General features: G+C 47.1%; 8 protein-coding genes across 9 annotated transcripts in view; 6 read left to right on the plus strand and 2 right to left on the minus strand.

The window, feature by feature from the left end:
* The window catches only part of Itpr2 (inositol 1,4,5-trisphosphate receptor type 2), a 171018-nt gene extending 134735 nt beyond the window's left edge, over nucleotides 1-36283 (plus strand). For both annotated transcript variants that reach the window (XM_070011588.1, XM_070011589.1), the window contains 13 exons: nucleotides 209-331; nucleotides 5747-5851; nucleotides 7787-7979; nucleotides 9775-9900; nucleotides 14958-15133; nucleotides 19700-19864; nucleotides 21771-21966; nucleotides 24519-24611; nucleotides 27176-27306; nucleotides 28285-28450; nucleotides 28965-29125; nucleotides 34319-34480; nucleotides 34858-36283. In XM_070011588.1, coding sequence (XP_069867689.1) covers nucleotides 209-331; nucleotides 5747-5851; nucleotides 7787-7979; nucleotides 9775-9900; nucleotides 14958-15133; nucleotides 19700-19864; nucleotides 21771-21966; nucleotides 24519-24611; nucleotides 27176-27306; nucleotides 28285-28450; nucleotides 28965-29125; nucleotides 34319-34480; nucleotides 34858-34920 — 1860 coding nt within the window. In that variant the 3' untranslated portion in view covers nucleotides 34921-36283. The remainder of the gene's footprint in view (nucleotides 1-208; nucleotides 332-5746; nucleotides 5852-7786; nucleotides 7980-9774; nucleotides 9901-14957; nucleotides 15134-19699; nucleotides 19865-21770; nucleotides 21967-24518; nucleotides 24612-27175; nucleotides 27307-28284; nucleotides 28451-28964; nucleotides 29126-34318; nucleotides 34481-34857) is intronic.
* Nucleotides 36284-43336: 7053 nt separating this feature from the next.
* LOC138820020 (PRAME family member 8-like) lies at nucleotides 43337-44899 on the plus strand. The gene has a single exon (XM_070011659.1). It carries the CDS (start codon nucleotides 43337-43339, stop codon nucleotides 44897-44899), a length of 1563 nt encoding a protein of 520 aa, XP_069867760.1.
* Nucleotides 44900-51243: 6344 nt separating this feature from the next.
* LOC138820021 (PRAME family member 7-like) lies at nucleotides 51244-52725 on the plus strand. The gene has a single exon (XM_070011660.1). The coding sequence runs from the start codon at nucleotides 51244-51246 to the stop codon at nucleotides 52723-52725; it is 1482 nt and encodes a 493-aa protein (XP_069867761.1).
* Nucleotides 52726-56581: 3856 nt separating this feature from the next.
* Nucleotides 56582-70007, plus strand: LOC138820022 (PRAME family member 8-like). Its single transcript, XM_070011661.1, has 4 exons — nucleotides 56582-56665; nucleotides 59157-59222; nucleotides 60588-60680; nucleotides 68538-70007. Exons 1-4 carry the CDS (start codon nucleotides 56582-56584, stop codon nucleotides 70005-70007), a joined length of 1713 nt encoding a protein of 570 aa, XP_069867762.1.
* Nucleotides 70008-75538: 5531 nt separating this feature from the next.
* On the plus strand, nucleotides 75539-77020 carry LOC138820023 (PRAME family member 8-like). The gene has a single exon (XM_070011662.1). It carries the CDS (start codon nucleotides 75539-75541, stop codon nucleotides 77018-77020), a length of 1482 nt encoding a protein of 493 aa, XP_069867763.1.
* Nucleotides 77021-85300: 8280 nt separating this feature from the next.
* LOC138820024 (vomeronasal type-2 receptor 116-like) lies at nucleotides 85301-106306 on the minus strand. Its single transcript, XM_070011664.1, is given in 9 exon segments — nucleotides 85301-86229; nucleotides 90535-90628; nucleotides 92308-92442; nucleotides 93290-93943; nucleotides 93946-94011; nucleotides 94327-94445; nucleotides 94448-94601; nucleotides 105663-105810; nucleotides 106260-106306. Coding segments are annotated over 9 exon segments (2346 nt in total).
* A 7409-nt stretch (nucleotides 106307-113715) lies between these two features.
* LOC138820025 (PRAME family member 12-like) lies at nucleotides 113716-115196 on the minus strand. Its single transcript, XM_070011665.1, has 2 exons — nucleotides 114838-115196; nucleotides 113716-114745 (listed from the first exon to the last, which is right to left on the minus strand). Exons 1-2 carry the CDS (start codon nucleotides 115194-115196, stop codon nucleotides 113716-113718), a joined length of 1389 nt encoding a protein of 462 aa, XP_069867766.1.
* Nucleotides 115197-119687: 4491 nt separating this feature from the next.
* Nucleotides 119688-121166, plus strand: LOC138820026 (PRAME family member 12-like). The gene has a single exon (XM_070011666.1). It carries the CDS (start codon nucleotides 119688-119690, stop codon nucleotides 121164-121166), a length of 1479 nt encoding a protein of 492 aa, XP_069867767.1.
* The last annotated feature ends 13216 nt before the right edge of the window (nucleotides 121167-134382 follow it).

A 134382-nucleotide genomic window follows, 5' to 3' on the forward strand; every position in this document is an offset into this window, starting at 1 on the left:
GCTGGCTTTGAACCGCGATCCTCAGATCTCAGCCTCCTGAGTAGCTGGGATGACAGGCGGGAGCCACCCACGCCCTGGCTACTTTTCACTTTTAAAATCTTGCTTACCATCTGACGTGTGTGTGGTGGGAGGTGAGGACGGAGGTGAGCTGTCAGGAAGAGGAATCGGGATGAAGTGTCCCTTGTCTGATTCTGTTTCTTCCCTCTAGGTTGACGTGGTGAAGAGCGCTTATAGCCAGGGCGTGGAGGGCGACCGCGGGGAGGAGGAGGCCCGCGACGACGGCATTTCCCCGAAGGACGTGGGCCACAACATCTACATCCTGGCCCATCAGGTGCCTCCTTTTATACCCTTGCGTTACTTCCGGTCTCTAGCCTTTGGGTTGCAAAACAAATCCAACCCCTGACACCTGGGGGCTGCCAAGTCACGTGCCACGGAGAACCGCTCTTTACCAAGGTTTGTTGGAGCAGGAGGGAAGAGACAGCCCCCTGTCCAAACCCAACAACCCAAAAGCCACAGCTCCCTGAGAGGCAGGGAGATGGACTCACGTCCAGGGAGGGAAGCCCAGCTCACCTCAGAAACGCAAGCAGCCCGTGTCTTCTCCTGCGTGGAAGCTAGATCTAAACTAACATGCCGCAGGACCCTGGGTGGTCCTCACGGGAGACTGAAGGAGGGAGGACTGAGGAGGAACACCGAGGTGCCAGCCGTTTACCCAGGAAATGCAAACAAGAGGGTCTTCTCTCGGTGGTGGTTTTTGTTTCCTTGTTGTCTTGTTTGTTCATCTCTCTGTCTCTGGGAGGCCAAAGGGGGCACAGCACTGGAGGGACAGAGGGTGGACAAAGGCAGCTGTGGTCCTCACTGGATACCAGGTGGAGAATGAGCTCTACCACTGTGGGTGGGGACGGGAGGGAAGAGGGGACACTGTCCCCAAAAGTGCACTCATGACCTGACTCAGTCACTGCCACACCTCTGCAATCACCTTATCATCCTAATTAGAAATACCCCCCCTGAAGTCCTGGGGCAGAGGGGCAGGGACGGGGAGGCGCGGGTGATGTGGGTTGCGCTTCCGTCTGGTGGGGACACCAGCGGGCAACTGTCTTCTCTGTGATCTGTTGGTGGACAAACCTTCCCAGCACCGCGCGCGAGGCAGCCGACTGCTCCTCCCGGACGGTCAGGGGGCTGCTTTCTCAGTTCTTCGCTGCCATCTTGTGGCTTACAGAACTCCCATTTGTAGCTGGGCACCTGTCAGCCCAGCTACTCTGGAGGCTGAGTTCTGAAGATCATGGTTCGAAGCCAGCCTGGGCAGGAAAGTCCACGAGACTCTGATCTCCAATGAACCACTTAGAAAAAGCCAGGTGTGGCTCTGTGTGTCTCAAGTGGTAGAGCGCTAGCCTTGAGTGCAACGAGGCTCAGCCGAGTTCAAGCCCCAGGACCAGGAAAAAAGTCCCATTCGTGGTAAATATTATTTGATCCATTTCATTTCACCAACACATTCAGGTTTGAAGTTATCTTTTTCTAAGACAGGCTTGTTGGCAAGTTTGGAACTGTAAATGGACATCTGCCCATGGGATGTTGTGCAATAGCCCCCCTCCCTACCCCCCTTTTGTCTTTTTTGGTGGTTGTGAGCCCTGAGCTCTTCAGCTCAAGGCCGGCGCTCTACCACTTGAGCCACAGCGCCACTTCCTTGAAAGGATCTCTTAATGTTTACATTTTTATTCCTTAACATTATTAAGCAAGTGCTTAAAGCTAAATGGATTATAAATGAAGCCATAAAGAACCACATTAGTAAACCCATAAGCCAACAAAAACGTGCATATTGATATGTAGTATAGTGACATATATGTCTGTGTGTGTGCTTGTATGCATTTTGCCTGTTATGTTGATAGATTTAACTTGTTTTTCTAGTTCAACCATAAATGAAGAAAGCATCACCATCTAGATGACATTTTATCCTGAAGACTTATTGTAGAAGTATGAGCTGGGGTGGCTTTCAGGACAAGAAAGTGAACTGACATAATAGTACACATTTATATATTATTGAAGTGATATCAGAGACAAGACAATAATGCAAGTATATGAGTCTTATTAATTACGTGATGAGATTTCTCAGCCTTTGAAATGGTTTGTTGGGGGGCTGTTGATGAATTTCACATTTCAGAATTACTTAGACACAAAAATATGGCGGAACAGTATGACAAGATAATACTAAAAGATAAATTGTTGACATAAAAAAACTAAGCCCTGAGAAGTACAACTAATTATCCATAACCAAACCAAAAATAGCTCCCATTTATGGCCCAACCACATAATTATCTTAAATTATACAGCGAGGATGGTTTGGGGAAATCCCTTGTGAGGATTTATGCTATCCTTGAGAAAAGATTGGTTATGGATATGTAAACTGTGTTGGTTCAGAAGGCATCCCTCAGAAATCTATTTGTCTGTTTATCTATATTTCTATATATAACGTATACATATATATACATATACATATACGCACACACATGCACATACATGTGGTATAACACACACACATATACATATATACGCGCACACACATACACACATACATGTGGTATAACATATATATATATACATATATATATGCACACACACATGCACACGCACACACACAAACACACACACACACGTGGTGGTGATTGTGGTGGTGATTTTAGGCCTGAAGCCTGTTGGCTCGTTTGTGAGTTTTGACTATGTATTCTCACTGAGTAGTTGTACAAAGCGGTTGCGGTTCTGGTTCTGAGTACAGTGCGTCTTGATCCACGTCACCCCTCCATCATTCTTTATCTTTCCCCTCCCACTCCTACCCTCAAATTACTTAGTCTGATTTTTCCATAATGTGTGTTGAATAGAGTGACTGCCTTTATTTTCTGTTCTTCCCTCCATTGTGTGCCCCCCGCCCCCCCGCAACAGTACCACGTATTTCAGCTGTTGGTATTCATTTTGTCAATGGTCCATTAGTTGTACAAGTGGACTCTTCCCTTAAGTACACCATCCATTAGTCTGTTGTGTTTATATGCATGTAACCCCGTGTGTGCTATCATGTGTGTTTGCGTTTTAGATCTAACTTCCACATAGGAGAGGAAAACCTGCACCATCGATTTCTCCAAGCTTACTTAACGTCACCACTTATCATGAAGGGTTAGATTCTAAAATCACCATCTGTTGCAAATACCAAATTCTGCCAGTCATTCTGCAGCAGAAACACCCACAGACAGCAAAGAAACAAGGAGTGGAAGCCATGAGCTGGTGGCTCACGCCTATAATCTCAGCTACTCAGGAGGTTGAGAGCTGGGGTTCAAAGCCAGCCCTGATAGGAAAGGCTATGAGACTCTTACCTCCAATGAACCAGCAGAAAGACCCGCAGTGGAGCTGTGGCTCAAATGGGAGAGCACCAGCCTTGAGCACTAGAGCCCAAGCCTAGAATTCAAGCCTCAGGACTGGCAAACCAAAAACTGAAACAAATGAGTCTGACTTTACCAAACCTGTTGATGTTTGTGTTCTTGACGTCGGAACACTTCCTGTGTCACACATTTGCAAATCCTTCTGAAGAAGAGCCAGCCTTCCATTTGTCTCTGAGCATTTTCCATCTTTCCATTTGTCTTGTCCCATTCTTTCTGGAGATGGGTGGCACACACACAGCACGCACACACAAACACACACACTACGTTTCTGAGGAGGAGGGCACACTGGAGGGTCTGTCTTCCATTTGGGTGACTGCGGGATTTAAAGCAATCCATGGGAGTGAGCTGACCGATAGGAAGGGGAGACATTAATCCACTCATTAGGAGAAGGTTAGCGTGTCCTGCCTGAGCCAGGAGCGTGAGCGAGCCCAGCAAGATGGCAGGAAGGGAAGCAGAGCGGTGCGTAGGTGGTGGTCAGCTAAAACCCAGCATTGGTGGGGGAAGCAGAGCGGTGCATAGGTGGTGGTCAGCTAAACCCAGCATTGGTGGAAAAAAGCAGAGCGATGCGTAGGTGGTGGTCAGCTAAACCCAGCATTGGTGGGGCAGCAGAGCGGTGTGTAGGTGGTGGTCAGCTAAACCCAGCATTGGAGGGGCAGCAGAGCGGTGTGTAGGTCGTGGTCAGCTAAACCCAGCATTGGAGGGGCAGGCACAGTTCTTGCTTACAAGAAATTCTGTGCAATGCTGAGCTATAAAAGTAGAGTTTCTAAAACCCACTGCATTTCAAAATCCCCACCTCCCGTCTAGCATAGGGCCCCAAATCGCCACTTAACATACATCTTGGTTTTTTTGCTCATGTCTGCAGACCACAGCTTCAGAAAAAAAAAGGAAGGAAGGAAGGGAGGGAGGGAGGGAGGGAGGGAGGGAGGGAGGGAGGGAGGGAAAAGCTCCCGCAGACTTTTCCCTTTTCCACCTCCTTCCCTCATTGTCTGCTAGTCTGGCCCCCAGAGTAGACACAGCTCTTCTCATTTCCTTCCCTGCCTCCTCTTTGTCCTTCCTGTCCTAACTCAACCATGATTATTTCTGCCACGCACAAGCCTTTTAGAATATTGTAGAGTCAGGCACTGGTGGCTCCCGCCTGTCATCCCAGCTACTCAGGAGGCTGAGATTTGAGGATCATAGTTCAAAGCCAGTTCAGGCAGAAAAGGCCGTGAGACTCTTATCTCCAGTAAAGGCCAGCACTGGAGATCTGGCTCAAGTAGTATAGCACCAGCCTTGAGAGAAAAAGCCCAGCAAAACCATGAGGCCCTGAGTTCAAGTCACAGTACAAGCACACACATGCGCGTGCACACATACACACATACACATACATACATACCACACACACATACATACATGCACACATACACATACACACATACACACACACACATTAAAAAAAGGAAGAGCAAAGGCCCTGTTCCTACTTCGGGAGCTTTTCTCTTGCTTCTTTTTTTAAAAAGTCATATGAAAGGGTGTGTATATGGCAAGGTATACAGTGCACAGATTTGTCTGATGAAATGCACTTCAAGAACCCCTCAGAAAGAACTGAAAGTCTGGTTCACAGAGTTATTCTTCAGGATGTTTTTAATAGGCTTGCATAGATAGGGAATTAGCTACTTCAAAAGATTGGGTGTATATGTGAATTGATTTGTAAGAAGGTATGTTGAACTTTGACATGTTGCAAATTAGGACAACAAACAAACAGATCTCTGTGTTGGTACCATGTTCACATACTTAGAATCATAGGACGTGTCTTCATTTTTTCACGTGCGCATGTGTGTGTGTGTGTGTGTGTGTGTGTGTGTGTGTGTATATGTGTGTGTGTGTGTGAGCATGTGCACATGCATTGGTCCTGGGGCTTGAACTCAGGACTATTGTTTCAGAGCTTTTGTGCTCAAGGCTAGCTGTACCACTTGAGCCACAGCTCCACTTGTGACTTTTTGCTGGTTCATTGGAGATCAGAGTCTCGTAGACTTTCCTGCCTGGACTGGCTTTGAACCGTGATCCTCAGATCTCAGCCTCCTGAGTAGCTGGGCTGACAGATGTTTGTCCCAGGCCTGGCTCATTTCAGTTTGACATGCCAGTTCATGAGTACAGTATTTCTTGACCAATGAAGCCCTAATCGAAATCATGAGGTATTAATTGTTGGTCTCTTGGGTTTGATTATGTATGATGTTTATAGGCAATACGTATTTTCCAGAAGTGTAACCAACCACTGTGAAGCCAAAGCAGGGCGATTGTGCGGCCTGGCCACCTGACTGTTTAAATCCTCTCTCCCCCTTCAGCTGGCTTGCCACAATAAGCTGCTGCAGCACTTGCTGAAACCCGGGTCCGACCCAGACGGGGACGAAGCCTTGAAGCATTACGCCAGCCACACTGCCCAGATCGAGGTAGCCATTCCAGCCCCATAGCTTTATCTCTGAGGGATTAGGCAGCGTTGAGTGATTGAAGTGAAAGGTATACACTAAGAGGTAGTGTCCAAGCCAGGGGCTGGTGCTCACAGCTGTAATCCCTGCTACACAGGGGACTGAGACACGTGAGGATCGAGGCTTTGAAGCCAGCCTGGTCAGGAGAGTCCTTGAAACTCTTACCTCCAGTTAATGACCAAAACGCCGGACATGGAGCTGTGGTTCTAGTGGTAGAGTGCTAGCCTTGAGTGGAAAAGCCAGGGGACAGCGTGAGGCCCTGAGTTCACACCTCAGTACTCTCTCTCTCACACACACACACACTCACACGCACGCACGCACACACCCACAATTTTTTGTCACCCATGGGTCTTGAACTCTGGGCCTGGGCGCTGTCCCTCAGCTCTTCAGCTCAAGGCTGGCGCTCTACCACTTGAGCCACAGCGCCAGTTTCGGTTTTCTGGTGGTTCATTAGAGATAAGAGCCCCATGGACTTTCTGCTCAGGCTGGCTTTGAACTGCGATCCTCAGATCTCAGCCTCCCTAGACTCTAGGATGACAGGCATGAGCTATGGCACCTGCCTACAAAAGCAATTTTTGAACATTAAAAAAAAAGGAAGGCATGGTACAATAGAAATCTCTGCCTGTATTAATGGTCCAAAGCGTAGAAAATGTGGAAAACTCTAGATAAAGTTTCCATATTGGTATCATAAGCTAGAGCAGGTCATTGGCCTCTTCACCCCCAAAATGAATCATACCTTAGTGGCCGATGGCAGTCGGCCCCATGGTCTTTATGGATTCAGCGTTGTGTGTTGGGAGCTCTATCTGTCATCACTACCCTGATTATCATCTTGACACTTACTGGCTGAACTAATCCAGTTGGAGTGAGCTGAGGCTTATCACGACTCATTAACACTGTGCAGGTACTTATTTATTTACTGTTTATTGTTAGTACTGGGGCTCAAACTCTAAGCTTCAAGCTCTCCTTGGCTTTTTCACTCAAGGCTGGTGCTCTGCCACTTGAGTCAGGCCTCCAGTCAGCCATTTTGCTGATTCATCAGCTGTAGAATCTTGCACACTTTTTTTTTTTTTTTTTGCATTCCTCCGGTCTCAGCCTACCTGAGCAGCTCGAATCACAGGCATGAGCCCCTATGCCTGGCTAGATTGCATAGTTTCATTAGTTGGCTCTGATAGATTATAACCAATTACCTGCCATAATAACTTCTAAAGAGAAGTTATTGAATGTTAAAAGGCTTTGGTGTCCACAAGTTCTCCGCAGACACTAGTTCTCGTGTTCGTCCACAGTACAGCTCACAGGTGCCCTTCAGTGAATCTCCCCTCCCCACTTCCAGCCTGCAGTAATTTACCAATATTGATCACAATGAAATACTGTGAGCTTCATGTACACTTCAACTCTCTCCAATGTGACACAGGATCAGGTGTTTATATTTATATCTTTGTGTTTATAAAAGCTAAACAAGATGGGCCATATGCCATTGGTTCACACCTGCAATCCTAGCTACTCAGGAGGCTGAGATCTGAGGATCGCGGTTCAAAGCCAGCTTGGCCACGAAAGTCCTTCCAATGAACCACTCAAAAAATGGAAGTGGAACTGTGGCTCAAGTGGTAATGTGTGCTTGAGCACAAAAAGGCTCAGGGACAGCTCCCAATCCCTGAGTTCAAGCCCCACAACCAATTACACCAAAACAAAACAAAAAGCCAGAAGTGGAGGGAGCTATGTCTCAAATGGTAGAGTGCTAGTTAATTGAAAGTGTTCAGGAACAGTGTCCGGGCACTGAGTTCAAGCCTCAGGAGTAGCACTCACCCCCCCCCCCCCTTGGCAGGGTGAATGGAACATAATTACGATAACTGATATTACTGAAAATCAGTTTATCAACTATAAATGAATGGATGTTTTCAGATTGTTCGGCCTGACCGGACCATGGAGCAGATAGTTTTCCCTGTCCCCAGCATCTGTGAATTCCTCACGCGAGAGTCCAAGTCCCGCGTGTTCAACACGACAGAGCGGGATGAGCAAGGAAGCAAGGTGAACGACTTCTTCCAGCAAACGGAGGATCTCTACAACGAGATGAAGTGGCAGAAGAAAATCAGGAGTGAGTGTACTCATTCAGCTGAAGCCACGAGTTTGTGTGTAAATGGTAGTAGCTCAGCACATTAAATACATGACAGCAAGCCATGTAAACCTGTGTGTGTACTAGAGTTTGAACCCTGGGCCTGGGCGCTGTCTCTGAGCTTTTTGTGCTCAAGCCTAGTGCTCTGTCACTTGAACCACGGCTCTACTCCCAGCTTTTTGCTGGCTCATTGGAGCTAAGAGTCTCCCAGAACTTTTTGCCACACTGGGTGTGTCCTGTGGCCCTCGGATCTCAGCCCCTGAGTGGCTGGATGACAGGCACAACACAGCGCCCAGATGTGAATTCTTCCAAACCCACCAGGTTGTTGGCAAACTGTTACAATTGAAAGTGGACAAACATCATAAATCAGCAGCTCCCAGCAAGCAGTTCTGTGCTCCAGTGCTGAGACTCAGATTTCCATGAGAATTTGTGTTATAGGATTTTTTTTTCAGTTGAAAGTATTTTTTTAATTTTGCCAGGCGCCGGTGGCTCACGCCTGTCATCCTCGCTACTCAGGAGGCTCAGATCTGAGGATCGCAGTTCAAAGCCAGCCCTGGCAGGAAAGTCTGTGAGACTCTTAATCTCCAGTAAACCACTAGAAAACCACAAAAACCAGTGGCGTTGTGGCTCAAGTGGTAGAGCACTCACCTTGAGCTGAAGAGCTGAGGGACAGCGCCCAGGCCCAGAGTTCAACCCCATGACCAACAACAAAAAAAATTAATGTTACTGTGAAGGTGATGTACAGAGGGATCACTGTTATGTAAGGCAATGAGTCCATTTCTTGTCAAACATTGTTACCCCCCCTCATTTTTCTCCCACTTCCCCCATCCCCCACAGAGTCTCTTCCTGTTACAGGAATTCTTATGAGCAGCTCACCTTTGCTAGTAATTTCTGTCTTTAAAGCATGGGATTGCAGCCAGTTTAGAGGTCATGTTACCATGGATACAGGGACGCCATTTTACTAAAAGGAGTCATAGGCAGCTGCTAAACTGGGTCCTCATTAGCTCTGGGGACACATAAGAGGAAATTACTATAGAAGTATCTTTTCTGAGTCTGGCACTGGTGGCTCATGACTATAATTCCAGCTACTCAGGAGTCTGAGACCTGAGGATCATGGTTTGGTGCCAGCCTGGGCAGAAAAGTTCAGGAGACTCCTACCTCCAATTAATTAGCAAAAAAGCTGGAAGTGGTGTTGTAGCTCAATGTAGAGCACAGCCTTGAGCAAGAAAACCTCAGGGACAGAGCCCAGGTAGGCCCTGAATTCAAGCCCTACTATCCATCCCCCAAAATAAATAAATAAAAGTAAACAACAACAGCCAGAAAAGCGGACATAGGATTAAGAAGGAGTCAGAAAAGCAATACAAAAGTTATTATTATTATTATTATTATTATTATTACTTTGGTCAGTCGTGGGGTTTGAACTCAGGGCCTGGATGCTGTCCCTGAGCTCTTTTTGCTCAAGGCTAGTGCTCTACTACTTTGAGCCACAGTGTCACTTTCAGTTTTCTGGTGGTTCACTGGAGCTAAGAGTCTCATGGACTTTCCTGTCTGGGTTCAAACCAGGATCCTCAGATCTCAACCTCTTGAGTAGCTAGGATCACAGGTGTGAGCCACTGGTGCCTGGAAGAAGTGATTAATTTTAAGAAACTTTCCCACGTAAGCCACCGTTGATGTTCCTGGAAGTGTTCTCTTACAGTGCATGAAGCTTCACTCAGAACACCATGAGTTGAAATGAAAGTTTCTTTTCTGTCCTGACCCCGCCCTGGCTGTTTCTCAGGCAACCCCACCCTGTTCTGGTTCTCGAGGCACATCTCCCTGTGGGGAAGCATTTCCTTCAACCTGGCCGTGTTCATCAATCTCGCTGTCGCCCTGTTCTACCCATTTGGAGACGATGGAGATGAAGGTAAGAGCCCACCCTTCCTCACAGGATGCATAGCACAGTGTTCTAAAGCAATCCTGAAATTACACAGAGCGTCCAGACACGAGAGACTTCTGTCTGTGTGTGTGTGTGTGCGCGCGCATATGTGTGTGCGTGTGTGTGCGTGTGCACACGTGTGTGTGCATGTGCATGTGTGTGCGTGCGCGCGTGTGTGCATGTGTGCGTGTGTGTGCATGTGTGCATGTGTGTGCGCGCGCGTGTGTGTGTATGTGCATGTGCATGCGTGTGTGTGCGTGTGTGTGCGCCAATAGTAGGACTTGAACTCAGAGCCTTGCTCTCTTGTCTTTTTCACGTGAGGCTGGTTCTCTACCACTTGAGCCATACCTCCAAGTTTTGCTTTTTGCTACTTAATTGGAGGTAAGAATATTATTTACTTATATCCTTAGCCTGGCTTTGAACTGTAATCCTAAGACCTCAGCTTCCTGAGAAGCTTACAGGCAGGAGCTACCTGTGCTTAGCTGAGAGATTTTTGTTTTTTAATAATTGTATTCTAGTTAATAAACTGTGTGAGCAATAATGGAAATAGATTGTTGCCATTTGACAAATAACACAGTTGTCAGACTCATCAACAGATGCTAAAATAATAGTTGATCACATAATGAAAAACATGAAGAGATTGACTGTAGTCTTAAAGCATCTCCTCACAATATATTTACCTATTAAGAAAAGGACAAGGAGTAGTATTGAAATAGAGAAATTGCTTTAATGAAGTAATCATTGAATCCTGATACATTGCTCTAGCCAGGACTCTGCCAAAAAATATTGGCATAATTTCAATTTGGGAAATTTCAGACAGACCCCAAATGAGTCATTCTACAAGATAGTAGAAGAGTGTTTTTCAAATTTATGAAACTTATGAAAACCAAAGATGAGATAAATGCCTAAATTAAGAGAAACTAGCCGGGCACCAGTAGCTTATGCCTATAATCCCAGCTACTCAGGAGACTGAGATCTAAGAATTGTGGTTCAAAGCCAGCCTGAGCAAGAAAGTCTGTAAGACTCTTCTCTCCAACGAAGCATTAAAAAGCTGCAAGTGAAACTGTGGTTCAAAATGGTAGAGTGTTAGCCTTGTCACAGAGACAATGCCCAGGCTCTAAGTTCAAGCCTCAGGATTGACATATACACACACACAAAGAAAAAATATGGTATGTCCTGAATCAATAACCAGTAAAAGATCTCAGATGAACACACAGTACCCTTTCCAACCCCAGACCTCAATCTTTTTTTCTCAAAGTCATCTAGCCCAGCGTGGAATGGGCTGGCACAGGGTGTGGGCTGTGTGTGTTTCCTCCAGGTGTGTTTTCCAGCCTGCTAACCTTTAGAGCTACTGAGACTTTCTTGGCAAAGTGTGAAAACCAGAGGGGCGGGAAGTCCTGCCCCATGCCGATGTCACCACCATCCATGCTGGCCGCTGCGGGGGGGGGCGGAGGAGGGGGGAGACACCTGATATATTTAGGCTGCTTGCTCCGGGGGAGGGATAGAGAGAGACAGACACACCTGTGGAGAGCGGAGAGGCCCGCAGAGAAGCCTGTGGAGAGCGGAGAGGCCTGTGGAGAAGCCTGTGGAGAGTGGAGAGGCCCGTGGAGAGCGGAGAGGCCTGTGGAGAAGCCTGTGGAGAGCGGAGAGGCCTGTGGAGAAGCCTGTGGAGAGTGGAGAGACCCGTGGAGAGCGGAGAGGCCTGTGGAGAAGCCTGTGGAGAGCAGAGAGACCTGTGGAGAAGCCTGTGGAGAGTGAAGAGGCCCACGGAGAAGCCTGTGGAGAGTGGAGAGGCCTGTGGAGAGCAGAGAGGCCTGTGGAGAGGAGAGCTGTGGAGAGTGGAGAGGCCCGTGGAAAAGCCTGTGGAGAGTGGAGAAGCCTGTGGAGAGCAGAGAGGCCTGTGGAGAGTGGAGAGGCCCACGGAGAAGCCTGTGGAGAGGCCCGCGGAGAAGACTGTGGAGAGTGGAGAAGCCTATGGAGAGCAGAGAGGCCTGTGGAGAGCAGAGGCCTGTGGAGAGGAGAGAGGCCTGTGGAGAGGAGAGAGGCCTGTGCAGAACAGAGGCCTGTGGAGAGCAGAGAGGCCTGTGGAGAGCAGAGAGGCCTGTGGAGAGCAGAGGCCTGTGGAGAGCAGAGAGGCCTGTGGAGAGCAAAGAGGCCTGTGGAGAGGAGAGAGGCCTGTGGAGAGGAGAGAGGCCTGTGGAGAGCAGAGAGGCCTGTGGAGAGGAGAGAGGCCTGTGGAGAGCAGAGGCCTGTGGAGAGCAGAGAGGCCTGTGGAGAGCAGAGGCCTGTGGAGAGCAGAGAGGCCTGTGGAGAGCAGAGGCCTGTGGAGAGCAGAGAGGCCTGTGGAGAGCAGAGGCCTGTGGAGAGCAGAGAGGCCTGTGGAGAGCAGAGAGGCCTGTGGAGAGGAGAGAGGCCTGTGGAGAGGAGAGAGGCCTGTGGAGAGCAGAGAGGCCTGTGGAGAGGAGAGAGGCCTGTGGAGAGCAGAGGCCTGTGGAGAGCAGAGAGGCCTGTGGAGAGCAGAGGCCTGTGGAGAGCAGAGAGTCCTGTGGAGAGCAGAGAGGCCTGTGGAGAGCAGAGGCCTGTGGAGAGCAGAGAGGCCTGTGGAGAATAGAGGCCTGTGGAGAGGAGAGAGGCCTGTGGAGAGCAGAGAGGCCTGTGGAGAGCAGAGGCCTGTGGAGAGGAGAGGCCTATGGAGAGGAGAGAGGCCTGTGGAGAGCAGAGAGGCCTGTGGAGAGGAGAGAGGCCTGTGGAGAGCAGAGAGGCCTGTGGAGAGCAGAGAGGCCTGTGGAGAGGAGAGAGGCCTGTGAGGCCTGCAGGAAGGAGGAAGGAGGAAAAGGGAAGGAAATTAAACCTGCCCCCTTTTGGAGGTTGCAGTTGCTTCTAGGTCTGAGGTAGCCCAGTTTCAGACCGACTAATAAGAACTCCTTTGTCACCTTTAACCGTGCCTCTCGGGATTTTCTTGCTCCCAGGTCATTACAACAGATACCTGGTTCATTCTTGGCTTAGAATATTAACGAAAGAGTAGTGTCTACCTTCAGGAGCTTGCTATTGAGCAGAATTCCGAAGGAGATTGTAAACAACCGAGGCCAGCCAGCAGGACCCCTCTGTCTTAGACGGATGGGTCTAGACTGTCTCGCTTGTTCCTGCCAGGCTGATTCAGCTGTGGTGGATGCTGGAAGTGTCCTGGAGGTCTCCTCAAGGAGTTGAAGATTGCCATGGCCACTGTGTTCCAGCCTGGATTTCCCCTGGCACAAGCAGAGTCGGAGATGGGGCAAACAGAACCCAAGATAGCGAATAGTTTTGAGAGAGAGAGAGACAGAGACAGGGAGAGATAGGGAGAGAGAGAGAGACAGAGAGACTCTTCACAGTTTGTGTGAGAGCAAGTGAGTTCTTGGGAGAGACTTGAATTCACAGGTGTCCTCAGGGCCACAGTGTGCTGGCCCAGGCGAGGCCCTGCTCAGGGAAGCACGGGAAGCTGCCTGTGTCCTCACAGAGCTCCAGGTCTCCTTACAGGACCACGGAGGGAGCAGAGCCACGGCCAGAGCCCAGCGTCCTCCTGCCGGCCGCTGCAGATGTCACTGAACCGCACCACCTTCTGGGTCTGGGTCTGGGTCTGGGTTTCCGTCTGGAGTTTGAACTCTGGCTTGGTTCTTTCCCCGAGCTTGTTTTTATCTTTTAACTTGTTATTATTAAGGTGATGTGTAGGAGGCTGAAGGTGACAGGTCAGATCATGAATACGTTTCTTTTTGGAGTGTTCCCCTTCCCTTGCTCTCTCCCAGTTTTTCCCTCCCGTCCTCACCCATCAGTTGCAGAGTTCATTTTCCACATGGTGTCCAGTGAGGACCACGGCTGCATTTCTTCACCCTTCGGGCCTCCACGCTTTCATGCTCAAGGCTGGTGCTCCCCCACCTAAGCCACAGCGCCACGTTAGAAATAAGCATCTCACAGACTTTCCTTGCTGGGCTGGCTTTGAACTGTGATCCTCAGATCTTGGCCTGCTGAGGCTGCAATTATAGGTGTGAGCCACCAGTGCTTGGCTTATACTATTTTTTAAGCGAGAAAATGTGTGTGTGTGTGTGTGTGTGTGTCTGTGTGTCTGTGTGTCTGTGCATGCATGTGTGCTAGTCATTGGGATTACACCCAGGGCCCCAGCACTCCCTTGGCTTTTATATCTCAGGCTGGTGCTCTAGTACTTGAGCTAGGCCCTGACTTCTTGCTTTTTGCTGGTTAATTAGAGCTGAGGGTATCCACTGTCCAACCTGGCTTTGACCCTTGATCCTCGTATCTCATCATCCTGACAACCAGGATTGCACATGTGAAACACCAATGCCTGGCCTACTAGCTAGTCTTTTAAGTTGCCTTGAAATTAATCACAAACTTTCTGAAAATTTAATAATAAGTAATGTTTTCAAAGATATTTCCTTAGAATATCCACAGTACAGAGGGGTGGTTTTGCTGAATGCTTGCTGGTGGTTCATTCCTGTTTCTAGCTGTTCATGAGGCTGAGACATGAGGATCAGGGTTCAAAGCCAGCCCAGGCAGAAAATCCACAAGACTCTTTCATCTCCAATAAACCAGCAAAAAGCTGGAAGTGGAGGTATGGCTCAAGTGGTAGAGGGCTAAAGTTAAGCAACAAAGCCAAGTAAGAGCTTAAGGCCCTGAGTTCAAGCCCCAGTACTGGCACACACAAAAATACGTAAAAAGAAATGCATTGTTTTGCAAGTTCCATGCTTTACAGTTTGTCTTGCAGTAGCATGGAGAGTACAGACCATTTTTCAGGGTTTTTTTTTTCGGTCAGTCACAGATCTTGAACTCAGGGCCTGGATTCTGTCTTTGAGCTCTTTTGTTCAAGGCTGGTATTCTATCACTTTGAGCCACGGTGCCACTTCTGGTCTTTGGTGGTTCACTGGAGATGAGAGTCTCACGGACTTTCCTGCCCGGGCTGGCTTCCAACTGTGATCCTCAGATGTCACAGGTGGGAGCCGCCGGCGCCTGGCCACTTTGCAGTTTTCTTCTCAGCAAAAACTCATTTCTCCCTGCTGCAGGCACACTTTCGCCATTGTTTTCGGCTCTTCTTTGGGTAGCTGTTGCGATCTGTACCTCGATGCTGTTCTTCCTCTCCAAGCCCGTGGGGCTCCGACCATTTCTCGTGTCCATAATGCTCAGATCCATCTACACAATAGGTCTGGGCCCCACGTTAATCCTTCTCGGCGCTGCAAACGTAAGTACTTTGGTGGCTTTGTATCTGTACGGAGTCGACTGCAAGTGCATTTGGTGTGTGATGTTCTGCAGCTTTCCTTCATGGATGCAGTGAATTCTGATGTAGGTGAATTTCAGTTCACGAGCACAGCACATAGTGCATAGCCTTTGTACCTTCATTTCATTTAGAGGGAAGGAAAGGAGGGAAAGGTTAAAAAAACGTTGATTTAGTCACCAATTGGCATGTGGGTCACGACCCAGTTCAGTCATTACATTCATCTAATGCAATTTTAATCCCTTCTGTATCCCATACCCACAGCTACTGATTAAAAAGAAACCACAGTGAGCCACAGTTCACATCCTGAAGAGGCTTCAAAATCATCTAAGAAAGGTTACATTACATTCAGTAGAATTTTAGAATTGAGTAATTTTTATCAAAGGACCTATGAGAAAAAGCTGCTGTGTTAAAAAATAATATGACATTGGGCTCCTTTCCACGTGAACAAATTCTATAAACAAATAACAGACGGAGATAACTTTTTTAAACCAACGTTTGTAATATGAGGATAAGGCTGAGCATTTTGAAGCTTTCCTTAGGTAACTTTAGCATGAGTGAGCTAACGTGCTGTTTCAAAATACAAGTAGGGCTTGGTGTTGTGGCTCTAATCCCAGCTACCCAGGAGGCTGAGATCTGAGAATTGTGGTTAGAAGCCAGCCCAGGCAGGAAAGTCCATGAAATTCTTATCTCCAATAAACTACTCAGAAAAAGCTGGAAGTGGCACTGTGGCTCAAGTGGTAGGACACTAGCCTTGAGCAAAAGAAGCTCGGAAACAGCACCCAGGCCCTGAGTTCAAACCCCAAGACTGACACACAACAACAACAACAACAAAACCAAGTAGGACATTTACAGAAATAATTTCACTTAAGAAATCAAAGTGTAAATGGAGTCTGCATGAAACTGGAGCTTTCTTAGATGAAAAAAACATAAATCATGAATGGATGAAATAACAAATATGCAATTCTTAAATATTCTTTTCTACTGAATATACCCACAGCACATGAAAGTCTTAACTTGTTTTTAAACTTTTTTTAACCTTTTTTAAAGTGCCAACCTGGCCTTGAACTCAAGGCCTGGGAACTGTCACTCAGGTTTTTGTTTTTTTTTTTTGTTTTTTTTTTTTTTTGTTTTTTGTTTTTTGGCTCAAGGCCACCGCTCTACCACTTGAGCTACAGCTCCACTTCTGGTTTTTCTGGTGGTTCATTGGAGATCAGAGTCTCATAGTCTTTTCGTCCCTGGCTTGCTTTGAACCATGATCCTCAGATCTCAGCCTGTTGAGTAGCTAGGCCCCTGGCTACAGTTCAGTATTTTTGTATTTTCTTATAATATTTCAAAAAACTAGAAATAATAAAAATGACAGTTTCCAGCAAAAAAGAATGCTCCAGAAGCCAGATCACCAGGTCTTTGCTGTTGTCAATATGGGAAGTATATTATAAATATAAAGGAGACTCAAGCTGGGCTCTGGTGGCTCGAGCCTGTCATCCTGGCTACTTAGGAGGCTGAGTATCTGGGCATCACAGTTCTAAGCCAGCCCAGTTAAGAAACTCTGTGCGACTCTTGATTTCCAGTTAACCAGCAAAAGGCCAGAAGTGGAGGTGTGGCTCAAGTGGTAGAGCACCAGCTAACAAGGAGTCAGCTCTGAGAGATGAAACCCAGTAATGAAAAATAAGTATCAGTAGAAGGGTTATTTTTTTTCTGAGAACAGACTCAAACCCAGAATCTGACACTGTCGCTTACTGGCTAGTGCTCTACCCCCTGAGTCATGCCTCCATCCCCAGTAGAAGGTGTTATATCAAATCTACTATCCTGTAAGATTCTTCGGAGGGCTGATTGCTGTATTTATATGTGTGATCCTCTTCCACCAATCTGTACTCTTTTCCACCCTAATTCTTGGCATTTGAATATTCGAATATTTGAGCATGAAGTTTGGAAATAAATGGACTAGTTCTGTAATCTTACCAAGCAAGATGTGGTTCAAAGCCAGCCTGGGCAGGAAACTCCCTGAGACTCTTATCTCAAGAACTGGAAGTGGAGCTGTAGATTTAGTGGTAGAGAAAGCTAAAGCCTTGAATGAAAAAGCTACGGGACAGCACCCAGGCCCTGAGTTCAAGCCCCAGTGCTGCCACAAAAGCAAAACAAAACAGCCATGTGGAAGCACTATTATTTGAAGCAAATACTGTTTCTAAAGAGGTAACTAACCCTCAGTCAGGCTACTGAATGTTATTCCAAGTGAGGAAAATGAAATAATCGCTTCCTAGACTTGTGCCAGAGATAACAAAACATCCCCTGGGCCTCCATTACTTAATACCGATTTTAAAAAGCGCAGGAAACAAAGAATGTGACGCTGCCATCAGAAGTCAATCTGTCTGCTCACTGTTCTCATATTCTTAATATTTGAACCACACATATATAAAGAAATAAAAATACAACATTCTCATGTCTGATGGGGAAAACCAGAAGTGTGTGCACCATTTTCCTTTTCCCCTCTCTTGGGTCTGGATAGAGAGATAACTTTTCTTGGTTCCATGCAGATATTTCAGCCAAAACAAGTCTCTGTTCAAATAGAAGGCACACTGATGGAGTTTCTTCTTCCTCCCCCCACCCCCCGACCTTTTTTGGCCATACCAGGATTTGAACTCAGGGCTTTGTACTTGTTCAGCCAGTGTTCTACCACTTGAGCCATGCTTCCAAGCATTCTCTTTTGGCTGATTACTTTGCAGATGGAATCTAGTGAAGTTTTCTGCCCAGAATGGCCTCAAACCACAATCCTCCAGCTCTCAGCCTCCTGAGTAGCTAGGATTGCAGGCAAAAGCTGCTAGCACCCTCGCCATGCTTCAGAGTTTTACTAAGAAAGACTAAATATGAATGCCTACTAAGCATGGAGCACTGAGTTCAGCTGTAAACACTGCAGAAATGACTATGTGGATATAACCTGTCTTAATGCTCCATGAACACATTGCTACTCTTTTTGTTGTTGTGAGTCATGGGCTTGAACTCAGTCGGGGCCTGGGTGCTGTCCCTGAGCTTTTGAGCTCAAGTGTGGCTCACACTCTGCGTCTTTGAGCCACAGCTCTACTTCAGGTTTTCTAAGTGGTTTCTTGGAGATAAGTCTCATGGAGTTCCCTGCCCAGGCTGGCTTCAAACTGCCATCCTCAGACCTCAGCCTCCTCAGCCAGGATTACAGGTGTGAGAGTCACCAGGATTACAGGTGTGAAAGCAGCCAGTGCCTGGCGGCTTGGACAGAGCTTGGACAGAGAAAAAATACCTTTGTCTAGCCAGACGCTGGCTGATAAGGTTCAGTGGTCTAGGTGTAGGGCACTTTGACCAAATAATCATGGCCAATTTTGGACAAATTTGATGGGATACTTGCAGTTTGATATTGTAGAGTTGGTGGGAACACTTGTGTCTCTAAACTTAATGTGATGTGGGTTAATGGAAGTGGTTTATGCAATAATTGTGTAATTGTAATATAAGCTTATAAAATTATCCTGGTTTGTCATTCTTCAGAAGGCAGAGGTCAATGAAAACAGAAACCAATGCTATCGTGTATTCGTGTGTTCATTTAGTTTATACCTAGACATTTGCCTTGTGGAACAGATGAAGCTATAAGCTAAAATTAAATGGAGGTGACCCACACTTACTATCAAATTTTATATATATATATATATATATGTATGTATGTATGAGTGTAGGTCTATCTATCTATCTATCTATCTATCTATCTATCTATCTATCTATCTATCTATCTATCTATCTATCTATCTGTCGATCTGTCTATCTATCTGTCTATCTCAATCCTTGAACCGGTGGGTCATGCCTGTATTATTAGCTACTCAGGAGACTGAGATCTGAGGATCATAGTTCTAAGATAGCCCAGTTAAAAGAAAAAGTCCATGAGACTCTTATCTCCAATTAATGACCCCAAAATATAAATTACCAAAACATGCTGGCAGTGGAGGTGTGGCTCAAGTGGTAGAGAGCTAGCCTTGAGCAAGAAGTAAAAGTTCAAGAACAGTGTTCAGGCCCTGAGTTCGAGCTCCAAGACCAGCAAAAAACCAACCAACCATCACCACCACCACCAACACCACCAACACCAGTACCACACCACCACCACCAACACCACCACCAACACCAATACCACCACCACCACCACCACCACCATCAACACCACTACCACCACCACCACCACCAATACCACACCACCATCACCACACCACCAACACCAATACCACACCAACACCATCAACAGCAACAGCAACAACAACAACAACAACACCACTACCACCACCACCAATACCACACCACCACCACCACCACCACCACCACCAACACCACCACCACCACCAACAACAACAACACCAACAAACCCACCTCAGTCCCGGCTGCCAGCCTCCCGGGCAGCTGGGCTCCGAGGGCTGTGCGTGGAGCAGATTCCTACACGGGAGAAGTCACGCATGGACACATGCTAGACTTTCGCAGCATCTCCCGAGGGCCTTCCAGGCGGTGACCTCGTGCCTTCCCTTCCTTCAGCTTTGCAACAAGATCGTCTTCCTGGTGAGCTTTGTGGGGAATCGTGGCACGTTCACACGCGGGTACCGGGCGGTGGTCCTGGACGTGGCCTTCCTCTACCACGTGGCCTACGTGCTGGTCTGCATGCTGGGCCTCTTCGTGCACGAGTTCTTCTACAGCTTCCTGGTGAGTAGAGGCCGCGCAGGTGCAGCTGCGGCTGCTCCTGGCACACCCGGGCCTGCCCGGCTCTGCTGGGGCCGTGTCCCCGGCCTGGTGGGGGTTTTTAATTTTTAAAAGCCTGGCACTGTGGCCCATGCCTGTCATCCCAGCTGCTCGGGAGGCTGAGATCTGAGGATCCTGGTGCAAGGCCAACCCAGGCAGGAAAGTCTGTGAGACTCTGATCTCCAGTGAGCCACCAGAAAATCATAAGTGGTGCTGTGGCTCGAGTGGTAGAGCGCCAGCTCAGCAACAGCACATAGGCCCTGAGTTCAAGCCCCACTACTGGCCAAAAAAACATGAATATATAAAGATCTGTCTGTCTGTCTGCCTGCCTGCATGCCTGCCTGCCTGCCAGCCACATTAGACACTGAGATCTGAGGATGAAGGGTCAAAGCCAGCCTGGGCAGATGAGCAGAGGTGTAGATCAAGTGGTAGAGGGCCAGCCTTGAGCAAAAAAGCCAAGTGAGACTGAGAGGCCTTGAGTTCAAGCCCCACGACTGGCTTAAAAGGAAATAACAGTCTATCTGTCCGACGTCGGTATCCTTTGGTTGTGCAGGACTTTGGCCACATCTGTTTCTGGCCACAGAGGTTTCTAAAAGCCATAAGCTTTCTTCACAATGAATCCAGAGCAACGAATCCAGTGCCCTTTCCTTGGGTACTGTTAAGTTACAAATCAGAGCAGGGCTGGGCAGGTGGCTCAGTGGTAGAGCAAGCCTAGCATGTGTGAAGCCCTGGGTTCGATTCCTCAGCACCACATACACAGAAAAAGCCAGGAGTGGTGCTGTGGCTCACGTGGTAGTGTGCTTACCTGAAGTGAAAACACGAAGCCCTGCGTTTTGGCGTGCGTGCACATGCACGCACACTCACACGTACATTTTTTTCAACAGTACAACAGTATATATTTATTTGCAAATAAGAAATGAGAATAGCAAAATAGAAGAAAAAATACAGGAGAGCAATGTGTGGTGCAATCCCTATACTACGCAACTGAGCTTACTGCACGCACAAACACTTAATGTACGTGTTCCAGGCACACACACACACACACACACACACACACACACACACACACACACACACAGGTATAGTTAATGAATCATCAACTCATCAGCTAGATGTGCCCAATGTATAATTTCCCTAAATTCAGATGGAAGTATTCTTTTCTGTGTGTGCTTGTATCAGGACTTGAACCCAGGGCCTTGGGGACTGCCCCTTAGCTATTTTGCCCCAAATCTGACCCTGGAACATCCGATCTGCAGCCCCACTTCCAGATTTGTTTATTTGGTGATGGATAATTGGAGATAGGAATCACATGGCATTTTTTTTTCTACCTGGGTTGGCTTCCAACCACAATCCAGATTTTAGCCTCCTGAATAGTTTCTACCTGGCTCAAATCCAAGTGTTCTATTTCTAGAGTTCTGTAAGAAAGTGATATCTCAGTGCTCATAAAACCAACATGTGCATATGGACACCGGTGGCTCACGCCTGTCATCCTAGCTACTCAGGAGGCTGAGATCTGAGGATCATGGTTCAAAGCCAGCCCAGACTCTTATCTCCAGTGAGCCACCAGAAAAGCTGGAAGTGGTGCTGTGGCTCAAGAGTTAGAGCTCCAGCCTTGAACAAAAAGGCTCAGGGACATCACCCACATCCTGGTTCAAAACCTGGACTGGCCCCGCCACACAAACTCATAGATGATGCCAGATTCATCCACAAAAAAACCTGTTTGATGCACTGCAGCAGGACAAGCAATGGGCATTTTGTCAGGTCGTGGTTAGCGTTTTCATCAGTGAAGGGTGATGTGTGTCTGTGTATGCCATTATCACAGTGTCCCTCACCCAGGCCCCGTGGCGTGTTCCGCTTCCCTGCTTTGCAGCTCTTTGACTTGGTGTACAGAGAAGAGACCCTGCTCAACGTCATCAAGAGCGTCACCCGGAACGGACGCTCCATCATCCTGACAGCCGTCCTGGCCCTCATCCTCGTCTACCTCTTCTCCATCATCGGCTTCCTCTTCCTGAAGGATGACTTCACCATGGAGGTGGACAGACTGAGGAACAGGACCCCGGCCGCAGGTACTAATGCCGCCCCGGGAGCCCCCACCCACGCACACGTGACTTGCACATGGCCTGTTCATGGGGTTGCAAAGACGTGTCTGTCAGGCCCCGCCCCACTGGCTCCCGCCTGTCATCCCAGCTGCTCAGGAGGCCGAGATGTGAGGATCAAGCTTTGAAGCCAGCCCAGGCAGGAAAGTCCGTGAACCAGCAAAGAGCCAGCAAAGAGTGGGGCCTGGAATATGGCTCAGTGGCAGAGCATGCTTGCCTAGCATGCATGAAGTCCTGGGTTCGATTCCTCAGTACCACAGACACAGAAAAAGCCAGAAGTGGTGCTGTGGCTCAAGTGGTAGAGCGCCAGCCTTGAGCAAAAAGCTCAGGGACAGCGCTCAAATGCTGAGTTCAAGCCCCAGGATTGGCAAAAAGAAAAGCCAGTGGAACTGAGGCTCAAATGGTTCAGCTCCAGCCTTGGGAGAAAAAGCCAAAGCAGAGTGTGAGGCCCTGAGTTCAAGTCCCAGTGCCCCATACACACAAAAAGCCCTTTCATTCCTTTGAAAATACATTCTTGTTTGGTCTGAGGGTATTTATGAGTGTTCAGTAGTCCTGGGCTCTGGATGATCAGTCCATGAGTCTTGGGAAATGTTTATACAATAAACCTGTGGATCACCCTGGCTGCTAAGGAGGCTGAGATTTGAGAACAGCAATTTGAGGCCAGCCCAGAAAAACAAATCCAAGAGTAGCTTATTTCCAGCTAACCAGAAAAAAAAAGCTACACTAGAGGTTCGGCTTAAGTTTTAGAACTCCATGTTAAGCAAAAAAGCCGAGTTAGTAACTCGAGGCCCTGAGTTCAAGCCCCAGTATGGCTAGAACAACAACAAACAAAATAACAGCTAACCTCAGTCTCAGAAAGATTTAATAACTCTCACCATATTTCACATTAGAGTAATATACTCCAGTGTAGAGAAACAGCTTTGAAAATCTCCAGTTTTTTCCCTCCCTTCTCTCCCTGGAGAACAATATCTAACGTAATTAACAACCAGTATTCCGTATATGTTTAATGTCCGTATATCCTAATTATATACAAATACGCCAGTGATACATGCTTTTGGTGAGGAGACCATCAGTTAGTAAAAACTTTAGTATGAGAGACACGTGTAAAATATTCTCATTAGGCTGGGTCTGGTGGGTCCCACCTGTAATCCCAGAGACTTGGGAGAGCAGTTTGGTTAGAGATAGACCCCACCTCAGCTCATAAGTAAGTCGTCCCAGCAGAGTGAGAGGCTGTGGGGAAGGGGCCAGCCCCAGGCAAACATGGTAGAACAAACTGGAAGATCTATGCAGACAGGACAGAAACACCCAACACGGGGACTGAAGGTTACAAGCTGAGAGCTCCTGAATTGTGCATCTACCGCCAGCGCTGTGACCGTAGTCTCAGGAAGGTAGGGTGCTTGTCTCTTCCTTCCTTGCTCGCTCGGCCTTTTGCCTCGAGCTCCGAAGTGGTATGAGGAGGTCTGAGACCTTCACAGAAGGAGATGGTTTGGTTTGGTCTCAGGGTTTGCCATGACTTGACCCCATCGCTTTGCGCCTCCTCCAGCTACAGTGACGCCGTGCCTCTCTGTGTCACCTTCGTGGCTGTCCCTTCTCCAAATCCCCAAGGCCTGCCGTGCTGCTGTTGTAAACAGTCATTCACATGGGTCGGCCTGGAGACCCATCTCCCACAATCGCAGCTCCAGGGCCCTGGCCCTGCTCCCACCTGGCCTCCTCCTCCTCTCAAAGTCCCCCCTAACCCAAGTCCCCTGTCACACTGTGCTCCGCGCAGGAAGGTCCGCGTTTCCTGCTTCTCCTGGGGTGGGAATCAGATGATGAACAGCCGGAACGTGGACACTGCAGGAAGGTCTAGCTGTCGGGGATTCTCCTGCCCTGGAGCATTATGTGCTCCTGTTTGTAAGCCCGTCCCAGAAAACCACACGGACACAGAACTTAGCGTCAGCCGGCGCTGACAGGCTAGCTCGCGGGACTGCAAGTAGCCAGCCCCCGGGCGGGCAGGTGGTTATACAGCCGCGAGGAGGCTGAAGGCAGGAGAAAGAGCTGCGAACTGGAGCCCTTTCCTGGTCGCAGCGGGGCACAGAGAGAGCAGCCAGCCAGGGCAGCTCTCAGCAGCCGGCTGCAGCCGGGCAGACGTCCTCTACCTGGCCCGTAGCCGGGACAGAACATTGCATAGCCGGCACAGGCCGGGGAAGGGCCGCTGGCAGCTGGACACTCAAACCGCACGGGGCCGGGGAAGGGCTCCCGACGACGGCAGCAACGAATTGCTGATGCAGCCGGGGCTGGGGCTCCGAGCGTTCTGGGTGGGAAAGGGCGGCTATGGCAGGGCCTGGCTCTAGGATGACCCAAGATGAAGGCTGCTGAGCTAAAGTAGGGTGAATATGGAAATCCTGTTCCTGGAGGCCACGCTGTGGGGGGGGGTGTGGGGGTGCGGGTGCTGGAGATGGAGCTCCAGCCTGAGCTCTGGCATGGCCGTTGATGTCTTTCTGACGACTGTTCTCTCCGGGTTGCCTCCGACCTTCTCCCAGGGAATCGGGATGCGCCCTCGGTGATCTTGCCCTCCACCCTGGGGACCTGTGACAAGGAGAGCTGCTCACCTGCAGCCCCTGCCTCCAGCGCAGGTCAGTATGGAGGGCCAGGGCGGTGACAGCCTCAGCCCAGAACACTCTAGGAACGTTGCTCTTAGAAGTTCATGTAGGGGAAGGATTGAGGACCGAGTGTGCAGCTTATGTTGAAACATGACAGTTGAGGAAATGTGTCCTGAGATCTTTCTATTCACCCATGAGTGAACCCCTTTCTCCTGTCCGGCGTTCCCAAATGACCTGGACAGACAGGCTCAGAACCCCTGGAGACCCAGTGAGTTCCAGGTCCGTTTGTCTTTATAGCACAACCTGGCTTTATGCGGGTGATTGCAAAGGAGAGAGTGAATGAACAGTGCGATGTTCATTTCTCCCGCTGACACTGCTCAAGACTTCCGTTCTGTTGCTTAAGGAACAAGTGGAAGCAGAGAAGGCCGCTAGGTACAGTCTTACACCAGCAGCGTGCCTATTTCTAGCCACGTAACCGCCATACAGAGTGCACATTGGGTAAACCACATCTCTCTCTACCAGTCCCTTCAGCCTCTTACGTGCTCCATATTAAAGTCTGCCCTGTGCATTGACACCTAACTAGCACATCATGGGCCGAGCTGTTTGCTGATTGATTTGCTGTCTGTCTGTCCTGGTGTCCTGACTCCACTGACACACGCCTGTCTCCTTCCCACTGCTCCTTCTTTCAAAAGGTGTCTGAGCTCTCCTGCTTTATAACTCAGAGCGTGCGTCGGACTTGACCGTAAGTGAGCATGCGCACGTTGCTGCTGTCTTTGATACCAGTCCTCCTGGCTGGCGGTGTCCTAGCACATCTAACTGAAGTTTTACAGTTCATACAATAGCGCTGAACAGGCCACTGAAACGGGACTTCCTGTTCCTTTTTCTCATTGCTTTTAAATTCTCACCTTGACTCACACCTGGGGCTACACACTCTCCAAATCAGCACACAAGAAGTTCTTCATTGTTGTATTAAATCGTGTCTTTCTGCTCGTTTCCCTCTGGTTCAAAGGCACGATTCTATACTCAGGTGTTTATATATTACGTCCACTGTCCTGGGGTGAAGGTGTGGCTCGGTGGCACAGTGCCGGCCTTCAGTGGAGCCACCAGCCAGCGTGCACGGCTCTCAGCTCAAGCCTTAGCTCCAACACATACATGAAAAACGCAGTCAAGCTGGATGGCGGTGGCTCCCGCCAGTAACCCTGGTTACTCAGGAGGCTGAGATCTGAGGATCGAGGTTTAAAGACAGCCTGGTAACGAGCATGAGACGCTCATCTCCGTTTAGCCAGCGAGAGCTGAAGGTGGAGGTGTACCTCAACTGGTACCACACCCACCCAGAGCAAAATGAGCAAAAGCAAACAAGAAAAGCAACAGAAACCAAAGCGGCAGTGTCAGTGCCCCAGTATCAGTGCACGCGCACATGCGTGCACGCGTGCACACACACACACAGATCATTAAATAATCAGGCAGATGTGTGTTAATTCTGCCATCAAACAAACTCAATCCAATCCCTATTCCCCTGTAACACATCTTCTTCTCTGTATTTCTCTGACATTGTTTTTGGTGCCAGTCATGGGGCTTGAACCCAGGGCTTGGCCCTGTCCCCGTTTCTCTTTGCTCAGGGCTAGCTCTCGCCCTTGAGCCGTAGCAGAACTCTAGACTTTTTCTAAGCACTTCATTGGAGATCAGAGTCTCAAGGACTTTGCTGCCCGGGCTGGCTCTGAGCCACGGTCCTCAGCACTCAGCCTCCTGAGTAGCTGGGATGGCGGGCGGAGCCACCCGTGCCCAGGCCTCATTTCTCTGCATAAGCTCACTGTGTGTGTCATCTATAGCATCCTTCAAAGAGCTTCCCACACTTGGCCAAGAGAAAGGAACAGTAGTGGCCTTGCCGGTGCTCTCCGTTCTGTAGAGAACTCTGGGTTCAGAAATTCACCCTGGTGCCCATTCCAGAGCAGAGCAGAGTTTGAAACCGGATCCGACCGGTGTCCAGCGCCGTCCCTCCTGCAGGCCCGCTGGCTCTGGCAGGCTGGGCTGGTTTCTAGAGGGTTAGCTCCATCTCCTCTCTGTGTGTGAAGGCATGGCGGAGGCTAGCCTTCTTAGGGTCTATTCTTTGCAATTTTGCCATTCCCCGCTGTGGAAAAAGAAAAGCTATTCAGGCCATTACATATGTGGCTTTCCTCTGTCCACCTGTGATGCAACTGCTCGCAGTAACTAGGTTGTATTAAACTGAATCGAGGCACACAGTATGGGTGGGCAGAGCTCAGTGCGGGAAGCCTGTCAGACTCTGGAGGATAACAGAAGTCAGCCTGGGCAGAAAAGCCCATGAGACTCCAGAGCGAGAGGCACGGTGACGCTGTACAGCACCAGCTGGGCAGGGTAGGTGAGCGAGAGACCTTGAATGGAAACCACGGTGCAGGCAAGAAAGGAGAGGAGAGAGCAGGGGAGAGGAGAGGAGAGGGGAGGGCAGGGGAGAGGAGAACGGGGGAAGGAAAAGCGAGAGATGCAGGAAAGAAGGGGAGGGAAAGAGAACACACGTGGGTGGTTGATGGAGATAACTGTGTACTTTCTAAGTGTACGTGTGTGTGACTCGTGTTCCGCAGCGGGCGAGGAGTATGAAGACGGCGTCGAGAGGGCGTGCGACACGCTGCTCATGTGCATCGTCACGGTGCTGAACCAGGGTCTCCGGAACGGAGGCGGCGTTGGGGATGTGCTGCGGAGACCGTCCAAGGACGTAAGCTGCAGGGAAGAGATTGCTTCTCCACCTCCGTGCGTGTGCTTGTGTGTGCACATACGTGTGCGTGCGTGTGCGTTCCGGAGCTGAAATTCAAGGCCTCTTTGCTCTCACTCTCAGTTTTCTTGCTCACAGCCGGTACTCTACCACTTGAGCCATGCCTCCAGTCTGGAATTTTGCTGGTCAAACAGAGATAGAACCTCAGAGACTTTTCTGCCCGGGCTGCTTGGAACCGCAGCCCTCCAGATCTCAACCTCTGGAGGAGCTAAGCTTCCAGTCACCCGAGCCGCGCTACAGCCCGGCTTAATGCACGCAGCGAGTTGCCTTACAGGGCAACATGCTGTATCGTTTGAAGGATCATGAGGGGCGTGGACATTCACTGGTTTTCATACAATTAATGGTGTACTGGGATTTCTAGCACGTGCACTACTAGGAATCACTCAGCGTGTACTGCACGTCTGAGCCACGGGGGGTTCTACAGCAGCACAATCCTGGCTGTGAAGTTTATGTAGGAGTTGAGTGCTATGGTTGGCTGGCTCTCGCTCTCTGTCTCTCTGTCTCTCTGTCTGTCTCTCTGTCTCTCTGTCTCTCCCCCATGTTCATTTTCTCTGCCTCTGCATACAAATAATCTCCATTATTTATCTGTAATGAATAGCGAATTCCAATGCATTTCCTATATTAAAGCCACAGTTCAGACAGTGTTTTCAATCAGTGTAAAATCTCAACTACTGCACTGGGAGCTTAGCAGATCCTTAACCCTGCCACTGGCCAGCTGTGTTACAGTGTTCTCACTCACCCGTCTAGGCCCAGACCCTCAGCTATTAAACAACGACTTTGTGTGCATTCTAAAGTTGGTGTGTCCACTCGGTAGTGTATTTTTCATAATGCATAAATAACGTCCCATTGTTTCTATGCATGGAGCAAACACGGATGGTTTTATGCTGGGAAATGTGCGCAAGTGTTGTGGTTTGGTTTCAGGAGCCCCTATTCGCGGCTCGAGTGGTGTACGATCTCCTCTTCTTTTTCATCGTGATCATTATCGTGCTGAACTTGATTTTTGGCGTTATCATTGATACTTTTGCTGATCTCAGAAGTGAAAAGCAGAAAAAAGAAGAAATCCTGAAGACGACCTGCTTTATCTGTGGTGAGTGTCCATGTGTAGCGGTGCTGTCCACAGGACAGTGCTGTCCACGGGACAGTGCTGTCCATCTGTGGCCAGGCCCCTCCACATGGAGAAACCACACAGGAAGCAGATATTTCTCAGGAAAGTGCAGCTGGGATGATTACTTGCCATGCCTTTGGGAGCTGTTTTCCATATTGGAAACTGGGTAAAAACCCAGATACTATAGCAGTGCTGGCATGCTCCGTTTCTAGAGTGAGAATGCTCATTTCTCTTCTTCAAGAAAGACAAATCCGGCTGCGTTGCTGGCAGCTCACATCTGTCATCCCAGATACTGGGGGGGGGGGGGGCTGAGATCTGAGTGTCACAGTTCAAGGCCAGCCTGGGCAAGCGCTCTACCACTGAGCCACCTTCCCAGCCCGGTGCGCCCCGTTTCTCATAACCTTCTAATGGAAGCGCTGGTGCACAGTCATGATTATCTAGAAGTAGGTGGTGCGGGATGGCAGGTCGCATCTGTCATGTGTCCTGTGTCTTGCAGGACTCGAGAGGGACAAGTTTGATAATAAGACCGTCTCCTTCGAGGAGCACATTAAGTCAGAGCACAACATGTGGCATTACTTGTACTTCGTCGTCCTGGTGAGGGTAAAGGACCCCACCGAGTACACTGGCCCCGAGAGCTACGTGGCGCAGATGATTGCGGTGAGTGATCAGACTTTCTAGGACTCCACCTTCTCTTCCCAACGCTGCTCCCAGGTGGCGACGTTTCTAGCAATGTTTTTCTCTATTGTTGCTGTTGGTAATGTTTGAATAGGCCTCCCAGTCGCTGGAGAAGCCCTGCCTTGCTGAAAATCATTGGATTTTTGGTTATTCATCTGCAGTGACAACCTGCTGACTGGTTCTGTAGGCAGTGCCAGCACCTCCCCGTGGTGGCCGTCCCCGCGGACCCCGGCCTTCCAGCAGGCCCTTCTTGAAGCTCTCAGTCCCTGGAACTTGCCCATTATGGGCAGATGCAGCCGAGTCACACTTTCAGGGTGTACTAGGTGGCTCATGCTGAAATCTGAGGATCACAGTTCAAAGCCAGCCTGGGCAGACGAGTCTGAGAGACTTGTCTCTAATTCACCATCAACCCCCCCCCCCCGACCCCGTACATGTTGTGGCCCAAGTGGTAGAGGGCTAACTAGGAATTTTTTAAAAGCCAAGCAAGTAAGAAGCCTTGTGTTCAAACCCCACTATGGGCACAGAAATAAAAATTAAGTTGTGCGTGTGTGAAGAATAGACATAATGTTTGATATGAACTGGAGAACACTGGTTTCCTGGCATTGCGCACTCTGCGTTGATTTACCAGGGTTGGTAAGACACTTGCCACCTCTAGTTGCTCATTTAAGATAAGCAATAGAAAATGTAGCTGTCTACGACCCAGAGTTTCTTCTGTGTTACACAAAATTAGAACTCACAAGCCCGAGGGGAAGTTATGCTCAAGTTGTGCCTTAGCATCTCTAGGTAGCAGCATTCTTATGATAGAAGGAAGCATTTATTGCAGGCTTTTCCTAAGAATTCGTGGGGCAAAACTGTGTTTCCATCATACAGGCCAAGTTACTACCTTCTTAGGGGCCTTTGTTCTGGTAAGCAGCCACTTCCTTGTCCATGTCAAGACTGATCTCCAAGAAATTCTTCAGAAAAATTTACTGTTACGGCTCAAGTGGTAGAACGCTAGAAACGCTTGAAAATAAGATGCCAAGGGTCAGCGTCCAGCTCAGAGTTCAAAGTATAGGACTGGCACAACAAAGAAAGGTGGAAAGAAGGGAGAAAGGGAGAAAGGAAGGAAGGGAGGAAGGAAGGAAGGAAGAAAGATAAGAAGGAAGGGAGAAAGGAAGGAAGGAACGAACGAAGGAAGGAAGGAACGAAGGAAGGAAGGAAGAAAGGAAGGAAGGAAGGAAGGAAGGAAGGAAGGAAGGAAGGAAGGAAGGAAGGAAGGAAGGAAGGGAAGGAAAGGAATACACAGAAGTTCCTGCAGTCTCGTGGGTGTTATATGTTTGGGCTGGTTGCTCTTCTTGGACCCTCTGCAGGCTCGGGGCCGTGTAATGTCTGGAGGGATGTCAGGTTAAGGGTGAGAGGTCTTTTTGCTCCAGTGTGTTTTACATTTCAGAGAAAAGCTGGCCTGTGTGGGTCACACCTTTAAACCTAGCACTTTTGGGTTGAAATTATTCTGTGAATTAATCTCAACCAAGGTGTAATGGGTGTGACTCAGAAATCCCATCAGAAGTTGCTCTCAGATGGATAGATACTCAATGGTGCGGTGGGATTGAGTTATAGACACCAGTGGGCCGCCAAAGAGCAGTTTGTTCCTGAGCTGCAGTCAGTGCCTGGCCCTGCTGGGATTCAGAGAGCCCTGTACACCTGGCCCACATCTGGTCCATCAAGATGAGCATTGGAGCCCCACCCTCGCTCCAGCATCTGGCCATGCAGAGTCTGCTGAGCAACCAGGCCCTGGCCATCTCTGCCCTGGATGATGTGCCAGTGTTGCTGTTCCCTTCGCTCTGTGTAGAGGTCTATGCCCAGGGCTACACAGAGATGCTGAAGGCCCTGGTGCAGGCCTGGCCCTTCTCCTGCCTCCCCCTGGGGGACCTGGCAGAGTCTCCAGACCTGGAGACCTTCAAGGCTGTCCTGGATGGGCTCGATCTGCTACTGGCCAAGAAGGAGCACCCCAGTCAGTGGAAACTGCAAGTCCTCGACCTGCGGAATGAGCACCCCAACATCTGGATACAGGGCTACCCTTCAATGGCCCGAATCTCTTATCCAGATGTCCTGACTGACAAGCCAACGGAGAGCTGTGGTTCAATGATGACTGAAGAACAGCCCTTGATTTTACTCATGGACCTGGCCATCAAAGATGGCACCCAGAATGCTCTCCAAGCCTACCTGCTCCAGTGGGCCAGGGAGAGGCGAGAACGAGTCCAGCTGTGCTCCAGCAAGCTGTGGATTCTGTCTGGCTCCATCTATAAAATCCAGAAGGCTCTGCGTGTGGTGAGGCTGGACTCCATCCAGGAGTTGGTGGTGAGTGAGTCTGGCCAGATGGAACCTTTACATCCTCACCTTCCCCGTTGTGACCGGGGACTCCGTGCTAGCCTGAAGGATTTCTGGGGCATCTGCAGGAGCTGTATGTGCACAAAGTCTTCTTCCTTTATGGACAGCTGCCCACCATCCTCAGGAACCTCACCCTTTTGAAGACCTTGTCTCTGAGTTCATGTCCACTGAAGGAGGCTGACTTGTGGTTCCTGTCCCAGTGTCCCTGCTCCAGGCAGCTCAAGCACCTGCGTCTGAGGAGTTTGCCCCTGGACAACTTCAGTCCTGAGCCCCTGAGAGCCCTACTGGAGCAGGCGGCCGGCACCCTGGAGACCCTGGCCCTGGAGGACTGTGCCATCACGGATGCCCAGCTCTCGGCCATCCTGCCCGCCCTGAGCCAGTGCTCCCAACTCTGCGTCTTCAGTTTCTATGGAAACCACATCTCCATGTCTTCTGTGCAGAGCCTCCTGAGCCACACGGCCAGGCTGCCTCGTCTGAGACAAGGGCTCTACGCTGCCCCCTGGAGAGCCCCCCCTTGGGAGTGGTGGCTAGTGCCATCGATCCTCACAGACCTGCCAGGGTGTAGGCTGGCGTGGCACAGGCACTGGGCGGGCCACGGGGTTCCAAGTTCTGTCATCTCCAGAAGAAGTGCCAGCTGCCAGGGCTGGGCTGGGCGGTCCTGGGTGGTCACGGAAGAGGGCCTCCCTGCTCTGCCGAGGTGGGCGAGCGCCTCTCTCCTGGAAACATCTCCACATCAGAGGGGAAAGCCGGGGCAAGTGGCACAGAGCTCCAGAGTCCAGTGCTGTAGAAGAGACAGGGCATCTGGTCCCGAGCTTCTCAGCTCCGTGCTGGCTCTGGAGCCGCAGGGCTTGGAGTGCGTCCCGGTGGACACGTCCGTCCAGGGGACCACACAGAGGGCAGGCGCAGGAGAAAGAGTGTTACAGGGGTCAGAAAAGGAGCCATATTTGCCCCAGAAAGAGAGCGCAGCAGCAGGGTCTGGGGGTGGGCGAGGCTGGCGGGAGCTCAGGTGGGTCTGGGCGGGGAGAGGCGGCCGCTGCGCGGCGGAGCTCCAGGGCAGGGCTGGTGGAGCGGAGGATGGAAGCTGGCGTGACGCGGCCACAGGCCAGCCGGAACCTGGAGTGCATTCATCCTGGAAGGAACTGGAACAATGGTTGGAAACAGTGGGACAGTCCCACGCTGTCTGTCATTTACCGGATCAATCAACCAAAAGCGTGAGAAGAAAGAGATCCTTGTTCATGGCTAGAATCCTAGCTGCACAACAAGGCTGAGGTCTGAGGATCACAGTTCAAAACCAGCCTGGGCAGGAAAGTCCTCGCGACTCTAACTGTGGTGAACCGCCACATAACCCAGCAGCGGCGGCGCTGTGGCTGAACTGGTAGCGTGCTGGCACTGAGCGCAGATGCGCGGTGGGTGGACCGAGGCTGCAGCCCGCTGCGGGCTCCTTCGTCCATCGTGAGAGGGAGCAAGGCAGGAACAGGCCAGACCATGTAGCTGAGATCTGGGGCGCTAGGGGACCTGCGGCCTGCTAACAGTTTCAGATCCCAGAGTTCCTGTCTAGAAACCGTTGGCCCAGGAGAGCCCAGCACTGGGAAAGCCACTCTGGGACGCCCCAGCTAGGACAGCTTGCCCAGCACCTTCCGGAGCAAGTGCAACTGATGCTGAATATGTTGAGAATTGTTATATTAAAGCAGCACAATCCTTTAAATTGTTCACATCCTAAACGATTGAACAGCGAATAACCTATGGCAGCTGTTCTTAACTCCTTCATCTCCTGATTGATTTCTTCCAGAATTAGAGCTTTGGCACTTGTTAGTTTGTTGAAAAAACAAGCTAGACTGCTACGTTCTTCCTGGGCATCTGCAACCCTGGGACAGGCAGGATGAAAGCTGCAGCTACAGCAGTGGTGGCCGTGGTTGACAGCGAAAGGCTGTCAGCACAGTTTGGGGGGATTGTGTTTCAAACATCCCTTATTCTGTGCCGGCACTGGTGGCTCATGCCTGTCATCCTAGCCACTCCGGAGGCTGAGATCTGAGGACTGTGGTTCAAAGCCAGCCCAGGCAGGAAAGTCTGTGAGACTTTTATCTCCAGTGAACCACCAGGAAAACTGGAAGTGACACTGTGGCTCAAGTGGTAGAGCACCAGACTTGAGCTGAAGAGCTGAGGGACAGCGCCCAGGCCCTGAGTTCAAGCCCAATGACCGACAAAAAAAAAAAAAAAAGGCCTTCATCTCAGCGAGCGGGAGAGTTTCCCTTCAAGATGCAAGCTTGTGATTTCAGGCATATTCCTCGTCTGTCTCCTTTCTTATTCTCGGGTTTCTGAAACCATGTTTGTAGACTCCAGGCCCAGTCCAGGAGAGTCTTACATTAGTTCTGGCCACTCACCTCCATAGGCCAAATAGACAGAGCTGGTGAATGCTAGATAAAGGAGCTGGATTCCTGGGAACCAGGGGCAGACAGCGCCCGAGGAGATCTTCACGACTTCAGGGTGCAGACATGGGCTTCCAGTTAAACAGGAGAATGGGGGTGCAGGGTGGGAAAGGTGTGCAGCGTGAGCAGGAGCTCCTGCGTCTGAGCTCAGAAGGCCTGGCCTGTGAGGGGCGTCATGCCCTCTGCATGACGCTTCTGGAAGGCCTGGCTGGTGAGGGGTGGCATGCCCTCCACACGATGCTTCTGGAATCTTCTCACTGCTTCTGACGAGCTCTTAGACAGCAGGGCGCGGATGCAGAGCTGGGCCTTGAGCTCACCCCGGGCCCGTGGCAGCGCCTCTTAGGTTTGCCTCTGACGCTTCCGCATGTGTCTTTGCTTTTAGGAGAAAAACCTGGACTGGTTTCCTCGGATGCGCGCCATGTCCCTCATCGGCAACGAAGGTGACGGTGAGCAGAATGAGATTCGGAGCCTGCAGGAGAAGCTGGAGGCCACCATGAGCCTGGTGAAGCAACTGTCCGGGCAGCTGGCCGAGCTGAAGGAGCAGGTGTGGAGCAGGGGCCGGGTTCTAAGGAGGTGCAGGAGCTGGGGATGGGGGCGGGCAGAGGGGGTGTCTGCCATCCTACCCTATGATCCCTGGAGGTTCAGGGAGCTGCAGTGTGATCTGAGGAGTCTAACTTGCAATAAAGAGACTACTGGGCACCAGCAGCTCATGCCTGTCATCCCAGCTACTCAGTAGCCTGAGATCTGAGGATCCCGGTTCAAAGCCAGCCAGGGCAGTAAAGTCTGGGAGACTCTGATCTCCCATGAACCACCAGAAAACTGGAAGTGGCGCTGTGGCTCACATGCTAGAGCGCTAGTCTTCAGCATAAAGGCTCAGTGACAGCCCTGGTGTTCTGAATGCCCGTGTCTTTTCCTCCCCAGATGACAGAACAGAGGAAGAACAAGCAGAGGCTGGGCTTCCTGGGCTCCAACATCCCCACGTGAGCCGCCCTTGTCCCCACGCTGAACGCAGGGCAGGGGGACAGCGTGGCTGGCCTCTCCCATTGGGGTCCTTTCTCCTCCCTGAAAAGAAGACTTGAGATGAGGAGCTGAACGGCGCCTACTTTTAAAAAGTGGCTGAGCTCCAGAAACAGTTGTTTTTTCATGGCCCAGCTGCCAAAAAGACAAGCAGCTCGAACACAGCTCACGTGCTCAGTGCAAGTGGGAGCCGCCTGCTCCCAGGGCCGTGGAGGGTGGAGGAGCCAAGCGGCCGAGGCTCGGGGATGGCAGAAACGCTGTCTGCTGGATCCATGGGCGACGTCTCGACTGAAATACGGACAGCACTGCGTGGCTGGAATTTCTTCCCTTTCATCGTGGTGGGGGAAGGAAACTTTGCTAAGGCAAATAAATAACTGGATGGCTTCAAAATGAGACTCACAGAGAAGGTGTTCAGCTGGCCAGGTGCCGGAGGCTCACACCGGAAATCTCAGCTAAGAAGTGAGGTTCAAAGACAACTTGGGCAGACAAATCCATTCGGCTATTAACAACAACTAACCAGCACAAAGCCGGAAGCAGAGTTGTGGCTCAAGTAGTAGTGAACCAGCCTTAAGGGGAAAGGGAAAGCAATCAGGCTTTGAGGTCAAGCCCTAGTACACACACACACACACACACACACACACACACACACACACACACACACACACACACACACACACACACACACACACACACACACATACACACACACACTTAAATGCTCCCAATCCATGGGTTTTACTGGTCTTTATTTATAACCTGAAAAACAGCTCTGAGAACTTAGCACTTTGGTGCGTAGCTCCTCAAGCTCACCGCAGAACTGGAATCTGACTGCTTTTGTCAGAAAGCAGATGAACTCTGGGAGTGCTCAGCCCAAAAGGTGATCTTTGTGTAACTTGTTAAGAATGGGTCTTAAGGTAGGAACAGGTGAAGACTGTAACAGACTTGCAGGGAAGAGGCTGCTAATCCCGAGGTTGAAGCTGGGCCTGGTGGCTCACACCTGGTGTGAACCAGCTTCCCATGGGACTGAGATCTAAAGATCACAGTTCAAAGCCAGATGAGCAAGAAAGTCCATGAGAGTCTCCTCAGTGACCCAGCAAGATGCTAGAAGTAGAACTGGGGCTCAAGGGGCAGAGGGCCAATCTTGAATGAAAAAGCTCAGAGACAGTGCCCAGGCCTGGAGTTCGGTCCCAATACTGGCACAAAATACGTATATTATGATACTGAGACTGCTCAGTGGGGATGCTTCAGGTGACATGAAATACTGAGGCAGTGACGAAAGTGGACTTCCTGGCCTTCTGTAGATGTGGAATAAACACAGTTTGACTCATGATTGTTGTGCTGAAGTAACCATTTATCATGTTCTTGTGGTTCCAGTGTGTGGGGGGGGCGGGGGAGGAATGGAGAAGTTCATTGCACTCACAAGGAAAAGCTGCATTTCAATCGCATACCTAAAAATGTTCAAAAGGGCCACCAATGGCTCACACCTGCAACCCTAGCTACTCAGTAGGCTGAGATCTCAGAATTGAGTTCAAACCAGCTGGGGGAAAAGTCCATGAGACTCCTATGTCCAGTGAACCACCAAAAGCCAGAAGTAGAGCTATGGCTGAAGTGATAGAGCATTAGACTTTAGTACAAAACGCTAAGGGGCATCAACTAGACCCTGAGTTCAAATCCCAGTTTATATATCTACACGCCCTTGGTGTCTAGAAATCCCAAGTCCTGTCTACTACACAATCTACAGAAAATTCCAAACTAAGCCTCCCACATGATATTCAAATATAGACTTAAACCCTAGAACAAGGAATTTCTAAAGTGAATCCCTGATACCCCGCACCCCAACACACACCCACAGGATCCCCGCAATCTCTTACTCTGTCCAGGTACTGATGGCCCCCACCTGTAATTCTACCTCCTTTGGAGGCTGAGAACTGACGATTAATGGGCAAAGCCAGCCAGGGCAGAAAAGTCCATGAGATTCTTTTCTCAATTACCAAAAAGCCAGAAGTTGAGCTGTGCCAAGTCGTAGAGCTCTAGACTTGAATGAAGAAGCTCCAGGGAAGCTCCTAGGCCCCAATACCGACACACATACAAAAGTAAAAAGTGTGGTCGCTCGCTCTGACATGATTTTTCCCTGACTAGTTGTTGAAGAAACCTGTTATCCATCATCTAGAAATACTGTGCACTCCTAACAGTCACAAGGTAGGAGTTATACAACGTGTGTAAAAGTCATCACTGAATCTCAGATCTTGATTAAATCTGCACTTCATGTTGTCTTTCTTTTTTTCTGGTGCTGGAGCTTTTCCTCCGTACCTGGGCTCTTTTGCTCAAGCCTAGTGTTCTACCACATGAGCCACAGCACCACATGTGGATTTCTGGTGGTTCATTGGAGATAAGAGTCTAATGGACATACTGCCCACATTGGCCTTGAACCATGATCCTCAGATCTCAGCCTCCTGAGTAGCCTGACAAAAAGGCATTTTAAGGCAGGCACCAGTGGCTCACAACTAGTATCCTAGCTATTCAGGAAGCTGAGATCTGAGTGTGAGGATCGCGGTTTGAAGCCAGCCTGGGCAGGAACTCTGTGAGACTCTTATCCCCAATAACGTGCTCAAAAAAGCTGGAAGAAACTGTGGATCAAATGATAAAGTGCTACTCTAGCAAAAGAAGCTAACGGACGGAGAGCCCCAGGACTATAATCTTTCCATCTGGAAATTTTGTCGAGAAGAGACAGAAGAGAGTAAGTGCCTACCCATGATCTCAAAGTGCAAAATCAAATCATACTTCCCGTATCTGAAAAGTCCAGAGTATAAATTAATCTGTAGAGATGTGGCCCATCCATCTCCCAGACGGTGATCAGGTCTTTGCTGACTCTGATGGTTCAGTCTGTAGAGAATAAGCCACGGGGTACAAAGATCATCTGTGCAAAGATCATCTCCCAGCCCAGGGGCAGCACAAGGAAGTCATCATTGGACAGTCTGCTTCTTCTTTTGTGAAAGATCCAAAAGAGGAAACAAACCAGATTCTTTTTTCTTTTTTTAAAGTTACAAGCCGGGCACTGCAGAAGGCTGAGATCTGGGGGTCATGGTTCAAAGCAATCCAGGCAGGAAAGTCTGTGAGGCTTATCTTCAATGAACCAGCACAAAGCCAAAGTGGGGCTGTGGCTCAAGTGGTAGAGCATGAGCCTTGAGTGAAAACAAAAGCAAGAATGCCCAGATTCTGAGTTGAATCCCCATTACCGACCAAAACTTAGAATTTCTTCACTGCTTGGTTGGTTGGTTGGTTGGTTGGGCTTGAACTCCGGGTCTGGGTGCATTCACTGAGCCTCTTCAGCTCAAGATGAGTGCTCTACAGCACCACTTCCTGTTTTCTGATAGTTAATTGGAGATCAGAGTCTCATAGACTTTACTGCCTGGACTGGCTTTGAACCACTATCCTCAGAACTCAGCCTCCTGAGTAGCTAGGATTACAGACATGAGCCAGCGGTGCCTGGCTTTCATTGTGTTTTAATGTCTGTTTCCTGCCTAAATGCATAAACCAAAAGCAAAATAAAAGCAATCAAACAACAGCAAAAAAAAAAAAAGAGAGAGAGAGAGAGAGACGTTTTCTGGGACATTAGACTCATGAGCAAGATAACATGGAACCAATTTGATATTTGCTATAAATGTCTTTCCTATGTACATATATTTATGGTAACGAATATTTGACCTGGGTGACTGTCTTCACCATCATATTTATAGAGTGGCACTGGTGTATCTTGCCTATCATCTTAGGTAATCAGGAGGCTGAGACCTGAGGATCACAGTTTGAAGCCAGCCCAGGCAGGAAAGTCCATGAGACTTTGATCTCCAATTATCAGGAAAAGGCTGAAAGTGCTAGAGCGGTAGCCTTGAGAAAAACAAGCGAAAAGACAATGTTCAGGAAGGGCCTAGGTTCAAATCCCAGTATTGGCATGAAAATAATTACTACTTAGTTCCATTAAAAGAGGACAGATGCTTGCAGAAGCCAGGCAGGTAACCGAGCTGGAAGCCTCATGGAGTGCTGGTGGAGAACACAGCTGAAAAGCTCACTCCCTCTCCGTTTTCAAAACCCCACAGCCAACCCCAGGTTTTAGAAATTGTTGGAGCTCTAGTCACACATTTGCTGCTCTGTCTGAAATAATTACTGACAATGTTACCCCATTTTAGCAGAAGAAAACACCCAAGCTGGGTGCCCGTGGCTCACACCTGTCATGCTAGCTACTCAGGAGGATGAGATCTGAGATTCGTAGTTCAAAGCCCGCCCTGACAGAAAAAAAATCAGTGAGCTTCTTATCTCCAGTTAACCACTTGTAAATAGCTGCACATGGCGCTGTGGTTCATGTAGCAGAACCCTGCTTAGAAGGATTACCAACCAGAGAGGGTTTTATCAGAAACCCGAGCTCACCATAGTAAAGGAATGGATGCAGACTCAGAGAGGATGGTAGAGCAGCTACTGACTTGTCCCCAGGTGATTGAGGGGACCAGGTGTGAGCTGCACTGGCCTGATTCACCTGTGCCTTCTGAGCCTAGTAGCTACTGTTCCCCTTCTCCCAAGTCCCAGGGAGACAGAGGTGACTTTGGATAAGGGAATCCTGAGAAACACCGCTCTGGCCCAATAAAGTGGGCAAAGCCTGAACACCTCAGTGTAGACCTTAATGCCTATTAATGCCAGGGCGCATCATGCCCACACCGAAGAAACACTTCCCAGCAGCAGACTGCAATCTGATGGAAACACGTGGCCAACTCTGACCCCAAAGCCTTCTGTTCTCTTCCTACCACATCAACTGAATTCCAGCCTGGATTCCACCACCCACAGTGGAGAGGCATGAGCGAAATGTAAACTATCAGGAGCTAAGACAATAAAACAGAAGGACTCTTCATTCTGGGTTTTAATTCAGTAAATGAAATTGAAATGTGCCTGCAAAAATCAGCCTCACTGTCTCAGTATCAGCTCCCGAGCCTGTGCTGTGGCCCTGGCTGGTCAGTGTAGGAACCTTCTCAATAAAGTTGCTTCTTTATTAACAACTTCGTTGCGGTGGGCTCTGTCACTCTGGACGACTAGGTGGGCTTGCCTGCCTGAGTAGGGGTCTTCCTACTACATTTAATGGGGGCTCGTCCAGGATAGAGCTCTTAGCCCCTCCAACCTGAGGGGGACTAGGATCCCCAGCCGGGAGGACAGTGTGCAGGCACTCGGCTGTTAGAGAGAAGATCCGAGAAAAGCCTCGAGAGGTAGGGAAGTTTTGGGTGAGCATGGCAGGCTCATTCAGCAGACTCTGGATTCAACTTGCTGAGTGGGAGCAGCACAGAGTTCCATTTCCAGCAAGCCCAGAGGATTCTTACAAGTTTGTCAAATGTAACTTTGGCTCTTAAGTTCCAGTCTGTGTAGGAATTTGCAGCCCAGCACGAGGTAACAGTCCCTTGGAGCCACTGAGAGACCCTGCTGCTGCTGCTGCTGCTGCTGCTGTAGTACACCCTAATGGGTAAAGTTCAACGATGGCCGACAGTCACCTGGAGGAACTCCTGCCTGACTCCATCACCTGAGTCTGCTTCCTGGTTGAAAGCTGCTAAATCTAAGATCTTGTGGGACATTCTTTTGGGTGATATCAGAAACCCTCTCTATTCCCACAGTGGATATTGGGGACAAGGATATCACTGGCTTGCTTGCCTTAGGCACTTCAGTGCATAGTCACTGGAAATCCACTCTATTGTCACAGCCTAGTTTGGCTCTGGTATGGTAAATGAGACCCAGCCCTACTCTTAGCCTTAAAATCTAGCAAGCTTCTGCATCACAGTGGTGCCTTAAGGCTGTTCTAAGATAAAGGTTCCGCAAGCCAAAGGAAAATTGGGCAGTTTTAAACTCTAGCCACAAAGATGCTCAAGAAACTGAAAAGAAGAGGAGGGTGGTAAAGAAAGCCTTGGGAAAGGAATTGGGGAAAAACTGGTATTCTGGATAAGAAAGGATTTGAAAAGTAAGGATTGTCTTTAAATGTTTAAAAGGAAAGAAGACAAACCTCAGAAAGTATAAGTATGTAGCAAATGGTATGAGTATGTCTTGAAATTGGAACTTACAAGTACAGCTGTGCTTGTGCTATACATAAAGTCAGGATTGGTGTACTGATATGGAATATTCTTTGTCTTATCTATATGCCTACTGCAATCTAGATGCTGGTTCAGTTAGAGCCCTCAGGTAGACTCATTGGCCCAGGTAGTTCTCTGAAATCGCCAGGGACTGGACTTCTCATGAAGCAAGGTAGCCTTTGTATTAGGGAAAGTTTGGCCTTGGTTAGAAGAGTCTGAGGGACTGAGTCATGTTAGCAGCCTCTCTTCTCATGGTCCCCATGGGTGACAACCCTAATAACTGCCCTGTCTGGTGTAGTTCTCTTGCTTCTGACATTAACTGTAGGTCTCCATGGATGATGACCCTGATTTCAGCTATTGCTGCCCACCTTGATTCTTACCTTCCTGATGCTATAAATTGGCCCTTGTGTAATTAATGCATTAATGTCCTTCATACAAAAGAGGATTGGGGCCATAAAATTAATGGTAATGAGAACTCAATATGATTCCATCCCAATGGAAAAACTGAGTCAATGATTTGACTCAGGAACAAGTCAAAGGGGGGAGTAAAGTAAGCCCTGAGAGGAGACTCGAGATAGTACAGCTTCTTTCCAGGCTTTGCCTCTGTTTTAGGGATTTTAGGGAAAAACCTCTAAACAAGGTTAACTCGACCTTGGCTCCAACCAGCCCAGTTCTTGGAATGGAAAGAATGCCTCTAGGTTCCCCTCCCCTCAACAACTTAACCCACCTTCATTGTTCTGTTAAGGACTTACCAAATAAACAGATAGGTTGTAATCTGGCTGGCTGTAATCTGGCTCTTACTGGCAATATCATGAGCTTACCATAAACTCCACCTTACCGTTGAATTTGTGAGTCATTTAAACCAAAAGTGATAGGCTGGTTTAAACAGCCATTATGTGACAAAGTGTAACCTCATTGGCCACCTGCGTGTGGTCTAGTATGACTGTGCAATCTTTTGGGTGTATGACAATCTCATTGATCACCTGCGTGACCAGGCTTGACCTTGTGAATTTTGCCTTTAAAAACCTAAGTACGTGGGCTGCTCGGGGTCACAGTATCAGCTCCCGAGCCTGTGCTGCGGCCCTGGCTGGTCAGTGTAGGAACCTTCTCAATAAAGTTGCTTCTTTATTAACAACAACAACAAAATCAGCCTCACTGGCAGAGTCAGCTGTGTCCCGCCATCAGGAAAGTGGAGCACATGACATTTCTGAAAGACAAATAGAAGACAGAGGTGAGCAATACTTGGATGTGGATGAAATGCTAGCCACTGACATAATGGTTTTAGGAAGGGGGACTTGGAAGAGTTTTGAGGACACATTTAGATCCTAAGTTTGGAGTCAGGGAGGGAGGAAGGGAAAGCTGGAGGGAGGGGGAGAGAGAGGAAGAGAGAGCATAAGAAGAGAACATTTCTGAGAGTTAGTCTGTGCCAGGCATCTGCGGCTCACACCTGGATCTGAATAAGTGAGGCTGGCTGAGATCTGACCATTGTGGTTTGATATTAGCCTGAGAAGGAAAATTTGTGACTCTGGTCTCTGATTAACTACACACACACACACACACACACACACACACACACACACACACACACACACACACACACACACACACACACACACACACACACACACACACACACAAAATCCAGAAGTACAACTATGGCTCAATTGGTAGAGCATTACATTAGCCTTGAGTGAGGAAAAATATAAACCTCCTCAGGGAGAGCCCTCTGGCCCACAAGCCCTAGGAATGACACCAACGTCAGGTACAATGAAGCAGTCAATGTGTTTGGATCTATGTGTGTTTTAGGGTAAGTAGTATCTATTTGATGAAGCAGTGGAACATCTGTGGGAATATCTTTTTGTTGTTGGTGGTGGCTGTGGGGCTTGAACTCTGGGCCTGGGCACTGTCCCTCAGCTCTTCAGCTCAAGGCTTGTGCTCTACCACTTGAGCCACAGCACCACTTCTGGCTTTTTCTGCTTTTGTGGTGCTGAGGAATTGAACCCAGGGCCTCATGCATGCAAGGCAAGCACTCTGCCACTGAGCCACCTTCCCAGCCCATCTGCAGGAATATCTGAAGGGATTAAGGTACATTTCAAAGAGAAGCTAGGCTGTGTTGGTCCAGCCTTTTATCTGATCACCTTTGGCTCAAAACCTCTGTTTGAATTAATCTTGAGTGCAACACCCAACCAAGGTGTGTTGGGTGTGTCTCAGAAATCCCATCAGAAGCTGCTCTCTGATTGGCAGGTATGCATGGTGAGGCTGGGGTTGGGCTTTAAAGATGCCTAGGAATGGAGAACAGAAGCAGAGTTCTGAATCCTGCAGTCAGTGCCTGGTCCTGCTGGGACTCAGAGAGCCCTGCACACCTGGCCCACATCTGGTCCATCAAGATGAGCATTGGAGCCCCAACATCGCTCCAGCATCTGGCCATGCAGAGTCTGCTGAGTGACCAGGCCCTGGCCATCTCTGCCCTGGAAGATCTACCTCTACTGCTGTTCCCTTCGCTCTTCATGGAGGTCTATTGTGGAGGCCACACAGAGGTGCTGAAGGCCCTGGTGCAGGCCTGGCCCTTCCCCTGCCTCCCCCTGGGGGACCTGGCAGAGTCTCCAGACCTGGAGACCTTCAAGGCTGTCTTGGATGGGCTCCATCTGCTACTGGCCAAGAAGGAGCGCCCCAGTTGGTGGAAACTGCAAGTCCTTGACCTGCGGAATGAGCACCCCAACATCTGGATACAGGGCTACCCTTCAATGGCCCGACTATCTTGTCCGGATGTCCTGACTGACAAGCCAAGAGAGAGCCACTGCTCAGGGATGACTGAAGAGCAGCCCTTGACCATAGCCATGGACCTGACCATCAGAGGTTACATTGAGAATGATCTCCAAGCCCACCTGCTCCAGTGGGCCAGCGAGAGGAAAGAACAAGTCCATTTGTGTTCAAGGCAGCTGCAGATTCTTACTAGCTCCATCTCTGAAATCCAGAAGGCTCTGCATATGGTGAGGCTGGACTCCACCCAGGAACTGGTGGTGAGTGAATTCTGGCTTCAAAGGTCCTTGAGAATGTTTACTCCTTACCTGGGCCAGATGAAGAACCTTCGCAGCCTCACGTGCTCCAGCATGTGTGGTGACTTCTTCACTCAATCCCAGTATTCCTGGGAGATTGGGGAGCAGCTGGGCCAGTTGCAGCATCTCCAGGAGCTTCACGTGCACGACGTGTTCATCTTAAATGTAAATGTGCCCGCCATCCTCAGGAGCCTGAGGCCTTTGAAGGCCTTGTCTCTGAGTGCCTGTGTGCTGCAGGAGGCCGACCTGAGGTTTCTGTTCCAGTGTCCTTGCACCAGGCAGCTCCAGCACCTGCGTTTGAGAACTTTGCTAATACAAAATGCTGAGCTCCTGAGAGCCCTCCTGGGGCAAGTGGCCGGCACCCTGGAGACCCTGGCCTTGGAGGAGTGTTACATCACTGATGGCCAGCTCTCGGCCATCCTGCCCACCCTGAGCCAGTGCTCCCAACTCCACTTTTTCAGTTTCTATGGAAACCACATCTCCCTGGCCGCCCTGCAGAACCTCCTGAGCCACACTGCCAAGATGGGCCATTTGAGAAGGGGGCTCTATCCTGCCCCTCTGGAGAGCTACAGCCCTGAAGTTTGGTTTGAAAGGAACTTCAGCCCTGAGAGATTTGCTGAGGTTGGGGCTGCCTTGGTGCAGACATTGAGAGATGTGGGAACAAATCAGAAGGTCCAGATCTGCACCAATTTCTGTCATTGCCAGAACAGGTGCCAAATCTATAGTCTGACCCTCGATGGTTCCTGGGCGGTCACAAAGGAAGGTCTTCCTGGCTTTCCTGCTCTGCCTATGTAAGTCAAGTGCCTCTCTTCCCTGGAATCTTTCTCAGCCTCAGAAATGAAAACAGGGACAGAAAGGCAGTCTGCAGAGGACACAAAATCTGAAGTTCAGTGTTGGTGGGAAAGACTGGCCATCTGGCCTCAGCTTTGCAGTTCAATCATAGCTCCAGAGCCTTAGGAGTTTTGGAGTGTTTCCGGTGAGGGGGGTAATATGTGTCCTGTGCACATACCATCAGGAATCTGGAGTCAATTCAGCCTGGAAAACGTGGAACACAATCTTGTTTTTCTTAATGGTTGTAAGCAAACTCGTATCATGTGACAATCTCTTACTATCCATAATTTACTGTATCAATCAATCAAAAATAAAAAGATCAGAAAAGCATGAGTAGAAAGAGATCATTTTGCGGCACCATAGAATGAGAGTATTGTTTGTGGCTAGATTCCTAGTTACTCAGCAAGTCTGAGATCTGTGGATCACAGTTCAGAGCCAGCCTGGGCAGGAAAGTCCATGAGACTCTCAACTCTAGTGACCTTCAAATAACCTAGAGATGGAGCTGTGGCTCAAGTAGTAGAGTGCTGGCATTGAGCACAAAATCTCAGGGAGAGCACAAATGTGCCAGAACTGGCAAAAACAAACACATCAACCTAAACAAAAGTCAATCACACATAGATCAATTTCTGGAGAAAATGTATGAGAGAAAATTAAACATCCAATACCAAATGACATCCTATTAAATCCAAGAGAACTTTCTACTTCTCCAACATATTTGGCAATGAGAATTTTTTGTAATTAATGCTGTAGTGGTTGAGATTTGATCAAATGGGCCTTAAAAATGCAAACCATGGTCCCTTTGAACTTCTATAAGAAATACTCACTTTGTGCCCACCCAGGCACACCAGGCAACAAATCCAAAACAAAAAGCAAGAAAATGTGCTCACACCAGGGTCCAGCATCTCTGGCCTCTAATTCTATTCATGAGTTTGATATCTGAGGATCTCAGGTAAAAGCCAGCCAGGAAGCAAAATATTTGAGAGTATTATCTCCAAGAGACTCCCCACAAAATTTCTAGGATTCCTAGAATCCTAGGCACTCAAGAAGTGTGATCTGAAGGTCACAGTTCAAACCCAAGGTGGGCTCTAAATTGGTGAGGGTTTTTAGATTCAATAATTAGTGTTGTGGCTTAAGTGGTAGAGCACTGGCCTTGACATAAAACAGTTCAGGTACAGCCAAAGGCCCTGAGTTCACATGGCAGATTAGCACAAAATAAAAAAAGAAAAGAAGAAAAAAATGAATGGGAAGAATGCAGCTGAGGAGGAGAGAGAAAGGAAAAAAGGAAGAGGGGAAGGAGGAAAAGAGGGAATGAGGGTAAGGGAGGGAGGGAGAGAGAGAAGGAAAGAACAGTAAAAATAGATTTTCCAGGTATCTAAGTTGGACTGGCTGCTATTGTTGGGTCCTTTGTAGGCTCAGGGCATTGGGTCATCCTTGGAAATGACTTGAGGATTTAGGGTACATGGGTGGGAGAACTTTTGTATTCAGTTCGTCATACATTTTAAAGAGAAGTCAGGCAGTGTCGGTTTTGTGGGGTACATGTGTCCTGTGCATAAACCAAAGTAATCTAGTGTGAGTTCAGCCTGGAAAGAACTGGAACAGGATCTTGTTTTTCTAAACCCCAAAATTCCAGGGCAGTCCCTGACTGTCAACAATTTACTGTAGAAATGAGCCAGTCATATTTATTTTAAAATGAAAGAGAGGAAAAGAGAAAGTGCAAAGACATCATTTCTCAGCACCATAGAATGAGAGTATTATTCTTTTCTCCAATCTTAGCTACTCAGCAAGTCTCAGATCTGAGGATAACAGTTCAGTGCTAGTTTGGGCAGGAAAGTCCTTAAGTCTCTCATCTCTGATGAACCTCCAGAAAAGCCAGAAGTGGAGCTGTGGCTCAAGAAGTAGAGTCCTGGCTTGGAGCAGGAAAGCTCATGGACAGCTCCCAGGCCACAAGTTCAAGCACCACAGCTAGAACAATATAACACAATAAAACAAACAATAGAAACTACATGATCTACATCAAACATACATAGATCAAGTTTGGGAGAAAAGTTTGGAAAAAATTCAAAACTTAATGCCAAATACATCCCATGAAAGCAAGAGAACTCTTTCTGCTTCAACAGTATATTTGGAATGACAAATCTCAGTACTAAAGCCAGTTCAGATTTGATCAAAGACACCCTTAGAATACAAGCCATACTTCATTTGCTCATCAACTTCACAATAAAATTTCAAAAATTTACAGAAAAGAGACTCATAGAATTTTCTGGCTTCCTGCTGTGAACTGCCATCCTCTGATCTCAGCCTGTTGACTAGTAGAGTTAAAAGCAGGAGTCACAGAATCCCAGTGTGAACCTTTCAGTAAGTATGTGTGTGTCCCTGGGTGAGCAGGAGGTCAATATTTCTTTGAGTCTCTTTCTGGTAAATTTTTGAAATTTTATGGTGGAGTTGATGAATGGAGGGATTATAGTTGCATGATTAAGACAGAGAAGTCTGTGAGACTTTATCTCCATTAAACCACCAAAACCTTGACACTAGAGTTGTTGCTCATGTGTTTAATCACTAGCTTTGGGGGAAAAAAGCTAAAGGACAATACCCAGGCCCCACACATACAAACATATGGCACACACACACACACACACACACACACACACACACACACACACACACACACACACACAAAGACAAAATCTAAATACCTAAAGATCATCAGGGAAATGGGGCTCAGAGAACTTGCTTACTGAGTTCAAATCCCAGTACTGGCACAAATCAAAAACCAAAATAAACTCTAAAAGAAGTTACATAATGACCAGCACAATTTATTCTGTCAATCAATCCATAAACTTACTTTCAAAAGAAAGAAAAGAATAGGTAGAAGGATAGTATTTCTCCGCACCAAAGTGTAAAGGTTTCTGAAGAATAGGTAGAAGGATATTATTTCTCCGCACCAAAGTGTAAAGGTTTCTGAGGCTAGATAGCCACATGGTTCAGGCAGAAGGGAGTTCACTTGGGAGAGGCCATCTTCTGGCCTGCAGGATATATTGGTGTGTAGAGAGCCAACATATTCTGGGGAGATTAATTATATATGAGAGAGTGGGAGGAGTGTTGCTGCAACCAATGTGGAAGTGACCTCAGAGCCTGGGGCTAATGTTTGGCAACTTGTAGCGAGAGCATGATGTACTAGTTAAGAATAACCACTCAGAAACTAGGGCTAGACTGGAGCAGGCAAAGATCCGGTGGGAGGCCTTGATCATTCCTGTAACTGGTCTAGCTAGAAGCTTGGATTACAGATGTCAGGACTATAGTGTACAGACAGGAGACTGACTGTAAACACAAATAGCAGGTAATAAGGTCAAGAATAACTCCCTGAGCCACACGGCGAGGCTGGGCCATTTGAGATGAGGGCTCTATTCTGCCCCTCTGAAGAGCTACCTTTGAGGGGCTTGGTGGCTAGGGAACATCAACCCTGAGAGATTTGCCCAGGTTTGGGCTGGTTTAGTCCAGGCATTGAGTGGCATGGAGATATCCCAGAAGGTCCAGATCTGTATCAATTTCTGTTATTAACAAAACAAATGCCACTTCTACAGCTTGGGCCCAGATGTTTCCTGTGTGGTCACAGAGGAGGTCTTGCTGGCCTTTCTACTCTGCCAGTGTAGTAGGGTGCTTCTCTCCTGGAATCTCGTCTTGTCATCAGAAATGAAAGCCTGGACAGAAGTGCATTCTCTAGGGGGCACAAACTCCATAGATCAGCACAGGTGTAAAAAACAGGGTGTCTTGTTCATAGCTTATCAGTTCAATTGTAGCTCTGGAACTCCAGGAGTTTCTGAGTGCCCAGGGGGTACATATGTTCTCTGCACCCAGCATCAGGAATCTGCAGTGAATGCATCCTGGAAACAACTAGAACACAATCTTGTTTTTCTTTTTTGTTTATTTCTTTTTTGGTCAGTCGTGGGGCCTGAACTCTGGGCTTGAGTGCTATCCCTCAGCTCTTCAGCTCAAGGCGAGTGCTTTACTGCTTGAGCCACAGTGCCACTTCTGGTTTTCTAGTAGTTTATTGGAGATAAGAGTCTCGGACTTTTCTTGCCCGGGGTGGTTTGACCCATGATCCTTAGATCTCAGCCTCCTGAGTAGCGAGGATTACAGGCATGAGCCACCGGCGCCCAGATGATTTTGTTTTTTTAATGGTTTTAAGTAAGCAAAGCTCTCCATTGTGGGACAATGTGTATAATTAATATGTATAGTTTACTGTATCAGACAATGAAAAATAAAAAGAATGGAAAACCATGAGTAGAAAGATGTTATTTCTTGTCACCAAAGAGAGTATTGCTTGTGGCTAGAATCTTTGCTACTCAGCAATTCTGAGAACTGAGGATCACATTGAAAAATCAGGCTGGGGAGGAGAGTTCTTGAGACTATCATCTGTGGTAAACCTCCAAATAACCTGGAAGTTGAGCTGTGGCTCTAGTAGTGTACTGCTGACATGGAGCACAAAAGTTCAGGGACAACCCTGGTGACAAAGCTGGCACAAACCAACAAGCCTATGAACAAGGACAAACAGATATAGATCATGTTCTGTGGGAAAGTTACAGGGTAAATTTCAACATCAAATACCATATGGCCTCCGTTGAGGGCAAGAGAACCCTTTCCACATCTCACACCTTTTGGAGTAAGTATTCTTAGTAGTTTACACCATAGTGATTGAGATATGATCAAATTTGCCTCAAGAATGCAGGCCACACTTCATTTGCTCTTCTACTGGAAATATTCAATTCCTGTCCACCCAGAAACACCAAAAATTTAAAAAAAAATGAAAGAAAGATTCACACTGGCATCTGGTAGATGCTGCCTGTAATTCTACTAGTCAAAGGCTAAGATCAGAGGATGGCAGTTAGAAGCTAGTCTAGCAGGAAAATCAGAGACTCTTTCTTTTAAATTATTAAATTATTTTCTTAAGTTGAGGTACAGGACTACAGTTTCATGATTCAAGTAATGACTACGTTTCTTCTTGTACAGTGTCACCCCATCCTGCATTCCTTTCCAAATGACATCCCACTAAAGCCAAGAGAATTCTTTCTCTTTCTCCAATATTTGGGGATGAGAATTTTCCGTACTTAAAGCTGTGCTGGTTGAGATTTGGTCACATGTGTCTGAAGCATGCAGATGACAGTTCCTTCGCACTTCTATATGAAGAATTCACTTTGTGCTCACCTAGACACATGTCTCTTGCTTTTAATTTGATTCCGGAGACTGAGATCTGAGGATGTCAGTTAGAAACCAGCCAGGCAGGAATGCATGTGAGAATATTATCACCAAGAAACTTCTCACAAAAATTCTAGGATTCCTCGAATCCTGACTACTCAAGAAGTCTGAGATCTGAGGGTCACAGTTCACACACACACTGGGCCAGTAACAGGTGAGACATTTTTGGTTGTTTTTTGGGGGGGTCCAGTTGTGGGGCCAGAACTCTGGGCCTGGGCGCTGTACTAAGCTCTTCAGCTCAAGGCTAGCGCTCTACCGCTTGAGCCACAGCACCACTTCTGGCTTTTTTCTTTTTGCTTATGTGGTGCTGAGGAATCCAACCCAGGGCCTCATGCACACAAGGCAAATGTTCTACCAACAAGCCACCTTCCCAGCCCAGTGAGACGTTTTTGGATTCAGGATTTCTGTTGTGGCTCAAGTGGTAGAGCACTGTCCTTGACTTAAAGTAACACATAAGCAGCCCCTAGGCCCTGGGTTTAAGTCCCAGTCCAGCACAAGATTTAAAAAAGGAAAAGGCAGCCAGGAAAGAAAGAAGGGAGGGAGGGAGAAAGGAAGGAAGGAAAGTAGAAAGGAAGGAAGGGAGGGAGGGGGGAAGGGAAGAAGGAAGGAAAGGAAAAGAAAATTTCTTAGAGATATGTTGGTGGATGCTATAACATTGGGCTGGCTAATATTCTTGGAATCATTACAGCCTCAGGATAGTGAAATATCTGTGAATGTTTCTCAAAGGATTAACATGTAAGTGTGGGAAATGCTTGTTTGACTGTGTTATAAATTTTAAAGGGAAGCCTCACCAACCCGGTCACACCTATAATCCTATCAGTCTGCTTAGAACCAATGCTTCAATTAATCCAGCAGACTGGGTGTGATGGGCGTGTCTCAGAAATCCCATCAGAGGCTGCTCTCTGATTGGTAGATATGTAAGGGCGAGTGTGGGTTTTAGTTATAAAGATGCCCAGAGACCAGAGGAGAGCAACAGAATCCTGGGGCCTGCAATCAGTGTCCAGCAGAGAGCCTGCACTGCTGGCTCAAATCTGGTGCACATCCCATCCATGAAGATGAGCCGCAGGACCCCACCCTTGCTCCAGCAGCTGGCCATGCAGAGTCTGCTGAGCAACCAGGCTCTGGCCATCGCTGCCCTGGAGGATCTACCGGTGTTGCTGTTCCCTTCGCTGTTCGAGGAGGTCTATGCCAGGGCCCAAACAGAGATGCTGAAGGCCCTGGTGCAGGCCTGGCCCTTCTTCTGCCTCCCCCTGGGGGACCTGGCAGAGTCTCCAGACCTGGAAACCTTCAACACTGTCCTGGATGGGCTTGATCTGCTACTTGCCAAGAAGGAGCGCCCCAGTCGGTGGAAACTGCAAGTCCTCGACCTGCGGAATGATCACCCCAACATCTGCATACAGGGCTACCCTTCAATGGCCCGAATCTCTTATCCAGATGTCCTGACTAACAGGACAACAGAGAGCAGTAGTTTGTTGATAACTGAAGAGCAGCCCTTGATTATACACAAGAACCTGACCATCAAAGATGGCTCCCAGAATGCTCTCCAAGCCTACCTGCTCCAGTGGGCCAGGGAGAAGCAAGAAAGAGTCCAACTGTGCTCGAGGAAGCTGCAGATTCATTCCAATTCCATCTACATAATCCAGAAGGCTCTCCTTGCAGTGCAGCTGGACTCCATCCAGGAGCTAAAGGTAAATAAATTCTGGCATCGAGAAACCATGAAAAAATTTGCTCCTTACCTGAGCCAGATGAAGAACCTTCGCATCCTCCAATTCTCCAGGATGAGTGCCAACTTCAACACTTCCAGACACAAGAATTTCTCATATTCCTGCAAATACGCTGTACATCTGGGACAGCTGCAGCATCTGCAGGAGCTGTATGTGCACAAAGTCTTCTTCCTTTATGGACAGCTGCCCACCATCCTCAGGAACCTCACCCTTTTGAAGACCTTGTCTCTGAGTTCGTGTCCACTGAAGGAGGCTGACTTGTGGTTCCTGTCCCAGTGTCCCTGTTCCAGGCAGCTCAAGCACCTGCGTCTGAGGAGTTTGCCCCTGGACAACTTCAGTCCTGAGCCCCTGAGAGCTCTACTGGAGCAGGCGGCCGGCACCCTGGAGACCCTGGCCCTGGAGGACTGTGCCATCACGGATCCCCAGCTCTTGGGCATGCTGCCTGCCCTGATCCAGTGCTCCCAGCTCCGCGTCTTCAGTTTCTATGGAAACCACATCTCCATGTCTGCCGTGCAGAGCCTTCTGAGCCATACGGCCAGGCTGCCTCATTTGAGACGAGGGCTCTACCCTGCCCCTCTGGAGAGCTACCCCCCTCAAGGCTGTAGGGTTGGGAACTTTGACTCTCAGAGATTTGCCCAGGTTCAGGCTAAGTTGGCACAGGCATTGAGAGACATGGGGACTACTCAGAAGGTCCAGATCTGTACCAATTTCTCTCATCATCACAAAACATGCCAATTCTATACCCTGGGGCCCGAAGGCAACTGGGTGGTCACCATGGAGCATCTTCCTGGCCTTTCTGCTCTGCCTCTGTAGTCAGGTGCGTCCCTCCTGGGCTCTCTTCTGAGAGAAATGAAAGTTGGAGTCTGGAATTGGGTCTTAGTGGTAGAGTGCTTGCCTAGTATGCATGAAGCCCTGAGTTCATTTCCTCAGTCCCACTCAGAAAAAGCAAGAAGTGATGCTGTTTTTCAAGTTGCAGAGTACTAGCCTTGAGCAGAAGTAGCTCATGGATAGTGCCCTTGTCCTCAGACCAACTCCCAAGACTGGCAAAATAAAAATAAAAAAGAAATGAAGGCTTTGGTGTAAAAGCACTCTCCAGGGGGGCATAGACCCCAATAAGTCAGTGTGGGTGGAAGAGAGAGACCTGTTTCTGAGCTTTTCTTTTCAATCGTAGCTATGTTACTCCCGGAGATGCTGAGCACTTTTGGTCTACATGGGTACACATCCTCAGGAATCTGGAGTGAATTCAGCCTGGAAGGAACTTGACCATGATCTTGTTTGGCTAAATGATTGTGAGGAAATCCCCCCAGGTCTGGGGCAGTCCCTGACTGTCCACAATTTACTGTATCAATGAATCAATAAAGTCATTTCCAAAAGAATAAAGAATAAGAAGGTTATAATTTCTCAGCACCAAAGTGTACAGGTTTCTGAGAGGAGACTGCCTCGTGGTTCAGGTAGAAAGAGTTCATTTGGGAGAGCCCCTCTGGCAGCTTGCAAGATATGTGGTTGTGCAGGAAGCCAACTTAGGGAAGGAAGGAGGGTTTGCTGCAAGTGACCTAGTGACATGGGGGGCCTCCCTATGTTCCCATTTACGTGGGTTTAAGGTGTTGGGCCAGGGGCTTCTCAGCAGATCCATGTGCTGTTCTTCGGGGAGAACAAACATTTGGGCATCTTCTTATGGTATCCCCTGGAGAAGAGAAAAGAGAAGGGTCCATTCTCCCTGAGCAGACTTAACATTCCAACATTTTGATAGTTACAAAGGGGCGTTGACTATCTATAGCTATTTCCTTTTGTCAAGCAGAGTGGACGTTAGGGGTAGAAGGCAGGATTTCATCTGGTCCAGGAGAAAGTAACAGTAACCATTCCGAGGTGGTGAATGCATGTATATATCCTTGGCTGAAATCTGAAAGACATCTTATAAGGTAGCAACTGAACAATAAGACAAAACATTATCAGAAGGCACACAAAGACAGATAGAAGGGCAGCCATTAATTCACAGTGGAAAGGAAAGATGTTGGATGTCATGGGTACTTGTCTCTCTTGTAAGCCAGATGATCCTGGAGCTGGTGGATCATGTCCCTGAATACATGTGACTGATTAAGGTCTGGCAACCGCACATAGGACAGCACAATAGACTAGTTAAGAATAAAAATTTAGAAGCTAGGGGGATTGGAGTGGTTAAGGGCCTGGTGGGAGTCCTGCATCATTCCTGTAAATGGGCAAAAATGCCTCGATTACAGACATTTGAACTACAGAGTATGGATGGAAAAACACCGTAAATAGAAATAGCAGGTATCATGATCAAGAATGTAAGTTCCTGTCCACTTACAAGATAGGGATGAGTATTAAATAGGCATACTTATGATCTATTTTCTTTTAACCTCCTGACTCGTGAATTTTGAAAGGGCAAGCACAGAGTGACTCTATTTAGGATGTTTTTGCCAAGGGCCTCTGGTAGACCCTCGTCACCAGGACTAGCTCTGTCTTGGTGGGTCTAGGAGGTCTCTTCTCCTCATTGCTAGGATGGCATATCTTCATTGACTGATGGCATGTCTCATGTTGGATGAGGGGTGATTGACAGATCAAATGAGAATCAATGCCAAGAGTCCAAGAGTGGTCATTGTCTAAAAAAGAAATGTTCTCATGAGCTGATTTATTTCATTGTCAAATCTCTGTCCATCAACTTTATAATAATGATTGCAAAAAAAATATGATGACTCAGATTCTAGCTATTCTTGAGGCTGAGATCTGAGGATCAGAGGTAGAAGCCACCTTGGGCTTTAAATCCTGAGATTTTTATCTCCAATGTACCAACATAATTCCAGAAGTGGAGCTGTGGCTAAACTAGAAGAATTAAGCTTGAGCAACAAAGCTCAGGTCCAGTGACTAGGCCCTGAGTTCAGCCCCAATACGAGCACACCCAGACACCCAGACAGACAGACAGACAGACACACACACAAACACAGACACACACACACAGACACACACACACAGACACACACACACAGACACACACACACACACACACACACACACTATACTACACACACAATCTGCCTAGGAAAACAGATGTACAAGTGATTGCTGTGTGGTCAAATCATTTCTCCACAACAGCTGTTTCTGTAGGAAGCATAGAGAACAACCCAGGGCCGGTCCTCTTCCCTGAGTACAGCAGGAGGCTGGAGCTGCCAGCAAACCTGGGGTGGACATTGGAGGAGAGCCTGTGGCAGCTCAAGTTGAAACATTTCCTTGACCAGCTTCCTATTCTAGAAGCCTTTTCTCTCATACCAGGAGAAAGAGAAGCAGGGCATACCTCTGCTGTACCCCTAAATACTTGGACCTCATTTCTGCAGCCCACCCCACTGATCCTACCTCATGCTTCAGCAACATTCTCTCTCCTAGATCTTTCATCAAGGACCTGAGAGACCCACAGCACATTTGTGTGAACATTTGAAATCTTTCCCCAACTTCTGGGGACCAGTGTCAAAACCCCATTTGATTCCCTTGGCCCTGCTCTGCCCCTCCTCTGGACAGAGGCTGCCTTAGTGTGTGGCTTAGATGTTGTAATATTAGCACACAAGGCTCATACCTATAGTCCTGGCTACTTTGTGGCTGGGAGCTTAGGATCCCATACACTTTTAACTCCAGTGAACCAGCAAAATTTGGAAGTGAATGTGTAGATCAAGTGGTAGAGCACCTATGTGAGCAAAAACAATGAACATGAGTGTGAGACTGAGTTCAAACTCCTCTACTTGCATGATCAATAGGTCTATAGATAGGTAATAGATAGATAGATAGATAGATAGATAGATAGATAGATAGATAGATAGATAGATGGATAGATAGATAGATAGATAGAGAGAGAGAGAGAGAGAGAGAGAGAGATATGCAATAATGCATTGTGTAATTTCAGGATTATTCATTGTAGGTCTCCGTTTTTATTCCTGAGTTTCTGTAAGCAGGTTTCTAGTTCCCAGGCCCAGTCCTGGAGAGTCTTACATTATTTCTGGCCATTCATCCCCATATGCCAAATAAAGAGAGCTGGTGAAGGGCAGAGAAAGGAGCTGGATTCCAGGGCAGCCAGGGACAGACAGTGCCTGAAGATGTCTTCAGCATCCTCAGTGGTGCAGACATGGGCTTCATGTTCAATAGGGAGACTTTGGGTTCAGAGGTGATAAAGGTCTTTAGAATGAATAGGAGCGAGGTGAGCTCCCGAGTTTGGGCTGTTTTGAGATGTGCAGAAGAAGGCATTGCACAAGTGAGGGGCTGTTTGTGTTCCATAAGATGCTTCTCTGAGGGGGGAGGGGGGAGGCTGGGAAGGGATGTGAAGGGTAAACAAAGGAGGAGGCTGCAATGCTTGGTAAGAAATGTACGCATTATCCTGCCCATGTAATTGTAACTCCTCTGTACAGTATGTTCACAAATAAAATTAAATTAAATTAAAAAAAAAGATGCTTCTCTGAGAATCTTCTCGGGCCTTCTGGAAATATGTGATGGCAAAGTGGATGCACCAGAGAAAAATCTCAGATCGCAGAGCACAGACACAAAGTCAGGGGGCATTGAGTTAATCCCTGGGCTCCAGCAGCAACATCTCTTCACTTTGCCTCTGACATTTCTGCACGTTTTTTGCTGTTAGGAAAAAAGTTTACACAGGTTTCCTTAGATATGAGGCATGATCCATGTCAGCAATGAAGGTAACAGTGAGAAAAATGAGATTCAGAACCTTCAGGAGAAGCTGGAGGCCACCAGGAACCTGGTGATGCAGCTGTCAGGCCATTGGCCCAGCTTCAGGGATAGGTGAGGGTTGGGGCAGGGGCTTGAGCAGAGGGGGAGTTTCTTCAGGTGGAGCGCACTGGGGAAGAGCCTGTGATTCAGGGACAGGGCCAAAGTTGAGGAGTGTGGGGGAGGAGCTTTGCCAAGGAGGTAGGGTCACCTCCACCTTGCCTTATGGTCTCTGGAGATTCAGGGGATATTGATGGAGTCAATGATGTTTCTAAATTTCAGTAAAGAAACTACTGGATACCCGTGCTCTGAAGAATCAGTGAACCTGAGGATAACAATTCAAAGCCAGCCTGGGAAGGAAAGTGTGTGAGACATTTATCTTCAATTAATCAAAAAAAAACCCCACAAGTGGAGCATTGGCTCAGGTGGTAGAGCACTAGTCCACAGCACAAAATCTCAGTCACAGCACCCAGGCCCTGAGGCTCCTGTGGCTTTTCCTCCCCAGATGACAGAACAAAACAAGAACAGAGGCTGGACTTACTGGATTCCAAAAACCCGCCCCCACACGTGAACCATCACCTGCCCCATGCTGAATGCAGGGGGGCATTAGGGCTGGCTTCTCTCATGGGGTCCTTCCTCCTCTCTGAAAAGAAGACTTGAGATGAGGAAATGATCGGTGCCTATTTTTTAAACAGTGGCTGAGCTTCAGGAACAATTGGTAGCTGGTTATCAATGGTGGAGAAGCAGCAGCTAAAAAGACAAGCAACTTGAACACAGCTCCTGCGCTCAGTGCAAGTGGGGGCAATCTGCTCACAGGGATGTGGCGGGTGGAGGAGCCAAACCGCCAGAGGCTCAGGGATGGCAGAAACACTTTCTGCTAATCCATGGGACTGTGACATAGTGTCTTATAGACAAATGGCACTATATGGCTAGAATTACTTTTTCATCAGAGTCGAGGGGAAGAAATTTGGTGGCCACGTTTTGCTAAGGCAAATCACTGGAGACTCGCAGAGAAAGCGTTCAGCTAGCCAGGTGCTGTTGGCTCACTCAGGTAAGCTCAGCTACTCAGGAGCCCGACATGTGAGGATGAGATTCAAAGCCAACTGGGGCACACAAATCCATTCGGCTATTAACTCCAACTAGCCAGCACACAGAGGGAAGCAGAGCTGTGGCTCAAGTGGTAGAGAACCAGCCTTAATGAGAAATGTAAATAAGGGACAGCAATCAGACCTGGAATTCAAGCCCCAGTACTGGCACTCTCTCTCTCTCTCTCTCTCTCTCTCTCTCTCTCTCTCTCTCTCTCTCTCTCTCTCTCTCTCTCACACACACACACACACACACACACAGAGACAGAGACAGAAAGAGAGTGTGTGTAATTGCTTCCAATTTAGCATTTGGTGCATAGCTCCTTAAGCTGACAACAGAACTGGAATGAGATGGCTTTAGCCAGAAAGCAAATGAATTCTGTGAGTGCTCAGCCAAAAGTTTATCTCTGCGTAAGTTGTGAAGAATGGGTTTTAAGACAGGTACAGGTGAAGATTGTAAAAGACTTGTAGGAAATAGGCTGCTAAAATAATCCCCAGGCAAGAATTCTTTGAGAGGGTGTGTATCTACTAATATATGCTGATGCTTGTCCAGGTGGCTGACTGCTGTAATCCGAGATTCTCAGGGGACTGAGATCTAACGATCACAGTTCAAAGTCAGCAGGAACAAGAAAGTCCATGAGAGTCTTATCCTCAGTGAATCATCAAAATGTTAGAAGTGGAGCTGTGGCTAATGCAGTAGAGGACCAATCTTGAGTGAAAAACCTGTCATCTCCAAGGTCCTGAGATCCAGCCCCAATACTGCCACAAAAAAATGTCTAGTACAATACTGAGATTAATTATTGGGAATGCTTCAAGGTGAACTGAAACATAACTGAAAGTTATGAAGGCAAATTTCCTTTTCCGTTATAAATGCAGAATAAACACATTTGACTAATGCTTAAGTAATTTTTTTTCATCTTCCTGTAATTCCAGGAGGTGGGGTGGGGTGGGGGGAGGGACCAAAAAATTCATTAAATTCACAAGAAATGTTATGCCAAAGTCTCAGGACCCCCACCACAAGAAGACCACCGAGAGTCAGACTCTACAGCTGTTTTATTTAAATGGGCTGCAGCTCAGGCCTCTTCCTACATTCCGACACAGCGGAGCCTAGGAGGAGATCCCCGAGCTAAGGATTTGCAGGTCTTATAAATAAAGGCACACAATCAACCAGGTGTTTTGATTGCCACCACATATTGCTTTGCTAGACAGAAACAAGTAACAAGTGGTCACTGCCTCAAACTTTAACCTTTCATTCCCCCCCCTTGACTTATGGTCCTGAGCCACAATCTTGTGGCTCCAGCCCAAAACTAAACTCCAACAGCTCTTGATCTTGAACAAGTATACCAATAACAATCAGTCCATTTTTCTTTTCTTGAGGCGTATGCGGAGTGGTTGGGTAGGATGCTTGGAGACTTCCCATGTTTCCCCATGGTCATCCAGGGCAAAGGGGTCAGCCGGTCTAGCATGGGAGCAGTGGATCCAAGCAGCAATGCCATCCACCTTAAGGTCAGTAGGTGAGCCAGTAGCACCATGTAAGGTCCTTTCCACCGTGGTTCCAGAGATTTCAAGTTGTGCCTTCGAACAAACACCCAGTCCCCTGGTTTAAACAAATGGGGGTAGGTATAGAAGCAGAATCTTATAATGCTCTAAGCTGGGACTACATACTCTTATGCCCCAGCTGTAAATAGTCAAGCTTACACAGAAATTCAGTATCATCCAAATCAGCAAGCAATTCAGTCTGAAGGCTAGGGATAATGGGTGGAGGCTGTCCATACATTATTTCAAAAGGAGTAAAGCCAAGCTGATAAGGTGAATTGCTTATTCTAAACAATGCAAAAGGAAGGAGTGATACCCAGTCTGCGCCAGTCTCCAAGGCCAATTTAGGTAAGGTCTCCTTTAGAGTCCAATTCATTCTTTCTACCTGCCCTGAACTCTGGGGGTCTATAAGCACAGTGCAATTTCCAATCTATCCCTAGTGCATCGGCTATTCCCTGATTTACTTTTGAGACAAAGGCCGGTCCATTGTCCAACCCATTGGTGGATGGGAAGCCATACCTGGGTAAGATTTCTTCCAGGATCTTCTTAGACACTACATTTGCGGTCTCGTGCTTTGTTGGGTAGGCTTCAGCCCATCCTGGAAAAGTGTCTACAAAAACTAGCAAATATTTATATCCAAATTTTCCAGTTTTAATTTCTGTGAAGTCTACTTCCCATTACACACCTGGCCTATCTCCACGGAGGCGAGCTCCTTTTGTAACCGGTTGATTGGGGGCATTGGTGAGCTGACAGGCTTTACAGTTTTTAACAATGTCCTCAATGAGTTGATTTCCTTGCCTAAATTTTACTTCTGAGTGTTGGAGCAAGTCCTGCATTCTTCGGGTTCCCATGTGAGAGACCCGATGGATTCTCTTAAGAATCTGCTTGCCCAATCTTTGTGGCAAGATAAGTTTCCCCTCACCAGTTTTCCACCAGTCTTGAAACTGAGGCTCAGGAGGCAAAGCTTGTGGCCCTGGGTCTACTAGAGTCAGTACTTCCACTCTGGGTTGGAGAGCTGCCTCCTAAGCTGCCTGATCGGCCAAGTTATTTCCTTTGGTTATAGAATCAGTTCCCTTTTGATGGCCAGGGCAGTGCATAATGGCAATATTTCCTGGTTCCCATATGGCCCAGATGAGGCTTAAAATTTCTTGTTTGTTTTTAATAGTCTTTCCCTCAGCTGTCAGCAGCCCTCTCTCTTGGTAAATGGCTCCATGGACATGCACAGTGACAAAAGCATACCGACCGTCTGTGTAAATGTTTAGTCTCTTCCCTTTTCCCATCTGTAGGGCTTTTGTTAGTGCCACTAGTTCTGCACTTTGTGCTGACATTCCCTAGGGGAGTGCCCACACTATCTCAGTGTCCATGGTGACTGCTGTGCCCGTGTACCTTTTTCCATCTCGAATGAAACTGCTGCTGTCTGTGAACCAGGTATGCTCAGCATGAGATAGTGGATAGTCCAACAAGTCTGGCCTCTTTTCCTTGGCCCGGTCTCTCTTTTCAAGCTCAATTTCATGTTCTTGGTCCTTCCTTTCCTGTCTTTGCTCCTCTGTCTCTCTCTTATTGTAAACCTTTTCCGCCGAGGCTACTAGATCCCTAATAGAGTTTTCACCAAGTTTGTTTACAGCCTGCAACTTTCTCTTTATGTCTGGTGCAGCTTGATTTATATAGGCAAACAATCATCTGAGCCGACTCCTGGGTCTCAAGGTCATACGGGGTATATTAACTAAAAGCTTCCATGAGCTGCTCAAGATATGCTGCCGGACTTTCACTTCCTCCCTGTCTAAAATCATAAACTTTGTCCTTATTAGTAGGTTGGCGAGTCGCCACCTTGAGACCTGTCAACAGAGCCTGGCAGTAGATGAGGAGTCGCTCCCTACCTTCAACTGTATTGTAGTCCCATGTTGGTCGGATCTCAGGAAAATAGGCAGCAATCAGGGCAGGATCCGTGATGGGCACGCCTGTGGGGCCAGGGATATGTTTCCGGGCCACCTCTTGGATACAGTCTCTCTCTTGGGTGGTAAAAAGAACCTGTAAAAGCTGACTGCAATCATCCCAAGTGGGCTGATGAGTAAAGAGAATAGTTTCAAGCAAACAAATTAAATCCTGGGGTTTCTCAGAAAAGGGGGCATTTTGGGTGCGCCCATTGTATAGATCACTGGTAGAAAATGGCCAATATTGGAGCTGCTGTTGACCATCCCCATCCACAGGACCTGCAGTGTGTAATGGAAAAACAGCTGTACTAGAAGTGGTGCTGATCCCACGGCGTCGTCGAGTGACTGGCCCCTCAGAAACTTTAAAGGCAGGTGCCGAGGGTTCTATAGCTCCCTCCTCCTCTTGATCATTCTCAGGTTCTGCAAAAGGAACCTGGGAAGGGGAATATGGGGGAGGAAACATTTCTTCTTCCAGGTTATCTCCCTGAAAAACCGGGGGGTACAATTTCTTTTCCTCTTTCTTAGTTTCTTTTTGGAAGTCCAGGGGACTAGATGGAGTGGTGCCGATGGTTTCCAGTCCCATCAGTCGTACAGTCCAAAAAACAATAAACAGTACAAACAAGACACACGCAGGCCTGACAGTTACAAAAAAAAAAAAAGCTTATGAAGTGGAGATCTTCTGAATTGGTCCGCTGACTCCTGTAATGGGACATCCACGCCCCACAGCAGAAGGAGCAGACCCACAGTGGAGTTGGGCCTCGGGTAGGAGGCCCTCTTGGTCAGTTCCGGCCCAACATCAAACCGACCCCCGCCCCACAATTCACACGGGCGCGGTTCCAAGGACCCCCCCCGACCACAGGGCGGGGTTCCAAGGACCCCACCCCACTCCACACGGTGGGGTTCCAAGGACCCCCGCCCCACACGAGGATCTGGGATGTCTCCCAGTTCCTCCAGGGTTGTCGTGCAAGCATGTCTGCTTCGATAACCCTTTATGAATCAGAGCAGCCATCCTCACAAGGGAAAACAAAAGTAAAACAGACAAATGACAGCACAAGACAAATTAACAAAGACAGCGCTGTTTTACCTTTGGAGTCTGAGGTCTTGGGGGTCTTTGAGGGGTATCCCGGATGAGCCCCCACTAATATGTTATGCCAAGGTCGCAGGACCCCCCCCCCCCCGCAAGAAGACCACCGAGAGTCAGACTCTACAGCTGTTTTATTTAAATGGGCTGCAGCTCGGGCCTCGTCCTACACTCCGACACAGTGGAGCCTAGGAGGAGAGCCCTAGCTATGGATTTGCAGGTCTTATATAGGCACACAATCAACCAGGTGTTTTGATTACCACCATGTGTTGCTTTGGTAGACAGAAACAAGCAACAAGTGGTCACTGCCTCACACTTTAACCTTTCAGACAAAGCAGCAGTTCAATTTTATACCTAAAACATTTCCAAATGGCCACCCATGGCTCACACTTGTAACCCCAGCTACTCTGGAGGCTGAGATCTGAGGTCTCTGCCAAGGATCCCTAGAGTTTCTCCTATTCCTTCATGTTTTCAGGGTATCTGCTTCGACTCTGAGGTCTTTGATCCATTTGGAGTTTATTCTGGTGTAGGGTGATATAGAAGGACCTAGCTTTAGTTCTCTACAGGCAATTAACCAATTTTGCCAGCACCATTTCCTGAAAAGGCTGTCTTTCTTCCAATCTATATTTTTAGCTTCCTTATAGAAGAATAGATGGCTATACGTCTGTAGGTTCATTTCTAGGTTCCATTCCATTGGTCCTGAGGTCTGTTCTTGTGCCAGTGCCAGTACTATGGCTTTATAAATAGAGTTTGAAATTTGGTATTGAAATTCCTCCAGCACTGTTCTTTCTGCTAGGGCCAGTTTTTGCTATTCAGAGTCTTTTATTGTTCCATATGAATTTTTGGGTTGCTTCTTCTATTTCTTTGAAGAATGAGGTTGGAATATTGATAGGTATTGCTTTGACTTTGTATATAGTCTTTGGCAGTATTGCCATTTTCACGATCTTGATCCTCCCAATCCAGGAGGCTGGGAGGTTTTTCCACTTCCTTAGTTCTGTTTTGATTTCCTTTTTCAGGTTTTTAAAGTTTTCATCACAGAGGTCCTTCACTTCTTTAGTTAAATCCTAGGTATTTTAATTTGGGGGGGCTATTACAAAAGGAGTTGCTTTCCTGATTTCAGCCACACTCTTCTCATTGTTGGCATACAGAAAAGCCATTGATTTTTTAAATGTTTTTATTGTGGAAATACTGTACAGAGGTGTTACAGTTACATGAGTAAGGTAATGAGTACATTTCTTATCAAGCACTGTTGGCTCCTCCTTTGTGTTTTCCCTACCTCCCTTCCCTCCCACCTCCACAACTACCCCCCCCGCACCTAAATTGTAACGTTCGTTGTCCAACAGTGTCTTGTACATTGATACAATGGGTCAACCTGTATCTCTATTTAAATATTTTGTTTGTTCCCTTCCTCTCCCCAAATTACACTGACATCAAATACAGTGAAAATGGGCTATACCGTGGGGGAGGAACATACAAAGCAATAAAAAAAATCACATGATACCTTATAAATACATTAGAAACAATAGAAAGAAAAAAATCACTTGTTTCATTTTGCTTAACATCATCTTATCTGGTCATATGTACATAGCTTTTGACCTTTTCTGCTTGTCCCAGACATATACTACTTATTGCAAATAAGGGAAACCATGGGACCTATGTTTCTTTTGGCCTGGCTTACTTCACTTAATATAACCTTTTCTAAATCTTTCCATTCCCTAACAAATGGGCGATGTCATTCTTTCTGATGGAGGCATAGAATTCCATTGTACATATATACCACATTTTAAAAAATCCATTCATCTGGGCTGGGGAGGTGGCTTAGTGGTAGAGCGCTTGCCTTGCATGCCTGAGGCCATGAGTTCGACTCCTCAGTACCACATAAGCCAAAAAGAAAAAAACCGGAAGTGGCACTGTGGCTCAAGTGGTAGAGCAATAGCCTTGAGCTGAAGGGCTGAAGGACAGTGCCCAGGCCCAGAGTTCAGGCCCCATGACCGGACCCAAAAAAAAATCCATTCATCTACTGAGGGGTATCTGTGTTGGTTCCATATCTTAGCTATGGTAAATAATGCTACAATAAACATAGTTGTGCTGGTAGCTTTAGTATGGTCTTGTTTGTGATCTTTTGGATAAATGCCCAAAAGTGGGATTGCTGGGTCATAGGGGAGCTCTATGTAGAGTCTTTTGAGGAACCTCCATACTGCTTTCCAAAGTGGTTGAACACGTTTACATTCCCACCAACAATGCAGTAGGGTTCCCTTCTGTCCACATCCCCTCCAGCATCTGTTGTTATTAGGGTTCTTGACTATAGCCATTCTAACTGGGGTGAGGTGGTATCTTAATGTTGTTTTGATTTGCATTTCTTTTATGGCTAGGGAGGTTGATCATTTATTCACATGTCTATTGGCCATTCTTATTTCCTCTTCAGAGAAGTTTCTCTGTAAGCCTTTAGCCCACTTATTTATTGGGCAGTTGTTTCTTTGAGGATTTGTTGTTGGGGGATTTAATTGAGTTCCAAGTATATTTTAGATCTGAGACCCTTTTCTGTTGTATGGCTAGAGAAAAACTTCTCCCAATCTGTGGGTTTTCTATCGATCTTGCTAGCTATGTCCTTTGCCATGCAGAAGCTCTGCAGCTTCATGCAATCCCATTTATCCAACCGTTCTTTCATTTGTTGTGTTTGTGGGTCTGTATTAAGAAAATTTTGGCCTGTGCCAAGGAGACCTAGGGTTTCTCCTATTCTGTCCTGTAATGTTTTCAGGGTGTCTGCTTTGACTCCAAGGTCTTTGATCCATTTGGAGTTGATTCTGGTGCAAGATTATATTTAAGTGGGGCTGGGAAGGTGGCTCAGTGGTAGAGCGCTTCCCTTGCATGCCTGAGGCCCTGGGTTCGATTCCTCAGCACCACATAAGCAAAAAAGAAAAAAGCCGGAATTGGCGCTGTGGCTCAAGTGGTAGAGTGCAAGCCTTGAGCTGAAGAGCTGAGGGACAGCACCCAGGCCAAGAGTTCAGGCCCCATGACCGGACCTCCACCATCCCAAAAAAAGATTATATATAAGTAGCTAGCTTTAGTTTTTTTTTTTTCCCACAGGCAATTAACCAATTTTGCCAGCACCATTTTCTGAAGAAAGCCATTGGTTTTTGAGGGTTAATTTTATATCCTGCTATTTTTCCAAAGTTTCAAGTCAGCTTCAGTAATTTGGGAGTGTAGTTATGGGATTCTTTTTTTGGGGGGGGGTCTGGTTGTGGGGCCTGAACTCTGGGCCTGGGCACTGTCCCTCAGCTCTTCAGCTCAAGGCTAGCGCTCTGCCACTTGAGCCACAGCCCCACTTCCGGCTTTTTTCTTTTTGCTTATGTGGTGCTGAGGAATCGAACCCAGGGCCTCAGGCATGCAAGGCAAGTGCTCTACCACTGAGCCACCTTCCCAGCCTCATGTTATGGGATTCTTTAAAGACAAGATCATGTCATTTGCAAAGAGGAAAGTTTTACTTCCTCTTTTCCTGTTTTAATCCCCTTTATGCATGCTGTCTTATTGCTGTAGCTAGGCATTCTAATACTAAACTGAAGAAAAGCGGAGAGAGTGGACATCTTTGTCTCATTCCTGAGTTTAGAGGAAATGGCTTTAGCTTTTCACCATTAAGTATAACGCTGTAGGTTTGTCATATACAGCTTTCATTGTATTGAGGCATGTTCCATGGATTCGTTTTTCCAGAGCCTTCATCATAAAGGGGTGTTGGATCTTGTCAAATGCAGAAGCATCTATTGAGATAATCATGTGGTTCTTATCCTTGCTCTTGTTGGTGTGATTAATTGGCATATATTAAACAAACTTTGCATCCCTAAAATGAATCCTGTTTGATCGTGGTGTATGATTTTTTGATGAGTTGTTGAAGTCAAGTGACCGAAATTTTGTTGAGAAGTTTTGCATCGATGTTCTTCAAAGAAAAGACTCTATAGTGCTCTTTGATGAGTTCCTGCCTGGTTTGGGGATGAGGGTTACAATGGCTTCATAAAAAGAGTTTGGTAGTGAACTTTCACTTTCAATTTCATTGAAGAGTTGGAGGAGTATTGGTGTAAATTCTGCTTTGAAGGTCTTGCAGTTCATCTGTAAATCCATTCATCCTGGGCTTTTCTTGGGTGGGAGGTCTCTTATTGCTGTTTCTATTTTGATGTTTGATATGGGTCTGTTAAGTTGGTTTAACTCATCTTGGTTTAGTTTCAGCATGTAGATATTTGCTAGAAAATCATCCATTTCTTCCAGATTCTCAAACTTCTTAGCATAAAGATTTGAGAAGTATTCCCTTATAATGTTCTAGATCTTGGTTGCTTCTGTAGTGATGTTTCCATTCTCATCTCTGGGTTTGTTTATTTGGGTGTTCTCTCTCTCTCTCTCTCTCTCTCTCTCTCTCTCTCTCTCTCTCTCTCTCTCTCTAAGATTTGCTAAGGATCTGTCAATTTTGTTAATTTTTTCAAAGAACCAACTCTTTGTTTTATTCTTGCTATGTTTTGTTTGGATTCTAATTCATTTAATTCTGATTTAATTTTAATTATTTCTTTCTGTCTACCGGATTGGGGTTTATCTTGCTGCTCTTTTTCAAGTAGGTTCAGATGTCTCATTAAATTGTTGGTTTCAGATCTCTCCAATTTGTTGATGTATGAACTCAGGGCTATAAACGTGCCTCTGAGTACTGCCTTTACTTTGTTCCAGAGGAGCTGGTGATTTATGTATTTCTTTTTGTTGAATATCATGAACATTTGAATTTCCTTTCTAATCTCTTCCATGACCCACTCCTGTCTTGTTCATTCTCCATGTGTTACAGGACTTTCTTTGATGGCTTTTGGTGTTTTATAATTTTATTCCCTTGTGGTCTAAGAGAATGCAGGGCATAACTTCAATGTTTCTGAATTTGGACAGATTTGCTTTGTGGCCTAGATTGTGGTCTATTTTGGAGAATGTTCCATGTGCTACTGAGAAGAAGATAATCTGATGCTGCTGGGTGAAATATTAGGTAAATATTTGTTAATTCTAGTTGATCTATGCAGATGTTTAGATCCAAGGTTTTTCTGTTGAGTTTTTGCTTGGTTGATCTATCCAGGGGGGATAGTGCTGTGTTTAGGTCCCCAACAATTAATGTCTTTGGATCTATGTGAGATTTGAAGGAAAGTAGTGTTTCTTGGATAAATTGGGGTGCTCTGTTGTTTGGTGAATATGTATTTAGAATTGTAAAATCCTCCTGAAGGGGAGATCCCTTAAATTGTATGTAGTGACCTTCTTTACCTGTTCTTGCTAATTTTAATTTGAAATCTATTTTATCTGATATTAGAATTGCAACTTTGCCTGTTTATGGGGGCCATTTCCTTGGAAGATTTTATCCCAGCCTTTTACTTTCAGGATATGTTTGTTTTTTGTGAGCAAGGTGAAGTCCATGAATATTGATAATTAGGAGTGAGAAGAATTTGGTAATTCCTGCCATGTTATCCACCTTCTTAGGGCCTGCGCCTTGTCATATCTCAAAACATGTATTTGGTTCCCTGGTAAACAGCCATTTCTATTCTAATATCAAGATCCTTATCTCCAATAAACCCCTCAGAAAAAGTCAGATACTGTTGTGGCTCTTTGGTAGAATATTATCACTGACATTATGAAGTTAAGGGACAGTGATCAGATTCATAGGTAACTTTCTAGGACCAGCACCAAAAAAGAAAGGAGGACGGAAGGAAGGAAGGGAGGGAGGGAGGCAGGAAGGAAGGAAGAAAGGAAGAGGAGAAAGGAAGGCAGGGGAGGAAGGAAGGAAGAAAGAAAGAAATGAAAGAAGGAAGGAAGAGAAAAAGTACAGAAACTAAATTTACTGAATTAGTTGTAGATGCTACAAAGTTGGGCTGTGTGCTCTGCTTGGACTCTTTGCAGTCTCAAGGCAGCAGAATGCCTGTGGGAATGTCTGGAAAGATGAAGGTACAAGGGTGGTGATTCTTTTTGCTCCAGTGTGTTTTATATTTCAAAGAGATCCTGGCCTGTGTGGGTCAGGACTTTAATCCTATCACTTTTTGGTTCACTGTTTGAAATAATTTCAAGGGCAACACCCAACCAAGGTGTACTGGGTGTGTCTCAGAAATCCCATCAGAAGCTGCCCTCTCATTGGTAGAAATGCAAAGGTGAGGGTGGGGTTGGGCTATAAAAATGCCCAGGGATCAAAGAACAAAAGCAGAATCCTGGAGTGCCTGGCCCTGCTGGGATTTTGAGAGCCTTTCATACCTGGTCCACATCTGATCCATCAAGATGAGCATGAGAACCCCACCCTCGCTCCAACATCTGGCCATACAGAGTCTGCTGAGCAACCAGTCCCTGTCCATCTCTGCCTTGGAGGATCTGCCGGCGGTGCTGTTCCCTTTGCTCTTCATGGAGATCTATAAACAGGGCTACACGGAGATGCTGAAAGCCATGGTGCAGGCCTGGCCCTTGCCCTGCCTCCCCCTAGGGGACCTGGTAGAGTCACCAGACCTGGAAACCTTCAAGGCTGTCCTGGATGGAATTGATCTGCTACTTGCCAAGAGGGAGCGCCCCAATCGGTGGAAACTGCAAGTACTTGACCTGCGGAATGATCACCCAAACATCTGGATACAGGGTTACCATTCAATGGCCCAAATCTCTTATACAGATGTCCTGACTGACAGGCCAACAGAGAGCTGTGGTTCAATGATGACTGAAGAGCAGCCCTTGATGGTCATCAGGGATCTCACCATCAAAGATGGCACCCAGAATGCTCTCCAAGCCCACTTGCTCCAGTGGGCCAGGAAGACGAAAGAACGAGTCCAGCTGTGCTCAAGAAAGCTGCGGATTCTGTCTGGCTCCGTGTCTAAAATCCAGAAGGCTCTGGGTGTGGTGAGGCTGGACTCCATCCAAGAACTGGTGGTGAGTGAATTTTGGCTTCCAGGAACCTTGAGAATATTTACTCTTTACCTGGGCCATATGAAGAACCTTCTCATCCTCACGTGCTCCAGCATGTGGACTGACATCCCTCACTCCCACGAAAATTCCCAATATCCCTGGATAATCGGGGGGTATCTGGGGCGTCTAAAGCATCTCCAAGAGCTTCATGTGCACAACATTTTGTTTATTGCAACTATGCCCACCATCCTCAGGAGCCTGCCGCCTCTGAAGATGTTGTCTCTGAGCTCATGTGCACTGCCGGAAACCGACCTGAGGTTTTTGTCCCAGTATGCCTGCACCAGGCAGCTCAAGCACTTGCATTTGAGGACTTTGCCAATGAAACGTGCTGAGCCCCTGAGAGCCTTCCTGGAGCATGTAGCCTGCACTCTGGAGACCCTGGCCTTGGAGGAGTGTTACATCACTGATGCCCAGCTCTCGGCCATCCTGCCCACCCTGAGCCAATGCTCCCAGCTCCGCTTCTTCAGTTTCTATGGAAACTGTATTTCCATGGCCACCCTACAGAACCTCCTGAGCCACATGGCCAGGCTGGGTCATTTGAGAAGGGGGTTCTATCCTGCCCCTCTAGAGTGCTACCACCCTGAAGATTGGTATCTAGAGAACTTCGACCCTGGGAGATTTGCTGAGGTTGGGGCTGCCTTGGTGCAGACATTGAGAGATGTGGGAACAAATCAGAAGGTCCAGATCTGTACCAGTTTCTGTCATCGCCATAACACGTGCCAACTGTATAGTCTGACTCTTGATGGTACCTGGGTGGTCACAGAAGAGGACCTTACTGGCCTTTCTGCTCTGCCTGTGTAGTAAGGCGCCACTCTCTCCTACAAGCTTTTTCAACCTCAGAAATGAAAGCCGGGGCAGAAATGCATTCTCCCACGGGGCACACTTTCCAAAGTTCTGTGTGGGTGGAAAAATCATAGCTCTGCAGTTCTAGGATTCTGAGTGTGTTCTGTGCACACACCATCAGGAATCTGAAGTCAATTCAGCCTAGAAAGAACTGGAATATACTCTTGTTTTTCTTAATGGTTGTAAGCAAACTTTTATCATGTGACAATCTCTTACTATCTATAATTTACTGTATCAATCAATCACAAATAAAAAGAATGGAAAAGCATGAGTAGAAAGAGATCTTTTTGTGGCACCATAGAATGAGAGTATTGTTTGTGGCTAGATTCCTAGTTACTCAGCAAGTCTGAGATCTGTGGATCACAGTTCAAAGCTACCATGGGCAGGAAAGTCCTTGAGACTCTCAACTCTAGCGAACCTTCAAATAACCCAGAAATCGAGCTCTGGCTTAAGTAGTAGAGTGCTGACATTGAGCACAAAAATTAGGGACAGCACCTACGTGCCAGAATTGGCACAAACAAACATACCCACCTATGACCAAGGTCAGTCACACATAGACCAATTTCTGGGGAAAAGGTCTGAGGGAAAATTAAACATCAAATACCAAATGACATCCATGAAATCCAAGAGAAGTTTCTACTTCTCCAACATATTTGGGGGTGAGAATTTTTTGTATCAAATGTGTCTTCAAATGTAAACCACAGTTCCTTTGCTCTTCTATAAGAAATATTCACTTTGTGCCCACACAGGCACACCAAAGAAATCCAAAACAAAAAGAACAAAAAGGTACTCCAAGGTCTAGTGTCTCATGCCTCTTACTCTATTCAGGAGTCTGATATCTGAGGATCTCAGTTAGAAGCCAGCCAACTTCTCACGAAAATTCCAGAATTCCTAGAATCCTAGGTATTCAAGAAATCTATGATCTGGTGGTCTCAGTTCAAACCCAAACTGGGCCAAAAATTGGTGAGTTTTTTTAATTCAGTAATGCATGTTGACTCAAGTGGTAGAGCCTGGCTTGATATAAAGCATTTCAGGTACAGCCCAGGACCCCGAGTTCAAGTCACAGTTCAGTACAAAATAAAAAAGAGAGGAGGGAAGAAAGGATATGAAGAATGCAGCTAGAAAGGAGAGAAGGGAAGGAGGGAGGGAGAAAGGGAAGGAGGGAGGAGGGCAGGAAGGCAGAAAAGGAGGAGGGAGGGAATGAAGGAAGGAAAGAGGGAAAGAAAGAAAGAGGGAGGATAGGAGGGAGGGAGGCAGAGATAGATGCTGTTGGATGCTGTAAGTTGGACTGGCTGCTCTTCTTGGGTCCTTTGTAGGCTCAGGGCAGTGGGACATCTGTAGAAATTGAAGATTTAGGGTACATGGGTGGGAGAACTTTTATATTCAGTTTGTTATACATTTGAAAGAGAAGCCAGGCAGTGTCAATGAGGCTTTCGGGGTACATGTGTCCTGTGCATATACCATCAGAAATCTAGAGTGAATTCAGCCTGGAAAGAACAGGAACACAATCTTGTTTTTCTAAAGAACTGTGTGCAAACACCCAAATCCCAGGGCAATCCCTGACTGTCTCCAATTTATAAATGAGCCAGTCAATTTATTTTGAAATGAAAGGGAAATAAGACCATATTATGAGAGTATTATTCTCACCTAGAATCCTACCTAGCTCCTCAAGTCTGATCTCTGAGGATAATAGTTCAATGCCAGCTTGACAGGAAAGTCCTTGAGGCTCTCAACTCTGGTGAACCTCCATTAAAAGCCAGAAGTGGAGCTGTGGCTCAAATAGTAGAGTCCTGGCTTGGCGTGGAAAGCTAATGGACAGCTCCCAGGACCTGAGTTCAAGCACCACAGCTAGATAATATATAATAAAATAAACAGGACAAAACCCATGACCAACATCAAACATACATAGATAAAGTTTTGGAGAAAAAGTTCAGAAAAAAATTCAAAACCAACTGCCAAATACATCCCACGAAAGCAAGAAAACTCTTTCTGCTTCACCAAAATATTTGGAATGACAAATCTCAGTACAAAGCCAGTTCAGATTTGATCAAAGACACCCTTAGAATACAAGTCACACTTCATTTTCTCTTCTATAAGTAATATTCACCTTCTGCACACACACACACACACACACACACACACACACAGAGGTTCACACTGGGATTCTTTAACTCCTGCTTTCAACTCTACTACTCAACAGGCTGAGACCATAGGATGGCAGTTCACAACCAGGCTGGCAGGAAATTTGTGAGACTTTTTTAATTTTTTTACTGTGAAGTTGATGGATGGAGGGATTATAATTTCACCATTCATGCAGAAAAGTCTGTGAAACTCTTTATCTCCACTGAAGTACCAAAAACCTAAAAGTGGAGTTGTTGCACATATCTTAAATGACTAGCATTGGGAGAAAGAAAGCTAAGGGACTGACAACTCAATAGCTAGTCGCTGTACAGTGATGATTGAAGGGCGCATCTTGGTGATCACCCTGGACCTGACCATCAAAGATGGTGCCCAAGATGATATCCAAGCCTACCTGCTCCAGTGGGCCAGGGAGAAGCAAGAACAAGTTCAGCTGTGCCCAAGGAAGCTGCGGATAGTATGACTCCAACTCTGAAATCCAGAAGGCTCTGCTTGTGGTCAGGCTCACTTCATCCAGGAACTAGTGGTGACTGAATTCTGGCATCCAGGATCCATGAAAAATTTGCTTCTTACCTTGGCCAGATGAAGAATCTTCACTTTCTCAACTTCTTTAAGATTGGTGACAACTTCTACACTTCCAGTCCCATGAATTAGTGATATTAGTACAAATTCAGGCCATGTACTGTGGCAGCTGCAGCCTCTCCAGGGGTTTCATGTGTATGATGTCATCTTTGATCGAAATCTGCCAGCCATCCTCAGTAGCCTGAGGCTTGTGTTCATGTCTCTGAGTTCATGTCCACTGGAGGAAGCTGACCTTTCATCTCTGTCTCAGTGTCCCTGCACAAGCCAACTCTAGCACCTGTATCTGAGGGAATTTTCCACGGACTTCTTCAGTCCTGAACCCCTGTGAGCCCTGCTGGAGCAAGTAGCTGGCTCCCTGGAAACCCTGGCTCTGGAGCACTGTTATATCACTGATGACAGGCTCTCTGTCATCCCGCCCACCCTGGGCCAGTGCTTCCTACTCAGTTTCTTCAGTTTCTATGGAAACCCCATCTCCATGGCCACCCTGCAGTACCTCTTGAGCCATACAGCCAGGCTGGGCCTATACTGCCTCTCTGGAGAGGAATATGGATCCTGACAGTTTAGCTCAGGTTCAGGCTGGCTTGGCACAGGCATGGTGAGACAGTGGGGCAACCCAGAAGGCCCAGATCTGTACCAATTTCTGTCATTGCCAGAATAAGTGCCAGTTCTATAGCATGGGGCCTGATGTTCCTGGCTGGTCACAGAGGAGGTCTTTCTGCCCTTTCTGCTCTGCCTGTGTAGGAGGGGGCCTCTCTCCTGGACTCTCTTCTCAGAATCAGAAATGAAAGCTATGACACAAGAGCATTCTCTAAGGGACCCAAACCGAAACATTCAGTGTGGTTGGAAGAGCAGGGTGTCTTGTCCCGAACTTTTCAGTTCAATCATAGCTCTGGAGCCCTAGGAGTTTCTGACTACTTTTGGGGTACATGTGTCCTGCTCACATATCATCAGGAATTTGGAGTCAAATCAAGTTGGAAAGAACTGGAATACAATCTTTCCCCCCCCCTTTTTTGTGTGTGTGCATCATGGGTCTTGAACTCTGGGCCTGGGCACAGTCCCTCAGCTCTTCAGCTCAAGGCTAGCGTTCTACCACTTGAGCCGCTGTGCCACTTCTGGTTTTCTGAGTGGTTTACTGGAGATCAGAGTCTCATGGACTTTCCTGCCCTGGTGGCTTTGAACCACAATCCTCAGATCTCAGCCTCCTGAGTAGTAAGAATGACAGGTGTGAGCCACCGGTGCCCAGCTTCAATCTTGTTTGTTTGTGTTTGTTTTTTTTTTTGGTTGTTTTGTTGTTTGACAGTCCTGTGTTTTTGGGGAGGTAGTATCTGTTTGATGAAAATGGATGCTCTGGCATTTGGTGTATAGATATTTAGAATTGTTATGTCCTCCTGTAGGAAAGATCTCCTCTCAGTAATTTTAATTTGAGGTCTGTTTTATCTGCCATTGGTTTTGTTGTTCTGGCCCGTTTATGGGGCTCTTTGCTTGATAGATTTTTTGGGGGGAGGTGGGTCGTGGGGCTTGAACTCTGGGCCTGGGCGCTGTCCTTCAGCTCTTCAGCTCAAGGCGAGTGCTGTACCACTTGAGCTACAGTGCCACTTCCGGTTTTCTGGTGGTTTATTGGAGATAGGAGTCTTATGGTCTCTCCTGCCCGGGCTGGCTTTGAACCGCGATCCTCAGATCTCAGCCTCCTGAGTAGCTAGGATTACAGGCGTGAGCCACCAGCGCCCGGCTGCTTGATAGATTTTTATTCCAGCCTTTCGCATTCAGAATCTGTTTGATTCTTTGGGCAATGTGTGCCTGTTGGTAACAGAAGATAAATGGGTCTTGCTGTCTGATCCACCTAGTCAATCTATGTCATTTAGTTGATAAAGTCCATGAATATGAATAGTTAGGATTGAGAAGTGTTTGGTAATTTCTGCCATTTATCCATGTTTTGGGGGGCCATGACTTGTCTTTTTATACTATGGTTCTCTGTTAAACAGGGATTTCTCTGCCAGAAGACTATTGTTTCCAATCAACTGCTTAGAAAAGGGAGAAGTACTGTTATGACTCAAGTGGTAAAGCACTACATTTGACAAAGAAAAGATAAGGAACAACACCCATGCTCAGAGTTAAAGTTCTAGAATGGGTACAAAAAGAAACATGAGAGGAAGGAAAGAGAAGAGGAAGGAAGCAAGGAAGGTAGGAAGTGAAGGAAGAGGGAAAGAAATCCAGAGAACAATTTCCTGATGTCTTGTGGGTGTTATAACTTCGGGTGACTTCTCTCCTTGCATGCTTTGTAGCTCAGGGCCGTGCAACATCTGTGGGAAAGTCTGAAGGGATTAAAGTATAAGAGTGGGAAGTCATTTTGGTAAAGTGTGATTTACATTTCTTTTTTTTTAATTTTATTTTATTTTATTTGTGAACATACTGTACAGAGGAGTTACAATTACATGGGCAGGATAATGCGTACATTTCTTGTGATTTACATTTCAAAGAAAAGCTAGGCTGTGTGGGACAGGCCTTTAATCCTATCATTTTTTGGTTAAACCAGTGTTTGAATTGATCTCAAGTGAAACACCCAACCAAGGTGTGCTGGGTGTGACTCAGAAATCCCATCAGAAGCTGCTCTCTGATTGGCAGATATGGAATGGGGAGGGGAAGGGGTTGGGCTTTAAAGATGCCTAGGGATGGAGAACAGAAGCAGAGTTCTGAATCCTGCAGTCAGTGCCTCAACTTGCTGTGATTCAGAGAGCCCTGCACACCTGGTCCAATTCTGGTCCATCAAGATGAGCACTGGAGCCCCTCCCTCGCTCCAGCATCTGGCCATGCAGAGTCTGCTGAGCGACCAGGCCCTGGCCATCTCTGCCCTGGAAGATCTGCCTCTGCTGCTGTTCCCTTCGCTCTTCATAGAGGTCTATGCCCAGGGCCCCACAGAGGTGCTGAAGGCCCTGGTGCAGGCCTGGCCCTTCTCCTGCCTCCCCCTGGGGGACCTGGCAGAGTCTCCAGACCTGGAAACCTTCAACGCTGTCCTGAATGGGCTCCATCTGCTACTGGCCAAGAAGGAGCGCCCCAGTCAGTGGAAACTGCAAGTCCTCGACCTGCGGAAGGAGCACCCCAACATCTGGATACAGGGCTACCCCTCCATGGCCCGACTATCTTGTCCGGATGTCCTCACTGACAAGCCAAGAGAGAGCCACTGCTCAGGGATGACTGAAAAGCCTCCCTTGACCATAGCCATGGACCTGACCATCAAAGATGGCGCCCAGGACGCTCTCCAAGCCCACCTGCTCCAGTGGGCTAGGGAGAGGAGAGAACAAGTCCAGCTCTACTCCAGGAAGCTGCAGATTCTGTCTGACTCCTTCTCTGAAATCCAGAAGGCTCTGCTTGTGGTGAGGCTGGACTCCATCCAGGAACTTGTGGTGAGTGAATTCGGGCATCCAGGAATTATGAAAGAACTTGCTCCTTACTTGGGTCGAATGAAGAACCTTCACATTCTCAACTTCTACAACATGGGTGGCGACTTCTACAGTCACCCTCACAAGAATTTATGGTATCCCTGGATGATAGGGGAGCATCTAGGGCAGCTGCAGCATCTCCAGGAGCTTCATGTGCATCACATTATCTTGCTTAATGCAAATATACCCGCCATCATCAGGAGCCTGCCGCCTTTGAAGACCTTGTCTCTGAGTTCATGTCTGCTGAAGGAAGCTGACCTGAGCTTTCTGTCCCAGTGTCCCTGCTCCAGGCAGCTCAAGCACCTGCGTCTGAGGAGATTGCCCATGGAGTCATTCAGTTCTGAGCCCCTGAAAGCCTTGTTGGGTAGAGTGGTGGGAACCCTGGAGACCCTGGCCCTGGAAGACTGTGCCATCAATGACGCCCAGCTCTCAGCCATCTTGCCCATCCTGAGCCAATGCTCTCAGCTTAGCCTCTTCAGTTTCTATGGAAATCACATCTCCATGGCCACCCTGCAGAACCTCCTGAGCCACATGGCCAGGCTGGGCCATTTGAGACGAGGGCTCTATCCTGCCCCTCTGGAGAGCTACCGCCCACAAGAGTGGAGGCAAAGGTACATTGACCATGAGAGATTTGCCAATGTTCGGGCTGGCTTGGCACAGGTATTAAGAGATATCGGGACAAACCAGAAGGTCCAGATCTGTACACGTTTCTGTCATCACCGAAACAAGTGCCAGTCCTACAGCATGGCACCTGATGGTTCCTGGGTGGTCACAGAGGAAGATCTTCCTGGGCTTTCTGCTCTGCCTGTGTAGTTTGGCCATCTCTCCTGGAATTTCTTCTCAGCATCAGAAATGAAAGACTGGACAGTAGTGCATTCTCCAGGCCTAGCAAACTCCAAAGTTCAATGTGGTTGGAAGACACAGGGCATCTGGTCCTTAGTTTTTCAGGTCAAACATAACTCTGAAGCCCCAGGAGTTTAAGAGTGCTTTTGGGTCCATGTGCCCTGTACACACATTCTCAGAAATTTGGAGTATATTAGGCCTGGAAAGAACTGAAACAAGATCTTGCTGTGGGCCAATCTAAGCTGTGAGAACATCCGTTATTATCTATAAATTTCTGTATCAATCAATCATAAATAAAAAGAAAAGAAAAACATGAGTAAAAAGATATCATTTCTCAGCACCAAAAAAATGTATTGGTTCCACCTAGAAGCATAGCTGCTCAGGACATCTGAGATCTGAGGATCACAGTTCAAAGCCAGCTTGGGTAGGAAAGTCCTTGAGATTCTCATCTCTAGTGAATCTCCAAAAAAGCCACAAGTGGAACTGTGGCTCAACTAGTAGAGTGCTGGCATTGAGCACTGTGCCAACATTGGCACAAACAAACAAACTTATGACATGGGTCAATCATAGATCAAATTCTGGGGATTAAGTTTGAGGAAAAATTGAACATCAAATGCCAAATGACATTCTATAAATCAAGAGAACTCTTTCTAATTCTCCAACATATTTGAGGATAAGAATTTTCAATAGATAAATCTGTATTGGTTGAGATTTGATCAAATGTGCCTTCATAATGCAAACCACAGTTCTTTTGCACTTCTAAGATAAAATTCACTTTATACCCACAGAGGAACACACATGTACATGCGTGCACACACACACACACACACACACTCACACACACACACACATGCACACACACAAAAAGAAGAAAACATGCATTCGTTTCTAGCATCTCATGATAGTAATCCTATTCAGGAGTCTGATATCTTAGGGTTTCAGGTAGAAGCCAGCCAAGCAGGAATATATTTGAGAGTACTGTCTCCAAGAAACTCCTCACAAAATATTCTAGGATTCCTAGAATTGAAGGCACTCAAAAAGTTTGAGATCTGAGGGTCAGAGTTAAAACCCATTCTGGGCCAAAAATCGGTGAGAGCTTTTTACCAATTGGGTGATTAGTGTTGTGGCTCAATTGGTAGAGCACTGGCCTTGACATAAAGCAACTTGGAATACTCCCAAGGCCCTGAGTGCAAGTCCAAGTTCAGCACACAATAAAAAAAGAAAGGAAGAGAAGAAGGCAGCCAGGCAGAAGAGAAGGCAGTGACTGAGGGAGAGAGGACAAAGTAAGGAAAGAAGGGAAGAAGGAAGAAAGGTATGAAGGAATCAAGGAGGGAAGGAATGAAGGAAGAAAGGAAGGTAAGAGGGAAGGGAGTGAAGGGAAGGAGGGAATGCAGGCAGGAGGGACGGAAGGAAGGTGGGAGGGAAGGAGAAAAGCTAAGAAGGAATGGAGTGAAGGAAAGTTGGGTGTGAAGGAAGGAGAGAGGGAGGGAAAGAACTGCAGAGATAGAATTTCCAGGTATCTTGTTGGAAGCTGTAAGTTGGGCTGGATGTTCTTTTCACGTTCTTTGCAGGCTCAGGGCAGGGGGACATCTGTAGGAATGTCTTGAGGAATTAGGTGGGAAATCTTTTGTGTTCAGTTCATTTTATACATTTGCAAAAGAAGCTGGGCTGTGTTGTTGAGTTTTTATGGGTGCTTGTGTTCTGTGCACACACCATCAGGAATCAGGAGAAATTCAGCTTGGAAAGAATTGGAACATGATCTTGTTTTCCTAAATCATTATGTGTAAACCCTCTAAACCTGGGGCAGCCCAGCACTCTATACTATTTAATGTATAATGAGTCAATCAATTTATTTTAAAGTAAAAGAAAGGAAAATAGGAAGTAGAAAGACACCATAGAATGAGAGTATTATCCGTCCCCCCACCCCCAAATTCTAGCTACTTAGCAAGTCTGAGATCTGAGGATTACAATTCAAAACCAGCTAGGGCAGGAAAGGCCTCTAGATGCTCATCTGAGGTGAACCTCCAAAAAAGCCAGAAGTGGGGCTGTGGCTCAGGTAAGAGTGCTGGCTTTAAGCAGGACAGCACAGGGACAGTACCCAGGCCCTGAGTTCAAGCCCCACAGGTGGAACAACAAAATGTAACAAAAGAAAAATTCAAAAAAATTCCATGACCAACCTCAAACATACATAAAACAAATTTTGTAGAAAAACTAGGGAAGAAATTCAAAACCAAATGCCAAAAGACATTCCATGCAAGCAAGAGAACTCTTCCTGCTTCTCTCACATACTTGGGATGACAAATGTCAATATCTAATACCAGTTCAGATTTCATGAAAGGCACCTTGAAAATGCAGGCCACAATTCATTTGTTCTTCTATAAGAAATATTCACTTCCTGATCATCCAGTCACTCTAAAAGAAAGAAAGATAAAAAGAAGGATCACATTGAGATCTGGTGGATCCTGCCTGTAATTGTACTATTCAACAGGCTGAGATAAGAGGACGGCAGTTCCATGCCAGTCTAGCAGGAAAGTCTGGGAGACTCGTTCTTTTAATATTTTAAAATTTTATTGTGAAGGTGATGTACAGATTCGGAAAATAAGTACATTTCCTTTTACACAGTGTCACCCTCTTCTACATTCCCTTCCAATCCCCCCTTCCCACTTTCATCACCCCTAAGGTGTAAAGTTCATTTCCAACAGAGTGTGTGATTAATATCACTGATGAATCAGGACACCCTTTGTCCCACTGTTTCTTCACTTCTTCTCTTCCCCAAATCAGAAAAATATAAATAAGACAAAGGGTACAGAATAAAAAAAGTGACAAAAGGGAATAAATGAAAGGGGGTGGGGAACTACAAATGGTACATTCCATTTCTTGCAGTTCCTTTCAATAAGCACATTGGTTTTTTTTCCATTGTTGTACTTGAACTCAAGGACCTGGCCGTGTCCCTGAGCTCTTTTTGCTCAAAGCTAGCTCTTTATCACTTTGAGCCACGGCACCACTTCTTGTTTTTGAGTGGTTAATTGGGGATTAGAGTCTCATGGGGACGTTTCTGCCCAGGCTGGCTGGGTTGGAACCTGATTCTCAGATCTCAGCCACCTGAGTAGCTAGGATTACTGTAATGTGCCACCATCAACCACCTCAACAAGTGTCATTGTGTAGTAATACACCCAAAGGTATTGAGCCCTGTGATCCTTGCCCAAGGATATGCTTCCTAGAAATCTAGAAACCTTCCATGCTGTCCTGGATGGACTCCATCTGCTACTTGCCAAGAAGGAGCCTCCTAGTCAGTGGAAACTGCAAGTACTCAAGAGATCTGGACACAGTGATATCTCTCCTTGGCCCAAAGTTCGTCTCGAGAGGTCCTCATTGATAATCCCACAGAGAGTTGTGGTTGAGCAATGATGAACAGCCCTTGAGGATCACCATGATCCTGATCATCAAAGATGGTACCCAGGATGATCAGCATGCCTATGTGCTCCCATGTGTCAGCCAGAAAGAGGAAACAATGAGTTTAGTTGTGCTGAAGGAAGCTCCAGATTCGCTGTGGCTCCATCTCTGAAATCCAGCAGACTCTGCTTGTGGTGAGGCAGACCTCCATCCAGGAACTAGGGGTGAGTGAATTTTGGTACCCACAAACTATGGGAAAACTTACCCTTTACCTGGGGCAGATGAAGAACCTCCGCATCCTTAACTTCTCTAAGATAGGTGGCTACTTCAACGTATTTAGTCCCAAGAATTTCTCATATTCCTGGAAATTTGGGGCATATCTGGAGCACCTGCAACATCTCCAGGAACTTCATGTGTATGATATGATCTTCCCTGATGAAAACTTGCCCTCCATCCTCAAGAGCCTGAAGCTGTTGAAGACCTTGTCTCTGAGTTCATGTCCACTAAAGGAAGCCAACATTTGGTTCCTGTCCCAATGCTCAAGCACCTGTTTAAGGAGTTTATACATGAACATACTTGTTCTTGAGCCTCTGCAAGCCATCCTGAATTAAGTAGCCAGCTGGCACCCTTGCAATCCTGGACTGTGCCATCACTGATGCCCATCTCTCAGCCATCCTGCCAGCCTGAGCCAGTGCTCCCAGCTCAGATTCTTCCGTTTTGACAGAAACCCCATCTCTGTCTGCCCTGCAGAGCCTCCTGAGCCACATGGCCAGGCTGGGCCATTTGAGATGGGGACTCTATCCTGCCCCTCTGGGGAGCTACCTTAGCGGTAGCCCAAGGTTTGGGCTGGCTTGGCACAGGCATTGAGAGACATGGAGATAACCCAGAAGGTCCAGATCTGTATCACTTTCTGTCATTACCAGAACAACTACCGATCACAGGCTGGAACCAGATGGTTCTTGTGTGGTCACAGAAAAGGATCTTGCTGGCCTCTCTGCTCTGCCTATGTTGTATGGTGGCTCTCTCCTGCAATCTCTTCTCAATAGCAGAAATGAAAGCAGGGACAGAAATGCATTCTCCAGGGGGCAAAACCTCCAAACATCAGGGTTCATGGAAGAGATAGGCGGTTTAGTCCTTAGCTCTGGAGATCCAGGAGTTGCTGAGTGCTTGGGGGGGGGGGGTTACATAGGTCTTGTGCACACAACATCAGGAGTCTGGAGTGAATTCAGCCTGGAGTGATCTGGACAACAATCTTGTTTTTCTTCTTTCATTTTTGGCAGTTGTGGGGCTTGAACTCTGGGCCTGGGCACTGTCCCTCAGCTGTTTAGCTCAAGGCAAGCACTCTACCACTTGAGCCACAGCATCACTTCCGGTTTTTTGGTGGTTTATTGGAGATAAGAGTCTCATGGACTTTCCTGCTCAAGCTGGCTTTGAACCGTGATCCTCAGATCTCAGCCTGAGTAGGTAGGATTACAAATGTGAGCCACTTGCACCCAGTTACTATCTTGTTTGTCTTAATGGTTGTAAACAAAAGTCTATATTGTGGGACTATCCCACAGTAATGGAATGGAAAAGCATGAGTAGAAAGATACCATTTTTGGCATTAAAGAATGAGAGTATTGTTCATGGCAAGAATCCTACCTACTCAGCAAGGCTGAAAACTAAGGATCACAGTTCAAAGCCAGCCTGGCAGGAGAGCCCTTGAAACTCCAAATAACCCTGAAGTGGAATTGTGGCTCAGGTAGTAGACCAAGATCAAACATACATAAATCATATTCTGGGGGAATATAAGGGGGGAAATTTCAACACCAAATACCAAATGGCCTCCACTGAGGGCTAGAGAACCATTTCTATGTCTCTCACATCTTTGCAGTAAGGATTCTCAGTAGTTCAACCACAGTGGTTGAGATTTGATTAAACTTGCTTTAAGAATGCAGGCCATACTTTATTTGCTCTACTAGAAATATTCACTTCCTGGCCACCCATGCATACCAAAAAAAAAAAAAAAAGAAAAGAAAAGAAAAGAAAGAAAGAAAGAAAGTAAGCTTCACACTGGGATCCTGCAATCCTGTTGGTCAATCTATTAGTCAAAGGCTGAGATCAGAGGATGGAAGTTAGAAGCCAGTCTAGCAAGAAATCTGTGAGTCTTTTATATTTTTAATTTTTTTTCTTAAGGTGATGTACAGAGGGACTACAGTTTCATGACTCAGGTAATGACTACATTTCTGTTTGCACTCTGTCACCCTATCCTTCATATCCTTCGAAATAAGTCTCATTAAAGCCAGAAAACTATTACTTCTCCCAGATATTTGGGGATGAGAATTTTCATTAATTAAAGCTGTTGTGGTTGAGATTTGATCAAATATGTGTTCAAAATGCCAATTATGTTCCTATGTACTACTATAAGTAATATTTACTTTCTGCCCACCTGGGTACACACACACAAAAAATCCAAAACAAAAAGCAGGAAAGAAATATATCTGCTACTAGTGTCTCATGCCTGTAATTCTACTCAGGAGGCTGCAATCTGAGGCTGTCAGTTAGAAGCCAACCAGGCAGGAATGTATCTGAGAATATTATCTCCAAGAAACTCCTCTCAAAAAATTCTAGGATTCCTAGAATCCTAGATACTTAGGAATTCTGAGATCTGAGGGTCATAGTTCAAACGCAAACCAAGTCAAATATCAGTGAACCTTTTAAAAATAATTTTTCATTGAGATTAATTACATACATTTCACAAATTTCACTTAAAGTCACAAGCACATTTTAAACTTCACAAGACAAATTTTCATGATCATGGTCTATAATGTTTGTGAATTCTATAAGCTTTGAGAATACAACTATTTCTTCCACCTCAGGTGATATGCACATTTCTTTCCTTTTGCTTAGTGTAAGCTATTCCCTCTTTCCCTCTCATTCCCTCCCTCCCATTGCTGCCCTTGAGTTGCTTAGCTCATTTTCATCTATGTCCAGTGCAGTTGATGGGCCCCTATCTTCTATATTTCTGTGCCTTCCACCTACCTTCCCTCAGTTGTGCGTGCGCACACACACACACCATATATGTGGTCAAGAACATGGAGTCATTTTGAGATGATATGACAAATTGCATGGGGGTCCTTTGTTTCTTCAGTCTTGTCTACTTTGTGGAATCGACTTGCATTTTGTATTTAACATCCACATATCAGGGAGACCATTTGTCTCTCTGTTCTATCCATTTCCCCATGAATGCCATTATTTTGTCCTTTCTAATGGCCGCATAATATTCCATTGTATATAGGTACCACAGTGTTTGGATCCATTCATCTGGAGTGGGGCATCTGGGTCGTTTCCATGTCTTGGCTATTGTGAATAGTGCTGCAATAAATATAGAGGTGCATGTGTCCTTGTTTCTTGGTTCCTGTTCTCAAGGTAGATGCCTATGGCTGGATCACATGGGAGGTCTATATTTAGCTTTCTGAGGTACCCTCCAGACTGCTTTCCAAACTGGCTGTCCCACCAGCAATGAACTCATCCCCTCCAGTATTTGTCATTGATTGAATTTAGGATATAGGTTATTTTGAGTTGGGCAAGGTGGTATCACAGGTTGTATTTATTTGCGTTTCCTTTATAGCTAGGGATGATGAACATTTCCTCATGTGTTTCTTTGCCATTTTTATCTGTTCTTCTGAGAAGTCTCTGTTTAGCTCCTTTGCCTATTTAATGATTGGTTTAATAGATTTGGGAGGGATTAGTTTCTGGAGTTTTCCGTATATAATGGATATTAGACCCTTATCTGATATATTGTTGGTAAATATATTTTCTCAATTAGTTGGTTGTCTTTCTACTTTGGTAGCTATGTCTTTAGCTGTGCAGAAACTTTTTATTTTAAGGTAGTCCCATTTGTCGAATCTCTCTCCAATTTATGATGACCCTGGGGCTCTATTCAGGAAATTCCTGCCTGTGCAGTAGTTTCAGAGTTTCCGGTTTGATGTTAAGGTCTTTAATGCATTTTGAGTTGATGTTAATGCATGGTGACAGGCTGGGGTTCACTTTTAGTTTTTGCCTTACTTTCCCTAGGCCATCCTGCATATCTCACAGCTACATACAGATACTCTGGTTACATATAACCAGCTAATTGTACTATTCTTCAAGTCTGAAGGCCTATTATAAAAAGATTTGGCAAAAATAGACTAGAAAATACTCCAAAACGCAAATGTGTAAGTAGAAATACACTAGTAGCTAACAAAACATGCTATCGTCAACATATTTATTCAAGACAGACCTTTTTATTGTTGTTGTTAGTCGTGGGGCTTTAACTCTGTGCCTGGGTGCTGGTCCTGAGCTCTTCAGCTCAAGGCGAGCACTCAACCACTTGAACCACAGCACCACTTCTGGTTTTCTCGTAGTTAACTGGAGATAGGAGTCTCAAAGAGTTTCCTGCCCAGGCTGGCTTTGAACCATGATCCTAAGATCTCAGCCTCCTGAGTATCAGGGATAACAGGTATGAGTCACTGACTCCAGGCAAGACAGAACTTTTTAAGGGAGAAAAATGTCAGTGAGTTCGAGAACTCAGCACTACTAAGGCTTAGACAGGAATTTGATCAGGATAACATTTAGGAAAAAATAACAGAGAGCAAAGGGGAAGACAAAAGAAGACAAGACAGATGCATGGAAGGGATTGGCAGGATTAGACATAGTTTAAATTAGAGGCACAGCTACTACCTAAAATACAATGCAAACTTACAGGAATGTGGGTTACAATTTGTAGTGACTACAGCACAACTGGAGAAAAGAAGTTCAAAGATATCCCATAGTATAAACACCTGTCTGGAGCAACAGAACAGATTTGTCTAAGACCCTTCATTAATTTTAGGTAGCCTATGTTTTTAAGCCTATGTTTCTCCCAGAATGGGGTCTATCCCTGAGTCTATGCAGAGAATTTCTCTCCGGCCTTAACAGGATGACATAGCACTTAGGGGCAAAGATGCAGCCCAGGAGGCCGGCACTGGAGACCAGGATGGAGAAGACCTCGATGGCCACCATGGCCTTCACCTTGGCACTGTGGTGGACAGGCAGGAAGCTGAGCCACACACTGCAGAACAGCAGCATGCTGAAGCTGAGGAACTTGGCCTCATTGAAGGTGTCAGGCAGGTTCCTGGCCAGGAAAGCCACCGTGAAGCTGGCCAGGGCCAGGCCGCCCAGGTATCCCAGCACACAGTAGAAGGCGGTGAGGGAGCCCTTGTTGCACAGGATGATGACGTGGCCATATTCAGAGTGTGCATCTGCGTCCACAAATGGAGGAGAGGTCCCCAGCCAGAGGCCACAGAGAGTCACCTGGAGGAGGGTGCAGATGGGGATGAGGAGGTTCGGAGCCTGGGACACCAGCCACTGCCAGGTGCTTCTGCCTGGAGCTGTGAGCGTGAAGGCCAGAACCACATTGAGGGTCTTGGCCAGGACCGTGGACACAGCCACGGTGAAGACCACTGCGAATGTGCTGTGCTGCAGGATGCAGGTGGCTGTGTGGGGACGGCCCAGGAAGAGCAAGGAGCAGAGGAAGCAGCAGGTGAGGGAGATGAGCAGGAGGTAGCTGAGGGCCCGGTTAATGGCCCTGACAATGGGGGTGTCTTGGTGCTTGACAAACACCCCTAGAACAGCAGCTGTAAGTGCAGAGCAGCAGAGAGCGGTGCAGGCCAGAGCCGTGCCCAAGGGGTCTTCATAAGCCAGGAAGCCCTCAGCTTTCAGCAGGCAGCGGCTTCTCTCAGGGTTGGCGTACTGATGATCTGCACATCTTGTGCACTGGTCCATGTCTGGTGACAATAAGGTACCATTCAGTACTTCCCTTTCTTTTTGGTCATGGGATTTGAACTCAGGGCTTGGGCCTTGTCCCTGGGCTTTTCTACTCAAGGCTAATGCCCTACCACTTCCACTTTTCTGGTGGTTCATTGGAGAGAAGAGTCTCATGGCCTTTCCCGTCTGGGTTAACACTGAACTGCAATCCTCAGATCTCAGCCTTCTGAGGAACTAGGCTGACAGGTGTGAGCCACTGGCACCCAGCCTTGTCATCTTTATACCTCACACATGACCATAACATGTATTGGTAATGTACCATTGCTTCATTTCTATTGTGCTAAGAATGTATTCTACAGGGTTTCTGGTTTTGTTTTCATGATATCATATTAACTCTCATGATTCTGCACAGATCACATTAACCACATGCGACATCGTGGTGATAGCCAACTTTCCCCATCCATCTCTGCAGGTGCTCATGGAAGGGTTTTGTAGGATGTTGAATGCAGGTTGTCTCTCCCACTCACCTGTGAATCCGTGGGAAATGAAGAGCTCAGGGACCCTGCCACGTATCAGGCAGATAACTACTTCTTGGACCAAACCCCACCTTTCTGAGGGTCTATGTCATGGAAACCAAAGGCAGGGAGATGCATGTTCCCAAGCGGAGGAGCAGTTGCTCATGAGTAATTCACCATGCAGCGGGAGCCGGTGCTCACCCCTGTAATCCTCGCTCCTCAGGAGGCTGAGGTCGGAGGACCGTGTTTCAGATGCAGCCTGGGTAGGACAGTCTGTGAAACTCTTAGTTCTAATTAAAGCAGAAAGCCAGAAGTGGAGCTGTGGCTCAAGGGGTAGAGCTCCAGCCTCGAGCAGAAGCAGCTCCGGGACAGCGCCCGGGCCCAAGCTCAAGCCCCAGGACTGGCAGAAAAGAAGAAAATTCTCTTCAGGCTCTGTCCCTCCTTCAGGTCTGTGATGTCCGACTCCACCGCCTTGACTTTACCCAGCACCGAGCTGGCCGCCTTTCCCGCCAGCCTACCGTCAGGATGCTGACTAGAGGCAGGGCCCCGCCCCCGGCACCGACCACGCCCCTCCACGCGGGCCCCGCCCCCGGGATCCCGCCCCAGAAGCACTGACCATGCCCCTCCATCCGGGCCCTGCCCCCGGGACCCCACCCCATGGCAAAGACTGCCACGCCGACCCCAGTAGAGTCTGCTTAGCATGGGAAACCATCTATCAGACCAAGATAGAGGCTTCAGAGACCTATCTCTGAGTTTTGGGACTTCACTGAAGTCTACCTCGGAGAATAGGGCTTCTAAGAGGCCTACTCCTGGGAAAAGGCTGGAAAAACCCCTGGGAAAAGATGTGTTTTTGTCTTTCTCATAAGAGTGCCTATCAATCTCTCTGCTGTTCATTGTACTTACTCATTGTCAACGTTCCCTTATTCAAAGCTCTTTCTTAAGAGGGTTGATGACTCCAATATCTGATGAGTGTCTTAAAAATATGACTAACTCACCAGAGTTAAGTGCTACCCTGAAACCCCTCTTATGGAGGCTAGTAGACAAGCCATAAGCAAATATAAAAGTATTGGGGGTTTCACAAAGTCACTCCAGCAGAAGGAATTGTAAGAAATTTACAAGAAGCTGTAGGCGCGGCTAGAACAGAAGGAATGTATGGCAATTGCTGAGATAACTACTTAGGAGAAAGAACTTCCTGGTACTCTCATTTACTAAGAGACTTGCTAGATCTAGGCCTCCGTGACCTTACTATTAAAGAAGGAACAGGAAAAATCTTATGGGATAATTAAGGCCTCTATAAAAATAAGGTAATGGTGAGATGGTGACAAACGTCGAAACCCATTATATTTCTTAGAGATAAGCCGGAAACAAGTGCCTTTCAGGCGACCAGCTGGTGACCACTAAAAATGAAGCCCTGCAGCAAGATTGTGTAAACTTTTGCCCTTTCAGGCGACCAGCTGGTGACCATCCAAGAACGAAGCCTTACAGCAAGATTGTGTAACCTTTTGCCCCTTTTCTTATGAAGACTTCTGTTATAAAAGTTTGTTATCCTCTGCATTAAATTGCACTCAGCACTCAGCACTCAGCATCCACTCCTAATGTGTGTGAGTTGTCTGTTTGCCATCTCCCCATCCTATTCCAGTTTCCTCCCCTAGGTATCCTCCGTCTTCCCGACAGAACCCGGTCCGCGGCAGGTGGCCCCCAAAGTGGGGCTCAGAGCGGGGCACGAAGCAGTTTCTTCAGTCAAGGAACCTTGGGAGGTAAGCATCTCTCTCTCTTTTCCTTTCACCTGGAATAGTAGTCAGAAGCTCGTTGGGGTGCTGCAGGCCCCTCAGTTGTGACTGAGAAAGATAACGAGTAAATCATGGGGAGTTCATCTTCTAAAAATAAGAATAAGTTTGTCTCTATCTTAAAACATATGCTAAAAGCACGAGGCATTAAGACCTCCACAGCAACAGTGAAAAAATTTTATAATTTTGTGTTACAAACTAATCCTTGGTTCCCGAAGGAAGGAAGCCTTTCTCTACAAGATTGGCAAAAAGTAGGACAAGGGATAAAAGAGTTCTACCAAGCTCATGGCTCAGCAGCAGTCCCTATGACAGTCTATTCGTCATGGATTCAGATAAGAGATCTTATGGAGGAAAAGGCTGAGCAAAAATGCTTAGCCGAGGAAGCAGGTCCCGCAGTCAACGAAACCTCTGAGTTAAAGAGCTCCGATCGGTGTCAAAACTATGGCACAACGATGGAAGCTACAAACTTAGGTAACAAGGAAAAACCATGTATAGATTTAGATAAAGACGGGGACAATAATGCTGAAGAAATGAAAACGCCCGCACTTCCGCTCACAGGTTTCCGAGCAGCTATGTTAGAGGCAAAAAAGCTCGGCGATACTACGTTCACTTTCCCTATTGTTGACCTGGACCAGGGCCCACCTCAGTGGGAGCCATTATCCTTAAAATTACTAAAAGAATTACAAACAGCAGTAAAAACTATGGGTCCTTCTGCCCCTTTTACTTTAACAGTCCTTGACTCTATAGCAGCCGATTGGCTAACTCCTTATGATTGGTATCAAACTGCAAAGTCAGTGCTAACCCCGGGGCAATACATATTATGGAGAACAGAATATGAGGACCTTGTTAAAGAAGTGCAACGGCGATTATTCACAAATTCAGGCCCTAAGCCTACAGTCTCCATGTTAACTGGTCAGGAGGATTATGCAGACATTAGAAAACAACTTAAACTCTCAAAGGAGATTTTAGAAACCATCACTAAGCTTGCTATTACGGCCTGGAAAAAGTTACCATCAGGGGAAGGAAAGACCACTGTTCTATCAGGAATTAAGCAACGGCCTGAGGAGCCATATGAGGAATTCATAGCTAGGTTGGAGGAAGCTATTACAAGAATGTTCCCTCCTTCTGAGGGAGCTCAAATCATTCTCAAACAATTGGCATGGGAGAATGCTAACACTGTGTGTCAGGAATTAATCAGGCCAGTGAGGAAAACAGGAGGCCTACAAGACTATGTTAAGGCTTGCATAGATGCTTCTCCTGCTATGATTCAGGGACTTGCATATGCTGCTGCCATAAAAGAAACGCCTTTTCAAACAAATGTGAAAAAGGTAACCAGAGGCTCAGGATATAATCCTGAACAAAGAGTATGTCATAATTGTGGCAAACCAGGCCACGTTCAAAAGGAGTGTAGAGCTCAAAAGCAACAGAAGGGATTAGGAAAAGCACCAGACTTATGTGCTCGGTGTCAAAAAGGGTACCATTGGAAAAGTGAATGTAGATCTAAGTTCCATAAAGACGGAACTCCTCTTCAAGAGGAAACAAAAAACGGACAGAGGGGCAACCTCTCAGCCCCTCCCCAAGAGAGGAACTAAAGCAAACTATTCATGACTTGCCCAGAGCCACTCCAGGCCCCTCCACGCCCCTCCATGAGGGCCCCGCCCCCGGGACCCCACCCCGTGACACTGACCACGCCCCTCCGCGCGGGCCCCGCCCCAGGACCCCGCCCCTGAGGCACTGACCACGCCCCTCCATGCGGGTCCCGCCCCTGAGGCACTGAACACGCCTCTCCACACAGGCTCCACCCCACCGTGGCACTGACCACGCCCCTCCGCACGGGCCTGGCTCGTGACCACGCCCCACGGCCCCGCCCCTGTGACACTGGCCCCGCCCCCGCGGCCCCGCCTCCGGCCAGTTCCTTCTAGAAAGCCATTGGCCCACTCTCCTGCCCGCCCGGCCCGCACCGCCCGGCCAGCAGGGAGGCCCGCTGGGCCCGCGGGGCCGGCACCACGCTCCCAGGGCTCACCCTCTCTGCCGGCTTCGGGCCCACCATGGGTGCCAAGGCTCCGGATGGGGGGGGCAGTCACGTGGCCGCAATTCTCACAACACTGCGTGCAAGTCTGCTTCGAAAATGGCGGCACCGGAAGCCGCTCCAGCTGCCTGCCTCTGATTGGACTGCTCAGATGAGTGACGGGCGTGCGCCCCTCCCGGAAAGACCAGGCTCCAGCCTTGGCCCTGGGGCAGCCTGCCCGTCCCCGCGGGGCCGACCCGTCCAGCCTGTGTGGGACCTGCTCCCTGCCCGGCGGTGGCACTCCCGGCCTGAGCCCACCCCGAACCGGGGCAGGAAGTCGGGGGGAGGCGTGGCTCCTAGCAGTCCCCGCCTCCCCCGGCGCATGCACACTCGCACGGGGTCCCAGGGAGGCTGCGCGTGCGCTGTGCGCATGCAAGGCCGATCCCATGGGCCTGGGACTCAGGAGCCGCCGGCGGGGTGCAGGGCCCAGCGGGGTGCGGGGCGGAGGCCTTGGATGTGTTACTGCAACAAGAAGGGGCCAGCTACTCCTATGTGTGCAAATCATATCTCCTAGGAATGGCTGTAACCACAGGACAAACCCATGCCCCAGTTTCTGCGCTAATCTGCGGTCACTCCTCCCCCTGTCATACTTGTTCAGAAGGCCATGCAATCAAAGCACAATGAGCCTTTGGATTCCCTCCATCCCTTGATGTATCATTTCTTTGGCCGGGTCTCCCAGGACTGTCTTACCCCTGGTTATGGCAGCCACAGACATCTAGACATTAGATTCTCTTCTCAGATGAAGGGGACATGGCCCCTGGGGGCTCTTGGCTTAAAATCTTCATCGAATCCTAAGGTGTGAGCTCCCTGGGAAATCTTGGAAGCTTCAGGAGGAGGGAAAGTACATTCTAGAAGCAAACCTATCATGCTGCTTTTTGTCATCATTAGTGTCTATCCTCCCCCTAAATATATAAGGAAAGGACATGAACGATGGATGGAAGGATGGATGGAAGGATGCATGCATGTATGTATCGAATGATCTGGTGCTACTGGAGCTTGAACTCAGGGCCTCAAGCTTGCTCGGCCTTCTTGCTCAAGGCCGGCCTTTGCCACTAGAGCCACAACAAGATGGATTCTCACAGATTTTTCTGCCTGGGCTGCTTTGGCCCAGGACCCTCTATCACTACACCTCCTGAGAGGCTCCAGCAAATGGCCCCTAGATTCCAGAACATTTAAAAGCAGACCCTGAAGCACTAATTTCCTCTTTTGGTGGTTATAGATATCTCAGGCCAATAGCTGTTATTTCCCTACTAGAAATGAGGTCTTCCTCTGCACACACCCTTCCATAGTGTTATCTCACCAAAGATACGGAGCCAAGGACCAGACAACCACAACAAAAGCGCCCACACCTGTGAGCAAATCAACCTTCAGACTTTGTAAGTTCACCCTTTCCTCTCTGTAAATTGATTTGCCTCAGGGAGAGATCGCTCAGGAACTCAGCTGTCATTTATATTGTACAATATGCAACACATGAAGATATAGAAATACATTTGTAAGTAAGCTTCCCATCAAGAATCAATTAATGACAAAATTCATTTGCTTGGATGTTGCTACATGTACACTGCTGAGCAATGAGCACAACAGCATAAAATCCAGGAGAAACCTGGCTGAGTTCCAGCATCATGATTACAAGCACTGTGTAAATGCCTGGGGCCACTCGATCACATCTTCACACAAGGACAGCTGTAGACCACGTGAACCATATGGAGAAAACCTTCCCACTTTTACCTTTAGTTCAAGACCTCCTGGAAAATCCTGAAAATTCACAATGTCATACTCGGCCTCGAGCTTCCTTTCATCATCCAAAATGATGTGGTCTCCAGTAGGAATCTCAAAGTGGAGGTTCTTCAGAAAGGGCTGCAGCTGAAAGAGATGCAGCTCACGGTGAAGGGCGACCCAGAATGAATCAGATAACCCGGAGGAGGGGACGCCCCATCATCTTACTCCAGTAGCCTTGTCCAAGTGCAACACAAGCAGCCAGGGCAACAGAATCAATGAAAACCTGAACAGAAACAGCGTGTCCTCCTGTTTCTAAGTCTTGGTGACTCAGGAGAGGATTGAAGACCTACATTCAGGAGGAAGTACACCCACCTATTTAGAAAGACCACAGGTCTCAGGCCAGCCTAACTAAAGCTAGCTGTCACCATTAATTTTGGGAATAGTCCCAGAGTTTTAAATGAAGTTGGAAATGTGCTCCATGGAAACTGGTTATTAAACAGTTATCATTGGGCACTAGTGGCTTACACCTGTAGTCCTAGCTACTCAGGAGGATGAAATCTAAGGATTGGGGTTGAAGGCCAGGATCCCAGGAAAGTGTATGAGACTCTTAAGTCCAACAAAACCAGAAAACTGGAAGTAGAGCCGTGGCTCATGTGATAGAGCCCTAGCCTTGAGCAAAGGAGCTCAGAGACAGGGTGCTGGTCCTGAATTCAAGCTCCACAACCAACCAAAAAAATAACAAAGAACTAATTATCCTGTTTTCCGAATTAAGAAATTTATTGAAAAAAGATTAACTTATAACAGTGAAAAAATGAGGATATGGGGGTGATTTGTAACACAAAGCACCAATGGGGATGTAAAACAGATTTTCTCTAGGAAAGCAACCCCCCTAGAAAGTTACCTGAGAAGGGGAGAACACCATTCTTTTCCCATTTCCCACCTGTGGCAGGACTGTTTGGTGAAGGAACATGTGGTGGAGGGCCTGGCTCACAGCATGCATGGCTTGGTAGACATTGAAACTCTCTTCAGACATGGCCATGTTGAAAAGGTGCCCGGGCAACCAGGCCAGGGAGGCCTCTCGAGGACAGCTCTCCCCGGCCACACCGGCAGACTCAGACTCAGAGCAGTTGAAATTCAGAAACCACAACTGAGCAAGGTAAACATCCTCTGGATATTTGGAAGGACTGACTGACTGCATAAAACTGGTGAATCCAGCGATTTCTTCATGGTGGTGTAAAAAAGTCAGAAGGGTGTGGAATGTGTCAAACATGAAATACCTCCTTTTGACCAATACATTGTACTGAGAGTTCATGACCAAGATTTTCCCTGTCACAAGAAAATCCATCGAATAGCTCATGAAATTAACCAGGAGTTCAGTGTCACCATAAATGACGATCACATTTGTGGAGGATTTCATAATCTCTCTTTGTATTACCAAGGCTTTTATTATATTTGACAGAAATTTCACTGGGATCAAAGCCTCAAAGGCAACACAGATCCTATGTCTGCCCATCTCTTCTCTCAGTTGTGGAAGAATCAAAATCCCATTCTCCTCTTCTGAGACCAACAGCCCCACCCAGGCCCAGCCAAAGTGGAGCATCAGGGAGACCAGGCCCAGAGCAAGAGAGGAATCCTTGGTAGAGAGAATCCTTGGTAGAGAGAAGGAAACTAGCCATGGACATTCAGGACAGGGTCAAAGGGCCCAAAGGTGAGCTAAAAGGAAAGGGAACATGAGAGGAGGAGGGTCAGCCTGAACCACAATCACATCTGGGAGAGATAGGAAGGAAGGTTTGTGCATCCCGTTTTAGCTCATCTTGTAATTCCTGACAGCTTTCTGGGAAGTGAATCATCAGGCTAAGAACCTGTGCCACATCCTCTCCCTCTCCTCTTTTCCAAATGAAGGGACTGTGGATGCCCCACTGGGGCTGCACACCCTGATGCAGCATCTAAATGCAGTATCTTCCCTTTGCTCTCTTCACACCCCTGCACATCAGCCGAGTTCACGTCTCCCTGGCCCAGAGCCCTCACCTGTGGAAATCTGTAGAGTGCCAGCAGAGTGCCGATCATGGCAGAGGTGAGGGCTGACGGGCCCGTCAGCACAGCTGCCGACTTGCTCATGCCCTTACAGGTGTAATTGGGAGCCCGTGCTTCCCCGAGAACCAGAGGAAGGGGCTTTCCAATACCAATGATGCAGTGTGATCCATCTGGTAGATCTCAAATCCCAGAGTCACATTGTGCAAAAGATGGGGGTTCCTGTTGATCTCCTCAACGGCAAAAGCCAAGGCCAAGACAAACTGGTAGTTCTTGAAGTGGGAATAGAGAGGAGGAGGAATTACAGATGACTCCCTTCAGATCCAATGACAGGACTATGAAGGAGTTACTCCACACAATCAATAATGAAACATTAACCATTGTGCACACTGCTGTCCAACTTTGAATGTTGGTCACTGGGACAATGGGAGGTCACAAAAGAGGATTTTACTGTATGAGGCTCATCTCCTCATGACAGCCCAGAGAGACAGACAGGGAGCGTCTCTTCTCTGCCAGATGTGGACACAGAAAAGTGACTGCTATCCATGAAACATGAACTGGCCATTCTGAGACCAACACTCGGGACCTGGGTTCTGGTCCCACACATGTGAAGTGCAAATCTTTGTTTCTTTTATCTCTTTAGATCGTGTGACAGACCATAAGAAAGATTTAAAATATTTTCATAAAAATTGAATCATATCAGACATATGTTTAGGCCATACTGTAAAAGAGTTAGAAATCACTGAACATGAAAATCTTTGAGGCTTGGGAATGTGGCCTAGAAGTAGTTTGCTTGCCTCACATGTATGAAGCCCTGGGTTCAATTTCTCAGCAGCCCATAAACAGAAAAAGCTCACTGTGGCTCAAGTGGTAGAGTTGTAATCTTGAGTGAAAGTAGCTCAGGGACAGTGCCCAGATCCTGAGTTCAAGCCCCAGGACTGACAAAACAAAACAAAAACCTTGGAAAGCAACAGAAATGTATGAAAGCTAAATACATTGTTTTTGCACAACCAATGTAGCAAAGCAAAAATTGAGAAGAAAATGATTTTTGAGACCAAAATGGAAACAAAGCATAATGAAATTCATGGGATACAGAAAAGGAAAACCAAGCAGCTAGATAACAATCAATGCTGAAATTAAAGGAACAGAAAGATGTCCATTCATTTCAAGCAAAACTAGAAAAGCAAAACAAAACTACACAAAATTAATACAAAATTAATACAAGAAAATAAAACATAAAAATTGTGGCTGACATAAAAACAGAACAAAAATTAGGAAGGGGGAGGGGAAACTGAGCATTATGGGAGGTTGGGGTGCAAATTGATTAGGATACACTGTACTCATGCCTGCAAACATCACAATTACATATTGCTAAAATAGGCTAATAAAAAAACAACCAGAATCAGATATGAGTGGCTCACATGGGTAATCTAGCTACTCAGAAGGCTGGGATCTGAGGATCAGAGTTCAAAGCCAGCTTAGGCAGGAAAGCCCATAACACTCTTATGTCCAATTAACCACCAAAAATATGGAAATGGAGCTGTGACTCAAGGTAGTAAAATGCTAGTTGTGAGCAAAAACGCTCAAGGACAGTGCCCAGGCCCCAAGTTCAAATTCTAATACAAGCAGCACACATACACACACTACCAAAGGTAAACAAAACAAAGAAGTGATTCTTCAAAAAGTACACAAAAGGATCCATGGTTAGTCTAAGACAAGAGGGAGATTTTTCAGGACAAATAACTGATGTCTATAAACATGATAACAGAAGAAATGGACAAACCCCTAGGGTTTTACAGCTTACCCAATCTCGATCAGAGAAAATGGAGAAAACTTGGACATGACAGTAGTAAAATCTGGGCCTGGGCAGTGTCCCTGAACTGTTCAGCTCAAGGATAGCCATCTACCAGTTGAGCCACAGTGCCACTTCTTTTTTTTTTTTCTGGTGGTTAATTAGAGATAAGAGTCTCACATATTTTCCTGCCTGGGCTGGCTTTGAAATGTGATCCTCAGATCTCAGCCTCCTGAGTAGCTGGGATGACAGGCCTGAGCCACCGGCACCCAGCATCACTGGCTATTTTAACAAGTAAGGTAGACAAATATTTACTCTATATATGTATGTAAAACAGAATTAGTGCAGGGTGCAGGTTGCTCATGACTATAATCCTAGCAACTCAATAATCTGAGACCTGAGGACTGCGGCTCTAAGCCAGCTTAGGCAGGAAAGTACTTGAGACCCTTATCTCTAATAAACTACTCAGAAAAAGCCTGAAGAGGTGTTGTGGCTCCAGTGGTAGAGCATTAGCCTAGAGTCTGAGAAGCTTGGACACAGCTCCTAGTTAAAACCCAGGACCAGCAAAAGGAAAAAAAAAAAGCCCAAAATGGTATTCAGACCAAACTCTCCTCACAACCACCCTAAAACATTATAGATGAGAACGCAGTGAACAAATCAATGGGCATCAGCAGCAAGCACAAGAATAAATGTGTCTACATACGCACATTGACAGACAATATTCAGGTACAGTTTAGAAAGTTAAAGGAAAACAAGGAAACATGAAAAAAATAGAAGAAGTCAATAAGAAAAGGGGTTCTAGGAGGAGGGTGACCTGTAAACCAGGAATGAGATGAGTTCCTGGCCCTGCCAGGAAGCTAAGCAGATGTGAAACGGACACTCTCTTCACCTTTGAAGGGAGCTGAGCAACACAGTACAATAAGGCTGTTTCTGGCGAGGCTGTGGTGTGAGCACACTGGAGGTGATTACAGACACTTCTCGCAATCCCCCCTCTCATCAGCAGGCCGACCACAGACAGAGAGCCAGCTCACTCACTGTGTCCTGGGCTCGTCCTGGGCTGAGCCACCATCCCTGCGGTCCAGTCCAAAAGTGTTGAGGGGGAAGAAGCCCACAATCATCACGTCTCCATCCACCCGGGCCAGGGCTTTCATTCTGGAGAAGGAACTGGAATCGAGCGATGAAATGCCAGGCATCCCAGATCCTCTTGTGGGGCGGGTGTAACCCTGCCATGTGGGCCCGGGATCCTTGGAAGCCTACCATGTGGGTCGGGGGTACTTGGAACCCCACCGTGTGGGTCAGAGGTCCTTGGAACCCTGCCATGTGGGGTGAGGGTCCTTGGAACCTTGCCTGTGTGAATTGTGGGGTGAGAGTCGGTTCCAAGTTCCAACTTGCCCACTGTGGGTCTGCCCCTTCTGCTGTGGGGGTGTGTGTCCCATTACGGGATTCAGCAGACCAATTCAGGAGATCTCCACTTCTTTTTTTGGTAACTGTCAGGCCTGCATGTGTCTTGTTTGTACTGTTTATTGTTTTTTGGACTAAATGACTGATGGGACTGGAAACCATGGTCACCACTCCATCTAGCCCCCTAGACTTATAAAAAGAAGCTGAGAAAGAAGAAAAGAAAAGGTACCCCCCAGTTTTTCAGGGAGATAACTTGAAAGAAGTAATGTTTCCTCCCCCATACTCCCCTTCCCAGGTTCCTTTTGCAGAACCTGGAAATGATCAAGAGGAGGAGGGATCTATAGAACCCTCGGGACCTGCTCTTAAAGTTTCTGAGGGGCCAGTCACTTGACGCCGCCGTGGGATCAACCCCCCATCTAATGCAGCTGTTTTTCCCTTACGCGCCGTAGGGACTGTGGATGTGGATGGTCAACAGCAACTCCAATATTGGCCATTTTCAACCAGATATCTACACAATGGGTGCACCCAAAATGCCCCCTTTTCTGAGAAACCCCAGGATTTAATATGGTCAAAATTTATGAGGTTAGACAGGGAGGAAGTGAAAGTCAGGCAGCATATCTTGAGCGGCTCATGGAAGCTTTTAGTCAATATACCCCATATGATCTTGAGACCCAGGAGTCGGCTCAGATGATCATGTTTGCCTGTATAAATCAAGCTGCACCAGACATAAAGAGAAAGTTGCAGGCTCTAGACAAACTTGGTGAAAAGCCTATTAGGGATCTAGTAGCCGTGGCAGAAAAGGATTACAATAAGAGTGTCGCTACCGCCTCGACCAGCAAGGAGACGCGACACTGGACTCTTCTCTCTGCCGTTTATTCAGGACCTTTTTTTAATCTTGTGACCCCAACACCGGGGAGAATTCCCCACAGCCTTAAGTACCCGCTGGGTAGCCAACCCTGATACGCCACGTGGGAACCACCAATAGGTTCAGGTGCGCGCAAGCAAGCCAGATTCTTTGCCTTAGCCATATCAGGAGTTGTTTACCACGAGAGCACTCGCCATCGGGAAGGCGGAGGGCGGAAACCGGCACCATCTTCCAGGTGCGGCCTCTCGCAGCTCTCTACAGTTCCCCCTTTTTTGTTTAAAGAACACAGATGAGAACAGAGGTCTGATCCCTGTTGTGCAATTGCAAGGACTGCATACAAGCCTTCTCCCAGAGGGCGCCTTCTCTAGGGATGACTCAGCCTGTCCATTGATTCGTTTTTCACAAGGACGGGAAAAGGCGAATCGAACCCGTGTGCAATCAAACATGCTCTCCTCGAGGGCAAAACTCATGCCTCTCGACTGCAGTACTTTGGCTTTGCAATCTGTGTTCATTGTTTTAGGGTGGCAAGCCACGCTTAGGGGGACTGACCTGCTCCAATGACTGTAAAGGCTTGGATAATCATGGCTGCACTGCGACGCTGAGAACCTCTAATTTGGCAAATGCACCACAGACATACCAAGGAGGCTAACACCAGGAGGCCTGTCAGGGCTCCCAAACCCGCCCCCTCCTTGAGATGAATCATAGCAGCGGAGATCCATGAAGATAACCCCTCCGCCAATCCGGCATCCACTCGGGTCGAGTTCACCATGACGATGGCAACCCTGAGCTGTTCCATCAGGCTGTCGAACTCCCCAGTTCAATTACCTAAAAGATAACTAAACAACTGTTTAGACAAATTTGCAGCGTTTTTTGAATAGGTTTTTTCCTGGGCCTGAACTCTGGGCCTGGGCGCTGTCCCTTAGCTCTTCAGCTCAAGGCTAGCACTCTTACCACTTGAGCTACAGCGCCACTTCCGGCTTTTTTCTCTTCTTGCTTATGTGGTGCTGAGGAATCGAACCCAGGGCCTCAGGCATGCAAGGCAAGTGCTCTACCACTGAGCCACCTTCCCAGCCCTTCTCCTTAAGATGATTGGGTCATAGCATTAGGAGCATCCTCAGGCACAGACACCCAATGAGGCATTCGGGTAACTAAAGCATATTTAAACTTTGAGGCATTCCAGCATTGGGTTAATGCACAAGGTAAGTTCTTCCATACTCACAATGAACAAAAATGGGGGATACACACACAGAGGTAGGCCCGTGAGTAATAGAAGATTTAGGTTTAACACTTTGGGCGCCACAACCCGTAGCAGTTGCCACAACACCAGTCACGGTACCAGAACCCGAAAAGGCTGTAATCAAGGAAACAGTTATGCATCATGTCATATGGGCATCGGTCTCGGGAACACAGACAGGGTTCCCCATCTCGGTACTGGTCTTCCCAGTTGCACCATCGCAAGGATGAGCAGGAGGACCATCACCCCCCGCATCTCGTGCCTCTTCACACTGGGCTTTTCTAGTGAGGCGTTCAGGCACCCACACCGGATCTTGTTGGTCCTGAGGAAAAACACAAACAGAGCCTCGTGCCCATGTCAGTACGGGATCGGGCCCACGCCAGAGCCCTGTCAAGACATCCTTCCATTTTACCATCCCTTTTGCTGGGCCATAAGGTTCATTATGTCTATCTGCTGCGGATGGACTCTGAGCATCCAAATTTAAAAAATTAATAGTAAATAAAGCAAGAGAAAGTCTTTCCTTTGGGGTACGGCCATGGCCAATTCCCCCCTTTTGTTTTTGTAGGCACTCTTTTATCGTGCGGTGAGCACGTTCCACAATGCCTTGGCCTTGGGGATTGTAAGGCAAACCATGTATAAGTTGCACCTCCATTTGATGACAAAAGGAGGCAAACTGTTGTCCTGTGTACGCAGGTCCATTGTCAGTCTTAAGTTGATAAGGTTTTCCCCAGGCTGCCCAGGCCTCCAAACAATGGGCAATAACATTGCGTGCCTTTTCTCCAGCCGAGGACGTGGCATGTATAACACCTGAACAGGTGTCCACAGACACATGTACATATTTTTGGTGTCCAAACTCAGAGATGTGAGTCACATCCATCTGCCAAACTTTTAGCGGGAGCAAACCCCGGGGATTAACCCCAACACTAGGCGGATGCTGATAAATTACACATCGAGGACAGTCTAATATCACCTGTCTCGCATCGGCTCGAGAAATTTGAAATTTTTGTTGTAGTGCTTTTGCATTAACATGAAATGTTTTATGAAAGGTTTTGGCTCTGTCTAAGGCAGAGCTAATAAATACCCATTCTTGTCTGGTCCATTGATCCACTACATCATTTCCTTTGCCCAGGGGTCCTGGCAGGCCCGTATGAGCCCGAATATGCAAGGGATAAAAGCATGATTTTCTCTGCCAAATCAACTGTTGTAATTGTTGAAACAATGGACCAACCGGACTGGAACTCTTAATAGGTCTGGCAACCTCTAAAACCTTGAGAGCATTAATAACATAAGCAGAATCAGATATTAAATTAAAAGAAAACCGGCATGCTTCAAAAACTTTTATAACAATTTTTAACTCTACCATCTGAGGAGCACCGGGCTGAAACTGGTGTTGTACCGGTCGTTGTGCCTCAACTATGTATACACCACATCCCGTTTTTGAGCCATCAGTAAATACATTAGGGGCACTTACAATAGGTTGAGAAGTCATTACCTTAGGAAAGATAATTGGGTGTTCCTTGAAAAACCCCAAAAGGGGATGTTTTGGAAAGTGGTTGTCTATTTGTCCAGTAAAGCTACATTGTAAAATAGCCCAATCATCTATAGTAGCACACAAAGTTTGAACTTGATGGCTGGTGTAAGGAACTATAATGATAGACGGGGCAATTCCAAAATACTGTAAGCATTGTTGAATTCCAGAGAGTGCAACACCAGCCACAGCAGTAGGGTAATATTCAATGGACTTGGCCGGTGATATTTTCGGGTGAATCCAAAACAGCGGGCCTTCTTGCCACAACAACCCAGTAGGTTGAGACAAGGTAGGGAGTATACACAGGGTAATACTCTTGTCTTCCTGTATTCTCTGTAAGCAGGCATTTTGTAATCTCTCTTCTATCTTATGTAAAGTCTCTCTTGCCTCTTTGGTTAACTGTCTAGGAGAATCCAAAGCAGAGTCTCCTTGTAATATAGCATAAAGGGGTCTCAACTCATAATTTGGTAGCTTTAAATAGCTTCTAACCCAATTAATATCTCCTAACAATTTTTGAAAATCATTTAAGGTTTTTAGATTATCTTTTCTCAACTCTACCTTTTGTGGAGTAACGCAATGTTTACATATTTTCGCTCCTAAGTAATCTATAACCTGGTCCTGCTGTACCTTTTCAGGAGCTATAGACAGTCCTCTGTGCTTTAGCATCTCAATCAAATCCACATACGCCTTTTCCAGCATACGTTTACTCTTTGCTGTTAGTAAAATATCATCCATATAATGAATGCATCTTAATTTGGGATATTTTTGTCTAAGAGGGGCAAGAGTTTCATCCACATAAAGTTGGCACATAGTAGGACTATTGGCCATCCCCTGAGGCAAAACTACCCACTCATATCTTTTATCTGGCTCCTCATGATTGCAGGAGGGAATAGTAAAAGCAAACCTCACACTGTCTTGATCATGCAGGGGAATGGAAAAAAAAACAATCCTTTATATCAATCACAATAATGGGCCAAAAGGCCGGCAGGGAAGAAAGCAAAGTTAGGCCTCGTTGTAAGGGGCCCATAATTTGCATCTGGTTATTGATGGCTCGTAAATCGTGTAACAAACGCCATTTTCCGGACTTCTTTTTAATAACAAAAATGGGTGTATTCCACGGGGATACTGATGGCTTAATGTGTCCTTGGGTTAACTGTTCCTGTACTAATGTCCTGGCGGCAGTTAATTTTTCAGAGGAAAGTGGCCACTGAGGCACCCACACCGGCTCCTCTGTTTTCCAGGATATGGGGATCCCTCCCCCAGTGGCCCCTAGGAAAAACCCAAGCCCTGCCTGTGGTTTCTCTGGTACACTTTAATAGGCTCCTTGTTCCCTCGTAGAAATTTACCTAGTCCAAAACTGGGGTGATAACCCATACGCACCATCATGTCCTGTGATGCAGGGGAATAGTCATTACTTAATTTAAATCCCATTTCTTTCATAAGGTCTCTGCCCCATAAGGAAACCGGGAGCTCTAACACATAAGGCTGTATTATACCAGAATGTCCTTCTTCATCACTCCAGTGCAGCTGTCTCGCACTCATGTCAGGGGCCTTAGCATATCCCAGACCTTGTAAGGTTTGGGAGGACGCTTGTACAGGCCATCCTGATGGCCAATCTTTTCTGGCAATAATGCTCCTGTCTGCCCCAGTATCCAAAAGGCCCAAAATTTTCTTACTATCAACATTGAGTTCAAGAACTGGTCTTTGGTCCAAATCAAGAGACAGGAATGTTAAGTCTGTTCCCGTGGATCCAAAACCCCCTTTTCCTCTTAGCTTGGGCTGAGCCGCAAAATGGTCATGTAAACTGGGTAAAATCAAAAGCTGAGCAATTCTATCTCCTGGGGAGATGGCTAAAATTCCTTTAGGAGATTCAACCATAATCTTTACAATTCCAGTATAGTCTGGGTCAATCACACCAGGATGCACCTTAAGGCCCCGCAGAATTGTGGATGACCTCCCTATCAACAATCCCACCGTGCCAGGCTCAAGGGGTCCTTGGAAGTCTGTGTCAACTAACTGGACCCCCATTCGGGGAGTTAATACGAGTCTGGTGGTGGCACGGAGGTCCAGTCCTGCTGAGCGCGCAGTGGCTCTCCGCGGTCCTTGGGGTGCCGGAGGGTCGGCCACTGTTCTGGGTAGTAGCTCCTGTCCTGGTTCTCGACTGCCCCATATATTTGCGGGCCCTGAGGGCGGGGGCCCTGCTGCCCGTTTTTTGAATGGGCCTGCGTTAAGGTTAGACCGTTGATGTCTTTCACAGATCGGCATTCAACTGCCCAGTGCTTCCCCCTTTTACATCTAGGGCACAGCCCAAGCCGCTTAGGCTGTTGTCCCTTTCCTGTTTCTATCACACTTCCTCTTTCAGGGCAATTACGCTTTATGTGTCCCATCTTGCCGCATCTAAAGCACGCACCTGAGCCTCCTCCTTTCTTCTGGGTTAATTGCACCACAGCAGCAGCTAATCCAGCATTAGTTAGTGGTCCGCCCAGCTCTCTGCAAACTTTCATCCATGCTTCTAGTCCCCTATTCTTATATGGGGTTATGGCAGCTCTGCATTCCTTAGTACACTGCTCGTAAACAAGCTGTTTAATTAATGGCATGGCTGCGTCTGGGTCACCAATAATTCTGCCAGCGGCCTCGACCATATGAGCAACAAGTCCGAAAACGGCTCCATAGAGCCCTGCAGGATTTTGGTGAGATTGCCACTCACCTCGCCTTTATTTGGTAAGGCCTTCCATGCCTTTATGCCAATTTTATTGATTTGTTCATAAACTTGGACCGGGTAGCCTATCTGCTGATTGGCGAATCTCCCCTGTCCAAGCAGCATATCTCTGTCCCAAGCTGGGTTTCCCCCAGCCTGATTGGCCGCAGCCTCTTCACTAGCAAATTCAATCAAAAAGGCCTTCCAATCTAAATACTGACCTTGGCTCAAACAAGCTCGTGCGAGCCCACTCCAATCACCGGGTGTCATGCAATGTCTGTTTAGGGCCTCCACCTGGGCTACAGTAAAGGAGGCTGTGATTCCATATGTCCGCACAGACTCAGCTAAAGATTTTATAACCTTAAAATCTCAGGGTTCATGATATCGCTGTCCCTGTGGATCCTGAAATATTGGACAGGCTAGATGTAACTCGGTTCTGACCGCTTTCCACACGCCTGGGCTGAAAGAACAGCCGGGGCTGCCACTTCCGGGGTCCTCCGCATAGAGCGGAGGGGCCGAAGGTGTGGGGCGGTGCACAGAGGGTGTGCATTCGTCTTTATCTGGGTCCTCTCTCTCCTTCCCTTTCCTCCTCTTTCTTATCTTTGTTTTTTCTATTTGTTCTATGAATGATTGTAGTTCCTCTGAGTCTGTAGACTCAGAGGTCTCCACTTCGGCAAAATCAGGGTATGACCCCCCCCCTGCTCTCCTCCTTTTCGCTGTCTGCCCTTTCTGATCTTTCTTCCTGCAGCATTTCTAAGGCGGCCTGACCATTCTCTACCACCTCACTGCAACGCTGGTCCTCGAGACAGCCTCTTATCAGTTTCCATATTGGTCTCACTCCGCTCTTAAGCGTTCTTTGTTCAGAGGCAAAATCTAGGTCGCCTCCCTAGTTTCTCCCAAGAGGCCACCGTAAGGCTTCCAGAGACGGCGAACCATGGGGCAACGGTGTCACATTCATTCAAAAATCTCTCTAAAGTACTCTTTTATATTTTTAACTTTTTTGAGTGCAGTAGCTCATTGAGAGCCAAAAAAAATTGGGTGCGAAGAAGAAGCGCCCATGTTTTAAACATTTAAAGCTGGTAAACAAACTTTTACTTTCACTTTTGGCTACTCTATTGACTAGCCCCGGGTTCTCACTCTCTCTTTATCTACGGAGAAGAGCAAAAATCCCCCCGCTCTTGTGGCGGATTCCCCTTTTACCTGGGAACTTACTCCCCGCTCTTGTGGCGGATTCCCCTTTTACCTGGGGACTTACCCCCGCTTTTGTTGCGGATTCCCCTTTTACCTGGGGACTTACCGGTGCACCACCCTGACCGCAGAGAGTTCTGAGTCCTCGTTGGGGTTATGGCTGAGTCCCCGTATGGGCCACCACGTGTCGCTACCGCCTCGACCAGCAAGGAGACGCGACACCGGACTCTTCTCTCTGCCATTTATTCAGGACCTTTTTTTAATCTTGTGACCCCAACACCGGGTAGAATTCCCCACAGCCTTAAGTACCCGCTGGGTAGCAGACCCTGATACGCCACGTGGGAACCACCAATAGGTTCAGGTGCGCGGAAGCAAGCCAGATTCTTTGCCTTAGCCATATCAGGAGTTGTTTACTACGAGAGCACTCGCCATCGGGAAGGCGGAGGGCGGAAACCGGCACCATCTTCCAGGTGTGGCCTCTCGCAGCTCTCTACATAAGAGAGAGACAGAGGAGCAAAGACAGGAAAGGAAGGACCGAGAACATGAAATTGAGTGTGAAAAGAGAGAGCGGGGTAAGGAAAAGAGGCCAGATTTGTTGGACTATCCACTATCGCATGCTGAGCATACCTGGTTCACAGACAGCAGCAGTTTCATTCGAGATGGAAAAAGGTACACGGGCACAGCAGTCACCACGGACACTGAGATAGTGTGGGCAGAAGCACTTCCCCAGGGAATGTCTGCACAAACAGCAGAGCTAATGGGACTAACAAAAGCCCTACAGATGGGAAAAGGGAAGAGACTAAACATTTACACAGACAGTCGGTATGCTTTTGTCACTGTCCATATACATGGAGCCATTTACCAACAGAGGGGGCTGCTGACAGCTGAGGGAAAGACTATTGAAAACAAACAAGAAATTTAAAGCCTCATCCGGGCCATATGGGAACCAGGAAATATTGCCATTATGCACTGCCCTGGCCATCAAAAGGGAACTGATTCTATAACCAAAGGAAATAACTGGGCTGATCAGGCAGCTAAGGAGGCAGCCCTCCAACCCAGAGCGGAATTACTGACTCTAGTAGACCCAGGACCATGAGCTTTGCCTCCTGAGCCTCAGTACTCCCAAGAAGACTTGGAGTGGATGAAGAAAATTCCCATGGCCTATAAACCCCCAGACAAAGAAGGAAACAAAGACTGGTGGAAAACTGGTGAGAGGAAACTTACCTTGCCACAAAGATTGGGCAAGGGGATTGATTATTAAGAGAATCCATCGGGTTTCTCACATGGGAACCCGAAGAATGTAGGACTTGCTCTGACACTCAGAAGTAAAAATTAGGCAAGGAAATCAACTTATTGAGGACATTGTTAAAAATTTCAAAGCCCTGCAACCTTATGCAATCCCATTTGTCCAACCTTTCTTTGATTTGTTGTGCTTCCGGGTCTCTATTCAGAAAATTTCGGCCTGAGCCAAGGAGACCTAGGGTTTCTCCTATTCCATCCTGTAATGTTTTCAGAGTGTCTGCTTTGAGTTCAAGGTCTTTGATCCATTTGGAGTTGATTCTGGTGCAGGGTGATATATAAGGATCTAGCTTTAGTTTTCTACATGTAGTTAACCAATTTTGCCAGCACCATTTACTGAAGAGGCTGTCTTTCTTCCATTCTATTGTTTTAGCTTCCTTATCAAAGATTAGATGGCTATAGGTCTGTAGGTTCATTTCTGGGTTTTCAATTCTATTCCACTGGTCCTGATGTCTGTTCTTATGCCAATACCAAGCTGTTTTGATTACTATGGCTTTATAGTAGAGTTTGAAATTTGGTATTGATATTCCTCCAGCAGTGTTCTTTCCGTTGAGGAGCGTTTTTGCTATTCGGGGTCTTTTATTGTTCCATATGAATTTTTGGATTGCCTCTTCTATTTCCTTGAAGAATGAGGGTGGAATTTTGATAGGTATCGCGTTGAATTTGTAGATAGCCTTGGGAAGTATTGCCATTTTCACGATGTTAATCTTGCCAATCCAGGAGCATGGGAGGTTTTGCCATTTTTTAAGTTCTGTGTTGATTTCCTTTTTCAAGATTTTAAAGTTTTCATCATAGAGGTCCTTTACTTCTTTGGTTAAGTTAATTCCTAGGTATTTTATTTTTTGTGGGGCTATTACAAATGGAGTTGCTTTCCTAATTTCAGCCACACTTTTCTCATTATTGGCATATAGAAAAGCCATTGACTTTTGGGGGTTAATTTTATGACCTGCTACTTTACTAAAGTTTTGAATCAGCTTGAGTAATTTGGGAGTGGAGTCTATGGGATTCTTTAAATACAAGATCATGTCATCTGCAAAGAGGGAGAGTTTTATTTCTTCTTTCCCTATTTGGATCCCTTTTATGTCTGCATCTTGTCTTATTGCTGTAGCTAGGCATTCTAATACTAGATTGAAGAGAAGTGGAGAGAGTGGGCATCCTTGTCTTGTTCCTGAGTTAAGAGGAACTGGCTTTAGTTTTTCAACATTGAGTATAATGCTGGCTGTAGGTTTGTCATATACAGCCTTTATTGTATTGAGGAATGATCCATGGATTCCTAATTTTTCCAGAACCTTCATCATAAAGGGGTGTTGGATCTTGTCAAATGCTTTTTCTGCATCTATTGAGATAAGCATGTGGTTCTTATTCTTGCTCCTGTTGATGTGATGAATAATATTAATTGATTTGCGTATATTGAACCAGCTTTGCATCCCTGAAATGAATCCTGTTTGATCATGGTGTACGATTTTTTGGATGAATTTTTGAAGTCGTTTGGCCAAAATTTTGTTGAGAATTTTTCATCAATGTTCATCAAAGAAATGGGTCTATAGTTCTCTTTCTTTGATGAGTCCCTGCCTGGTTTGGGGATGAGGGTTATGATGGCTTCATAGAATGTGTTCGGTAGTGAGCTTTCTCTTTCAATTTCATTGAAGAGTTGGAGGAGTACTGGTGTGAGCTCTGCTTTGAAGGCCTTGTAAAATTCCACTGTAAAACCATCTGGTCCTGGACTTTTCTTAGCTGGGAGGTCTCTTATTGCTGTTTCTATTTCAATGCTTGATATGGACCTGTTAAGCTGGTTTAACTCATCTTGGTTTAGTTTTGGCATGTCAATATTTGCTAGGAAAAGGTCCATTTCTGTCAAGTTCTCAAACTTATTAGCATAAAGTTTTGAGAAGTATTCCCTTATAATGTTCTGAATCTTGGTTGTTTCCGTGGTGATGTTTCCATTCTCATCTCTGAGTTTATTAATTTAGGGGTGTTCTCTCCTTTTTCTGATAAGGTTTGCTAAGGGTCTTTCAATTTTGTTAAGTTTTTCGAAGACCCAACTCTTTGTTTTGTTGATTCTTTCTATAGTTTTTTTGGATTCTAATTCATTTAATTCTGATTTAATTTTGATTATTTCTTTCCGTCTACTGGATTGGGGTTTATCTTGCTGCTCTTTTTCAAGGAGGTTTAGATGTGTCATTAAATTGTTAGTTTCCGATCTCTCCAATTTGTTGATGTAGGAGCTCAGAGCTATAAACTTGCCTCTGAGTACTGCCTTTGCTGTGTCCCAGAGGAGCTGGTAATTTGTGTGTTCATTTTTGTTGAATAGCATGAACATTTGAATTTCCATTCTAATCTCTTCCATGACCCACTCATGATTCAGCAGTGTGTTGTTCAGCCTCCATGTGATACCGGACTTTCTTTGGTGGCTTTTGGTGTTGAGTTCTAATTTTATTCCCTTGTGGTCAGAGAGAATGCAAGGTATAGCTTCCATGTTTCTGAATTTAGACAAGTTTGCTTTGTGGCCTAAAATGTGGTCTATTTTAGAAAACGTTCCATGTGCTGCTGAGAAGAACGTGTATTCTGATGCTGCTGGGTGAAATGTTCGGTAAATGTCTGTTAAGTCTAGTTGATCTATGCAGCTGTTTAGATCTGCGGTTTCTCTGTTGAGTTTTTGCCGAGTTGATCTATCTAGTGGGGAGAGTGGTGTGTTCAAATCCCCAACAATTAGTGTCTGCAGAGCATCTGCAGGGCAAATGACATAGCTAGCAAGATCAATAGAAAGCCCACCGATTGGGAGAAGATCTTTACTAGCCATACAACGGACAAGGGTCTCATATCTAAAATATACTTGGAACTCAAAAAATTAAACCACCCAACAACAAATCCTCAAAGAAACAACTGCCCAATAAATAAGTGGGCGAAAGACTTAAAGAGAAGCTTCTCTGAAGAAGAAAGAAGGATGGCCAATAGACACATGAAGAAATGTTCAACATCCCTAGCCATAAAAGAAATGCAAATCAAAACAACATTGAGATATCACCTCACTCCAGTTAGAACAGCAAAAATCAAGAACTCTAACAACAACAGATGCTGGAGGGGATGTGGACAGAAAGGAACCTTACTTCATTGTTGGTGGGAATGTAAACTTGTTCAACCACTTTGGAAAGCAGTATGGAGATTCCTCAAAAGACTTCACATAGATCTCCCCTATGATCCAGCAATCCCACTTTTGGGCATTTACCCAAATGTTTACAAACAAGACCACACTAAAGCTACCAGCACAACTATGTTTATTGCAGCATTATTTACCATAGCTAAGATATGGAACCAACCCAGATGCCCCTCAGTAGATGAATGGATCAAGAAAATGTGGTATATATACACAATGGAATTCTATGCCTCCATCAGAAAAAATGACATTTCCCCATTTGTTAGGAAATGGAAAGGCTTGGAAAAAATTATATTAAGTGTAGTAAGCCAGGCCCAAAGAAGCATAGGTCCCATGGTTTCCCTTATTTGCAATATCTAGTATACGTATGAGTCAAGCAGAAAAGGTCAGATAATGTGATGTTAGGAAAACGAACCCTTAAATATGTATTTTAATGTTTTCGTTTCTTTCATGCATGTGTTTCTAACGCATTTATAAGATTATTTCTTTGTTGCTTTGTATGTCCCTCCCCCACAGTGTAACCCCCGCTTTCGCTATATTTGATGTCAGTATAACATGTGGAGGAGATGGGGACAAACAAGTCGTTTAAGGATTCAGGTGGACCTGTTGCAACAATGAGAAGTACAAAATGTCATGTCAAAACCAACTTTACAATGTCGGTGTGGGGGGGAGGGGGGTATAATTGGGTGGGGGGAGGGGGGAGGCTGGGAAGGGAGGTGAAGGGTAAACAAAGGAGGAGGCTGCAATGCTTGGTAAAAATGTATGCATTATCCTGCCCATGTAATTGTAGCCCCTCTGTACAGTATGTTCTCAAATAAAATAAAATACAATTAAAAAAAAAATTTCAAAGCCTGTCAGCTCACCAATGCCCCCAATCAACCGGTTCCAAAAGAGCTTGCCTCGGTGGAGATAGGCCAGGTGTGTAGTGCGAAGTAGACTTCACAGAAATTAAAACTGGAAAATTTGGATATAAATATTTGCTAGTTTTTGTAGACACCTTTTCAGTATGGGTTGAAGCTTACCCAACAAAGCATGAGACCACGAACATCATGGCTAAGAAGATCCTGGAAAAAATCCTACCCAGGTATGGCTTCCCATCCACCATCGGGTCAGACAATGTACTGGCTCAAAAGTAAGTCAGGGAATAGCCGCAGCACTGGGGATGGATTTGAAATTGCTCTGTGCTTATAGACCCCAGAGTTCAGGGCAGGTATGAATGGGATTCTAAAAGAGACCTTAACTAAATTGGCCTTAGAGACTGGCGCAGACTGGGTATCACTCCTTCCTTTCACCTTGTTTAGAATAAGAAATTCACCCTATCGGCTTGGCTTTACTCCTTTTGAAATAATGTATGGACAGCCTCCACCCATTATCCCTAGCCTTCAGACTGAATTGCTTGCTGATTTGGATGATACTGAATTTCTGTGTAAGCTTGACTATTTACAGCTGGGGCATATGTGGCCCCAGCTTAGAGCATTATAAGGTTCTGCTTCTATTCCTACCCCCCCCATTTGTTTAAACCAGGGGACTGGGTGTTCGAAGGCACAACTTGAGATCTCTGGAACCATGGTGGAAGGGACCTTACATGGTGCTACTGGCTACACCCACTGCTCTTAAGGTGGATGGCATTGCTGCTTGGATCCACTGCTCCCACGCCAGACCGGCTGACCCCTTTGCCCTGGACGACCATGGAGAAACATGGGAAGTCTCCAAGCATCCTACCCAACCACTCCGCATACGCCTCAAGAAAAGAAAAATGGACTGATTGTTATTGGTATACTCATTCAAGATCAAGAGCTGTTGGAGTTTAGTTTCGGGCCAGAGCTACAAGATTGTGGCTCAGGACCATAAGTCAAGGAGGGGAATGAAAGGTTAAAGTTTGAGGCAGTGACCACTTGTTGCTTGTTTCTATCTAGCAAAGCAACATATGGTGGTAATCAAAATGCCTCGTTGATTGTGTGCCTTTATAAGACCTGCAAATCCTTAGCTCGGGGCTCTCCTCCTAGGCTCCGCTGTGTCGGAGTGTAGGAAGAGGCCTGAGCTGCAGCCCATTTAGATAAAACAGCTATAGAGTCTGACTCTTGGTGGTCTTCTTGGAGGGGGGCCTGTGACCTTAGCATAACACCTTCAGAAGACATGAAGTCAGAGACAAGGTCTTCAAAGGCGGCAGGCTCCTGATGATGGTGGGTATATTTGCATTAAGCAAGACAATGTGATGCACATGAAGCTCCTGGAGATGCTGCAGCTGTCCTAGATGCTCCCTGATCATCCAGGGATACTGGAACTCCTTGTGAGGGTGAGGGTCCAAGTCGCCACCCGTATTGGGACAGTTGAGGATGTGAAAGTTCTTCATTCCACCCAAGTTAGGAGCAAGTTCTTTCCTAATTCCTGGATGCCAAAATTCACTCCCCACCAGTTCCTGGATGGAGTCCAGCTTCACCACAAGCAGAGCCTTCTGGATTTCAGAGATGGAGTCAAACCAAATCTGCAGCTTCCTGGAGCACAGCTGGACTCATTCTCTCCTCTCCCTGGCCCAGTGTAGCAGGTGGGTTTGGAGGGCATCCTGGGCGCCATCTTCGATGAGCAGATGCATAATTTTCACCAAGGGTTTCTCTGCAGTCTTTGCTGAGCAGTGATTTACAGCTCGCCTGTCAGTCAGAACATCTGGAGGAGCGATGCGGGCATGGAGACATACCCCCATGTCCATATCTCCACAGATTGATAACTTGTAGTTTACATTGCCTGGGAGCTCCTTCTTGGCAAGTAGCAGATCCAGCCCATCCAGGACAGCCTTGAAGGTCTCCAGGTCGGGAGACTCTGCCAGATCCCTCAGGGGGAGGCAGGAAGGGCCAGGCCTGCCCCAGGTCCTTCAGCACCTCTGTGTGGCCCTGGGCATAGATCTCTATGAACAGTAAAGGGAACAGCAGCAGAGGAAGATCGTCCACAGCAAAGATGGCCAGGGCCTGGTTGCTCAGCAGACTCTGCATGGCTAGATGCTGGAGCGAGGGTGGGGCTCCAATGCTCATCTTGATGGACCAGATGTGGGCCAGGTGTGCAGGGCTCTCTGAATCCCAACAGGGCCAGGCACTCACTGTGCAATCCAGAATTCTTCTGTTCTCTGATCCCTAGATATCCTTCACGCCCAACCCCAGCCTCACCATTGCATACCTGCCAATGAGAGAGCAGCTTCTGATGGAATTTTTGAGACACACCGTGCACACCTTGGTTGGCTTTTGCACTTGAGATTAATTCAAATATTGATTTTAACCAAAAAGGGATAGGTTTAAAGGCCTGTCCCACACAGCCCAGCTTCTCTCTGTATTGTAAATCACACTTTATCAAAATGACCTCCACTTTTATTCCTTAATCCCTCCAGACATTCTCACAGATGTTCCACTGCAAAGCCTGCAAGGAGAGAAGTCATCCGAATTGATAACATCCACAAAGCCTGCAGGAAATCTTTTCTCTGGAGTTCTTTCCCTCTCTGAATCCCTTCCTATTCTTCTTCATCCTTCCTTCCTTCCCTCCCTCCCTCCCTCTCTTCGTATATCCTTCCCTCCCTTCCTTTCTTGCAAGTTTCTTTTTAATCCCCATTCTAGACCTTGGGTAAGGGTTTATTTGTTTGTGTATTTGTGCCAGTTCTTGCATCTAGGTGCTATCTCTGAGCTTTGGTTCACAATGCCAGAACTCTACTACTTGAGCCACAGCTCCACTTCTTGCCACTTTTGGAGGTTCACTAGAGATAAGAGTCTCAAAGATGTCTGTGCCCAGGCTGCCTATGTATGGAAACGCTCAGATCTCCGACTTGCAGAGTTAAGGTTCTAGGTATGCACACTCCTCATTCTTTGGTGCTGAAAAATGATATCTTTCTACTCATGCTTTTTCATTTTTTTATTTTTGATCGATACAGAAAATTATAGATGGTAAGGGATTATTCTACAACTTAGGGGTTTTCTTACAACCATTCAGAAAAACAAAATCATGATCCAGTTCTTTCCAGGCAGAATTGACTCCAGATTCCTGCTGCTGTGTGCACAGAACACATGGAACCCCAAAGCACTCACAAACTCCTGGGGTTCCAGAGTTACAATTGAACTGACAAACTCAGGACCAGATGCCCTGTCTCTTCCATCTACACTGAACACGGGGGTCTGTGCCCCCAGGAGAATGCTCTTCCTGGCTTTCATTTCTGCTGCTAGGAAGCAATTCTAGAAGAGAGGTGCACAACTACAAAGACAGAGTAGAAAGGCCAGAAAGATGCTCTTCTGTGAGCAGCCAGGAGCCATTTGACTCCAGGGTACAGAATCGGTATTTGTTCAGGTAATGACTGAATTTGGTACAGATCTGGACTTTATGGCTTGGTCCCATGTCCCTCAAAGTCTGTGCCAAGACAGCAAGAACCTGGGCAAATCTCTCCGGGTGGATGTCCCATGGCCACTGATTTTGAGGGTAGTAGCTCTCCAGAGGGGCAGGATAGAGCCCTCGTTTCAAATGGACCATCTGGGCCGTGTGGCACAGGAGGATCTTCAGGGCGGCCATGGAGATGTGGTTTCCATAGAAGCTGAAGAACCTGAGTTGGGAACACTGACTCAGGGCGGGCAGGATGGCCGAGAGCTGGACATCCGTGAAGGCTAAGTCCTCCAGGGCCAGGGTCTCCAGGGTGCCGGCCACTCCATGCAGCAGGTCTAGCAGGGTCTCAAGACTGAAGCAGACCGTGGACAGGCTCCTCAGACGCAGGTGCTTGAGCTGTTTGGTGCAGGGACACTGGAACAGGAACCTCAGGTGAGCTTCGCTCAGCAGACATGAACTCAGAGACAAGGTCTTTAAGGACGTCAGCATCCTGAGGATGGAGGGCGGCTGTTCGTAGTGGAAGCAGACATCGTGTACATAAAGCTCCTGCAGATGCTGCAGCTGCCCCAGCTGTGCCCCAAATTTGCAGGAACACCAGCCATTCCTGGAGCTGGAAGTGAAGAAGCTGCCACACATCTTGGAGAAGTTGAGGATGTGAAGGTTCTTCATGTGGCCCAGGTAAGGGGCAAATGTTTTCAGAAGTTCTTGACATGGGAAATTACTCACCACCAGCTCCTGGATGGAGTCCAGTCTCACCACATGCAGAGCCTTCTGGATTTTATAGATGGAGCCAGACAGAATCCGCAGCTTCCTGGAGCACAGCTGGACTCGTTCTTTCCTCTTCCTGGCCCACTGGAGCAGGTGGGCTTGGAGAGCTTTCTGGGAGCCATCTTTGATGGTGAGATCCCTGATGACCATCAAGGGCTGCTCTTCAGTCATCATTGAACCACAGCTCTCTGTTGGTTTGTCAGTCAGGACATCTGGATAAGAGATTTGGGCCATTGAAGGTAGCCCTGTATCCAGATGTTGGGGTGCTCATTCCGCAGGTCGAGGACTTGCAGTTTCCACCGACTGGGGCGCTCCTTCTTGGCCAGTAGCAGATCGAGCCCATCCAGGACAGCCTTGAAGGTTTCCAGGTCTGGAGACTCTGCCAGGTCCCCCAGGGGGAGGCAGGGAAAGGGCCAGGCCTGCACCAGGGCCTTCAGCATCTCTGTGTGGGCCCTGGCATAGACCTCCACGAACAGCAAAGGGAACAGCAACACCGGTAGATCCTCCAGGGCAGAGATGGCCAGAGCCTGGTTGCTCAGCAGACTCTGCATGGCCAGATACTGGAGCGAGGGTAGGGTTCTGCGGCTCATCTTCACGGGCCAGAAGTGGAGTAGATATGGACCAGGTGTGCAGGACACTCTGAATCTCAGTAGGGCCAGGCAATCACAGCAGACTCCAGGCTTCTGCTCTTTTCTGGCTGTTTGGTATCTTTATATCCTAGCCCCACCCTCCCCTCTGTGTATCTACCAATGGGAGAGCAGATCCTGATGGGATTTCTGAGTAACACCCACCACACCCTGTCTGGGTCTAACCATCTAGATGAATTTAAACAGAGATTCTACCCAGACTGATAGGATTAAAGGCAGGACCCACTGAACCCAGCTTCCATTTCAAATGTGTAACACACACACACACACACACACACACACACACACACACACACAAACACACACACACATCCGGCATTTATTTGTTAACCCTTTGAGAAAGTTCCACAGATATTTCACTGCCTTGAGCCTGCAAATGTTCCAAGAACATCAGCCAGCCCAATCTGATAGCATCCACAAACACTTTTCTAGAAAATTCTTTCACTTCCTTCCTTCCTGTCCTCCTTTGCTTACGTTGCCCCTCCCTCTTTCCCTTTCTCTCTTTTCTCTCTTTCTCTCCCTCTTTCTTGCTCTTGCTTTTTCTCTCACCCTCTCTCTCTGTCCCTTTTTTCTTTTTCTATCCCTTTTTCTGCTCTCTCTCACCTTCTCTCTCACCATCCCTCCCTCCCTCTTGCCCCCTCTCTTTGTATGCAAGTACTCAGGGCCTCTTGTTTTGATTTGGCTTTTTCCCTCAAGGCTGATGGCCGAGCACTCAAGCCACAGCTCTACTTCTGTTTTTTTGTGGGTTTACTGGAGACAAGAATCCCTTGAACTCATCTGCCTCACTGGCTTTGAACCATGAAACTCAGAGCTCAGCCTCCTCTTTGCCTGGGATTACAAGAGTGATACACTAGGTGCCAGCAGCTAGTTTCTTTTGTAGGACAGGACAGAGGCCCTCTCTCTTTCTAAGGTCTCAACCTGTTGTGTTCAGTACATGCTGGGCCCAGCTGATATCACCAACCCTGCGGTTCAGCATCAGATTTGGAAGATCAGAAAGGGCATTTGACTGCTCTTTGTAAGTATCATCCACATAGCAGGACACACATATTCATTAATTCAGTTATTTTATTGATTCATTCAAAAAATGCTTTCAGTCTCTAAGAAGGCAAGATTATTTCTTCTTTTCATGCTTTCTGGTTTTCTCTTCTTTGTTCTTTCAGTGTGTGTGTGTGTGTGTGTGTGTGTGTGTGTGTGTGTGTGTGTGTGTATGTGCGTGTGTGTGTGTCTGTGTGTGTGTCTGTGTGTGTGTGTGTGTGTGTGTGTGTGTGTGTGTGTGTGTGTGTGTGTGTGCTTCTAGTGGGATTTGAACTCATGGTCTGGCACTGTCTGTCCCCCAGCTCTTTCCATTCAAAGCTGGCAATCTACCACATGACCCACAGATTCCACTTCCAGCTTTTGGTGGCTAATTGGAGATAAGAGTCTAAGAGGCTCTTGCCCAGATTGAAGGTGAAATGTGATCCTCAGATTGTGATCCCCAGACTAGTTATAATTACAGGTGTGAGCCACCAGCCTGAGCCTGAGGGGTGACTTATTCTCTTTGGGTTGTTGTTACTGATCTTGACTTTGAATGCAGAGCTCTTTTGCTCAAGGCCAGTCCTCTACCACATTGACCCACAGCTCCACTTCTGGTTTTCTGGTGGTTCACTAGAGATGAGAGTCTCGTGGACTTTCCTGACCAGCTGTCTTTGAACTGTGATTCTCAGATTTCTAAGTGGTTTAGGGGCTAGAATTCTGGGCAGAAGCAGTACTCTGATTTTTGGATTCTGAGAAATGACATCCTTCTGCTTACTGTTCTTTTTTCTTTGGAAATGAATTAATTGATGTGTAGACATAGAAAACTGTACACAGTCAGAAGTTTGCTTACAACAATTTAGAAAGACAAGATCGTATTTGAGTTCTTTCTAGGCAGAATTCATTTGAGATTTCTGATGGTGGGTGCACAGGACACATGTACCCCGAAAGTACCCAAAAACACCTGGGGCTCCAGAGCTACAATTGACCTGAAAATCTCAGGATCATAAGGTAAAGCTGGATTCGGAAATCCTTACCCAAAAGACCACCAGAGACTGTCACCAATGTAAAAGCAAAGGAGTCTTTATTTCAAACTGAAGCTTGGTCTCCCTATTGCCCTCCCCCTCTCAACCCCTCTCCCCCCTCCCGCTGTGTACAAGTCAGCAGCCTACAATGCTGAGAGGCGGCCCCAAGCCCAGGGTTACAGCACCTGTTGTACACTTTTTAGTTACACAAGTCTACATTCCCCACCAACATTTGTAGTATTGTTCCCTCTTGGCTATATCCTCAACATCATCTGTTATTGTTAGGGATTTTTGGATGATTTTTTTGTTTGTTTGTTTTTTGATAGTAGCCATTCTAATTGGGATGAGGTAGAATCTCAATGTTGATTTGATTTGTATTTCTTTTATGGCTAGGGATGTGGAACAACTCCTCATGTGTTTATGGGCCATTCATGTTTCTTTTTCATAGAAATCACTCTTTAAATCTCTAGCTGGCTAGTCATTACTTTGAGATTTTGTTTTTGGTAGGTTTAATTTGTTTAGCTGTACTTATATTTTAGATAGGAGGCACTAGTCAGATGAAATGCAAGTAAAGATTTTATCCCATTCTGTGGGCTATTTGTCTTGCTACTGTGTCCTTTGCTGTGCAGAAGCTCTTCAGTTTTTTCAGTTCCATTCATCTAGTTATTATTTAACTTGTGGTGATTCTGGATCTTTATTTAGGAAGTTTTGGCCTATGCCAAGGAGCCTTCCTGCTTCTCCTATCCCTTCCAGTAATATTTCCAGGGGGTCTGGTGTTCCATTGACTTCCCAGCCCATGATGACTGTTTATATTGAACTATAATAATACAGCATGTGGTCTGACAGAATGCTGGGAATAATTTTAGTATTTCAGAACTTGTGCAGACTTTCTGCACAGACTTACATATTATTTGTTTTGGAAAATATTCCATGTGCTTCTCAGAAAAATATGTATTCTGATGATGCCTGGTCAAATATTCTGTAGATGTCTGTGAAGTCTAGTCAGTCAATGCAGATATTTAGGGGATTTAGTTCTGAGGTTTTTCTGTTACACTTTATGGGTTCATTTATCCAGTGCAACAGTGGTGTGTTAAAATCACCAACAATTACTATTTTTGATTCTATGGGGTTTTTTTAGGTCCTGTAGTTTTAGTTTGATGAAGTTGGGTGCTCTGATATTGGTGAATAGATATTTAGAATTGTTAGAAACTTCTAGAAGAGATCCCTTTATTGGTTTGTAATGCCCTTTGTCTCTTCTAATTTTAAATTGAAATCTATTTTTCTGATATTATTATTGCTACTCCAACCTGTTTATGGGAGCAATTTTCTTGAAAAGTTTTATTCCAGTCTTTCACATTCAAAATGTTTGTTTTTCTTGGCAAGATGTGTCTTGCACATGGATAGATCTTGCTCTTTTATCCTACTAGTGAATCTATGTCATTGAATTAAAGAGTTAAGTCTATTAACATTGAGAGTGAGGACTAGGAAGTGTTTGGTAATCCTGCCATGTTATCCACCTTTTTAGGGACTCTGCCTTGACATATCTCACTGTATTTCTCTGCTTTTCTGATAAACAGCCATATCTCTGCCATGACTTATATTCCTATCTTCAATGAACTCCACAGAAAAAAGATGAAAGTACTGTTTTGGTTCAAATGTTGGAGCAAAAGCATTGAGGAAAAGAAGCTCAAGGACACTGGCCATGCCCTCAATTCAAGTTGTGAGATGAACAATAAAAAAAACACAGGAAGGAAGGAAGGAAGGAAGGAAGGAAGGAAGGAAGGAAGGAAGGAAGGAAGGAAGGAAGGAAGGGAGGGAGGAAGGGATGGAGGGAGGGAAGGAGGGAGGAAGGGAGGGAAGTAGGAAGGGAGGGACGGACGGAGGGAGGGAGGGAGGGAGGGAAATAATTTTCTAGAGAAGTGTTTGTGGATGCTATCAGATTGGGCTGGCTGATGTTCTTGGAACGTTTGCAGGCTCAAGGTAGTGAAATATCAGTGGAAATTTCTCAAAGGGTTAACAAATAAGGGCCAAAGTGTGTGAGTGTGTAAGTGTGTGAGTGTGTGTGTGTGTGTGTGTGTGTGTGTGTGTTACACATTTGAAATGGAAGCTGGGCCCAGTGGGTCCTGCCTATAATCTTATCACTCTGAGTAGAATCTCTCTTTCAAGTAATCTAGATTGTTAGACCCAGCCAGGGTGTGGTGGGTGTTACTCAGAAATCCCATCAGAATCTGCTCTCCCATTGCTAGATACACAGAGGGGAGGGTGGGACTGGGGTATAAAGATGCCAAAGGGCCAGAGAAGAGCAGAGGCCTTGAGTCTGCCTTGAGTGCTTAGCCCTGCTGGGATTCAGAGAGTCCTGCACACCTGGTCCACATCTGCTCCACTTCTGGCCTTGAAGATGAGCGACAGGACCCCACCCTCGCTCCAGTATCTGGCCATGCAGAGCCTGCTGAGCAACCAGGCCCTGGCCATCTCTGCCCTGGACGATCTACCGGTGTTGCTGTTCCCTTCGCTGTTCGTGGAGGTCTATGCCAGGGCCCACACAGAGATGCTGAAGGCCCTGGTCCAGGCCTGGCCCTTCTCCTGCCTCCCCCTGGGGGACCTGGCAGAGTCTCCAGACCTGGAAACCTTCAGCACTGTCCTGGATGGGCTCCATCTGCTACTGGCCAAGAAAGAGCGCCCCAGTCAGTGGAAACTGCAAGTTCTCGACCTGCGGAATGAGCACCCCAACATCTGGATAGAGGGCTACCCTTCAATGGCCCGAGTCGCTTATCCAGATGTCCTGACTGACAAGCCAGCAGAGAGCTGTCGTTTAATGATGACTGAAGAGCAGCCCTTGATTTTACTCATGGACCTGACCATCAAAGATGGCGCCCAGGATGTTCTCCAAGCCCGCCTGCTCCAGTGGGCCAGGGAGAGGGGAGAACGAGTCCAGCTGTGCTCCAGGAAGCTGCTGATTCTGTCTGACTCCATCTCTGAAATCCAGAAGGCTCTGCGTGTGGTGAGGCTGGACTCCATCCAGGAGCTAAAGGTGAATAAATTCTGGCATCGAGAAACCATGAAAAAAGTTGTCCCTTACCTAAGTCAGATGAAGGACCTTCGCATCCTCCAATTCTCCAGGATGAGAGTCAACGTCACTTGCAGATACAAGAATTTCTCATATTCCTGCAAATACGCTGAACATCTGGGACAGCTGCAGCATCTGCAGGAGCTGTATGTGCACAAAGTCTTCTTCCTTTATGGACAGCTGCCCACCATCCTCAGGAACCTCACCCTTTTGAAGACCTTGTCTCTGAGTTCGTGTCCACTGAACGAGGCTGACTTGTGGTTCCTGTCCCAGTGTCCCTGCTCCAGGCAGCTCAAGCACCTGCGTCTGAGGAGTTTGCCCCTGGACAACTTCAGTCCTGAGCCCCTGAGAGCCCTACTGGAGCACGGGGCCGGCACCCTGGAAACCCTGGCCCTGGAGGACTGTGCCATCACGGATCCCCAGCTCTTGTGCATGCTGCCCGCCCTGAGCCAGTGCTCCCACCTCAGCTTCTTCAGTTTCTATGGAAACCACATCTCCATTTCTGTCCTGCAGAGCCTCCTGAGCCACACAGCCAGACTGAGCTGTTTGAGACAAGGGATCTATCCTGCCCCTCTGGAGTGCTACTCCCATCATGAACGGTGGGTAGGGGACTTCGAACCTGAGAGATTTGCCCAGGTTCAGGCTCAGTTGGAGCAGTCATTGAGAGACATGGGGACTACTCAGAAGGTCCAGATCTGTATCGGTTTCTGTCATCATTACAAATACTGGACCTTTTACACCCTGGGGCCTGATGGCTACTGGGTCATCTCTATCGAGAATCTTCCTCGCCTTTCTGCTCTGCCTCTGTAGTCAGGAGCCTCTCCTGGGCTCTCATCTGAACACTCCAAAATGAAAGTTGGGGTTGGGATTGTGGCTCAGTGGTAGAGCACTTACCTGGCTTACACGAAGCCCTTGTTTGTTTCATCAGTACCACATACACAGAAAAAGTTGGAAGTGGAACTGTTTTTCATGTGGCAGAGTATTAACCTTAAGCAAAAGAAGCTCAGAGACAGTGTCTAGGTCCTTATTTAAAGTCATTGGGCTGGAAAAAATTAAGAAAGAAAAAGACAAAATGAAAGATGTGACATATGAGCATTCTCCAGGAGCACTGTCCCCAACATTCTAAATGGGTGAAAGAGAGAGAACCTCTGTTTCTGGACTTTTCATTTCAATCATAACTATGTTGGGCTACATGGGCACACATTATCAGGAATCTGTAGTGGATTCAGCCTGGAAAGAACTGGACCATTACCTTGTTTTTCTAAATGATTGTTAGCAACTGGATCATGTTCTAGGGCAGTCCTTGACTGTTCACAATTTACTGTATTAATGAATCAATAAAGTCATTTCCAAAAAAGTACGCAGAAGGTTATGATTTCTCAGCACCCAAGTGTACAGTTTTCTGAGAGGAGACTGCCACGTGGTTCAGGAAGAAGGGAGTTCATTGGGGAGAGCCCATCTTGTACCCTTCATGATCTGTTGGTGTGCAGAGAGCCAACTTAGGGCAGGCACGAGGGGGTATGGCTACCAATGTAGAAGTGACCCATTAGCATGGGGTACTCCCAGGTACACCAGTTATCTGGGTATATGGTGCTGGGCAGAGACTTCTAGGTTGTTCTGCCTGCTGTCCCTTGGGGATACCAAAGGGTTGTGCATCCACATATGCTTTCCCCTGGAGAAGAGAGAAGAGAAGCGTCCATTGTTCCCTGAGCATGCTTAACATTCCCAACTTTTGATAGTTAAAAAGGAGCACCAAATCTCTATAGCTACTTCCTACTAGCAGGTGGAGTTAAGCTTGGGGATAAGAAGGCAGAGGTGTCATGTGGTCCAGGAGGAGGCAGCAGTAACCCTTCCTGGGTGGTGAACACATGTAAGCATCCTTGGCTGAAATCTGAAAGAAGTCTTATGAGGCAGAGACTGAACAGTAAGTCAAAACATTACTAGAGGGCACACAAACACAGAGGGACCGGCAGCCATCCAGTCACAGTGGAAAGGGCAAACGGTGGATGATCTGGCAAGTCCCTCTCTCTTGCAATCCAGGTGGCCCTGTGACTGGTGGATCAGGTCCCTGACTACTTCTGACTGATTAATATCCAGCAACTGCATAGGGGAGAGCAAAATGGACTGGTTAAGAATTACCACTCTGAAGCTATGGCTGGATTGCAGTGGTTAAGATCCCAGTGGGAGGCCTTGATCTTACGGTATCTGGACTATAGATACCTGGATTACAGATGTTTGCACTACAGAGTATGTATGGGAGACCCGGTATAAGTAGACGTAGTAGGTATCAAGGTCAAGAGTGTAAGTTCCTGTCCACTTACAAGAAAGACGGGTATGGGCATTAAATAGGCATACTTATAAATATTTTCTTTTGACCTTCTCGCTCTGGTGAGTTTTGAAGGGCAAGCACCGAGTGACTCCATTTAGGATCTCGCACCATCCACCCTCATTTATGCAGTTTTTTCCAAGTGCCTCAGGGTAGACTTTATCACCAGGACTAGCTCTGTCCCGGGGGTCTAGGAGGTCTCTTCTTACTAGGTGCTGAGATGGCATGTCCCATGGTGGATAGGGAGTGACTGGCAGATCAAGAGAGCGTCGATGCCAAGAGGCCCTTTTCATTTCCAATTGAAGCAACGAGGAGAACTTCATAAATCATTTTTTAAGCAAGGCTTACCTGGAACTTATTAACAATAAAAGTTAAGTTTGACCAAAAAATATTGGTAAGAGTTGTTTATCTTTCTGTGTGTCTGACTGTAAATGTTGCAGAGGATCAAATCTGTGACAACAAATCTCAATCGTGGTCATGATGAGAGTTTAGAAACCACAACTTATGGAACTGATTAAATTTAGCTGAATATAGCCCTGTAGGTTACTAATGAAGATTGAAACCATTGTTGGCACTGTATCCACTGTACCTTACATACTCGGGGAAACAGACCTTAAACAATGGAAAATAACATTTGAGTTATAGGTGTTTATTTGGAGGACCCCAAGACTCACCCTAAGTCTCTCCAACCAAAAAGAGAGAAAGGAGAATCCACACCCCCTAAACCCTCCAAGAGACCTCCAACAGCAAAACAACTGAGTAAGAGAGAATCACAGGAACAGACAGAGAAAAGAAGGGTGGGGAAGCAAGTCAACTGTGCACACAAAGAGGGACCTCCCTGTGTACACAGGGCGGGAACATGTTTCAGCACCCCAGGCCTGGACAGCGCCCTGCAGCTGCTCAGCATCTCAGCACCATCAGGGATCTGTGGGAACCCTGATGTAGAAGAGTCCCACCTGGATAGAGCAGACAGGCTGAGACCAGGAGTGCAGCACCTCCCACAGCACACTGGTCAATCCACAACCGGTCCCAGGACCCTGCGTATCCTGCCAGGGGGGGGGGCCTCCTCCATAGAGGCCAACACTGGCGGTGACCAGCAGGGCTTACTGGACCCCCACTGCCCTGCCCAGGAAGGACTGCGGCACTGTAAGGGGGCAGAGAGGACAGAAGCCTCCTCCACCACTACCCCCACCCAAACCTGCCAAGCTGGGGAGCTAAGCTGCACTCACACCTGGCAAAGCTCAGAGGCAAGTGTCCACCCCTCCCCTGCTAGCTGGGATGCCCAGCAGCAGAGGACGTCCACTCCCTACCCCCCCCAGCACCCAGGGCACCGATGTGTGTGCCACAACCCTGTGGCTGGAGGCCTGGGCCTCTCTCCTCACAGGATCTGCCCACCCGGGGCACCTGAATTCCAGCTCCTGCAGGGAAAGAGCATACCTGACCCCGCGGCCAGCACACTCCCACGGGTGTTGTGTGTGCTGAAATCCCTGTCCAGTCTGAGGTGCCATAAGTGTGCGTGCTGACCGTGGGCGGAGCACGCCCGTATGCATAAGAAGCAAGGGATCAAGCACCCCTGGAGAGGAGAGAAACCACCCAGGGCCAAGGCACACACAACCAAAAACACACCCAGTGCACCCATCACAAGCCCAACCCTTCTGAAAGTAATTACTACCCTGGAAAACCCATCAACCCGCTCATTCTTGGCTGCAGACTGGGCAGAATTCCTTTCAGCCAGCCTGTGACTGGAGATCACCACTGACAACCAACCAGGAACAAACCCAGAACCAAGCAAAGGCTGCCACCTATTGACCAAAATCAGTCAGAGTTTGGGCTTTGACTCTGCTAATCCCCAGATCCTCTGGTGAACATCGCAGCAAAAAAATTATAAAACGCATGAATCGTCAAGACAGAAAAACAACTCCATAGCCAGCAGCAACTCAGGAAAGAACTCTAGTGAGAGTAAAGAAGAAATGGAGGACAAATGATCAATGAAAGAGATGATGAAGGAATTGGCCAAAGAAATAGGGTGATGAATAGATCCACGATTCAAATACAAAGAAGAGATAGCCAAAGAATTTCAAGAGATACAGTCAAGAATAGACATGGTACATAGCTGTTAAAAATGAAATTAACACTTTGTGAACCGATATAGATATCATAAATGGTTCCATTTCCACCATGCAAAACACAATGGAAGCCATAGTTGACAGAATGAATGAGATGGAAAATAGAATATCAGGAGCCAAAGACAAAATGCAGCAGCTGGAGAAAAAGTCATAGATTTGGAGAAAATACTCAGAACTTACCAAAGAGAAGTCCAAGAACGGGCAGACAATGCCCAGAAATTCAAACTTTGTATAACTGGAATTGATGGAGGAGAGGGATACAGAATAGGGGGATGCAATACTTATTCAACAAGATTATTACCTAAAATTTCCCTAATCTTAAAAGATAAAATCTCACCTACATATCAGAAGTATACAGAACACCTAGCAAACAGGATCCAGGAGGAGCACTTCTAGACACATCATAGTAAAAAAAAGAAGAGAGGAGACCCAAATCCATAAGATCAGGGATGCCAGAGCAAAAATTACAACAAACATCCAAGACATCAAAATGATCATAAAGAACTATTTCCAGAATCTTTATTCACTAAACAAGGAAAACCTAGCAGAAATGGAACACTACTGCACTGATGGTGGGAATGTACACTAATATAACCACTCTGGAAAGCAGTCTGGAGGGTCCTCAGAAAGCTAAGTTTAGACCTCCCCTATGACCCAGCCATACCACTCCTAGGCATCTATCCTGAGCAACAGGAACCAGGATACAAGGAAACATGTACCTCCATGTTCACTGCAGCACTGTTTACACTAGCCAGGATATGGAAACAACGCAGATGCCCCACTACAGATGAATGGATCCAAACACTGTGGTACCTATATACAATGGAATATTATGCAGCCATTAGAAAAAACAAAACAATAGCATTTGCAGGGAAATGGATGGAACCAGAAGAAATCATGTTGAGTGAAATAAGTCAAGATCAGAGAGACAAACGGCACATGGTCTCCCTGATATGCAGATGTTAAATTCAAACTGCAACAAGATAGGACAACGTAAACAGGACTCAAGAAGCAAAGGACCTCTTCTTAATTTGTTGCATCATTGTTAGATGACTCCATGTTCCTGACCTCATGGTATATATACCTGCACACCTGAGGGAAGTCAGGAGGAGGGCAAAGCACCAGAGGGCAATGGATGAAAAAATACACCACAGGAGTCCATCGGCTGCACCGGACCTTGATGAACGTGAACTAAGCAACTCGAGGGCAGCGATGGGAGGGAGGGGACGAGCAAGAACGAGGGAATGGCTGACACTGAGCAGAAGGAAAGAAATGTATGTATTACCCGACTTGGAAAAGATAGGTGTAGTGTCAAAGTTTGTAGCGTTCCTAAGCTTTGTAGACCGTGACAATGGTTAAAATGTGTCTGTGACTTTAGGTAAGACCAACCCCCCCCCACAATACTGTGAAATTTACTTCTCACTTAATCTCAGTAAAGAAATAAAAGGTTCTTATTTGAAGGACCTTGACGTAAACAAACAGAATAACCTTTGATGTAGTCCTGCAACACTTTACACACTTGCCATTACATGAGCACTCACGTAAGGGGAAAGCTCTGGCACATTTGTAAGGTGCCCAATCTTCTGAGCTTCTTCGCGGTTTGAGTTTTAAAGCTCACGTTTTTTCTGTTGGCCTGCATAGCCAGTTAAGCAAAGATATGACAGAAGCACTCTAGTTTGGTAGAAAAGACTTCTTCTCACACCATGATGAGTTTTTATGCATTAAAATGAGGTTGTTTTCAGCAAGTTCATGACACACAAACACACCCACACACACACACACACACACACTTACTTACTTGAGCACAAATGTTTTGAGTCACGCTTAGAGTTGTTTTGGGGTGTTTTTTTTTATAAGGATACTTGTTGGCTCAATTAGATTAGTCAGACTTTGCCAGGGAACCACACAGACATTCAGGTACAAAGAACAATGAACAGGTTTATTGCTAGGAAAGGGGGACCAGCAAGACCCCTTCTCACAAGGGAGAAGTGAGAAGCAGCGCCGGCTATTGTCTGGGGTGACCTATGTAACCTAGGGGGTTAGGAGGGGCTGGGAGGGGCCAGGAGGCGGAGACCCTGGTGTGGACATGCGGGCCAGGGGCTTCATCGTGGTGGACTAGGATGTATAGTAGACAAGGGTCCTGCAGCTGCCCAGACCTGAAGTCACTCTAAGGGGCTCTGGCGGCCTTCTAGGGTGGTAGCTGCCCCAGAGGAGTGCCATCCCAAGGTACAGAGGGCTGGAGGCTGATGATTTACTGACTTTACTACATGGGTCTGGTATTGCCTAGGAAGGGAGCATGCTGAGCAGTGGAGAGGGGAAGGAATGGACTAAGCTATGGGAAAGGACTCATTTTGCTAATTCTGTACAGAGGGGTTACAGTTATGTCAGCAAGGTAATGAGTCCATTTCCTACACTTGGGTTTTAAAAACAAAAGTTGGCTGTAATGTTCTGGAATTTCAGTGGCAAAGCATTTTTCCCCAATGTGTGATAGAACCACATGGTCAATGCCACAACAACAAAAGCTTAAAAACAAATACTTTTGCCAACAAAATATTTAATAGAATTTAATAGAATCTCCAGGCTTAAACATGGGCTGCCTGAGCTGGCTTGGAACTGTGGTCCCCCAATCTTAGTCTCCTGAGAAGCTGAGATTACAGATGTGAGCCACAGTCACAGAGTGCAGAGCCAAGTCCTCTCTACCTTTCATCCTTAAATACATTCCTGGAGGTGCTGACGATGGAGTTCGCCAACCTAGCAATCCAGAGGGGAAAATGCTAAGGAGACACAGCTGTTTAATGGCAGCAATGAAACTCTGGCAGGTGTCTTAACTTTCATCTGTGATGTGTGAACCGCCCTTTACTGAGTCACCTTCAAACTAGAATTAACCACAAAGGTCCAGCCATCCATAGACAGGGCCTAAGGACCTAATCTTAGCACAAGGCCTTCTTCTGCTCCTATACATACCACCAGGGACACGGAGATGACTGGTGAAGCCAATGGGCAGAAAGGAGGAGACAGACCACAGAGCCACACGTGATGCGAAGACTTCACCTCCAGCCATGTGCTCACTTGCTGTTATCAATTCATAATTCACCTGTTGCACTCTCAACTTTAACCACCAGTAATGGGGCAGATCCATGTTGTCCTCAGTGGTGACGGTTTTATTTAACTTGAAGAGCTTTCCAAAGGTGGGAAATGTAAGGTAAGAAATGGATGTGTATAATACTCTTAGAGAAAAACCCTCTGTGCCTCTGATCAGACAGAATAATATTTATCAAAATGAACTCCAGGAAATGGAAACAAGAGGTTTCTGTAGCTCTTGTTGTTTTGTCTTGTATGGTCATTTATCTGTCTTCGGGAGGGTAGACGATGACACAGAAATGAAGTACAAAGGGTGCTCACTGCACATGATAAGGGAAGTGAACTCTGCAGCTGGTGGGTGGGGGCTGGAGGGAACAACTGGGAGAGAGCACGGGAAGGGGGGACATTGTCCAAGAAGAAATGTACTTATGATCTGACTTACAGCACTGTCGTCTCTCTGTCCATCACCTTTATAGTAACAAAAAAAAAAAAAAAAGAAAAGAAATGGATGCCTATACTTGTAGCTACTCGAGGCTGAGAGCTGAGGATCACAGGTCGAAGCCAGCCTGGGCTGGAAAGTCTGTGAGACTCATCTTTAAGGAACCAACAATATTCCAGAAGGGGAGCGGTGCTAAATTAGCAGAATGCTAAGCTTGAGTAGAAAAGCTCGGGGCCAGTGCTTAGGCCCTGAGTTCAAGTCCTAGGACTAGTACATGCACATGTGTGAATACACACACATACACAGTTTGCTTAGAAAAACAGAAGTGGTATAAGCAGTGGTTGTGTGGACAAGTCATTGCTTCTGCGGGAAGCAGAGAGGGCACCCCGAGGCCGGCCATCTCCTCTTCCCTGGGTACAAAGGGAGCCACAAGCTGCGGAGCACCTATGGAGGAAGTTGGGGAGCAGCCTGTGTTGGTGGGGGTGGAAACCTTTCTTGACCACCCTCCTATTCTAGAAGCCCTTTCTCTCATGCCAGGGGAACAAAGAGGCCGTGCATACCTCTGCTGTACCCCCAGATACTTGGATCTACTTTCTTTGGGCCCTCAGGTTCTACCTCATGCTTCAGCCCCATTCTCTGTCGTAGATGTTTCCTCTGGGACCATGCTGGAAGTCCCACTGCACACCTGTGTGAAAGTCTGAGGTCTCTTCCCCAGCCCCTGGACACCAGGGTCAAACCCCATTTGATCCCCACACCCTGGATCTACCCCGCATCTAGAGAGAGCCACCCGAGGGCATGGCTTACACACTGTACCAATGACACACAAGGATCACGCCTATAATCCTGGCTCCCGAGGTAGCTGAGAGATGAGGATCCCAGAGGCTTTTAGTTCCAATGAACCAGAAAAAAAGGCAGAAGTGTAGGTGTGACTCAAGTGGTAGAGCACCTGCCTTGAGCACAAAAGATGAGCAAGAGTGTGAGGCCCTGAGTTCATATCCCACTACTGTCATGATCAGTATGTAGCTAGGAGAGAGAGACAGAGACAGAGAGACAGAGACACAGACAGAGAGACAGAGAGACAGAGAGACAGAGACAGAGACACAGACAGAGAGACAGAGAGACAGAGACAGAGAGACAGACACATAGACAGAGAGACAGAGAGAGACAGAGAGACAGAGACATAGACAGAGACAGAGAGACAGAGACATAGACAGAGAGACAGAGAAACAGAGACAGAGAGACAGAGACAGAGACACAGAGACAGAGAGACAGAGACAGAGAGACAGAGAGACAGAGGCTGAGACAGAGACAGAGAGACAGAGACAGACAGAGAGACAGACACAGAGAGACAGAGAGACAGAGACAGAGAGACAGAGGCAGAGACAGACAGAGACAGAGAGAGACAGAGGCAGAGATAGAGAGAGAGACAGAGAGACAGACAGAGTGACAGAGAGACAGAGGCTGAGACAGAGAGACAGACAGAGACAGAGACAGAGAGACAGAGACAGAGACAGAGAGGCATTAATGTAAGTCTGTATTTTCAGGTTTCTTCCTTCCATGGCTCCTTTCTCTTTCCCATGTTTCTGAAGCAGTCTTACATTGGTTTCAATGACTTTCCCCCATAGGCCAAAGAGAGAGAGCTGGTGAAGGACAGAGAAAGGAGGTGGATTCAGGGCAGCTGGGGGCTGACAGCACCTGAGGACGTCTTCGGCGTCTTCAGGGTGCAGACACGGGCTTCAGGTTCAACAGGGAGAATTGTGGTTGGGGTGGGGGGACTGGGTGGGAAAGATCTGCAGAGTGACCATTGCAGTCTTTGATGCAGCCTTTGTCCTTGGAGGAGATCAATGGGATCGCTGTCCTTGATTCCCAGGATGGAGCAGGAGCGAGGTGAGCTCCTGAGTTTGAGTGTTCGCCTTGAGATGCTCAGAAGGAGGCATGGCTTGTAAGAGGAAGTTTGCCTGCCACAGGAGCTGCTGCTCCCAGAATTTTGTGTAGCTTGTGGAATAGCAAAGGGGCTGCAGCAGAGACCATCTCAGATCGCAGGGGGCAGGTATGAAGTCGGGGGCCGTTTAGTTAGCTCAGGCCCCAGCAAGAGCATCTCTTAGGTTTGCCTCTGACATTTCTGCATGTTTCTTTGCTTTTTTTGGGGGGGGGAGAGGAAGAATGTATACTGGTTTCTTCCGATGTGAGCCATGTCTCTTGTCAGCAGCAAAGGCGAGAGTGAGCGCAATGAAAGTCAGAACCTGCAGAGGAGCCACAGGCCATCATGAGCCCGGTGAAGCAGCTGTAAAGCCAGCTGGCCGAGCTCAAGGAGCAGGAGTAGAGGGAGTGAGGGTCTTGGGCACCAGGGGCCGAGCCTCCGGTGGGGGCCTGGCCTCCGGTGGGACCTGGGCCTCCTGTGGGGGCCGGGCCTCCGGTGGGGAGCCAGGGAGAGGAGGCTGTGGAGCGGGCAGGGTCTCCCCCACCTTGCACCAGGGGCCCGGGAGGTCCAGGGAGGCTTGATGGCATCTCTGAGGATTCTAAGTTCCACCAAAGAAACCACCGGTGGCTCACCCTGAAATACAGATTACTCAGGAGGCTGAGATGGGAGGATGGAGGTTCTAACCCTGCCTGTGCAGGAAAGTCTGTGAGACTCTTATCTCCAATTAATCTCACAAAAAAAGCCAGACGTGGAGCTGTGGCTCGGGTGGTAGAGCGCTAGTCTTCAGCACAAAAGCTCAGTGGCGGTGCCCAGGCCCTGAATGCCCTGTGTCTTTTCCTCCCCAGATGACAGAACAAAGGGAGAACAAGCAGAGGCTTCCTGGGCTGCCACATCCCCACGTGAGCCGTCCCTTGTCCCCACGCTGAACGCAGGGGGACAGCGTGACTGGCCTCTCCCATTGGGGTCCTTTCTCCTCTCTGAAAAGAAGACTTGAAAGGAGGAGCAGAATGGTGCCTATTGTTTACAAAGTGGCTGAGCTCCAAGAACGACTGGTAACTGGCTTTTCATGGTGGAGAAGCAGCAGCCAAAAAGACAAGCAGCTTGAACACAGCTCACGCGCTCAGTGCAAGTGGGGGCCGCCTGCTCCCAGGGCCGTGGAGGGTGGAGGAGCCAAGCGGCCGGAGGCTCGGGGATGGCAGGAACACTGTCTGCTGGATCCATGGGCGACGTCTAGACTGAAATACAGACAGCTCTGCGTGGCTGGAATTTCTTTCTTTTCATCGTGGTCTGGGGAAGAAACTTTGGTGGCCACGTTTTGCTAAGGCAAATCACTGGATGGCTTCAAAAGCAGACTCTCGGAGAAAGGGTTCAGCTGGCCATGTCCTGGTGGCTCATGCCTGAATCTCAGCTGGAATATGACGGCTTTTGTCCGAATACCAATGAATTGTTAGAGCACAGCACAAAAGGGGATCTTCATGTAACTTGTTAAGAATGGGTTTTAAGGCAGGTTCAGGTGAAGACTGCAAAAGACTTGCAGGAAAGAGGCTACTAATAATTCCCGGGCAAGAATTCTAGAAGAGTGTGTATCTATTAAAATATACTGAAGCTGGACCTTGTGGCCCATCCCAGAATTCCTAATTTCACAGTGGACTGAGATCTAACTATCACAGTTTGAAGACAGCACAAGCAAGAAAGTGCATGAGATTCTCATCTTCAGGGAACTGGCAAAATGTTAGGAGTCAGGCTGTGGCTTAATTGATAGATAGAGGGCCAATCTTGAGGGAAAATGCTCAGCAACAGTGCCCAAGCTTTGAGTTCGGTCCCTAATACTGACACACAAAAATGTATATATAATATTAATATTAATATTAATATTAAGATTGGGAATGTTTCAAGATGACCTGGAATATTGAAAAGTTAGGATGGTGGACTTCCTTGTCTGTTTTGTTTTGTTTTTGGTTCAGTCCTGAGCCTTGAACTCTGGGCCTGGGAGCTGTCCCTCAGCTGTTCAGCTCCAGGCAAGTGCTCTACCACTTGAGCTACAGTGCCACGTCTGATTTTCTGGTGGTTAATTGAAGATAATTGTCTCACAGACTTTCCTGCCCAAGCTGGCTTTGAACTGTGTGATCCTCAGGTCTCAGCCTCCTGAGTAGCTAGGATGACAGGCATGAGCCACCAGCATCCGGCTTTTCCTTGCCTTTTATAAACATGGAATAAATACAATTTGACTCATGATCATTGTGCTTAAGTAACTGTTTTTATTTATCTTCCTGTGGTTCAGGGCAAAGGAACGCAAGAAATTCATTAACTTCACAAGAAAAAGAAGCATTGCATTGAATATCTAAAAATATTCAAAATGGCCACTGATGGCACACACCCATAACCCGAGCTACTCAGAAGGCTGAGATCTGAGGATTGAGGTTCAAAGCCAGCCTTAGCAGAAAAGTCCATGGGACTCTCATCTCCAAAGAACCAGCAAGAGCCACGAGTAGAGCTATGGCTCCAGTGATAGAACATTGGCCTTTAGTAATAAAAAGCTAAGGGCAGCACCTAAATGCTGTTCATGTCCAGTACACATGTGATGTGTGCACATGTGTGCTCTCTCTCTCTCATACATACACAATATATATATATATATATATGTATATATATATATACATATATATATTCAGAAAGATCCTAGTCTTGTCCTCAAATTGTCTTTAGTTGATTCAGGCAATGAGAGCTTGGTAAGGGAGAAATACCCTGGCACAGTGGGATTATTTGGAAAGATGAGCATATTATTATAATGCGAGAATATTAAAGAAAGGTTTTGTGGGCAGAGACCATGGATATGGACACTCAGAGCGGCTGTACACACTGACCCTGCAGCCTGGGTCTCCATACTACCCGTTACTGCCCCCAGAGTGCTGGGCGGATTTTGCTGTGAAAACCTTCAAGCTTTTGAGTTGTGTGGCTGTTGTTTTGGCAGCTCAGGAGAGAGGTGCCCAACGACACAGACAGAGCAGAAAGGCCAGGGAGACCTTCCTATGTGAGCATCCAGTTGCCATCCAGCCTCAGGTTATAGAATTGACACTTGTTCTGAGGCTGCAGAAATGAGTACAGATCTGGACCTTCTGGGTTGTCCTTTTGCCTTCCAAACATGTGCCAACCCAGCCCAAACTTAGGCAAATCCCTCAGTGTAGATGGTCCCAGGGCACTGGCACTGGCACTGTCCCCAGAAGGACAGGATAGAGTCCTCATCTCAAATGGCCCAGCCTGGCTGTGTGGCTCAGGAGGTCCAGCCCTTGTGATCCTCTCCTAAGAATATCCTCCTTTGTTCTCACTGGATGGATATTTGCAGTGCTGTTTAATTAATCTTGTCTTTTACTGTCCATTGGGTTCACTCGTAGATTTACAAACATATTCTAATGATTACAAATGAGGGACACCATGCAGCCTATGTTTCACTTAGTGTAATTTTATCCAAGTCTTTCCATTTCTGCATGAATGGTGAAATGTCGTTCTTTCTGGAGGAATCATATAATTCCATTGAGGGCTTCTGGATTGATTCCCTGTCTTATCTGGGCAAACCATGCTGCAGTGAACATGCTTGTGCTGGTGGCTTCCGTGTGTTCTGGTTTGTGGTCCTTTGCATAAATACCCAGGACTGAGGTGCTGGGTCAGAGGGAAGTTTTATGTTTAGTTGTGTGTGGAACCTCCATACTACTTTCCTGAGTAGCTGAACAAGTTTACATTCCCACCAATATTTGTAGAACTGTTCCCTTTTGGTGACATTCCCTCTGTCATGTGTTATTTTTAGCTTATTTTTTTTATCATGGCCATTCTAACTGGGATGAGGTAGAATCTCAAAATTGTTTTGATTTGCAATTCTTTTATGACCAGGGACATGGAACATCTCTTCGTGTGTCTACTGGCCATTCTTATTTCTTCTTCAGGGAAGTCTATAAGTCTCTAGCCCACATACTAATTGGGTTGTCATTTATTTGAGGTTTTGTTTTGGTGGGTTTAATTTCTGAGCTCTAATTATGTTTTAGATATAAGGTCCTTGTCTGATGCATAGCTAGTAAAGATCTTATTCCATTCTGTGGGATATTTGTCTTGCTAGCTGTGTCCTTTGCCATGAAGAAACT

Source organism: Dipodomys merriami, unplaced genomic scaffold, assembly GCF_024711535.1.
Source record: "Dipodomys merriami isolate MVZ:Mamm:240054 unplaced genomic scaffold, mDipMer1.0.p SCAF_84, whole genome shotgun sequence".
Lineage (NCBI taxonomy): Eukaryota > Metazoa > Chordata > Mammalia > Rodentia > Heteromyidae > Dipodomys > Dipodomys merriami.

Bases quoted from the DNA above. Each gene is read 5' to 3' on its own strand.
- LOC138820022 (XM_070011661.1), top strand. From the start codon at position 56,582: ATGATCCATGTCAGCAATGAAGGTAACAGTGAGAAAAATGAGATTCAG. The intron at 56,666-59,156 runs GTGATGCAGCTG...ATGGTCATCCAG, and splicing joins TGGAGGCCACCAGGAACCTG to GGCAAAGGGGTCAGCCGGTC. The intron at 59,223-60,587 runs GTCAGTAGGTGA...GACATTCCCTAG, and splicing joins GCAATGCCATCCACCTTAAG to GGGAGTGCCCACACTATCTC.
- LOC138820023 (XM_070011662.1), top strand. From the start codon at position 75,539: ATGAGCACTGGAGCCCCTCCCTCGCTCCAGCATCTGGCCATGCAGAGT.
- LOC138820020 (XM_070011659.1), top strand. From the start codon at position 43,337: ATGGAGAACAGAAGCAGAGTTCTGAATCCTGCAGTCAGTGCCTGGTCC.
- LOC138820026 (XM_070011666.1), top strand. From the start codon at position 119,688: ATGAGCGACAGGACCCCACCCTCGCTCCAGTATCTGGCCATGCAGAGC.
- LOC138820021 (XM_070011660.1), top strand. From the start codon at position 51,244: ATGAGCCGCAGGACCCCACCCTTGCTCCAGCAGCTGGCCATGCAGAGT.
- LOC138820025 (XM_070011665.1), bottom strand. From the start codon at position 115,196: ATGAGCCGCAGAACCCTACCCTCGCTCCAGTATCTGGCCATGCAGAGT. The intron at 114,746-114,837 runs GCCCAAATCTCT...GATGGTCATCAG, and splicing joins ATACAGGGCTACCTTCAATG to GGATCTCACCATCAAAGATG.